This window comes from Triturus cristatus, chromosome 6 (assembly GCF_964204655.1).
Source record: "Triturus cristatus chromosome 6, aTriCri1.1, whole genome shotgun sequence".
NCBI classification, from domain to species: domain Eukaryota; kingdom Metazoa; phylum Chordata; class Amphibia; order Caudata; family Salamandridae; genus Triturus; species Triturus cristatus.
The window spans coordinates 652,322,799-652,466,977 of record NC_140589.1 but is presented as its reverse complement, the minus strand read 5'-3'; the positions used below and the strand labels follow the sequence as shown (position 1 = coordinate 652,466,977).

The 144,179-nt window shown below is 42.7% G+C and overlaps 1 long non-coding RNA gene across 2 annotated transcripts; it reads right to left on the bottom strand.

The window, feature by feature from the left end:
- Positions 1-28,203: 28,203 nt before the first annotated feature.
- On the bottom strand, positions 28,204-102,882 carry LOC146817692 (uncharacterized). Of its 2 annotated transcripts, XR_014962564.1 has the most exons (4): positions 102,835-102,876; positions 52,225-52,293; positions 51,674-51,831; positions 28,204-28,585 (listed from the first exon to the last, which is right to left on the bottom strand). It is a non-coding gene; the product is annotated as an uncharacterized LOC146817692 (long non-coding RNA). The 2 variants fall into 2 exon arrangements; XR_014962565.1 differs by lacking the exon at positions 51,674-51,831 and having other exon boundaries at positions 102,835-102,882.
- Positions 102,883-144,179: the final 41,297 nt, after the last annotated feature.

Here is a 144,179-nt window from a genome sequence, read left to right as displayed (position 1 = left end):
CCATAGGTGCCTTAGTCCCAATAAGGATGCATCTGAGTCAATTAAAGGCACTTACCTTTGCCTCCCTAGTATGGTTGAGTCCCTAGTTGACATTGCTGGTGTCATGAGGCAGAGACAAGAACATCAGGCCTCAACATCTGACACCTGTGAGGTTGCCACCAAGCTGGGGAACCTTACTAACATCGTGTCATCTATGGAGTGCAGATGGAATCCTACAGAGGAACAATGGGTGCCCTCCATAGTGATGTTGCCACATTGCTGAAAAGCCATCAGACCCTTCTCAGTGCTGTGCTTACTTCCTTGCTGGCACAGACAATCCTGGGAGGAACAGGGGAGACAACTTTTCTGCCCCTGGTTTGTGTGTGCCTTAGAAGGCTCCCACACAAACACCCCCAACTGCAGAGCAGGCACAACACCCATCAGAGGAGGAAGATGACAATTTCCCCAGTTTCTGTTGGAGAACTTCCAGTTAACATTTGTCTGTGACCACTGGCCAGTTTCCCAATGGTCATCTGTCTATCATCATGCCACCTACTTTGCCACCCAGTACTGTACCTTTTTGTTTATGCACCTGTTAATCTTATCCACTTGTGGACTATTGAAGAGTCCTACCTTCCCTAATGGCAATTTGTACCTCCCCCACTGAAATTCTCCTCACCTCTGCTTGTCACTTGGCATGTCTCCCGAATTGACTCTGTCTGGACATCCTTTGCTCACCATCAATGTTGGTGTAGTTGCCCTAAACACTGCTAAAATGCTTATGCTGAGCCACCCCATCTGTAAATCAATTCACTACTATACCCCAGAGTGTTGTATGTCTATTGCAGAAAAAACGAACTATACTATGTTGGATGGGTGTTTTCAGAACCCACTTCTAACCATCTCGGTGAATGAGCTATAGTCACTAGCACCTGCTCTCTTTGGATATGCACCAGTAACAAGTATATACACTGCAATCGAATAATGAGAAATGTGTTGTCTCCCAGTGGACCATAAGGGTGTGACAATAAGCTGCTGCTACATGCCTAACACCCAGTGACAAAACCCTAAGAATCACACTAATGCCTATCTACTACAAAGGGGGGCTGTGATTCCTGTAAACCAATAACATGGTTAGCCTCATTTACATATATCTAGTGCAGCGAACATGACAATGTGATCAAATGTTGCAGGGAACAGAACTATGTTTGGGACCATAGAACATCGGCATGTAGGGATTGAGCCACCATACTACCTCAGAATCTATGAGCCTAAGTCCAACTAGCTATAGTGCCTCCCTTACCCTTCTAACCTTTCAGAGAGACAAGTAAATTGGCACCCCAGGACACAACGCTCTCTACCCTCTCAGGGATCGCATTAACAGGACCCATACTTTCGCTCTCTTACTTGTCCACAATAAGATATGCAAGAGACATGAAGGAAGTTTACAATATCTATTTAAACTATTGTGCAATACTATGCCGTATTTGCGCCACAATTAGAAAACAAATGCATACCAAAAATACTGTTAGCATGGTTATGCAACCATATACCATTAAAAATCCTGTCATGTTATAAGACAAAGCAGCTTACCCCCCCCTCTAGTGAAGCTAAATGATTATACATCAAAGATCTCTGGGATGAGTGGCGGACCCCGTTGCTTAGCATTCACAGATGAATGTCCTATATCTTAGCTCTAGCTTAATCTTGCCTCAGGACCTTTGCTCAGTGTGTGTTTTTTAGAACTCTGATCCATAGTTATATGACAAGACATGTGTGCTCACAAACAGCAGCTGCATTCTCTTGTTATGTCTAGGTGCTAGTGTCTATGCAGAGAGAATAACAAGGGGCATTGTTGTCTGACCTTGCCTATGGTGTTCATAATAAATCCCAGGAAAAGAACAGAAAAAGAAAACATATGCACGTTCTGTGTGAAAATACAATGTGGCACAAAAACAAGCATGTTAGTATGGTAACGTGTGCAAAAGAAAAAGAGGACTATAACGTTTACAACTAGGCTAACATAGAGAAAACGACAATGGGCCATGTAGGAAACACACAACACCATCACTTTGGTCAGGATACTAGCACAACAGATAATCATCAATAGGTAGAAATGCGACTGAAAGGTAGACAAACTCAAAGTACAGTTCATAATTAGGAAATATTGAATGTTGAAGTATAGGAATTTCTCAATTTAGAAAAATAATCAAATGATGGTGTTTCCTAGGAACCCATTGTGCCTCTCGCCAATTCAAAGGCCATATACTGCATAAGGGTGCCTGACTCCGCACATGATGATTGGTCATGAGCTCCAAAAAACAAACATGATCCTTGTCCTCAGCCAATGCTGAGAGAATTGACGGGCAACCTGCATCTATCTTAGTAGAGGTTGTATTCCGTAATTCATGTGCCGATGCACATCATCTCGAAGATGAGTGATTCAAACATCGCATTGTGGTGAAGTTGCGAACCTAGAGGACACTCTTGAAAATGGGTCACTAAGGGACTCATCAGCAGACCAATGTCCAAGGCAACAGGTGTCTGCAAAGCCAGACAAATATCTAGCGCCCATTCAAAGGGGGACCAGAGACAGTGAAACATGTGTTGCACGCAGGTAAACATGGCAGGCCGGAATGTTCAGGAACAATCACAATACAGCTCCTGTAGTAGAAATATTCCAAAGACCTGAAGCATACACTCATTGTCGTGTAGGAACAATTTCAGTTCCAGAAAGTCTGCAAAAGGAACACCAACTGTGAAAAAAGAAGTAACAGGATAGGAATACCGCAAATGAAGAATAACAACAACGGGAATCTTCTGAATGCACTGGAAAAAATGGAATTAATAAAAGTCAGTATTTTTCCAAAGATAGTTTGGAACGAACTAACGTGGCCGGAGAGGACTATCTTAAAAAAGTGGGCTATGCCCAGCTGTACTACAGGTATTAAAAATTTGGTGCACTAATTCTCTGAAATGCAGGGGAAGGTTAGTTTTTATCAATGACTGTATTTCACTAGTTCTAGCCAACTGCAACTCAAAGGTCTCACAAGCAGATGTGAGAGCCACTTCTTGTTGGAGCAATTATGCTTGGAGTCTGCTTAGCTTGTTGAATTCTGCCTTCCAAGTTGGAATGGAAGGCCACAACGAGCAAGCTACAATCCCATGCAGAGGGGGAAACAAGATGTTGTTGAAACACGTGACTAACTGGGAACCGGAAAAAATATACGGAGCTCCAGCTCGCAATCTGCAACAACAGTAGAGTCACATACTTCCCCTGTAATAAAACTTCCCTATTGGCACAACCACACTGATATGTATAGGGGAGTGTACCTAATTCATGAATGAAGCGGCTTCCAAGGGAGTTCATACCTACCTTCAGGGAAATGCTTCATGCAAGCTGTGAAAACAAATGTTGAGATAGGCAGAGAAATAGTGCAGTGTATTAACCACACGACCGAAGGAGTTTCAGCTATAGTGAATGGTAGTTGTTCTAATTTCCCTAAATGCAGCATTGTATAGTTGGCATCTTTCATGGCCATCAGTTGTTGTCTTTTCGTTAAATTAAAAGGCAGGAACAAATTGCTGCAGTTCAAGAAGTGCCATGGCGCTCGCCATTTTTAAGTGTTTGAAGTGTCCAGCTAAACTGCAAAATTTATGTAAATTGACTTCCCATGATACAAGGTTAGCATGTCACTTTGTACGATATCAACAACATATGAAACAATGTTATTTAAATTATAAATCCGAGAATACAAAGTATTAATTCTACTATTAAAAACAGCAAGCACTTTATCCAAATTATCATGGTCAAGTTGTCTTAAACGTGCAGAAGCTTCTATCTAAGATAATTTCCAAATCTCATTAAAAGTAGCATAAATAAATCTTTTAAAATGTTGGGATTTGGGACCTAAAATAAAATCAGATAAATTGTGTCTTCGGACAGGCGAGAAAGATGTTGTTTCACTGCAGACAGTGTGGAGTGTTCCAACCAGAGTTGACACAATTCTCCCACCGAATACGTGGTAACAATACCAGAATAGGAACCCAGATTTGAAATTGAGAAAACAAGCATGTCAACTATTTGTGTCTACTGGCCACAACAATCACCCACCAGGACCTGAAAAAGAGGAATTAAATGTATCATTCCGCACCATGCTATTTAATTGTTCTTCAGTGTAATTTGTCAAACTTTGCCAATTATCAAAGCGGGCGATAGAGGGAATTGTTGGGGCATTCATTTCGTTTTTTGTTGCCAATCACAGGCATGTAGTCGGTTGGATTGTTCCATTCAAGAAAATTATTTGTGTGGGAATTAAACAAGCATGAAACATAGTTCCTGTTCCCTAAATCTGCCAAGATTTCGTTCATTAAATTGATTCAATAATCTTAGCCTTTAAAAGCTAATTGGTTAACAAATTAAACTGTCTAATATAGCTTGGTCTGTGTCAGCATATTTTTTGGGGTGGGGTAGGTCACAATTTAAAATATTATGACGTGGGGTCTGAAGTGTCCTATCCTATAAAATACGTGAATTTCTCTTTATGCTTTTTAGGGTTCCCTGTTGGGGGATTTGAACGTGTGTATAATTAAAGTGCATACAGTGACTATTGGTTCTGTGCAGGAAATGATGTAAATAATGATGATAACAAAACATATCGGCATATTTATCTGAATTAAGATACAAGTCCTCAGATTTAAAAACAGTATAATACTGGAGTTCTGAAAGCATAGAATTTACAGTATCTACATCCTAATCATCCAAATGTAACCGAGGCACTATTATATCCCCCATTGAAATTTTTAACACACATGGTTTCTGCAGGTTCTCCCTGGGGCCAAATATGTCGAAATGAACTTTATCCCAAACAATCACATCAGTCACCTGAATGGCTCAAATGTTGACAAGGTACAAGTCTCTTTTCAGTTGATACGAAGAATGAGGGTCAACACCCCGTCGACTAGTTCCATGGCAGAACGGTTCTGGAGGTAATTGCCATTAATCAGCAGGAAAAAATAAAACACAAACCCAATCCACACGAGCAAAAGAAACCAAGCAGAGTATGATCCAGACATATATCCAAGGTGGGACTAAATAAGTGTGTTTCAACCATGAAATAAATACACAAATCCATGCTGGAGGCGGATGCTTAACAGAACAATTGTCTAAAGGAAAACCATCTTGATCAAATATAGAACCCGGAGGCACTCTACTGGAAAATTGGAGGCTGTCACTTAGCAGTAGGACTTGGAAAATCTGGTTCAGAAGGATTTACCAATGGTGGATCCATATAAATGACATCTGCTGTAGAAGATGCAATAGTAGAAACAGTTATCATATCTGTGAGGTTGTCAGTGGAGGATTCATCCTCCATCCCCCCAGCGGGGGAGTATCAGCAATGGTGGTGCTCATGGGCTGAAAAGGAAAGTCTTGTGGAAGGGTATGACCACTACGTTGCATACTATGCAGAATTGGCCATATGGTGTAGTTTGACATTTTCGATGGAGACAGAGGCCCTTATTTATGAGGCCTTGCGTCAGTTTTGCGCTGCTGTTGCGTCACTTTCTGTGACGCAACGGCGGTGTAAAACATGCCCCCTGTTGCATCCTATTTACAAAGTGACGCATCTAAGCAGATGCGTCACTTTGTAAATCCCTGCGCTACATTAGACCTGCGTCAGGTATAAAGTATGCAGGGGGCATTCCCACGAAAGTAAGCCTTGTAGAAGTGACGCAGTGAAATCTTTGAGATTTCATTGCGTCACTTCTAGGACGCCATTGCGTCAATATCTTACACCTGCCTCACAGCAGGCATAAGACTGGCGCAGGCCCTTTCACATGGGGCTTGCCCCATGTGAAAGGACACATTGCTAGGGGTTACGACACTTTTGTGACACACTAGAGCAATGCATCATTTTTGTGCCTACAGATACGTCAGAAATACTGACGTATCTGTAACTCCTTGCGACATGATGCGTCATACTGTAAATATGACGCAGCCAGCATGTCGCAAGGAGGGCGCAATGAAAAGTGGCGCATCACTGTTTTCACACAGTGATGCGTCTCTTTTCATAAATGAGGCCCATGGCGTTTGTCTCTAGGGCCTGAAAGCGGTGGCAAGATGGCAGGTTGTGTGCCTTGTATGCCTAGGTTTGGAACAGGAGCACAGTACATTGCGTTGAATTCCTTTTTAATCAATACCTTCTCACGACCCAGATCTCCAACCTTTGGAAGACAGACGGAAACTGTAGTTGAAACATGAAGAAGGAGACTGAGGGCAGTGTTCGCAAGACTAAGCATCACAAAATGTTTCTAGGTCCTGGTTATCTACATCCATGCCACAATGCCTGGACTGTCAAGATCTGGAACATACATTTTATTGGAAAAAGCACTTTGTACGGGGTCCACTCACCCAAAGATCTTTTGGGGAGGTTTTTAAGTGCTCCTTGAACCCCATTGAGATGGTTCAAACAACCTCGTCATGTATCTAATACTCTAGCAGTTAAGGACTGCTTTAAGTCACAGTTCATTCTCTTCACAACAGAATTGCCCTCAGGCCTATACGGAGAACAATATTGCACATGTACACCCATATCCATCATTGAATCACGGAATGCTTTAGAGGCGAAATCCAGACTGTGGTCTTAATGCAATGCACCGCATGCATAAGTCCTGATGAAGACTTGCAAGTCTTTAATACCAGTTCTAGCATCAGCCAAGCAATATGGCCAAACCCAGAGGAACCTAGAGCAAGAATCACCTGCAAACAAAATAAATTTGAACTCAGTATCCGAAATCAGTGGACCACAATGATCAAGATAAACACAGCCAAATGGCTTTTTAGAAATTAAGCGATGTGTCTGCGGTGGATGAGACACAGTTGAGCTTTTAATGTGCTGACAAATGTGGCAACAACGGACAAATGTTGTAGTCTGCTGGTATAAGCCCTGCCACCAATAGTGTTGCTGTAAGAGAGAAATAGTGGCCGCTACCCCCGCATGAGCGGAAGCTATGCCTTCATTTGCTGCGGCAATCAAAGCATGTCTGTGTTCTTCATTGGGAATCAAATGGTTGCCAACTCCAGGAATAGTTACAAAAGGAAAATTCTAGCCATTTAAGTGATAAGAATATTTAGATGGAAATCCCTCTGGTAAAGGAGAACCACTTTTAAATGCTTTCACAGCAGACAAGATATCATTATTGATACGAGTTTTAGAGCAAGATACTGCTGCTATTTTAGCTGTTACTATTGCAGATTGGGATGCTTCATCAACCAGAGAATTCCCTACAGTATGTGTCCCCACATTTTTTTTTGAAGACATATTTTATTAACAGCTTTTTACAGTTTACATCCATGTGAGAACAGATATTTGTACTAGGTGCACCAGATTTCGCAGTGCAGTCAAAGTAAGGAAATCCATATTGGGTTACAAGTTGTACCATTGTGCGTATTTTAGAACATTATAGAATCACATTTGTCTTTTCTTGGTAATGGTATTGTACATAATAAGTATCACATGGTCCAAATATTACGACATATTAGAAAAATTTAAAACCTAATGACGGAATAATCAAATTGAAACAATTAAACTAACCCTTCCCTCCCACCCTTCCCCGAACTCGTCTGACCCTACCCCTAGCTTACCAACTTAAAGGAAAATTCCACCATTTGCTCCCATCATGTCATTACTCATTTGAATATGTAATCTTGGTATTATGCTATCACAGGGCTGGGTTTAGGGTTACGCTGCGTAGGTAGAAGGGCCTACCTTATTGGTAACTCCTACTGTTCTTGTACTACGGGGACCGGTGCTGGCGCTAGTGCCTTGAAAGCTTCCAAAACTATATCCCAGTCCATAGAAATCACCTTTTTGCGTAGCCCGTGAGCTTCCTCTCGCCAAATTGCTGCGCTTTTTGCACTTCCCCATCGCACCACCTCCCCATGCCACCCATGGGGTGTTGGGGATTTAACTGACTTCCGCCGCATTGTGATAGGACGTTTGGCCATGAGTAGGGCTAGGTCTGTGATGTGAAGTGGTACTTTCTGCGCCTTGGAGAGCCAGGTCAGTCCTAACAGGCAGATGTACCTGGAATCCCAGTTGCAGAAGCGATCATTGTAATCACGTCTGACATGTAGTTTACAATCACTGGGTACAGCCATAGCATATGAAGCAGGGCTGCCTCCTCTAGTTTGCACCTGGGACAGTGGTGTTGGGTGGTTGGAAATATGCGCATCAGTCAGTGTGGGGTGAGATATGCTCTGTGCGGTACCATGTATTGGATAAACTTAAATTTGGCGTTCCGAGGGATTTTTTTTGGGTAGTCTAAAGACATGCACCATTCCTTGTCTGACAGCTCTTTGTCAAGGTCCACGGACCATCTAGTACGTAAGTACGTCAGAGGGATTCCAGTGTGTGTTTTAATGCCTCTGTACAGCCATTTGGTGAGGTGGCATCCTTCCCCCATTAGATAGGTCATGTGGACCAATTTGTGTTGCGCAGGTGCTTTTCTGTGAGGGGCCCAGTGTTTTTTAACCAATTGGATAATCGCAGCATGCACGAGGTATAGCCTTTCAGTGACCCCGTTATGTCTGGTAAAGTTCCCATGGTCCATGAGGGTGCCCTCATCGAACAGGGCACCAACTGTAGTAACTCCACTCTCAGACCAGGCAAGAAGTCTCCGTTTGGTGAGTAGGCCAGTAGGTGTAGGGATGCCCAGGAGCGGCATGTTATCATAGTATGGAGGACAGCGACGCGTGTAGTGGAGCGATTTTTTCCAATACATGAGCGCACTATGAAGGAGTATCAGAGCGCTGGGGGGTATAGTAGCCTGCGGTAACAATGTGTGTAGCTCCCCTCGGTCAATTGCAGATATCGTGTAATCTATTTCATGTAGAATACGCCCTGCCAGCTAGTATGACAGTAATTGTAGTTGGCTCGCGTAGCAGTAGGCAGAGAAATCTGGGGCACCCAGACCACTCTTGTCCGTGTTCAATTGTAGCTTAGACAGCCCCATCCTGCGGCGGCCTTTACCCCATATCAAGTCAGTCAATATCACGTCCAGCGATCTGAGTGTGGGAGTCGGGATTACTACTGGTAAGTTGGTGTATGTGTCCCCACATATTGATGACTCAATGTATGTATTACATGAGCTTGTGGCAACCTATCCTTAAGATCTGTCACTTTAACCCAAAGCAGTTTGTGCTTGATTATGCTACCCCTTGAGTCTTTGAAATCCTTTTGTCTCCAAAAATGTAAATTATCATTAAAGGACTACATAGTAATACAAATCACACACAATAAGTTTGGGAATTTAGGACTCGTATGCTCAAGTGCAAGAAGCAAAGCCTTCAGTTCAGCTAAATGTGTAGTACAGTCTCCTAAAGACTGTGTCGGAGTTGACTGAGAGTGTAAAATGCCATACAACATAACACCAATAACGATGGTGCATGCAGGAGAATATGGCCACTTAGAAACTAGAGCAGGTTGTACTGAACAGTCAGTGTAAATCATTTATTTATACTGATCAAGAGGCAGGACATCAGGTGGCAAAGGATAAACATGCTCATACCGCTAAAATTCCTGTGTCTGTAAAGAAGGGTCAAAGACAAAGTCGACATCAACAACTGTTAAGGCCGTAGCCCATTTTATCCATGTAGGATGGAGGGACTTAGAGTTAGGAACACTGGTGTTAGTGACAGCAATAATGTGTTTCCCTCGAGCAAGTGGACGTTCTTTAAGGAAGGCTATCTGAACGTCAGTCAGTATTTTTCAGTAGAGGCAAAATGCATTTCCACACTTAGGGCCTCATGTAGGTAGCCAAATACCGGTCGGTAACGGCCGATATTCGGTAAATATGCCGTTACCGACCGGTATTCAGACAAGTGAGATGTAGGAGTCGAAAAACCAATTTTCGGTAAATTTGAGGCGGTAAATACCGATTCATATTTACCGAATTCCAAAATACCGAATCAGAGTTACCGAATACATAATCAACGAATCGGTAAATATGAAGTGGTAAATATGAAGTGGTAAAAATGAAAATGACATGTAGGAGCACTCGGTAATTAAGAAATCCAAGAAAATCGGTAAACAAGAGTCGGTAAGTAACACGGATTGAAAGCAGGTGGTAACCATCAACAGTGCAGATAAGCAATCCCAAAATGCAACAGCGTGGACAACATGCCCGCTATGTACGTCATTGCAAGGCGCCTACATCTACAGGCAGCAGGACTGAGGGTTTGGCGACGGGAGGAACGCATCTACAGACAGCGCATCACACTATTCCAGCTGACTGATGCAGAGATACATGAGAGGTACAGGCTACACCCCGAAAACATCATGGCCTTAATCAGGGACCTGCACCCACTCCTGGACCAGCCAATAAGAAGGGCGCACGCCATACCCCCACATGTGCAGGTGCTCTGCAGCCCACATCTGTTGGCATCCGGCAGTTATCAGGTGGTGACAGCTGCGGTGGGTGGTGTATCCCAGAGTTGCCTGTCCCGTTCCTTCAGGAATTTCCTGGATGCCATGATGCAGAGAATGCACCACTACATCAGCTTCCACAACACACAGGCTGCACTGCAGTAAACAAAAACAGACATTTCTCACATGGCACAGTTCCCCCATTTCATTGGCTGCATTGATGGTACACACATCCCAATCTGTCCACCAGCTGACACAGAGCACATCTACAGGATCAGGAAGTCCACCCACTCCATCAATGTGCATACCGAATTGAATGATTGTGTGAATGGTCCTGTGGGTGGCACAACCAAAAGGTGGGCGTATGATATTTACAACGAAGTCTGCAAGTTGTCGCACAGTGAGGCGGCTTCCAGATTGAGAGCTATTGACCAAGCAAACATGGAGAAGGCTTTAGCCGTTATAGATAATAGCTTCAGCACTCTCTCTTCTAGGATTCATACATGAGACAATAGGCACATGCAAGTACACGGCGCATGCAATGTACAAGCCCCGAATTTGGCGTGCGTCCTACGTGGTATCCCAGTGCCTGTGATCACACCTCCTTTCACTCTGCTTGCAAACGGTATTTATTTAATGTTGAATAATGAAGCTTGCTGCGGGATGTGAGTGGGAATCCCGTACATAACTGTCTCGCATAAAGTTGTCTGCTGCAATACTGTTCTTCTTCCACCCCCGCATGTGCGGCTGGATGTTTCCATCTGGCCTTCGATTCCAACCTTGAAAGCAGAGTTCAACAAGTTGAGCAGAATAGAGCGCTATTGTCCCACAAAGAGGTGCCTTTGACTTCCTCTCGTGAAACATTTGTCCTTCACGTTGCTAATACGCGCACTGAGGTACAGGCGCCTCTGAATACTGACCTCCCCCTGCATTTCGGCTCTTTGATCCAAACTATTTTCAATGCCTCGTCCACGACCGGCCTGGCTCATTTTTTCACACATGTGGGCTCGGGTCTCGTGACCTCTTTCCAACCTATTTTTGGTGTAATTCCGGCATTTGTTCATTCACTGTTCTCGAGCATCTTTGGAGGTGTCCCGCTGCTCCTGGCGCTAGTGGCAGGTGTGCTGCTTTTCCTTTTCATACTCCGGAATGGCTGCTCCTTCTGTGCCACACGAGCACCTGTCCCGTCTGCATCTTCTTCGTGATAGGATGCTTGACTTTTATGGTACTCTGCCATTGGCGACTTTGAGCCTGGCTTATGGATTATCCTTCAGGTATTCCTACTTCACCTGCGTACAACCTGTATTACACTGCCTGGATTGTCCCTTTGAATGGCCTCTGGATTTGTGCTTGACCAACATGGTGTCTCCGGTGCCGGATTTCGATCGACTGATGAGGCCCTTAGTGTCTCACGAGTTGTCCTGTTCTGGTGTCCGGATCATGGCGTGTGGTGCGGCGCATGGTATCCTGGGTAATTGGGACATCTCAGCGGCAGCCTACGACTTCTTGTCCATGAGCTATTTGGAGGAACATTCCGGGTGCCCTCTGATTGTGCTAGAGGCTCCGTTGGTTGGAGAACACGTATGTTCCTTTTCTTTACTTAATTGGATGGCTGAGACTTTTAGTGGCCCTGCAAACGATTTTTTGTTGGAAGCCGTGGCCACATATGCTGCCTATACATTCATGGATTAACTGGATTGTCGTCCATTGCGCCTGTGCTACTGGACAGCACCCTGGCGCAACATTTATTTCTTTTATTTCTCTTTTTTCTCTTCCTGATGGTCGGCTTGAGTTTTTTACTATACTTGCATTGTGTTTTTTGGAATTTTATGCTGCAATTAATTGGACTTTAGGACTTTGGCGCTGCATTGGTTACGCCTTGTTCTGCTCTGACGAAACTGAACTCTGCGTTCTCTCTGTTCTTGCCTATTAAATATTGCTTCGCTCAAGGGGGCGTGTAGTGAGTTCTCCCTGAATACGTACATACATTGTTCAGTTAGCATAACCACGTTGAATGTTATGTAGCCATCTTTTTGTCTTTGCACACGACACTGCGTTTACATGTTCTTTCTTGAATAAACTGCTGACTCGAGACTTCCTTCAGACGAGTGCATTCTGTTGTTCCCATCCCAAGCTCTGCGCAGCGACCTTGGTCTGTACATGCTGTGACACACAGTCTGGAATTTTACACAATGCATGTTTTCCACTCTAGGTTGTTCGACCCACTATTTAGCCATGACACACGCGCAGCTGCAAATACCTGACAGTTGGTGCTTTTCATATCACAGACATCATGTTTATTATTCAGACCGAAGACGAGCCTTCCTGCGAGACGGCTCCTGATGCTCCTGTGATGTGATTTCACTGAGCTGATTTTTGAGGTATGGGGTCCCCTATTCAAGCCTAAGAGACCTTCTATTATGACATAATTATGATATTAGCTACTTAGTTAAGGGAAGGTGGTAGTATCCTCGGTATTTTCCGAATCGCTAAATACCACCTCGGTATTTTCCGATTCGGTAAATACCACCTCGGTATTTACCGATTCGGTGAATTCCGATTCGTGATTACCGAATGTTACCGAATCGGTAACTGTTACCGAATTTTTACCTACATATAACTTAACGATTCTAATTTAACGATTCGGTACGGCTCGGTATTTAAGAAACGGTAAAATTTATTTACCTACATGAGGCCCTTAGTATAAATGCTATTTATATGCTAAAGGTACTGTATCACCTTATTTAAAGGTGATATATGTAAATCTAATTGAACCTGATAGAATTCGGATGACCAGGTTTGTGGTATTGACACATGTATGTGAGTGGCTTGTTTCAAGCAAGTCAGATTGTAAAGATTTGAGTGTTTCTGTGTGTTCTGATGTCCAACTGGTAATGGAAAAGTCAGGGCGTATTAAAGCATAAAGAGGTTTTTCAGGTATGTAAGTTCTACCAAATTCAAAAATCCTAGCACAGATTGCAAGTGTGTTTGGAGGATTCAATTTCTCCAGAAAATTAGGGGCAATATTCTTTCCCTTGTTGGTAAATTCATATCCTAAGAAAAGGACACTGAGAAAAGCTATGTTAGATTTCTTAAAGTTGAAATTGAAACCAAGTTCAGCAAATCGCAATTGTATGCGATCTAATCTAGCCAAATGAGGGTTTAATTCCTCATCCGTCAAGTAGATGTCCTCCACACAGGATAGAGAATCAGGGCCAATCTCATGAAGAATTGACAGAACTTGTTCCACAAAAACTGCCAGACTGTTTTTATAGCCCATACACAGTCATGCATAGCTTATTTGAAATCCTAAGGCGCTAAATGCAAACCAGTCTCAGCTCTAAGGAGCCAGTTTCTGACTGAAAAAAGTTGTAAATATCCAAAGTGGTTTTGTATTATTTAAGGACTACATTATTAATGAGTGCTGTACAATTCGTGTTTTGCACCACAAAGGTACTTGTATGACTGTTCAAATGTCTATAATCCAAGACAATGCAATAGGAATGATCTGGTTTCAGAACAGGAAAAAGAGGATTATTTATTGGAGAGACACAGGGTACAATTACTCCTGGTACTCTGGTTGAGAAATAATTTCTCATTTTGGTTGCATGTAATCTTCTTGTCTGCATCCAGATCGCCCTCTGTTGTACTGCCGGTCAGACAAATCCTGAAAAGAACAAGAACGTGTATCAGGAACCTGATACCTGTCTGGAGTTTTTATTTTAATGTGATCATGAAAATGATATCAGAGGACTCCGGGGGTGAAGAACCTCCCCTGATCTTCCATTCTGTCACAGTGTGGTCTGGCATCCTTGTCTACACTAGGCTTGCCAAGAAGTAGTATAGAAGGTCTGGTTCTCAAACTATTATGCCCTAAAGATGTATATACATTATCAATAATGACAGGTAACTCATGTTTGTGGTCTGTCATTGCCACTGCGGGAAGTCACTGGCGTATGGACAACGACGCGGCTTCATCCTTAACATTGCAAAGAAACATTCCGGAGACAACTGGAAAATTACCCTTAAGTTTCATCCAAAAATCGAGGGCAGGACCTGCCCCATGCTCATTCTCTATTTGATTGAGGACCTTCCGTAGAACGGCAATCGAGTGAGTGCCATGGCAAAGAGAATGGACTGTAGCAAAAATAGTCACCCAGGTGTTGCAGTCATCTAGAATGGGAACCAGTCCAGTGGATAGGCACATAGCTAAAATGTATGGGGAAACACAGCTTTGAGTTGATACATTTTTTGGACAATCCAAAATGGTATTTCCTCACGATTAGTGGGTCTTTTATCCATAACTGAATTAAAAATGACAGGGCTCCTTCAATATTGAGAGGACCCATTCGAACTGGCCCAGGCACATGGAGAAGGGCACCATTAAACAAAGTCAGGAATTTCAATAAGTGCATAAGGTCTATATGCTGCAGGGGCTTGTGGTACAGTGTATTCATGAAAAGTGTTAGAGTAGGTGTCCACAGCTGGAAAGGTGACTCAAGAATAAAAGAAACTTCAAAGCGGAATGCAGGGTCCGCTTCTCCTACAAAAATTACAGGCGCTCCCGCATTAGGGACGCCATGCTATTTGAAATGCGCATAGACCACTGGTAAGCAGTTAGTCGCAATAGCAACTGGTTCCGCCATTAGTAATTTATAATGGATTCAAAACGTAGCACAACTAGGGTATAAAAACATTTTTAATATTTAAGCTTGAATAACCAACAGAAATTAGTGCTACCTAAAAACCATGGAGGAAAGATCCCCAACACCATGGACGTATCAGATATAAAGGTGCGAGGGTATTGTAGACAAGCGCTACTCAGGGTTCCCACAAGTAATTACCTGACGGAAAAGTTGGTGGCGCCATATTGCAGGGATTCTGCTCAGTAATATAACTATGCTTGGGACCATAGAACATCAGCATGGAGGGACTTAGTCACCATACTACCTCAGTATCTATGACCCCAAGTCTGACTAGCCATAGTACCTCACTTGCCCTCCTAATCTGCAGGAGAGGCAAGTGAATTAGCACCCCAGAACTCAATTCTCTCTACTCTCTCAGGAATCCTGGTAACAGGACACACCTTTTGTTTCTCTCACTCGTACTTGTCGACAATAAGATAAACAAGAGACATGATGGAAGTTTACAATGTTTATCTAAACTATCATGCTCTAATATGCAGCATTTGTGCCACATTTGTAAAACAAATGCATACCAAAAAAAACGGTAGCATGGTTATGCAAACATATTCCATAAATAGCCCTGTTGTGGTCTAAGACAAATCAGCCTACCCCCCACCCTCTCCAGTGAAGCTAAATGATGATATATCAAAGATCTTTGGGATGAGTGGCAGACCCTGTATCTTACCATTCACAGATGAATGTTGTACATTCTAGCTGACGCAGTCATCTTGCCTCATGACCTTCGCTCAGTGTGTGTTTTTCAGAACTCCTGTCCTTAGTTATATGACAAGACATCTGTGCTCACAAACAGCAGCTGCATTCTCTTTTTATGTCTAGGTGCTAGTGTCTGATCAGAGAAAATAACAAGGGGAATTGTTGTTTGACATAGTCTATGGTGTTCAGACTAAATCCCAGGAAAAGAGCAGAAAACAAAAACATATGCATGTTCTATGTGAAAGTACTATGTGGCACAAAAGCAAGTGTGTTTGTATGGTAACATGTGCAAAGGAAAATGAGGCCTATAATGTGCACAACTAGGCAGATTCTCATAATTAGAATCAAACCTGTGCCACACAAGAGTGTACTAGGGAAGTCCAATATCTTGGATGTCAGTATGCAAGAAATGCAAGAGATCGTTGTTGAAGTTCTGTGTCGATTAAAAATGGTGTAGAAAGCTACACTGGGATATATAGGGTAATTGTGTTCCACAGTCCCTGAGAGGCCTCTCATGTTTTGAGAGTGAGTGTAACCACAAATGACCTTGACTGTACAAAGTACACACATATTACTGCATATGAGCTGGACCACAGAACCAGGAACAAAGCAACACCTCCCATGTTGAAGAGAACATGGGAGACATATGTGCTTGAAACATAACAAGTAGTCAAATGAAGTGACATGCATGAAGTGCCATACATAGCCAGTAGTCAATGTCAATGATGACAAAGATTCGTCAGTCTGGTGTGGAGACATCCATGACTTGTAGCCAGCCAACAATAAGGGCCCACTTGCACAATGGTGCAATGGTGGGTGCAGTAGTAGCAGGCACCAGTGTGTGTCCCAGCACAGCCAGGATTATTAAATCTTTAGTGACAAAACCATGCCAACTATACATGCTGTATCTCTTACCAACACAGTGCTACTGTAGATGACTATCCGTGTTGGGCTGTGTATCAAATCACACAGAGAGTACCACTTACAGTGCCTAAAGTATGGTGAAGTATCCTTAAGTGACTCAACTGTGAGGTTGAATAACTCTTTTTCATAGGCCTCTCACAAAGTGCAATATACTTTCAAAGACTGCAGGACAATAGCTAAATGATGTACTCAAATCAAACCGACTCAATGATAAGAACCCTTAATTATGTAATGATTATGATTTTGTGAACATAGAAAACATTTTAATGCTAAGTAATATATACTAACTACATCTACCTTTTCAACAGTAACTACCCTTAACACTACCATACACTAACAAAACTAATCCTAAACTACATACACCTACCTATCCTACACTAACTAACCGTAACACTATCTTACACTAATTTAACTCATCTTATACTATCCTAAGCATTGAACACAAATAACATCATAAACATCAAACCCGCCCAACTTCCTTAACACATAGATTGGAACAATACAAACAGCAACTACACCTAAACATTTACAAACTACACATGTAAAGCTAAACCAATATTTTTTGGGGGTATTTTTCTTATTTTTTTAGTTAATAATAAATGTTTATACAAATGCTACACATTAATCCCCACCTATTAACACCATAAAAGCCTAAAAATAAAATTAAAACCATATACCTTTTTAAATATCTAAAAGCTAAAACGTAACTATGACAGACCTATTCTAATCTCTAACTTACTCTCTATCTAACTACTATAAACGTAACAACAAATTTAAAAAAGGAAAGGGTAACATCTAAAAGCAGAGTTCCCTGTAATTGGGCAATCTGTCCCAGGGCCTCCTCCATGTTGAGGACACATTCCCGCAGGCTGATATGCTTCTACCAGAAGCCATCCATCTTCTTAGTAATTTTCTTCCACTGCCTCATGATGTAGTAATGGAAGACAGAGTCCCTGTGTCTTTTAGTCTTCCTGGCCCATGTGGTCGGGGCTGTGTGGCTACAGGTGTAACGGGGGTAGCTGCTGGGGCCTATGGTTGAGGTGGCAGCTGCTGGCTCAAATCAGCTATTTCGAACTACTCATCATGGATAAGCGCTGTGATAGATACACTTGCCCCTGAATTTTTTTCCCCTAATTAGAGAAAAACACCATCTGAACCCTGGTTCACTGATAGGCTTAGAGGTCAGAAACTGCTGTGCTGGAGACAGAGCAGAAGTGGAAATCTAACTACGATCCTCTGGAGAGAAATCTTTAGTCAAAATCTATTGTGGACTATAAAAGAGTTATCCTAGAGGATAAATCGTACTATTTCACCAACAAGATTCAGCAGTCTAAGAACTCAGCCAAAGAGGTATTCAATACTGTAAAGAATTTAGCCAGCCTGCCCGAGACTAATAATAAGATCTCCAGTCAAGCCTTCTACAACACGCTTGTGGGCTTTTTCCAGCCCAAGGTGGAAGATGTTCATAACACTTTTGTGTCTAATAAACATCTTACTCTAGTATCCATATGACATTGAATCTTCAACTAGCCCTGATATCCTAGACACCTTTTCTGAGCTTAGCATGGATCAAGTTCTTAGTTTAGCTAAGCCAACCGAATCAGGCTCCCCTCTGGACCCGTGCCCACCCAAGATTGTTCACCTTGCACCGGAAATCTTCAGTACCCATTTGGTCGCAATCTATAACGGGATAATTAAGACAGAATACTTTCCGGCAAAATGAATAAAAGCTTCTGTTCCTCCTCTTCTTAAGGAAACCCACAAGAGCCTAGTTGTTATAGGCCTCAACTCTTGATTACCGTTTCCATCAAAAATCCTAAAAAAAGCACTGAACTCTGACCTTGCTTTTTCACTGAAAGCAACAGGCTTCTAGATCATACACAATTTGTATTTAGAAGTGCTCATCACACTGAGTTGACTTTGATTGTCGCTGCAGAAGAGCTAATGTCTATTCTGGACAGGGGTATTAAAGCGGCTCCGATTTGTTTTTTAATCTCCCTGTGGCATTTGATATGGTCATTCACAATCTTTTGATTGACTGACTTTTTTTTATTCTGGGCATCACAGGAATGGCTCTTACCCTTTTCAAATCATTTCTTTCGGAGAGGGAACAATTTGTTTCTATGGAAGAATTTAAGTCAGATGTGTTATGCTTGTCATGTGGAGTGCTTTAAGGCTCCTCCCTTATCCCCACCCTTTTTTAATCTTCATGTCCCTCCACCGGCTTATCTAATCAAATCTTTCAGATTCTCTGCTGTCTCATATGTTGACAACACTCAAATAGCGGTATGGGTATCTAGTGACCATGGGGAAACAGCAACCGATTCAGAAACAGTATGAGACAGGTAGACAACTGGATGAAGATTAACTGTCTACAATTAAACTCAGGGAAAATGGTGGTCCTTCTCCTGGGCAATGCCACCTCCTTATGAGCACCAAGTTGGTGGCCACAAGAATTTGGCTAATTTCCCAACCCTGTCAGAAAAGTCAGAAACTTAGAGATGGTTTTTGATAACAGAGTACCATTGAGAGATCAGGTCAGTGCTCTAGCTTTCTCTGCTTTCTTTATCCTGAAAATCATCACGAAGGTTTATCCTTTCATTCTCACTGATCTGCAGAAAACTGCAGTTTCAACACCTGCCTTATCCAAATTGAACTAAGGCAATGCTCTCTTTCTCAACAAAAATTTCTTTATAAATTATAAATTCTACAGAACATTTCAGTACACCTTCTTACACAAATTCCCAAACATCAGGTCACTTTTCTGGCTCTGATTAGTTTTTACTGGCTTCCCATAAAACAAAAGAATTTAATTCAAGGATCTATGCATTGCTTTTAAGGCAATACATAATTATGGGACAGAATACTTGGGGAACAAATTCTGGTGGTACGTTCCACCCAGAAAGCTGAGATCCTCCACAGCCAAACTGTTAGTGGTCCCCAAGTTCAAACATGCTTCATGGGCCCATATCATGCGGTAACAATGTCACACTCATGATATACAATTTTCAAATAGTACACATGGTCCGGAAATTTGTACCTTGGGTTTTGGGATTGCATCATCCAAGTGGGCTGAGACTTGCTCATCAACATAGATATGTGAAAGTGGTTAAAGTGATAAAGTCCAGATAGTATGCCTCTGCGTTGCATGCCCCATCTGGAGTCACACAAAGGCCCACACATTGCTGACTTCACCTACTCAGTGTCAGATAGCTCATACATGGATAGTGGGTTGTAATTGATCTACTGTAATACATGACTGGGTACATTTCAACAATTTGCCCTCAGGCAAATGCCCTGCAATGTAACATGTTGCTTCTGCTTCACATCTGTAGCGAACACACATGTCGAGTCTTAATAAAACATTCCTATGCACACATAATCCCAGAGCTGCTGTCGTCTGCACACATTACACAATGCATCTTAGTAGTATGTCTATGCATACGGGAGTACTCTTCTTAACAAGAACTTTGTGGCAGATAATGCAGGGACCTGTGCACCATGATGCAGGTTGACAAACATTGGTGAGACACAGTCTCACTTAGCCCGCCAGTATGTGCATTCCTGCTTGTCAACATCTACACAGTGCGGCTACATTACTGATTACCTTGCATTGTATGAATGGCTGCCAGAAAAGGGGACATAAGGGATTTAAGGGACTTGTGTTTGGCATTTGAAGGCCAATCCATGTGCAGACTAGAGTGTTTGTCCAGCTGGCCACTGCATGTCAATTATACTGAATCTACGCAAAGAGGCCTACTGGCACTCCACAGTCTTCAAAGTAATTGCAATTGCACAATGAGCCTTGGGAAATTCATAATGCATAGAGATCCGAAGGATGACATCCAGTTACGTCCTGGAATGCAACATGACCCAAACATTGCCACTTGTACATCCATATCCACATTGTGCATCATTCAGTGAGTCAGACAATGATACAGACAACCCCATTAGAGTTGCAGGCCTACATTCCTACAGTCTCCAGGGCATTAGTGTAAATGTTTCTATGCCACAGCATTTCAAAAAGTAATAACTTGGCCTACTCTGAGAGAGGCTCAAGTTCCCCTGATGCTGGATTACGATAGCCATACCTCGGGGTAAGGTAAGAAATTGAAGATCTAGAAGTACATATGATAATGTACAAACACATGTACAGACACACATCTAGACATGTATTTTGATAATGTAATGGGTCAAATCCATTAATGAAGAATATTCTGGCCCATCACAACAAAATATGCAACATCTATCATATTCTAAATGGTTTGCTTTTGATGGCTAACCTACTGACACTGCCATACATGTTTTTACTATGTTGCCTTTGGTTTGACATAGTGCTACAGGGACTGGTATGTGTCTACAAGCAAATGAATTGTTAAACAGTATGTATATCTGGCCACGCTTATGGTCACTAACACTGAAATGGTGTTGAAAGAGAGCTCAAAACAATGCATCATGCATGAGCCTGGTATGATGCATGTTGATGGAACATATGTGGCATATTAGCAAACAGTGTGTGTGACTCTGATTTCATGAAACCTACCTGTTCATACTTGGTAACAGAGTCTGTGTGTTGATGTTACACATCATCAGCACTATTGTCATACCCTATTATGAACATATGCAACAGAGGACTGCCCTGATAAGCTTACCAACAGACATTTGACAATGCTGCTACACATGTGGAAACATGATTCATTTGATTTGTGCCATTTGTTATAAAATCTTATGTGTTTGTGTTGAACACATGGAGATTAGGCCGCAAATGATGGTTACAGTGCCAAAATCAACTTGACTATAGATGTGTTAACATAAACACATATGTTAAGTTGCTTAGATCCTGTGTGCCTGCTTACTTGCACCTTGCATTCACAACAAAATTCCTCCTTGTTCATCACAAATGAATCTGTGAGAAGGTTCTATTGTGTTGCAAAACTGACTGCAAAATGGTAGTAGGTGATTGATACCTCCCAGAACACATCACCTTGTTGCAATTCACATAGATCACACACTTACGTCAAAATGCTATATACATTTACTTAGGTGAATGGGAGATGTTCTCTTAGATGACAAGAAATTGAACATTGAATTGTAAATGGTGCAGTTACATATGGTTATTTTCATATCTTACAAACCATGTCATCTCAGTATACCAAATATACACCACAGCTTTGACACACATATCTAAATAGAACATTAATTAGTGATGCAGAAATTCAGCTTGCAGGCCTGAGCTGACTGGATGAAGAATGGCAGGGGTATCCATCATCACATGCCTAAACCATGCCACAGGCATGTGATGTATACAGTTATGCTAGCCAGAATGATGTCAGACTCCATTGTACAATCACACATGAGTGACACCATGACCCTTGGCAGAATTAAGTAGTGCTTTGATGGAAAAGACAGGCAGAAACCATATGTGACATCTTAAAAGCCATATAAGTCTTAAATGGCACTAGCTCACAGAGGGCCTCATGTAGGAAGCCAAATACCGGTCGGTAACGGCCGATTTTCGGTAATTATACCGTTACCGACCGGTATTTTGGCTTTTGGTATGTAGGGGGACAATTTCTGTATTCGGAATTTACCGAATCGGTAAAATTACCGATTCGGTAAATTCCGAATACAGAAATGAGATGTAGGGGGAGTGTGAGGGTGATGTTTGGAGTCGGTATTTACCACCAACTAATAGTTGGTGGTAAATAAAGTATGGATGGTGAAACGCATTTCATAGCGCCTACAAGTGTGCAATGTGGCAGACATACATGCCCTTCGGGCATGTATGTGTGCCACATGTGCACACATGGCCGTTTCAGGGGTGCAACAGGGTGTCAATGTGACACCCTGCCACCCTTGCATGTGTTCCCCCCATTACCGAATCGGTATTTACCGATTCGGTAATGAGGCATACCTTCCCATCAATGGGAAGGTATGCCTCATTACCGAATCGGTAAATACCGATTCGGTAATTACCGAATTATTCCGAATCGGTAATATTTACCGACCAATTACCTACATATCATTTACCACTTCATAAATACCGAATCGGTAAAATTCGGTATTTATGAAGTGGTAAATGTGTCCCTACCTACATATGGCCCAGAGTGCTGAGTTGTGGAAAATCTTGGCACCTTCCAATTTTGTGCAAGGATGCATGCTTTTTCAGCAGGTATTATGTTTCAGTGTTGCCCTGTAAAATCCACTGTTCTGCTCGTGTACATTTTGAAAACGACATATTAATCTGTTTACATGTGTAGCACAATGCGGCACACATGGAACATTTTACAGAAAGGGGGTTTGGAAATACATCTCCTGCTCAGCCATCAACAGTGGTGGTCTGGCAATTTGGAACATCCCTTGGTCATTTGCATATGTTACACAAGGGAATGCTCATATTTCAATGCATTTTCATTGAAAATAACCACCTTCAACCAATGGAACAGCCCCTTGTGCTAGGGTATGACGATGCAGCAACTGACACTGCGCTTGCTGTAAGTTTGCTTAATGTAGCCACACTGAGGCACACAAACGTCCCTTAGGTAGCTTGATTTCCTCACAATAAGGCATTTGAACGTACATGTTGCACGTTGCAAAGGGAAGATACAACTAAACAAATGATATACATTCCATGTTGAAGATTTGCATTACTACTATACATACATTTCTACATGCAGATTCATACATACCTACTGCTCCTCCAATCTCCTATCCCTTCCAGACAAAAGTACAACCCAAAATAACACCCTTCATACAATAACAACCCCTACAAACTCCCAACAAAACACAGAAAAATATATCAGCAATATAAAAGGACAAAAAGGTAATACAGATACAAAAGGCAAGGACAGATCAGGACACTGGCAGGACCAAATATTCAGCACAGGCACAGTCACTCTCAAATACACCTCCAAAACTCAGCACAAACTAACAGAGAGTAAGAGAAAGTGAAAGTAGCTTCACACTTCCTAGTATGTAGCCTCCCACACCCACTGCATCATGTCCTGGGTGTCCAGCCCATGTTCAACGAATGCGTCATTTTTTTAAAACACATTGTTGCTCAAATGGCCATTGGGGGATGAACACATGCAGTCACTTCCATGCATTGGCGTCGATGCGCAACTTATGACCGGAACAACTGGTGTAATGCGCCTAACAACAGGGCTGATGCGTGGATTCTGACCATGCACATGGGACAATTTGTAGGGTGTAGTGTAGCGGAATGTGTAATGCTGGATTGAACAACTTGGGCACACTTCCATTGCTCCAGGACTGGGGTGGCAGCACTTGTCAGGTATGTATGACAGATGGCAGTGTCTAGGTAGGGAATGTGGGTGGTCGTAAGTCCTGCATGTCCCTGCAACTTCTTGACAGGTGAGTCGGCAGACTGCCAGTGGAGTCAGTTTGCGTTCAAGGAATGCATGTGCATTCTTCATCACCCAGCCAGGTTAACAGTGTGCAGCATGGCAGCACAGCAAGACAGGTCTCATGAGCTGTATGATGACACATCAGTTGTAACAGCCATCACCAAGCTACACACCGGGATGTCCCCCATAGTCATCTGTGCATGTGAAGATTGCTTCTTGGGCTTATGGCCCACTCTTTTGTATTCCCCATTCTGCCCAAATTCTTCATACATGCAGTGTGTCAGGACATCTCCCATATGATGTGTCACAAATGCAACACACACTTAGGAAAGAACAGAGACAGGCTGACTAACCACTACTACAGTGTATGTGCCATCTAGCATTCAGGTTTACTGGACAGTTTCAATCCATCTGATATAAATGCAATATTGCATTTGTCTGTCTGACAGCCATGTCTTACGCATAAAGCTAGGCGAGGTCCTCCATGTAATGTGCTGGCAAAGACACTCCTGAACTCAAGGCCATTGGAATGACCCAATATGTGTGTCGCATGCACAATGCAACATAGTACACACGTAATGTAATTCTATTCTGACAATTGATGATCCACACATGGTCACCTTGCATAGCCCTGAGACGTATGATTAGTCTTGGGTGACACAATGCATTGCACATCACTGCATTGCCTTGCTTTGTAGCAGAGAGTTGTTCTATAAGCATTGCACGCGGGTACCCATTCACATCCCATGGTTTAGGTGCATTCCCAAACTCAGCTAAACAGGTAAACCTGGAAATGCACCAGGATGTAAAACCATTCCATGAGTGGCATTACAAGGAGTTGGACCTCTCATACTCCTCGTCACTTCATCTTTCAGTGTGTCCTACATTCTGTAGAACACATTGATGGCGGATTATGGCTCAGAGATATTTTGCTTAGCAGGAAGGTGCACCTTCATAAACAAATATATTCTTGCATGCAACATTGGCACCCTTGCTCCATGGTGCACGGTTGCCTGTGTTGGCCCAAGAAAGCCCAAAGAAGCCCCAGTGGAGGATAATAGCCAGATATGATTTGTATTCTATTAGATACAATACATTCCTTCCAATTTTGCTTTCACACTTAGCCGGGCAATAGGCTGACTATCTGCGCTGCACTCTGCGGTCATGCTCATTACATGCCCCTCTGTTCACAGTAACAGGACTTTAGGAGAAAATACAGTGTTCCACATGTATCAGGCTAGCACCAACATCATGACATGCAGCGCAAACACTCAGTCACTTTTTGTTTGTACACTCCCTTTGGACTGTGTGTGAAGTTGAATACACACTACCAGCACACACACATTCACCATGTGCACACTGTTCCACATTTGAAGCTATGTGGGGTGCATGTCTTGCACAGGTTCATGCCTTTTGCCCATAGTTTTATTGGGCATACATTTTTGGATCAACATGATGTTGGGCAGGGGTGAATGTAACACACAGACCTTTTGAAGAGGTTAGCGTGCCAATAGGCCTCACTGCATTGAACGAAGGCCATATGGTCATGTTCACTAGTACTGTACACGAATCACCATGCTATACACCCCACTTTAGCTATGCATTACTCGCAGCAAAGGCAATAGTGGTACATCTACTTTGTGGGAAGGTCTTTGTGTGGCTCTCCGGGTCCAAAAAGAGTGTCATTCATGACAAAGGCCTATGTGATGCCACTTCCCCTTCAGGATAAAACAAGATTTGTGATCCCCTTAACTATGCATTTGGACACTCAGGGCAGGGGCTAACTACTCTTACTGTTTATATCCCCAAAACTCCATTACACCATGTTCAATGACAAAGTGAATATGCCCATACATGTGTGTGTGACATTTGAAATAGATATTTCACACTTTTGCCATCTCTATATTCTTGAGGTAATGTGATGGTTGCAAGAACATTTCCACTGTCTTCCTTCTCTGAGTAATGTCACACATTGCAAGGTCATCTGTTAATAGTGTCGTGTTACAAGACTGTCAGGTTGCATCATCCTCGTGAACACTGACAGTCAGGTAAGCGAGCGACTAGCAAGAGGAGCATCATCTTTATGAGTCGGGAGCTCCATTTCCCAGCATGACTCTTGTTTCCAATGTTGCACGCAGAGTTGCGTGAGCCGTCGGAAAAACCCAGTAAAAACCGGAGGAAGTCCCCGCAACACCTGCCAATTATTTGTTGTAGTCAGTGGACGTCTGGAATAGCCGAAAGAAGAAGCGGTTAAGACGCGGTCCGGTAAGGGTGCTGGGAGCACACCCTGTGACATCAGTGGAGTTATTCCAGGTTGGAATATCACTCCTTCTCGTACCTTTATTTGTTTGTTTATGTACATTTATTCTCTCCTCGTTGGTGAGACCTGTCATCTTACAGGCTCATGCAAGGGAGAGGATTTTGTTCTATATAGAAGCAGTAACTTTATTTATATGCCAACGCTCTCCTTTTTTAGAGAAAGATTCTCTTTTATGTCTCCTCCATTGGCAAGTAAGCATTCTGCTACTATTGAAGAGGAGACTGCATTTAACACAAACACTATTTGGGTTCTTGTGTTCCTCCTCCATTGGAAAGACCGACTACTCTCGGCTCATGCGGAGTGAAGGCATTACATTTGGATTAAGTGGGAGTGAAGAAAGTCCAGACTCGGTTTTGTGTGTAAACTGGCAGCTGACATTTTTGGTTTCTACTTACGTATATGTGATATAGGAAAACAGTAACTTATGGCGGTAAGGAGGGAAGTAACCACCACTGAATTGAAGCATCCTGGTATCTCGCTGGTTTATTGATATCCTTGTAATTTTTGTGAAGAATTACTTTGTTCACCAAGTAATAAGCATCGGCACATGTTTCTCCAACAGGGGGTCAGTAGAGAGTACATGGATTGTTGGTTTTCCTGTCTCCTGTGAATCTTTTCGACTCGTTCATAAGGGTAGGTGTGTTGAGAGAAGAGGTCCTCCCTACCTCCTGCCTTTATTCTGTTATAATATCTATACAGGAGTTGATCATCCCCTCTCACCTTTCTCCCTTTACAGTATGCGTGTTTTGGAGACCTGAATGCACCATTACACATCACTGGTTATTGGAGTGATTATTTTCCTTTACAGGTATATCAATGTGTGTCAGTTAAAGGTCAGAATCCCTCATTCCGCACATTGTTTGTTCTTGTTTCACATTGAGCTTATTACTAGCTTCTCACTCTTCATTTGCAGATCTCCTTACCTGTATTTCCCTACCTTTCCTCCCCCCGCTTGACCATCTCAGGAGTCGGCGCTCTAATATCATGTCAGACTTGAGGCTGTCGATAGGTGGACCCCTCTGAGCATCGGCACATCCCTGAGGATATACCAAAAATGGGACAGAGCCTTTGAGCCTCATAGCATTGCTGTGCAATGCATGGAAAATGTGTGATTTGTCAACTGTGTCATGATGTGCCAAACATGACAATGGGGCCAGGATTTGAGGTGTGTATTGTTTTGAGGACGCCACACAGGCTTCTTCTTGACAAATTACATATATACATGTTCACATGATACTAGGCCTTTGTCCATGACAACTGTCACTTATGGTCTGTAATGGCATCTGTAACAACATTTGTTCATGCAAAGTGCTGCCATTTTGCATGCTACCGCATTGGTGAGACACACTACAATGAGGTGTTTGTCTCAGATATGGACATCTTGGGTTGTTTGTGTTTCACTGAGTGCCATTTGAAACACACTTTGCTGCTGCAAAAAACAGCAAGACTCCTAGCTGTGCAGCACTGCACTAGTAAAGTGTGTGAGGTCAGGAATGGTCATTTTGGATGTGGGAAATGTGGCACAACTGGCCAATTTCTTTAATGCAATATATGCATCACATTGCATTTCTGCATTGGTGGCTTAATTATTAAGAACCATGGGTCTATGTTGCTCAACGGTTCTGCTGACATGATTGTTACATGTTGAGGCCTACTTCTAGATAAGAAGATGTATGTGACTTGATATTTACAGTGACTGTGACATAAAAGTCAACACAATGAAAGAGTTCAAACATTTATTTTCATGTGGAATATTTTAATGAATTTCAAGTATTTTGTCCATCATGTAACAAACAGATTGAGAAAAAATATGTTGCGCAATGTGGTAACGTCATCGTCAACCAGCCATTGTGTTGTGAAGCTCTTCTCCATCCCCTCTTCCTTCATTGGCTCAGGCTCTTCATGGTCAAAGTCCCACTGGACATTAGTACACATACAGATGTGGATGATGGCACACACCAGGATTATCTTGCACACGGTAGGGGGGGCAAGTATACTAATCTCCCCCTAACATGTCCAGGTATTGGAACCTGGAATTCAGTACTCCAACAGTACGTTCAACTTCAGTTTTGGTGTTGACAAATGCCTGGTTGTACTGTTGTTCCTGGTTAATTTGGGGATGTGCAATGCGGGTCATGACCAATGGCTGCATTCTATATCCTTGGCCAGCTGAAAGTAGAAAAAATACACAACTGTTAATGATAATGCACATTGTTACTGTAATATTCCTGCCCATGTGTGTTTTGTGTATTCTGAGTAACTTGTATGCATTTCTTACAGTATTTGACTATATGTTTTACATATAATGTTGGCCATTGGTTTACACATGTCACTGCCAGTTCTCTGTGCACTTGCAAACGTTGACCATGCCCTGATACTATGGACACTTCTACATGCTGACTTCCATGTTTAGCTTAGCCAGTAGCTTACTGTGATAGGTATTTTGAAAAGTTATTAACCACTATTTGTTAGGTGAAAAAAGTGACAAACTATTGATCTGATTTACTGACATTTGTTCATCCCTAGGTAGGTTGTGACAGTACCAGAATGGTTGACACCCTTACGTACATAAGTCCCTCTGTAACCTCTTGTGATTTTGCTGGCATACATGATATTGACACAGCTTTGAATTGTTCACTTACCCTAGCATGTGAATTTGCTGCGTGCATGTGTTACATTTCAAACAGGTAATATGGATAGCTGTACTATTTGTTGTCAGCCTCCAGTTATTGCTTTTTGTCAGACAAGGTGTCATGGTGCACTTGGATTGACACATAGGTCTTGCGGTGTGGGCCATCATTGTGTACGACACTGATGTTGGTATAAGTAGCTTTCAACTACAGACCTGGACACAGTACTTTAGGTTTTTACATGTATGTGTATGACTCTAATGTGTAGGGGATTCAGCACTTCTATGTCTTGATTCTTTCATCATTGCTGCGGCCAGTGAATGTTGAGATTGGTATCCTGAGTACACTGTTATACCTTGCCCTGGTTGCATGGCATTCTATATTCATAACTGATGTATGATAAACAACAGGAGAGTGAAGAAAAGATTAAATGGGGCTCTGTCCCCTTCCCCTAGTTAAGCAATAAACAACCTGGACATACCCACAAAGGGATGTGGTCATTTAAAGTGACATATACATTTGAATAGGAGCACAGACATCCAGTGGATGTTTAAGAAGACACCTCACCCACCAACCTAGTTAGTGGTATGCTTCATCATTGGGGTCCCAGCTGGGTTGCCAAATGCAACCCAGCTGTGCTTCAACACCTAATTATAGCGAAGCAGGTATTGTGAAGTGAGGTGAGTGCTATATGAGATGTGACTAAATGTTAAAAATGTTTTTAAAAGTGCCCTTGTAAAAAAGTTTAATAAAGTGGTCTTAGGACATGTTTAAAAAAATAAGCGGGATATATTGGAGGTAAAAACTTATACGTCAATATCCCTGAAATTGTTGTTCAACTAGTTTCAGCCTTCTACAATATTCGTGAGGTTTTCTTCAGGACCAATATGAAGTGACTAAAAAGTGGAGTAGCCACTGAGGTGCAAATATCAGCACACGTCCTAAAGTGTGCTGTGAGTGCGGTGGGCACATTGTACTTACGGACCTGTGAAGATAGGTATTTTAACTCAATGGTATGCGGACATACTGATCCTGCCAAGGGGAAACTTCCTATAGTCACACATTCGTCAAGGATAGGTTCCCTCGTTTCAAACCTGCATTGCTCTCGGTCAGGATCTCGCTAGCAACAGAGGTACAGAAAAGGTGAACAGAGGTGCAGAAAGAGGCAAGAGGAGTGCAGAAAGAGGCACAAAGGGTGCAGAAAGAGAAAGACAAGTGCAGAAACAGGCAGGAAAGGCGCAGAATGGGGAAACAGGGGTACAGAAAGTGGCAAGAGAGGTACAGAAAGAAAAAAGAGGGATACAGAAAGAGGCAAGAGGGGTGCAGAAAGAAGCAAGAGCAGTCCAGAATGAACCAACAGAGATCCTGAACGAGGCTCAATTGGTGCAGAAAGAGCAAGAGAAGTACAGAAAGAACCAACAGAGTTACAGAAAGAGGCAAGAGAGGAGCAGAAACAGGCAGGAAAGGTGCAGAAAGTGGGAACTGGGGTGTAGAAAGAAGCAAGAGAGGTACAGAAATAGAAAAGAGGAGTGCAGAAAAAGGCAAGAGGGGTGCAGAAAGAAGCAAGATCAGTCAAGAATAAACCAACAGAGGTGCAAAAAGAGGCAAGAGGAGTGCAGAAAGAGGTAGGAGAGGTGCACAAAGAGACAAGAGAGGTACATCAAGAGGCAGGAGGGATACCGAAAGAAGGAAGAGAAGTTCAGAAAGAAGCAAACAAATTCCTAAAAGAAGCAACAGAGGTGTTGAAAGAAGAAAGTGAGGTGCAGCAAGAGGCAAGAGAGGTGCAGAAAGAAGCAACAGCAGTGCAGAAAGAACCAACAGGGGTGCAATAGAAAAAAGAGCGTGGCATAAAAAGGTAGAAGAGGTGCACACAGAGGCAAGAAATGTACAGAAAGAGGCAGGAGGGGTGCAAATAAAGGAAGAGACGTGCAGAACGAAGCAACAGAGGTGCTAAAAGAGTCAAGAGGAGTACAGAAAGATGGAGGAGAGGTGCACAAAGAGGCAAGAGAAGTACAGAAAGAGGCAGGAGGGGTACAGAAAGAAGGAAGAAAAGTGCAGAAAGAAGCATCGGAGGTACAGAAAGAAGGAAGAGAATTGTTGAACGAATCAACAGAGGTGTAGAAAGAAGAAAGAGAAGTGCATAAAGAGGCATGTGAGGTACAGAAAGAAGCAAGAGCAGAGCAGAAAGAAGCAACAGAGGTGCAAAAAGAGGCAAGAGGGGTGCAGAAAAAGGTAGGAGAGGTGCACAAAGAGGCAAAAGAGGTACAGAACGAGTTAGGAGGGGTACAGAAAGAAGAAAGAGAAGTGCAGAAAGAAGCAACAGAGGTGCTGAAAGAGGAGCGAAGGGTGAAAAAAGAGCAAGGGAAGTGCAGAAAGAACAAACAGAGTTACAGAAAGAGGCAAGAGAGGTGCAAAAACAGGCAGGGAGAGTGCCGAAAAGAGGGAAGAGAAGTGCAGAAAGAGGCAAAAGAATTACTGGAAGAAGCAACAGAGGTGTAAAAAAAAGCAAGAGAAGTGCAGAAAGAGGCAAGTAAGGTATAGTAAGAAGCAAGAGCAGTGCAGAAAGAACCAACAGAGGTGCAAAAAAGGCAAGAGGGGTGAAGAAAAAGGTAGGATAGGTACACAAAGAGGCAAGACAAGTACAGAAAGAGGCAGGATGGATGCAGAAAGAAGGAAGAGAAGTGCAGAAAGAAGCAAAAGGTGCTGAAAGAGGCACGAAGGGTGCAGAAAGAGCAAGAGAAGTGCAGAAGGAAGCAACAGAGGTACAGAAAGATGCAAGAGAGGTACAGAAAAAGGCAGGAAAGGTGCAGAAAGAGGGAACAGGGGTACAGAAAGATACAAGAGAGGTGCAGAAACAGAAAAAAGGCATGCAGAAATAGGCAAGAGGGGTGCAGAAAGAAGCAAGTGAGGTGCAAAAAGAAGCAAGAACAGTGCAGAAAGAACCAACAGAGGTGATAAAAGAGGCAAGAGGGGTGTCGAAAAGGGTAGGAGAGGTGCAAACAGAGGCAAAAAAGGTACCGAAGGAGGCAGGAGGGGGTACAGAAAGAAGAAAGAGAAGTGCAGAAAGAACCAACAGAGGAGTAAAAAGAGGCAATAGAGGTGTAGAAAGAGAAAAGAGGGGTGCAGAAAGAGGCAAGAGGGGTGCAGAGAGAAGCAAGAGTAGTGCAGAATAAACCAAGATAGGTGCAAAAAGAGGCAAGAGGTGTGCAGAAAGAGGTAGGAGAGGTGCACAAAGAGGCAAGAGAGGTACAGAAAGAGGCAGTAGGTGTGCAGAAAGAAGGAAGAGCAGTGCAGAAAGAACCAACAGAGGTGCAAAAAGAGGCAAGAGGGGTGCAGAAAAAGGTAGGAGTGGTGCAGAAAGAGGCAAAAGTGGTACGGAAAGAGTTAGGATGGTATAGAAAGAAGGAAGAGAAGTACAGAAAGAAGCAACAGAGGCACTGAAAGATAAGTGAAGGGTGCAGAAAGAGCAAGAGAAGTGCAGAAAGAACCAACGGACTTACAGAAAGAGGCAAGAGAGGTGCAGAAACAGGCAGGAAAGGTACAGAAAGAGGGAACTGGGGTGCTGAAAGAAGCAAGAGGGGTGCAGAAATAGAAAAGAGAAGTGCGGAAAATGGCAAGAGGGGTGCAAAAAGAAGCAAGAGCAGTCCAGAATTAACCAACAGAGGTGCAAAACAAGGCAAGAGGAGTGCTTAAAGAGATAGGAGAGGTGCACAGAGAGGCAAGAGAGGTACATAAAGAGGCAGGAGGGGTGCAGAAAGTAGGAAGATAAGTGCAGAAAGAGGAAAATGAATTCCTGAAAGAAGCAACAGAGGTGTTGAAAGAAGCAAGAGAAGTGTAGAAAGAGGTAAGTGATGTGCAGAAAGAAGCAAGAGTAGTGAAGAAAGAGCCAGCAGAGGTGCAAAAAGAAGCAAGAGCGGTACATAAAGTAAGGTCACCAGATGTGAATGTGGGAGTAGTCATGTTCATAAGATTGCCAAATAAAGTAGACAAAGGGAAGTCATTTTTAAAACCTTTTAAAATTGTTAAGCTGATCAAGGGAAGTGTCATCACGCAGCATGGCAGCTGTTAGAGCATCAGGAGAGCTGCCAAGCTTACTGTTGGGAAGGATGTCCTTGGGGCCAACTACCACTCTTGTTAACTCCAGTAAGTCCCACACAGTAGGATTGCTAAGATGACTTTGTATGCCACGACCCCTTTCTCCACCACTCTGCAAACACGACTCCTGGCAGACTACGGAATGGGGGATACAGTCCACTTTACTCCTGTGAAGTCCTATGCAACAGAATTCTTGAGCACTGGTCGGAGGCCCAGCACCCTTTCTCTACCACTCTGAAAATGCGACTACTAGTTAAAGAAGCATCTTTCTGCACCTCTGACTTAGAGGTAGTTTTAATCCCCTGCCCTATTTTGTACTAGAATCTTACAGGGTACATCATGCCAATCACAGGGGTACTCCAACCCATAGTGTACCCTAGTTTATGTTTACTGTATTCTAAGTGTCTTTTAGCATAGCACTGGCTCTTGGCCTGGTTAGTCAGACTCAGTTACCACCAGTACCCATCAGCAAAAAGTTGGGTGCACAGGATGACTTTGCAACAAGGCCTCTTTCTGCCCCTCTTTTGGTTCATTCTGCATATCTCTTGCTTCTTTCTGCACCTTTCTTTGTTTTTCTGGACTTCTGTTGTCTCTTTCTGCATTTCACTTACTTCTTTCTGCACCTTTCTTCCTCGTTCTGCATATGTCCTACCTATGTAGGCATAGTTAGAAATTAGCATTTAAACAACCTTTGAAATTCACTGAAAAAACCATAGGTTTCAGGGACGTTATAGTTAGTTGGACATTTCACTCGTACAAAACCAGAGAAATTCAGCTGTTATAGTTAGTTAAGCTAACTATAACTCGCGCCCCCGCAATTCACTGCTGATGACGTCACATATTACATCACTCATGATATGGTAAGGGACATCACTGATGACATAACTGATGACATCTCAAAATATATCACTGATGACATGAAGATGTCCTGCCTTAGGAAATTACTGCAATGTTTGCAGATGCATAGGCCATTTTAAGACAAGACATAGCGAAGGCCGTTGCTTAAAGAGGTCAAGGGTAGCACAAATCTCAACTGATGCCAAACATGGTAGGGATAAATCTTCGAAGCCTGAAACTAAACCCCGAAGTATCGTTTTGGAGGTCAATAATTGGAAAACAGATACAGGGAAGAAGTCCAGAAACCTCCAATGTGTACCCTTCAAGTGTTGAACAAAGAGTGGGAGGTGATGGTGGATTTTGGTTCACCAGATACAATAGTAACTCATGACATTTTTTATATGAGTTTTCCACAAAATGTTATCATACTCTTGAGCCCAGACATCAAAGCAGTGGCCTTTGACAGAAGGAAAATTGATTTCAGTGGTTATTTTCATACTGAGGTCATTTTCAAATGAAGAAGTCTGTTGATCAAAATGTATGTAACCCAAAAAGGGCTGTGCTTGAAGTACCAACGGCTGTTGTAAATTATTTTGACTCCCCATGCACAAGACCCAGTTTTGACAATTCAGGAAGATGACTTGAATACCAAATTCATTCAAGAATTTCCTAATACTTTCAGTGATGGTGTAGGAAGAATAACAGAACTCATGCACCGCATCAAACTTAACAAGGATCCGTACTCCTCTGAAAAAATTGAGGGAGGCACCTTTAAACACAAGAATGGTCCTACAAAATCTTTATCAAGTTTTGCTGTCACTAGGAATAATTGAGGAAACCGAATCCTCCTAGTGGATATTGCCAATAGTGTTGATAAAGAACAGCAATGAAAGTCATCGCTTGTGTGTAGACCTAAGGTCACTTAATTCTAACGTCACAATACACAAGCATCCACTGTCAAAACTGAATAATCTTATCTCCTTGTGTCAACGCCGGCTCTTTCTCAGGGTCTGCACGGAGGTCGAGATCACCCCTTCTAGGCAACATCAACTCTGAATGCTATAACAGCACAGTGTATTGGAGTGGCAAGGTGAGGGAAAGGGTGTTGGGAATAGGAACAGGGGGAGGAAGATCTGAAAGAGAAAACAAGATGTTCAGATAGTGACATTAGATTATAGTTCTTCTATACATCATTAGGTATTTGGTCTTTACCCTATGTGAGGCGTTTTAGTCATTCTAGTCCTTCTACTTGACTATGGTTTATACAGGATCTCTTAATTTACCAGTTGTAAAGAAAGACAAGATCTGGTGAAGCTTCCCAGTCATACAGAGTCTATAGCACAATCATCCCTTCTTAATTCTCTTAGTAGAACGAGCCATACATACCAGAAATTCCTGCAATACAAGGCTTCTCTCTCTGTTTTCAGCTACTGTCCATGAAGTCCAGGTTAAGTCACCTGACTGATCGAGACAATCACCCTTCTAGTACTGTTGACGATATAGAGTCAGATCTTCAGGGCCTCATTTACAATGACATTCCGGTGGCGTAGGTCTCTCAATCATATCTACGAGGACACGCAAAGTCACCCTGTGCAGCTTTTCATGGCCTCATAGATATGGTGTAAGGAAAAGCAGCATGAGTTGCTGTATTGCCTCACGCTGCATCAGGGAGGTGTGCCATGGGCATTGAGGTGGCTGTTACTACATAATGCCCATGGATTTTGACACATTCCCAGATTTACTCTATTTTGTGAATCTGGGAATGAGTCCCAATCGTGCGCCTCCCCAGGGTTGCATAACAAGGAGTAATAACTTTATTTCTCCTTATTTTTTCCTCTTTCTATGTGTGCACACATAGAAAGAGGATAATGCCTTCATGGTGCAAGGGTGCCTGCATTGGTGCAAGGCAGCCGTTTGTGCACCAGTGCATTGACACCGGACATGAATGTGCCGTATATCATAGATATAGAGCATTCCTGCCCTTTTCTTGTGATGCAGAGCAGCGCAGCAAAGTGACTTACTGTGCTGCCCTGCATCAAAATCTTGCAAATGAGGCTCTCAGTCTCTAAATATGGCTCCGTTTTTATGGGTAAGTCTTTTCCATAAAGTTTCTGGGAATGCCTAGTCACACTAAAGTGCCTAATCTAAACGCAGGCTTTATGCACTTTGTGGTGTTGATGATAAATGCTGTCTTTTTTAATATACAAGGAGTGCTAATGGAAAATGCAGTCTTATAAAATAAAATGGAGGGCTGATGATCAATGCAGTATTTTTGCACAATAGAACACTTGTTATACACGCTGTCTTTAATGCAGGCAAAGGTTGCAGTCTTGGACAATATACAACCTGACCAAAAAGGCCCCTACGGAAAAAAACTGGTCAGTCTTTAACTGAAGTGAAGAACCAAGTGTCTTCGAAGTGAGTCTCCTCACCGGTTTGAATCCAAAGAAGCAGCAGAACTCAGGAAGTCCCGCTGTACTGAAATGTCACACTGCTGGAAGGACTAGCTGGAGAGAAATCCATTCTCCTCATTCTTCTCGTGAATAGTGAGCATGTGGTCCAGGGTGGGCCGGTTTTATATGCAAGCCCCATCCTAGATGGCCACCGCACAAGGGTGTCTGGGACTTGTAGTGCAGAAATGCACTGAGTCACCCTAGGAATAGAGCAGTGGCAGAAATGGGCTTCAAAGCCCTTCCTGGAACCTAGGAACAAGGTTTTGCCTTGCCATGCAAGGTCCCTTTAAAGACAGGGGTCTAATACACTATGTACAACTCAGGAGGTGTACTTATCAAATTAAAATAATACACAGCGAGACCACCATTTAGCGGTCTTGGCAAACCTGATTACATTCTTATCTTCTCCAAGAACACACATCAACATTCTGAAATTCTTTTTAAGGTCTGCTCAAGATTAAAAAGCACTGGGCTTATTCTGACTCCTCCACAATGCAACCTGTTCAAGGAAGGAGTTGTTCCCAAAGATCCCCTTGTGAATGTGATCAACCTTGCTTCTCCACTTATTAACAGTTGCTCTAATTTTATAAACTGTGTGAATATTACTCAAGATTCATGAGAGATTTCTCTACCGTCATAGAACCTCTACAACTCCTCCTTTGCAAAGACCAAGGGTATAAATGGGAAAAAGAAGAGGAAGTTGTTTTTATATTATAACCAATACTACCACATTAAGACCATGTACTATTGTCAAAGAATGCACTACCACTGTTGATGCCACTGCCAATGGGCTGAGTGCAGTACTGTCTCAACAGCAAGGATATGATGAGTAAGTTGTAGGTCACAACTCCAGAGCCTTCAACTCAACTGAAAGGCGATATGCTGTAAATGAACGGGAACTGTTAACATATGTTTGGCAGGTGAATCACTTTAGGCATTTCATTTGGGATAGCAATTTAATTCTGTAAGCAGATCATAAACTACTTGTGCATATAATTTTGTTAAAATCTACAGCATATATTGGAAGGTTGTGTTCAAAATTGCAAGAGTACTGATATAAAGTATGTCACGTACTAGGGAGAAGTAATAAGTGTACAGATTTTTTTATCCCTGTCACCTTGTCTAATTTCTGATGATGATGAGGGTGATGAGGCTGATTAGTGTACAGATTTTTTTATCCCTGTCACCTTGTCTAATTTCTGATGCTGATGAGGGTGATGAGGCTGATTTCAATGAGGTTGAGAGCATGAATCAGATCTTTGACTTGCTGAAAATACCATGATGAAACAAATTTGGTTCAGTGAAGATGCCAAAGATGCAATATTGGATAAAGCAAAGAAGCACACATGTTCAGATTGCCCACCAATCAAACATCTTCATGAGGACTTGCATTCTTTTGCCCAAGTTTCTGATAAATTAGGAGTTTCAAATAACATGCTGTTCAGAAACGACAGATGTGTCCATTTGATAGCTGTCAAGAGAGTTACAATGAACGCCAGCCACCAGGTACACATGGGTTTAATGGTTTTCATTGCTAAATCAAATTTGGTGTCAGAAGAGGACATAGAGGCAGATCATTTTGTAAGAAACTATGAAGAATGCCAAAATTGTGATAAAACCCTTAAGTGTGTATTGCCCTTCATGCAGCAGATGTGCTGGCCCCAATCACCATGGTAGCATCTCACATTTGACATGGCAGGCCCTTTCAAGGGACTGCCGATCCACATGCAATATGCCATTATGATGGCCGATTACTTCACCAAATGGCCAGAAGTGACCTTCATAGATAACTTTACTACAAATGAAGTGTTAAACGTCATGAGAGATATATTCAGCAGAGAGGGGTAACCTGAATCCTTTGTTAGTGACAAGTGAATACAGTTCTTAAGTTCTTATCTACTGGAATGATGACATTTCTGAATTCACATGACAACAAACATTTTAAGACAGGCATTTATGACTCACAGAGCAATGACTTGTTGAAAGTTTTAACCTTTATCTCAAGAATAGCGTTCATCTAGCCTTTTAAAACAAGAAGTTAGTTCTTCTAGCACTCAAAGAGAGACTGTGGACCTACAGCTTAAATCCTCATTCTGCTAATGAGATAAGTCCTTTTAGGTTACTCAGTGGAAGATTTCCATCCTTTTATTTGTGTCCATGGTCGCTACTCATAAGCTCTGTTAATAGTAAAATGTTAGATCTTAGTCACATCAAAAAAAGGGTGGAAAGAAAACAATCCACAGCCCAGCAGAGATATGACACTGTACATAAAGTAAGGTCATCAGATTTGAATGTGGGAGTAGTCATGTTCATAAGATTGCCAAATAAAGTAGACAAAGGGAAGTCATTTTTAAAACCTCTTAAAATTGTTAAGCTGATCAAGGGAAGTGTCATCATGCAGCATGGCAGCTGTTAGAGCATCATGAGAGCTGCCAAGCTTACAGTTGGGAATGAGTTGTCACGTGATGAATGGGAGTTGGGTGATGATGGTGTGCATTCCTATTCAGACCCTGAGATTGTATCTCCCACATCCCTAACTGCAAGACAAATTAGAAATGAAAACCATTCTTCCTATTGCATCCTCAGGTGAACACTAAGGCTAACCATGAATTACGCCTTGTACAAACTGATCTTGATGAAGAAACCATAGCTGACAGCCTACAGATATCCTCTAGATTAGGACACCATTATGGAGGATCAATCACGGTTAATTAGTTTATTTTTTAGGGGAAAGATGTGCTACATTTAATGCACGTTTATATTAAATTGTTGTACAGCTCTCATCTTGTTTTATTCACTTTTCCCTTTCCCTCTTTCCTTCCCTATTCCAATGATACTTGGTGCATTACAGGGAACATTATGAGATTACGTCATAGTTAGTGGTTGTTGTTGCAATTGTTTTGGATGTTCTTGCCTTTCAAAGTTTTTTGACTCATGTCCAGCTTTTGATAACTCACTGACTTCCTCATTCATGTGAGAATAAAGTGTGACATTCTGAGTAAAACATGTACTTCCAAAAGAAGCAGCAGCCTGTCAATTGATACCCCCAATGTTCTTTTTCAGCCTCCCATAGTGTTCTCATGAACAACTATAGCTCTGACATTCTGTATGTATGTTAACAGTGTGAAATACTAAAGCCATGTTGACACTGTGAAACGTAAAGCTTTTCCTTAAAAAATTTGAAAAATTAGAGCATTCATTTTGCTATAGATAGACTTTACAGTTAGTGAACAAGAAAGCTAAAATGAGGATATATTTTCTTTGAATTCTCAAGTGTATTTCTCATCGATGTCAGTAAATCATGAATGGAGGACTGGAGAGAGCGAGGCAGGGGCAGCCAGCTGAACATGGAGAGTAGTCTGGCATAGGCAGGGGAAGTACAGTGCTCCATGGATGGCAGGATGGAGGGGGTGGGTGCACACAAAAGGAGAACAGAGGGCGGCAGTAGAAAGCTGACCATGGAGGGCAGGTCAGCATGGGCAGTGGCAACAAGTGGACCACAAAGGGCATGCAGGGGGGTCCACAGGCAGGGATTAGAGAACAAGTGGGATGGGTGCTGGGGCAGGGGTGACAAGATGACGATTTATGTCAGGTTGGCATGGGCAGGGTAGCAAGCTATCAATGGAGGACAGGAGGGAGGTAGCAGAGGTGCACACACTCAGAACGGAGGGAGGGTCAAAGGTAGGGGCCGCAAGCTGACCATGGAGGGCTGCACAATAAACTAAGGAAGGCAGGCAGGAGGGGGCATGGTAGTGTAGACAGGGCATAGAGGACAATCAGAAGGGAAAAAAACTGAGCAAGAAGAGCAGGCTGCTGTGGGTTGGACCTCAGCAATTCACAGAATAAAACAAAAATTAAAGAGACATTATATTTAGGTGTGGTAATATGACCTTCCCTTTCATTAAAAAACAAAACAGAAATTTACTGAAAAAACAAAGGTTAAAGTGTTGTTATGGTTAGGTTTTGAAATGGGTTAAAAAGCAACAATTCTAAACCAAAGAAATCACTGAAATGCACGTTATAGTTCATTGAGCTAACTACATTGCGCCCCCACCATGCACTGCTTATAGCCCCACATATTACATCACTCATGATACATTAAACAACATTATTGATGACATCACTGATGACATCTCAAATGACATCATTGATGAAATCATCCAATGAATGTGACAGTTTGATATATGCTTTTCATATTGGAAGGTATTCAGAAAGGTAAATCTAGAACGAATTATCTATACCCTCTGTAGTTTTAAAGGGTGTAACTATTTGCAACATTCAGAACTTGATGCATATCTGTGAAATCTCCCACATTTAGTAAATATGCTCTTTTTTTTATTCATCATCATCATGAATCTTTATTTCGGCAATATTTCAGCCATAAAAGAACACATAAAATAGTAAAATAGTAGTATATACAATATAAAATGCAGTAATGAAGCAATAGCTAAATTTCATGATCTAATGTAAACCAGAGCTACTAGCCACTATTTGAAATTATGAAACTCCTTTTGATCCAAATAGCATGCAGATACTTCGAGAGTGCAAACACAATATGACCTGCAGTGTCAGTTTTAAGAATCCTTAGTGCATCTGAGCATTTCCTGAATCCTAAATTTCTACAGATTGGTACAATCCAATTCTTCCTTGCTCTACTATAAAGAGGGCAGAAAAATAAAATATGGCATTCATCCTCATTATTCATACCACAGCCTGGACATTGAGAGGCCCTGGACGAAGACCATTTGCTGGTAAGGCACGCTAAAGGAAGGGAGCCAAGCCTCCTTTGTATGTAAAGCTTCCTGGCCATAGCGGGAAATATTACATCCAGATAATCTTCAAATGAGTATACAGATTTAATCTCTAAGAATGATTTTACCATAGTACCATTCTGCGAATCATGCAGCCATACACTAGAGCAGCGAGATCTATAGTACTCCGTAAATAGGTTCCCTGAGATCTCACTGCAGGCTATTGCCGGATTAAGCCACATATCCACAAGGCCCATTTTCAGAAGTTCATCTTTGATATAAGAGAGCCAGGGAATATGCACTGCCTTGCTTAGACTCAATATTTCTTGTAATTCTGTTCTGAACTGCAGGAGTTCGGGGGTCAGCCATAGCCTCCTCCAAAACCTAAGAGGTTTAATGGCTAATTCCTCCTGGATAGGAAATATACCCAAATCAAGGCTTAGCGGTAAAAGAGGTGTACTTTGAGGGAGCGAGAGCAACTGCCGCAGGAAATTGTTCTCTACTTTGGTCATTCCAGGTCTGACGGCGTGCCCCCATAATTCCCCACCGTACAATGCTGCCGCTCTAGCCCTCGATTTATAAATTTCAAGCCCAGGGCTTATAGGTCTGTATGTGGAGGCATTTGACATTTTTTTAGTATTCCCCCAGCTATTTGGGTCAATTTAAGTTGTGATTTGACAAGATGGGGTCCCCAGGAGAGATTTTCACTTAATGTGACACCTAAGTATTGGAATGTATGAACTCTCTCCAATACAACCGAGTCCAGAGTGTGTGGAGGTCTAGTGTGTGAAGAGGGGTTGAAAATCATGTATTTATTCTTGTCTACATTTATCTGTAAACCATGTTCACAGCAAAAGTTGTTAAAACCGTCCAATATGCGTTGTATCCCCATGGGTGACTTAGATAGTAGCAAGGTGTCGTCAGCAAACATTATAGCCGCGACTTTCTTGCCTGCCAACCTGGGTGCATCGTTGTTTGGCACTGCATCCAGGTAAGATATCAACCCATTTACATATAGACAGAACAAGGTGGGAGCCAGGACGCACCCTTGCCTGACTCCCTTGTTCACCGTGAACCTAGCGGACAATACACCTCCTCTCGCGCACCTGACCTGTGTGAAATTCTGGGTATGCAGCCTCACCAGTATCCCCAATAATAAATTGGGAACTCCCAGATCTCGTAGGACAGCCCAAAGTTTACCCCTAGGGACAGTGTCAAACGCTGAACGTAAATCTACAAACACCATGTAGAGGCTGCCACCCTCTATTACCACAGTCTTCCAGTACAGCATTATTAAACGGAAAATCTGGTCCATGGTGGATGTTTTACTTCTAAAGCCAGCCTGATATGGTGAAAGAATTTCATTCTCATTGGTCCACTCCTGCAAACGATCTAAAATGAGGCGTGCAAATATTTTTTGGGGGACATCAATGAGGCTGATGGGCCTATAATTGACGGGGAGCAGGGGAGAACCCTTTTTAAATATTGGTATAATTTCTGCTCCCAACCACAAGCCCGGAACCTCTGTACCGTACAGGATGGAGTTGTAAAGTGCACATAAATACGGCGCCCATATCTTTGGCTGGTCTTTGAACATGTCCCCAGGTAGTTTGTCAATACCTGGTGCTTTGCCCATCGCCAATTTTCCAAGGGCATTGGAAACGTCCTCTAAGGAGAATTCCAAAGCCTCGGTATCCCCAGAAGGAGGTGCATAGAAGGGCAAAAGATCTAAATCGGAATTTGCTGCGTATAGGGATTTGAAGTGAGATTCCCACACCCCCGCATCTAGATTAACTTCGATTGCGTTACGGGGTTCCGCACACCCTGAATTCACAATAGCCCAAAATCTTCGCGCTTCCTTATTGGCAAGTGCAGAGGCTAAATTCTCCCATCTCTCCCAGTCCCAATCTATTTTTGCCTGTTTCAGTACTTCTTTGTATGAGAGCCTGAAGGCACGGATAGTTAACCTATCACTGCCAGCTTTAATGGCATTAATCAGATCGGATTTGGATCTCCTACATGTGGCGTTATACCAAGACGAGGGGGTGATCCTGGGCTTGCTGGATGAGATAATAGGATTAAAAATGCCTGCTAGGGTGTCAACCAAATCCTGGTGAACAGTAAGCAGGTTCACGGAAGTACCCAGGGACATCCCTTGGGCCCAGATGTCACTTGCCATTTTAAGGAGGGGAAGGATGAGTGTATATAGACTTGAAAATGCGTCCCTCCTCTCACGCAGGGTCGCCCACTTTACCCGCCTCCTGTTATTAGTAATAACCAGGCCTGGGTCAGCGGTCGATACCATGTGGGTTTTCAAGAGTTTAGGAAGTTCCATTTTCAGCAACAGTGCGTTATGATCGCTGTCCGTTCTATTCAATACCTCCAAATCCACAATCCTTGACCACAGCCTGGTCTGAACCATTACGTAGTCTAAATGGGATTCCTGATCTTTTTTATTAGACGTACACTTGAAGGGAATGTCTGAGGGCATCCGGCCATTAACTGCCCTGACTGAGTTATGGAGAGTTAGGGTCATGATCTGCATGGCCAATGGGGTCCATGCCTTTGCGTAGGTGGACCTACATGGAGGGATTCCCCAGAACTCATCCTCATCCAACAATGCCCCCTCATTCAGCCCTTGCAGAGGCTCGTAGTGGCAATTAAAATCTCCTGCAATCACATAGTGAATGTCTCGATTTAGAGATTCAAGAAAAGCTGATAATTCCCCAATGGTGTTAGATTCCTTTGCCAGAGCAGTTGGTCGGGAATATACATTCACTAGTGCCAGTTTATATAAAGTGGGCCATGTCATAAGGACGCACAAGATGTCGTCCGAGTTTGTCTGGATCGATTCCACCCTACAACCCAGATGTACACCGACCCACGTTGTCAGACCACCAGAGGGGCGGCCTTTACCTCCCCAACGGGCAGAGATATTAAAAGCCACAAACCCCAATCTATGAACCTCCTCCCTAGCCCAGGTCTCCTGGAATAGGATCACATCAGAGGTATCGACAAAAGAACCCCATGCTGGGCAGGCTAGCTTGTTTTTCAAGCCCGCCACATTTCATGATATTAAGTTCATGAGCTGTGGGTGACACGGGGGGTTTGGTGAGGGATCCGATTGATGAAGGGAACACCTCTGCTGGTGTAATTCGATAGGCCGAGGTGGGGCAACACTAGTACTTTCTAGGATGTCTGGCGGTTGCTGGACAGCGGGAGTCAGTGTAGAAATCTCTAGGGGGAGACTAATACTAATCCCCACAGTATTGGAGGGGCACCCCCGAGTGCAAGATGACAAGATACTTTCCCTTATTGCCTCAATTGGCTCAGAACCTATGATGTTACCCCCCATTGTACCCTGTGCTACTTGATTATACCTAGCCAGTCAGTCAACCTGGTCAAGATAACTGAACCTATTTGAGCAGGGGGTGTGGGACCATTTTGAGTCATAGGGATCTTGCCTTGATTTCCCGCCACCTCCCCTACGCGAATGCGGGATATGGGTCCAACCATTTTCTTCTGACCTCAGTTGTCCATTGGGGTAAAAGAAGGAGAGGGGACGCACCCCTATTTTTGTTTCTGAACGGGAAGTTTCCCAGTTACAGATATAATCTGCTGTCCTAGCATCCCGAAAATTGACTATGACGCAGTCACCAGTTATATTTTTAGGGGTGCACCCCACCCAACCCACCCTTCTAACCATGATGATATCACTTCTAGCATACGGAGGCAGAGGCCTATGAATGCTAAGCCAGTGTATTGTCTTATTTTTCAGGTTGGAGAAGTCTTCGATACTAGGGTCACTAATTTCTGGAACCCCTGTAAGGACAACCAGGTAAGGGCTTGCTTCCGGGGGCAGATCAAATCACGGGGAAAACCTCGGAGCCTCTCCCTGATTTCAATTCCGCTCCATCCTCCCGTTGGCACTATCTTTAACCAGAGAGGCCTTTCCTGTAGTATGGATGTCTATATGATGGTTGTCGGAGGGCCTATCTTCATGTTGTACTTGTGGGAGATTGTGTGTAGTAATTGGGGCTGCCTGTGGTACAACATGTGGGATGGTGGATGGCCGAGTGTCTGAACATACAGCAGAAGCGTCTGTCACTACCCCTCCTGCCCTGGCAGTAAAAGCACATTTACAGGAGCATGGAGGGCGTGCTTTATTATTGACACCATCTGTAAATCCCCTTATTTGTTGTTCAAGCTTTGTGAGGAGGGTCGCCATGCCATCCAACCTTTTTTCCAGTGGACCCAAGAGAGTGTGCAGCAGTGAGTCTATATGCTGTGGTGGTGTTGCATCCCCAGCTGCATGTGGCAGGAAAGGAAAAGGAGCCTGTGCCTGGTCAGAGGGATCCCCAGAGGGCTTTGGATGGATGGAGTCTGGAAGTGGGGTACAACTTCCCTGACCTTCTTTGACCACTATGTCTGCCTCTGGGACTACAATATTTCGTTGTTTTGCTAGTTTAGCTCCCCCTGGTTTAGTTCTGACTTCCCTAGAGTCTTTGGGCTTGGTTTTCGGAATCAACCCTTTACTATTGCCCTTTTTTTTACGCAAAATCGGTCCATGTCTAATCACTGGGGGAGATAAATCTCTCGAGTTTGTCGCGAGATCATTACAACTCGAGGGATCACTGTAGGAAGTATCATCCACAAATTGGGTAAGGGGTAAGATGGTAGTTTTAGCACCTGTGCCATTAGGGGTACGCGCAGTCGCAAGAAGGCCCAAAGAGGATCTCCTAGCTAGGGCAAGGTCCTGCGAAACTCTGCGCTCCATGAGTTCAATGCCCTGATCGATCACAGAGTTAGCTCTTACTATAAAATGGTCTAAGGTGCCTGTAAGATTACCATTGGACACATAATTCCTACCCTCTTTAGATGCCATTTCTCAAGTTAAGTGGAACAAAATGATTAGATCGTAGTAGTTATGCGTCAATATATACTGCAGTAAACCTGTGGATAATTGGTAGCAACAGTCAATACCAATACAGTATAATAACTTAAAAACTACACATACGGTTTAGTCCACAGATTAAAAGGGGGAGGCCCGGTCCGGTCTCTCGCGGTCTCAAACGGGCTACAACGGGCCCGCCCTTGGCACGGGCTTCGCCCGGGACACGCCCCGGACGCGTCCCGCGTACGCGTTGTGGTGTTAATAGTTATAGTGGGGAAGGGGGGAGGGGCCGGGAAGAGTCTCCAGCTGCGGCCAATGTCCAGGAAGCAGAGGGGCCGCTGGGACTCGCAGTCCCGGTTACACCGTCTCACAATCCTCGAAGCTCCCACACCTGCACCTGTGTCCACACACACACCTCCAGTGGCAGAAAGACCTTCGCTCAGCCCGCCAGCCAAAGTCGTCGTCTCCGAGCGGCACTTTTTTTATTAGTATTGAGGGGCATAAGACACGTAGGGCCTGATTCACAAACGTTAACTTACTCTTTTGTGTACATTTAGAATTGCTTGCTATTCACAAAGGTATTTTACTAGGAGTATCCCCACGACAGAGGAGTCTACATACAAAAAAGATAGGACAGTCCTATCTTTTTATGTGTAGCGACTCCGCAGTCGTAAAGATGTTACTTGTAAAAAACCTTTCGGAATAGCAAATAATCCTAAACTTACACAAAAGTGTAAGTTTCCCTTTATGAGTTAGGCTCGTAATGTCTCTGTAGACAATAATGCAATCAACAATTTATGTAAGGGTAAGTGTACACCAGTAAATTACTCACAAGTGTAAGTTATGTTTGTGAATTGCACATATAATATCTTTCTAGCCATTAATGCAATCAGCTGTTCATTAAATATTAAATACAGTTTAAAAGTGTTTGATGATTATATACCTTAATTTGATGTACGTTTTAAATACCAGACATAGGATTTTAAATCAACTGATTCATAGCTATGTGTTAGCCACTGATAAGGCATGCACAACCAGGTCCTATACACAGCCCTCTTTAGTTTGTAAAAATACATTACTGATATGAGACACCATTAGGACAATGCTTAAGTCATACAGCAACTTTAATCATTTGAAAGTGAAAATTAATTTCCGCAACTTATAAATCTTCAGCTTATGTAGATATTGTCTATAGCATTACATGGCACCTCTTTAATGTCAAAACCAACAGTTGATGGACAGAATGCAGAACAATGATCTGGGCCTAACTCCATCGTTTTTTTGCTCACCATGCCATTCCAGTTTGAACCCAGCCATATGCAAATCAGTCTTGACCCTGTGCCTCATGGGAACAGTCCAGCCCGAACTGCCAAGCAAGGTCCTCCCTGGACTGGAAACAAGCATCCTAGGACAGGTTTCGGGGTTTCACCCCTCTTCAGCTAGGATAGCTTGATTCCAGTGGCATGAAGAGCACGGGACTCACGTCTGAGCATACCCCTCCCACTCTGGGTGACAAATGCAAAAACAACAGTTGATGAACAGAATGCAGAACAGTGTCATACATTCACCCCAGTACAGAGATCTGGGCCTAAATCCATCGTTTTTTTGCTCACCATGCCATTCCAGTTTGAACCAAGCCATATGCAAATCAGTCTTGACCCTGTGCCTCATGGGAACAGTCCAGCCCGAACTGCCACTCAAGGCCCGCCCTGGATTGGAAAGAAGCATCCTAGGACTGGTTTTGGGGTTTCACCCATCTTCAGCCAGGATAGCTTGATTCCAGTGGCATGGAGAGCATGGGACTCACGTCTGAGCATACCCGTCCCACTCAGGGTGACAAATGCAAAAGCAACAGTTGATGGACAGAATGCAGAACAATGTCATATATTCACCCCAGTACAGATATCTGGGCCTAAATACATCGTTTTTTTGCTCAAAATGACATTCCAGTTTGAACACAGCCATGTGCAAATCAGTCTTGACCCTGTGCCTCATGGGAACAGTCCAGCCCGAACTGCCAAGCAAGGTCCTCCCTGGACTGGAAGCAAGCATCCTAGGACCGGTTTCGGGGTTTCACCCCTCTTCAGCCAGGATAGCTTGATTCCAGTGGCATGGAAAGCACGGGACTCACGTCTGAGCATACCTTTCCAACTCGGGGTTACAAATGCAAAAACAACAGTTGGTGGACATAATGCAGAACAATGTCATACATTCACCCCAGTAGAGAGATCTGGGCCTAAATCCATCGTTTTTTTGCTCACCATGCCATTCCAGTTTGAACCCAGCCATATGCAAATCAGTCTTGACCCTGTGCCTCATGGGAACAGTCCAGCCCGAACTGCCAAGCAAGGTCCTCCCTGGACTGGAAACAAGCATCCTAGGACCGGTTTCGGGGTTTCACCCCTCTTCAGCCAGGATAGCTTAATTCCAGTGGCATGGAGAGCACGGGACTCATGTCTGAGCATTCCCGTTCCACTCGGGGTGACAAATGCAAAAACAACAGTTGATGGGACAGAATGCAGAACAATGTCATACATTCACCCCAGTACAGATATCTGGGCCTAAATCCATCGTTTTTTTGCTCACCATGCCATTCCAGTTTGAACCCATCCATATGCAAATCATTCTTGACCCTGTGCCCTAAGTTGGCAGGGTATTCCCAGACGTGGGTCCCTTGCGCACTTTGCCACTGGATTCAAGCTAGCCTGGCTGATGATGGCTGATTAGCCAGAAACCGGTCCCAGGATGCTTGTTTCCGGTCCAGGGAAGACACGGCTTGGCAGTTCGGGCTGGTCTGTTCCCATGAGGCACAGGGTCAGACTGATTTGCATATGGCCATGTCTGAACTGGGGTGGCGGAGTGAGCTAAAGACTAATGATGGATTAAACCCAGATAAGTTGACTGGGGGTGAGTGCTTGCATTGTTCAACACTCCGTTCATCATCCCCTTTGGTTTTGCTTTGTTTGCCCTAAGTTGGCAGGGTATGCTCAGACATGGGTCCCTTGCCCACTTTGCCACTGGATTCAAGCTAGCCTGGCTGATGATAGCTGATTAGCCAGAAACCTGTCCCAGGATGCTTGTTTCCGGTCCAGGGAAGACACGACTTGGCAGTTCGGGCTGGACTGTTCCCATGAGGGACAGGGTCAGACTGATTTGCATATGGCCATGTCTAAACTGGGGTGGCGGAGTGAGCTAAAGAATGATGATGGATTAAACCCAGATCAGTTGACTGGGGGTGAGTGCTTGCATTATTCAACACTCTGTTCATCATCCCCTTTGGTTTTGCTTTGTTTTCCCTAAGTTGGCAGGGTATGCCCAGACGTGGGTCTCTTGCTCAATTTGCCACTGGATTCAAGCTAGCCTGGCTGATGACGGCTGATTAGCCAGAAACCGGCCCCAGGATGCTTGATTCCGGTCCAGGGAAGACACAGCTTGGCAGTTCGGGCTGGACTGTTCCCATGAGGCACAGGGTCAGACTGATTTGCATATGGCCATGTCTGAACTTGGGTGGCGGAGTGAGCTAAAGAATGATGATGGATTAAACCCAGATCAGTTGACTGGGGGTGAGTGCTTGCATTGTTCAACACCCCGTCCATCATCCCCTTTGGTTTTGCCTTTCCTCTTTAATGTCAACATTTGCATAGAAAAGGTAATATTAGGATGGGTAATAACTAGGAATTTTCCTTTGAAACATATTTCTTATAATATTGCAGTGTGCTGATATATTTTTGGGGGATTCTGGTTGTCTAACCTAAGAATAGGATGAGGATACTAGGATTTGAATAATCTGAGGTGAGAAGATTCAAGTTAACTTGATTAATCAAGAATCAAATAATTAAATTTCCTACGGTTCCCGACTACTTTTGGAAAAAATGTAGGGGGAGAGGATTCAGTAGGGATTTAGAAATAGTGTAGATAATAAATTCAGATTCAGCAAAACTAATCTGGTATTCATGAATAGGGGAGTTCAGATCTGCCATCAAATAAAGAATTATTGTGAACAGAACAAGGATTTAAATGTTTTGGAAATATATAGAGTTATTTGCACCATATGTTTTTGAGGTTTCTCCTTTGAATTATGTACAGATTGTCAAATAGGCAGGCACCTGAACAGTGGTTCAGAGAGAGTTGGTTTAGTAATTACATGCTATTTTTTTCATATGATATTATGGATAAGATTGTGATTCTGTGTTTTTACCTTATAGCCCTGTTGATGTCCTAAAGGATGACAAAACACGTTGGCTGTAAAAACACTAATGTCTGTGAAGTTGGATGATTTTTTATGATATAAATCCTATTCAAAATAAAGATCAGAACTTGAAGCAAACATCTTAAGGACCTTCTTCAACTTTTTTTGGAACTTCAGTATTTGATTGTTAAATTTTGAACTTATATGGGACGCTCCTTCTTGGATATTATAATCTTTGGTTTGTTGTTGTGGCTTTGACGGTGAGCCATAAGGAGTTGAGCACACACATTTATAATTGTTCTGATAATAAGACTCACCAGTGCACATAGGGTTCGACCTCCATCATCGTCCTTTGGTAATTTGCATAGAAATCTACAGCTGAATATTAATTTGTAAGGGTACGCTTCAGTTTTTCTCACATATTTTGGCAACAGAACTTTGATTTAAGCTGCAACTTACTTGTAATGTACATATGCAACTCACACTAGTTGAACTCTGTTTCTACCTTCTTCAAATGAAGCTATGTTTACAGCTAAAGCTTTACTGGTGGTTAAACTGTGCACCATATAACTTTTACCACAGTGAATCAGACTTGTCTTCAGTACTACACAATTTTATTTTGGACATTCACAAATTCAGATGTCAATGGATGCTGTATATGTTTGTGGGACCTTTATTATCTACTTTGTTTTCTAAAATGATCTAAGGTTGTATAGTGTAATTCGGAGAGCAGTTGTTTGGATAATGTCATCAGTAATGCCGTTAGTGATGTTATTTGAGATATTAACAGTGATGTCATCAATTATCTTATTGAACATGTGATGAGTGATGTAATAGGTGAGGTCATTAGCAGTGCATGGCAGAGGCACAAGTTGTAAATAGTTGACTGAACTGATGGATTTCTGTGTTTTTTTGGTTTATAAACGTTAGTCTTTAACTCATTTCAACATCAAACCAAAACGCAACTTTAATTTGTGTTGCTGTTTTATTGTATAACATTATTGATTTAAAAACAAAAAAAAAATGAACTTACTTTCGAAATTTCATTACAGAAAATGTAAAAAAAATGTAAACGTTTTTCAATTAATAATGACCTTTAACCAAGTTTACTAAATATTAAATAACTATAATAACTTTACTGTGGGTGAGCATTCTTTTTAAAATTATGTTATGTTATTAGAACTTTATAAAGTGCGGCAAGTCACCCCGCAGGGATAACTCGGCCCTGAAGCACAGGTTCCAGAAGAGAAAAGAAAGCGGGAGATATGATCAAAATGAGCCAAAAGTTAAGTAACTAGTAGAACAGACAAAAATGCCATTCCAGAAAAGAGAGGATAGGAGGAGCGTCACAAAGGGCCCTTAAATCTTGACACAGTAGAAGAAGGAGGGGAGGGGACTGATACAATACCTCCTTTCATTTCTCCCTTTCCCTCTTTACAGCCTGCAAGTTCTCTGAACGACGCCAATACCAGCGTGGATCACAGCCCCCTTGATGAGGATGATTCTTCACAAGCCGGACTCGCTAACGTGAAGTTGTCATGGGAACCTCTAGAGAGGAGGCGGGCCCTTTAAAAAGAGAGATTGGAAGAAACCTTGAAGAGGAAGGTGAACCGGTGAGAGTTTACCTTCTACAGCAGCCAGCAGAGGGAGAAGGCGACCAGAGGAGCAAGCAACGTTGAGCGGTACACCCCCACATTCTAGGCGGGATGTGGCTATCTCAAGTGCGTGGCCGGTTGCAAGGGATGTTTAAATAGACTTAATATAGAGAGAGGGAGAGATCTGGGAAGGGTGGAGACCGTGGAACAAAGGACTCACGGTATCACCTTGCTAAAGGAAAAAGAAAATATAGAAGAAGAGAGCACTGGTGACGGTTGGGTGAATAAAGTCAATTTCTCACCCCTCACTCCCAGACCCTAATCATCAATAATGTAAAAAGAAGGAAATAAATAAACAACTTACCAGAGTCATGTTTTCTTTTCCGAGGGGCATCGGCAGGGACTAGAACCACAAAAGAATGTTCTAAAGAGCCTACGAAAGAAAGAAGAGAAAAGAATAATAAAGACAAATTTCTAAAGAAACTGTCGGGTTCAGAGACTTTGCATATCTTCACCACAGCTGCAGTGTCACAAGGAGATTTGACCTGGAAAGCCAGGTTTTAAGTAGCTTTTTGAAACAGACAAAATCAAAGCAGACACAAATATGAAGCGGAAGCCTATTCCAATGAAAAGGGTCCATGAATGAGAAGGACCGATCACCATGTCTGACCGTACGGATATGGCATGGGGAGAGCAAGAATTGATCCTTGTAACTCAAATTTCTGGTAGGCCAATATATTGAAAGCTTGTTTTGCAGGAAGGCCAGCCCTTTACCTGAAAGAGGTCTATGTACCAAGCACAGAAATTTGAAGATTGCACGCTACCCGATAGGAAGCAAGTGCAGTGATCTAAGATTAGGTTCAGAAGAGGTGTGAGGTGGAAGCTTGAGGACAAGACAGGCTGAGGTGTTCTTGACTACTTGTTGTCCAGACAGGACCAAGTCATTAGCCGCTATCATTGGGGCTTTCCATAATCTAGGTGGATAACCATGAGTGCCTCCGTAAAGGTCTTTCTTGTGTGGAAAAGCAGCCATTGAAATGCTCTTCTCAACATGTGCATTATCCCAAAACAGGTACCACAAGTAGTTTTCACCTGTTCTCTCATCCAGAGGCTGTCACCAATTAAAATGTCTAGGTTTTTTATCACATTATTGGGTTTAGGAGGGGTGCCTAATTCAGGTGGCCACCAATCATTCATCCAACAGTCATGGGCCTTGGCAAACAGCACAATTTCAGATTTCTCACCATTGAGCTGTAGGAAATTGTGGGGCATCCAGGAAGCATTTTTTCTCATGAATTCCTTGCACTTCAATTTAGTAGAATCCGGGTTTGGGCCCATAGAGATAATTAGTTGAGTGTCATCTGCATATGAGATGACACCGAAACCACAGGACCTTACTACTTGAGCCAAGGGAGCCATATAGATGTTGAAAAGAACAGGGCTCAGTGAAGGGCCCTGAGGAACTCCTCTGCCCAATGACATAGCCCAAGATTTAAAAGGACATAGATTGATGGTCTGGGTACAATTGCTGAGGAAGCTTCAAAGCCAGCCAAGTGCTTTGCCTCCAACACCAATCTCAAAAAGTTGTTGAATCATGATGGAGTGTGAGATTGTGTAGAACACAGCTGAGAGATCAAGCAGCACCAACATGGCTGGACAGCCCTCGTCAGGGGAAAGTCTGATGGTGTCAAGAACCCCCATCAGTGTTATTTCAGAGCTATGTGAAGCTCTAAATCCAGATTGTGAAGGGTCCAGCAGTGTATTAGCTTATAAATGTTGGGCGAGTTGTTGGCTAACTAGGCTTTCCAGGATCTTACTAAGGTACAGCAGAAGGGAAATGGGCCTGTGATTTGTAGGATTTAGAGGGTCCACCTTAGGTTTCTTCTAGATGGGCATGACCTGGGTTATCTTCCACACTTGCGGTAGAGTGTCAGTATCAAGGGAAAGGTTAAACAGTGCTGTAATAGCGGGGAGCAAAGGATTGGCAAGTGTTACCATTATTTTTGGAGGAGATGGGTCAGAGGGGGATCCTGACTGAACCTTGTTCTTCCTGTTTAAACCTAATCCCGGCGGGATAGAATCAAAATGTTCCAGAATAGTGGAGGGGTTGTAAGTGGAAAGAGTGATGGGTAAAGAGTCAGTAGGAATGGGACAGTTGGTGAGGTTTCTATAGATGTTCTCAATTTTGTCTTCAAAATGATTGGCTAGGGCATCACACAGTTCCCATGAGGCTGGAGTTTGGGAATTGCAGGCTTTTGGCCGCATGAACTCATTAAGAATTTAAAAATGTTCTTTGATGGAATTACCAACATTATCAATTCTGTTGAGGAGTTGGGGCTTACGAGTGACTCTAATATTTTTGTCGTACCTATTTAGGGCTGATTTGTAGGTTTTTTTGTTGAGGGAGCATTGGATATACACCATCCCCTCTCCAGTTTCCTACAAGTTAATTTCTCTTGCTGAAGTTTCTCCATGAAACATAATGCATGCTGTCTAGTGGAGTTGCAGTAAATAAAGGTGCAATTGTATCCAAGGTCTGAGTAAAAGACTCCTTAAAGGATTGTTAAACATTATTATTTATAAACTAATGAATACATTTACATTACTTTATTCATTAATACACATATAACTTGATGTAATGTGTTTTTCTTTATTATTGTGTTCTTTTTATCTCTGCTGGTCCCAGCATAGCAATAATATCGAACTAGTGAGGTGGAAGGTATCGAGTTGCATGTTTACTTAAGTTGGATTTTACTCCAGAGAATATTTCTAATGCTGTGCTACTCTGCAACTACCTAGATATTTACCAGTCAGATGCGCTGTACTGACATGTGCTATGTAGCACAGTACAGATAGCCACCTAGCTACTGTCTATCTTGTGTTGCAGTGTGCAATGCGTTGGGCTGCACCTCAGGGCCCAAAGTTCATGGGACATTAAGCTTACAGGCAAGAATTGTGCATGGTTAGTTAGCAGACACTACATAAAACAAATTTTAGAGAGAGAAAAGGAGGTACAGGTAGTGATAGTGAACTTGATTAGGCTTTGGGGCCTTGGTAGGATTTTGAAGGGAGAATTAGCCAATCTCACAAAGCCTCCAGTTTATAAATTATAGTTTCCTGCTTTGTAAGGTTGTAAACATAACAAACGTTGCTCCCAGTTTTTTACTGTAAGCTATTCATGTTTTCCATCTGGCACAAATAGCATTGGAATAGGTATGTTAATTTGCATAACATTTATATGCTCTCTGAAATAGAAAAATCTCCATCATAAAATATTTAGAGTACTGCAGAAAAGCATAGAATTTAACAATGCTATAATAAATTCATTACAAATTTGTAGAAATCAAACAAAAGTATCAATAACAGCTCAAGTCCACTGAGTGGAGAAATGCACAGCATACATATATTAAGGTGAAACAAAAGAATTAATAGTCACCTTCACATAAAAATAAGTTTTATCAGGCATTCATATTTAGTCTTAAAAAACTAAGAGAGCAACAATGTTACAAAAATATTTTTATACCCATCAGTTATTAAGTTTGGGGTTAAAGCAACATATAGATTACACTTATCACCAGGGTGATAAAAATTAATTTGCTCAGCATGAAAAAGCAGTAGCTAGGAAGTGTAGGGCAATTGGCACAAGAAAAAAGACATAGGTTACTAGAGGGATTAGAACAATAGAAAAGCGGTTTATATTGTAAAAAGGAATAGTATGAATATGAAGGCATAGGCTAAGATTCTTAATTGGGAGAAATAGACATACATCTTGGCAGGCAGAGAAGTAGTACCTGAAGTGTGTTGGCCGGAAGTGTTGAGGGAAAACTTAAAGTTAACAAAGCATCCCACTGCACTAAAATAGAAATCAGGAATTATGAGATTAAGCATTCAAATACAGATGCCTCCCAAGGAATAAGGTTCTTAAAGATAAATTTAAAGTAGGTGGAATGAGAACACTGCTTGCCATAGCAAATAGTTCAGCCATAACTGAAAGGAGCCTGGCTGCCTCAATCTATGCATTCAGTCAGCCACCTATCTGGGTACGTAATCATTCAACATACATTACCCTTGATAATCATCTGTGCACACATGAACCTATTCATCCACCCAATGATATATTCTTGCATTCACTGACTTGCTGATCCGCGATATCGCACACAAACTTGCTAATCAATGTAGAGAAACTTTCAGTTATCACTCGGACATATTGGCCTTTTGGATAGTCTGTAAGGAGTGTGAAATGTATACCTTTATGTGTGGCTGGAGGTCTGTTGGGGGTGTTAGAAGACTGTTGGTGGTATGAAACTGCTACCCTGTGAGGGTTGAGAGAGTGCTTTAAGTAGTGTCTGACTGCCAAGTTTTGAGGGGTGTGAGTAGTGTGGGACTGCTACTTCGATGGGTGTGAGAGCATTGTCAATAGTTTGAGACTTGTGTGTATGATTGCTTCTGATAGAGTGAGGCTGGTGCTCTTTGAGAGGAGTGAGATTGCTTCCATGAGTAAATGTCTGCGGGGTGTGAGGCTGCTTTCAGTACTGAGGGTATTTTGCTTTTCCTCTATAAGAGCTTGAACAGGTTCACTCAGGTTTTAATTAAGGCCATGTCTGCAAAAATGCTGTGGCTTATATAATGATGGATGAGTCTCACTTTTGGATCAACACTGCTAAAAGTGTTCCCAAAGCTGAGGCATTTTTGTTCATTAGTTATTAATGATGGTCTGCTTTGTTGCCTAAGTTGTCCAAATAATACATGGATGATCAATGACACAGGCTGCACATTTATTTACTTTTGGGTATCCTTGTCCAGTGACAGCTAGGAGCCCACCCACCCATCAACTCCCCCATAGATCATTGGCCACACATCGTTTACAAAACAGATAACAGAATCAAAGACCCATCCACCTGATCTTTTAGTGTTTACTGATGCTCGCTCTATGCTCCAAAACTCTGCCTCTTACCTCACATGAACAACTCCAAACAGTTTCTGTCAGCTACTCTACCAGCCTGAGCATAGTCCCAGTACACCAACCCTAAAGCCACTCCAGCTACCGTGTGAGTGTGCACATATAATGTGCCTCTGCAGCAAAGACCCTTTACATGTAAAGTGCATGTGCACTACAGCGCAGATAAGTTCTTCACCAGTCATAGTCAATATACTGTACATGAGGTGAAGACTGAACTTGCACATTCACTAAAGAGCAACATCATAATGGTTACTGTCCACTGAGCTGGAGGGGATTATAGGACCTGATCAGGTCAGGGGGGAACCATCACTGCTGTTCTTTGATTTTGTGTTGTCACAGTATAGGGTGCTGGGGGAGATGCACATGGCTGGCTTCACCTGGGTGAGTGGGCAATACTAATCCACTTCCACTGCAGTGCATGTGGGAATGTGAGAAATGTTTCAGGGAAATACTTCGATTACTATGATCTAATTGGGCTAATTGGAATCTTTGCCTTCATGCATTCTGGGGCCACTTTACTATTTTACCAAAACTGAGCACCTAGTACACCCCTGTGAGAAATTGGGTTTTTGGTTGGGGGGGCGGTTGAGCCCTTCGCAAGCAAAAGCCTCAATCCTAGTCAGTTTCAACTGCCAAAGTCACTAAATTAACCTGTCTTAACCCTCTCATAGCTGGGCTCAAAAGCAATCAGGCTTAACTTATAGGCAATGTGTAAAGCATTTATGCAGCTCTCAAACAGTAATAAAGTGAAAACACAACACAAGAAAAATCCCACACCAATTTAGAAGAATAGAGTAACATGTAATAAATAATCTGATACCAAAATGACATACATTCAATTAGTAGATCCAGAGATATGCAAGATTTTAGGTAGACATACCCTCTAAGCACAAAGTGCACCTTGAGATTATTTGGTAGTGTGAGACTGTGAACGTCTAATGTTCGGGCTGACTGTGATGGAGCACAGGCCAGATACAGGGACCTGGTTAGTGCCACTGGAAAAGTTTCCTTTCAGAGATTAGCAAGAAGAGTTACGTGTGCGGTGGAAGAGGCTGCAAGGCACAGGAAGAGAGTCACAGATGGTTGTTGCTGGTGTGCATAGAGCAGGCCAGGCATCACGAATGTTCATTGCTGTCGCGACAAAGATCCTGTTGGGCACCACAGACAGACATTGCTTTAGCTTTGCACTGGTGGTTACCACAGGCTATCGATGCTGATGCTGTAGAATGAGTGCAGATATTGTGTTGCCGGTCATCTCTGGCAGTCACTGTAGCTAAAAAGAGCCAGCCTCACCAGAGTTTCACACTAACAGTTGGCACCGACAGCAAGATCATGGTGGGAATGGTCCCGTTAACTGCAGCGAAGAGCCCAAAACTTCTGTATTTCATTTTTTCTTTAAGAGGAGCTCACCTGATGGCACACTGAGGGTCCAGGCCCTGGGAGGAACCTCTTGGGGATGAGGAGCTCACTTCAGCCAAGGCCAGCAGGGCTCAGGCAGGTCCAGGCAGGCCCAGTGCAGCAGGTCAGCAGGGCAGTTGGAGAGAGATCTCTATAGCTTGTTGTGTTTCTGTAGCTCAGAACAGGAGGTCAGTTAGCTGATCTTTGGAGTCACTTCAGCCAGGGAGGAAGGGTGCAGGTCCAGTCTTCCTTATCAGACAGCAGGGCAGGCCTCAGGCAGCTGGGCAGTCCTCTGACAGCAGGGAAGTACTTCTTCTGTAGTATCTACAGGTCCAGAAGTGTAATGAGGAGTGGGTTCTGTTTGTATACCTGGTGTACAGTTTGCAATGGAAGAAACTTCTGGAGTTTTGCCCCTACAGAAGTGTCCCAGTCAGTCTGCACGCACAATAGGCTTTGTGTGCGAGATGAACAGTGTCTTTTAAAGTGAAAGTGTAACAGGTGTCAGCTCTGACCCTCTCATCAAGTCAGGATGGTCCATCCGTCAACACCCAGACCCTCTATTGTGTGGCTCTTTGAGAGGCAAACACTAAGGCCAACTGCCAACTACACCTAGTCATGAGACTCAGGGAACTGCCTGCAGGCACTAAAATGCTTAGGGCAAGAAAATACCAACTTTCTAAAAGTGGTATATTAAAGAGGGTTTTATATTACAATTCCTCAGACACTAAACATTATTTTTCTACCTGCTACCAAACAAAAGTTATCACTTACTAAATGTAATAATGTAATCTAATGTCATCCTAAGGAAGGGGTAGGCCTTGCAGTAGAGAAGAGTTTTTCACTACCAGTACATGTAAAACCTAAAAATATATGTCCAATATTTTAAATACAGTGCTCCCTGCCCTATGGGCTTCTTAGGGCCTACCCTAGGGATGACTTTATTGTATTAAAAAGGAAAGTTTAGGCCTGGCAAAAGGTTTCTTTTGCCAGGTCAAAATGGCAGTTTAAAACTGCACATACAGATTGCAATAGTCGAGCTGAGACATGTTTTAAAGAGCTTCTTAAGTGGGTGGGCCAATAAGTGCTGCATGCCCACTAGTGGCATTTAATTAATAGGCCCTGGGTTCATGGAGTGCCACTTTACTGGGTAAAGAAGTAAACTAAATAAGCAATTTTTAGATAAGCCAAGGTTACCATGTTTTTTTTTGTGTCATAATTCTTTATTGAACATTTTAAAAGTAGAGAAATACATAAAAATGCAGCATAACATAATGACTCAACAAGAGTCAATTATCAATACCTATGTTAGCATGCAAAAAGGGGAGAGAACTACATATAAAAGGGAAGGAGGGGAAAGGAGAAATCAGAAAAAAGACAAGGAACAGATAATGGAGGAAAAGGATACTGTATAGAATATGCTTAGAAATCTATAACTCTGAATACTCATTGCCATGGAAATAAATTGGACATAATGGAAAATGAATAGGACGAATAAATTTGGACCCATAGGACAGTAGATATGTAAGATATGATGATGGAAGATCAAAAAAGGTCATAAATAAACATAAATAGATAACTAGATAATAAGTTAAGCAAATTGATATATAAATATACAGATATATAAATAAATAGAAGGATCAATAAGTAGAGGAATGAATAAAGAGATGAATGAGAAGGAAAGCCATCTCCTTACCCAGAGAGAGACAAAATAGGAAAGGGGGGAGAGAAGATAAGATAGGGAGAAGGAAGAAAGGGGTACGATAATAAACAAAAACATTCAGGAATCTCTGAGAAAAGGAGCCTATACTTGTTGGAAAATTTCTTCTTGATCTTGTAGCCTATTTATTACACGTTCTTGGGATGCCGTCTGGAACATTGCTACCAAACAATTCTCTTTTGAGGGAGGACTGTACAATTGCCAAAACCTTAGGATACACATTTTAGCTGTAGAGAGTACAGTATGTACAAGATGACTCTGTGGGCGTGTAATGTCAGGTAAGCTCCCAAAATCATGTAATAAAATAATGGAAGAGGTAAGGGGAAGTCGGAGGGGGATTGTTTCCTTTACAGTAACCCCTATTTGAGTCCAAAAGCATTGAATAGAAGGACATTTGCAGAGTATATGAGGAAGATCACAGTTAACGGCAGAGCATCTCCAGCACTTAGACTGTAGTAATAGTCCTACTTGTTGTAATTTCAAAAGTGTCCAATACCAGTCATGTAGAGTTTTAAAAAGACAAAATTTCAAACGTGCCTCCTGGGTACCCTTGTCTAAGGCTTCTAATATGTCCCGCCAGACTTCTTCATTGTTAGAAATGGGATTTCTGGTTGGCTGAGGCTTGCGCCAAAGCCAGGCAGAAACCACCACTCTAGTCAGGGCAAGGAAGTTACACGCCAAAGATAACCCCTGCTCACCCCCTTGGTAGCTTGGCACGAGCAGACAGGCTTATCCCTGAGGCAATGTGTAAAGCGTTTGCGCGCGCACCCAGCAACAACACCCAAGGCCCACCACAAAGGAAACTCCACACTAGGTATTCTATAAAAATAGCCTTTGTATTATACACAACACATTAGATAAAACCACACACTTTACAATGTGCCAACAGGCACGGGCAGAATTTACAAGGGATTATATGTACAGGGGACAGGGCCACATGGACCACTGTCAGGAATTAGCACTTAGAACATAACACAAATTACCAAGTGTACATGTAGAACATAACCAGTATCTACTGGCGCAATAATGGCCTCAGCGTCATCACACTAGCATCAGGTATAAAACCTATCCTGTATCTATCACAGGGGCATAAATCACATCATGCAATTCTCCTTGGTCTAACTCATTAGACCTAACCACCTAGCCATAACTATACTAGGGGCGCACATCGCACAGGGAAGTACATTCTCCCTACCATCAACCTAAGCAGTTAAAACAACCTTCTAGGCCGAAATAACCACATTTAGAGGTATCAGACACAGGGTGCGCAAAACATGCTATACACAATACATTTCCTAGCACCCAAAAGCACATTAGCATGAATCGCAATAACACCTCAATCCCATTAGAGTCCAGGACGCACCAGAACCTAAACGTAGCAGCTGCCCACTACTTGCTGGGCAGCTGGGGGCAAGCACAGGGCCTAAACGCTGCAGCTGGCACTAAGTGCTGCGCAGCTGGGGAAGGCAAATAGGGGCCGGGGCTCTCAAATGGCCCATGACACAATATCCAGCACGTTGGAGCCACCTAGCTCAGAAAGTCACTTTGGAGCGCACTAGCGCTCTTAACATAAACAATGTGGGGGACGTTGGAGCCCTCTAGGCTCTATAACCAATTTTGCCCGTCTCGTTGGAGTCCCCCTCAGGGGGCTCTGGGACCATGAAGATGGCCCCTTGACCGTGGGAGCGCCACTCGCTCTCTAGAAAAATATCCGGTCCCGGTTGGAGCGACCCGCTGCCAAACGGGGCCGCTCCGAGAGAACTGTGCCTCGAGGGGCACCAACAACAAGGAGCCCCCACTTACCGGGCTCTTTTCTTCATCCGCGGTGGGGCAGGCACCGGCAATGTGCCTCGAGCCCCCTCCGCCTTTAGTCTGCCTTCGGCGCTGCCTGCGGGGCTCTCTCACCACAGGAGAGCTCCGTCCCTGGAGGCGCCGGTCCTCGCCCGGTCCCCCATCTCGGGACCGGGACTTCTCTGGTGGAGCCTGCGAGGCTCCGGGGACAATGGCGGCACTTCCGCTTCCGTCCCGCGGCCCCGCCCACAACCAGGCGGGCCGCGGACTCGGCGGCAGTTGAACTGAAGCTCGGGCCGCGGCGGTGACTTCTCCTTCTATGATCGCGGGGTGGGCACCCGCAATAAAACAACCATAAGCGGGGTGGGCACCCGCAATAGGGATAATACGGCAATGAAGACGCAGGGTGGGCACCTGCATACAATTAGAAATAAAGGAATAAGCGGGGTGGGCACCCGCAACAGGACACAAGGCGGGGGAATCCCTACGCTGGGGATTCCCTCTAAAAAAGATCGCAGCCCAGCGCTGCTGGCAGCAAAGAGAGAGGCGCTCGGGTAAACCAGGGAAGCGCTCTGCCATAGAAATGAAGCGCCTCTCAGCAGAGTGCAGGTACAGCGCCCACCAAGCGCTAGGGCAGCCTAGAGTCCATAAGGCTTAGTAAGGAAGCACAGCAAATAAAGTCCAAAAAGGTCCCAGAAGTCCTCCAGGTATCCAGGGGCTGGGCAGGGCCCAGGGAGGCAAGCCTTCCCCTGGGCCCCAGCAGCAGCATGCCCCTGGTAGATTCGAGTTTGGAACAAGAACATTTTGTAAGGGGACACAGCCCCTTTTTATACACCACATCCCTTTGTTCTGGGTTCAGGGTGAGGGGGAAAACCAGTCGCAGCTGGTTGGGGAGCACCCTTGATGTGCTCAGCCCCTCACTCTATTCATTGGCAGGGCTAGGGTCGTCAGTCGCACCGCAGGGGGCGGGGCCAGCATTGTGTGTGGAAAACCCTGTCCTATTCAGGACCCAGGTGTACTCCTCCCACCCATCTAGCTGTTGATCTCCCCATTCACCACTGGGTGACTCATCCTGACTCTGGGGAATTCCCTAGTCCGTCACCTGACCTCACCAGCCAATCGCCAGACAAGCCACACATTTCAGACTGCACACTGAAGTGCCCACTTCTAGAAGTGGCACTTCCACACCAGGTACATGCACGCCGCACACATCAACGCGCAGCATTCACTCACACGAGTCCGCACATACCAAACACGGGCCTGCACACCCCACGCATCAGGAACTACCGGGACACATACATTCCCCCATGCATTCCTATGGGAGGGCAGGCCAACCTCAACACATGCACTCAGAGCACGCACGCACTTTACCCTGGGACACAGGGAAAGTGCGCAGGAACCAAACAAATCACCACACCAAGTCACCAATAAAAAGCAAAAAGTTCAGGGGTGAACCTGCCAGAAGGGCCAAGTCCAACACAACCCCCTTCCAGCCAAAACGCAGGGCAGCCCAATCACCACCGTGATGGACTTCCCTGCTTGGGGCGATAGAACACGGACGCAGGCCCGCACTGCAGGGACACTCTCCGGTTCTACGCCATTCTCAATCAACATGGTTCCATCCGAAAAAAAACAACCGAAAAGAACTCAGGCCCAACTAGGCTACCCCACTGGTACTACCTAGTTGTCCACGGCCAGGACCAGGCCCTAGGCCACCCAGATACCACTGGTCCTTGCCAAACCCAGAGTGGGGGGTAGTAACCCCTGGCATACAAGCCATTCTCCACTCTCCCTCTCAGTGTAGTTCCCAACTACCACTGATCCTTCAACCTAGGGTCCGCACCCTCAGGCTGACCAGAGGTCACGGGCAAGAATGCCCCACCCTACCTCTACTTCTGGGGTTCCGCACCCTCCCAGGGAAGCACCCACCAGAACACAACTCTCCCACCAGTTCAGGACCTCTCTCCACCAACTGGTCTACCACCTGGGATCCAAGTTCGCCGGCTGCACCGGGGTCAGAGGCGAGGCCGCCCTCCCTCTGCACCCCCTTCCAGAGTTCCGCACCCTCCCAACTGGAGTGGTACCCCTAGAAGGCAAACCGGCCAGGACACTGACTACAGTCGTCCTTACGTCCAGATCCGGAAACACCGGCTACTGGCTCCCCAACCGAGGGACGTACCCTTTGGTCAGATGCCTGGCGGACCAGGACTTCTTAAGGGTGACACATACCTAGCGTGTCGTGTGACAGCCTGCCTGGCGCAGAGCTCACGACCTCCTGTCCCTCTGACAGTGCGTGAAGATGCCCCAGCAACCTGGCGCAGAGCTCACGACCTCCTGTCCCTCCGACAGTGCGTGAAGATGCCCCAGCAACCTGGCGCAGAGCTCACGACCTCCTGTCCCTCCGACAGTGCGTGAAGATGCCCCAGGACAGACGTGGCGTCACCATGGTCACTCATTGGTGGCTCAGCCCATCTGGCCGGCCCCCTGACCCACTGGTTCCCACTGGGGACCTCTCCCCCTCTCACCCCTCACAACTGTACCCCACCTGCTATCAGGGGGGTATCACCTCACAATTGCCCGGAGAACCAGGACTTCCTGGGAGCACATATACGCTCCCGAGGGTGACACATACCTAGCGTGTCGTGTGACAGTCTGCCTGGCGCAGAGCTCACGACCTCCTGTCCCTCTGACAGTGCGTGAAGATGCCCCAGGACAGAAGTGGCGTCACCATGGTCACTCATTGGTGGCCCAGCCCTTCAGGCCGGCCCCTGACCCACTGGCTCCCACTGGGGACTCTTCCCCCTCTCACCCCTCAAAACTGAACCTCTGCACCCTCCACCTAGGAGTGGCACTGTTCGACACCAAAACTGATGGAGGCCTGACTACAGACACTCCCAGCTTACCTCAAACAGGAAGAACCACCTCGAAGAACAGTACAACAGGACAGACTAGGCTCCCTACCTGGTGTTCCCTCATGGAACCAACCAGTCCTGGAGACTGAGGTTGGGGTTGGGAATACAACCCAGGGTCACGCCCTCAACCAGTTCAGGCGTGAGACCACTCAACCTCCTCACAAATAAGGGTACCTAGCTGGGCTACTCTAAACCATCTCCGCCGCAAGGGTTTGTGGAGATACCTGCACCATTCTTCTAGGGTTACTCCCAAAAACAAGCTCAAAATAATTTTACACACACCATTTAACACTCAATCTTCCAGTGCAACACAACATTCATCCACACTCACACCCCCCAGACTAGTAAGACAGTTTCTACCGCCCCTGATTTCTCAACCTGACCACCACGTGACACAGGTACTATCACTCTGGGAACTGGGAATGGGACATTCACATTCATCCAGCGCATTACACATTCATCTCCAAACCCCTCCCAAGACTGGTAAGACAGTTTCTACCGCCCCTGATTTCTCAACCTGACCACCACGTGACACAGGTACCACTACCCCGGGAACTGGGAATGGGAATACATGCACTGGACACACATCTGCTGCCACCACTGGATCCCACCCATCTGGTGAATCCAGAAAACACAATGCACTAAGGGGGATGATCTACCCTCCCGAGCTAGGGACACCTAACTCACAGTGCACAAGAACACATTTCCAAAGAAATGACATTTAAAAGTAAACTTTAAAACAATAATCCCTATACCATGTGATTTATCTAAATGCAGAGTTTTGTAGTGCGGCCAGTTGCTGCTGCGGTACAGCGCAAACGCAAGTCCAAATCCCACCGCTGATCACCAATGTTAGAAATGGGATTTCTGGTTGGCTGAGGCTTGCGCCAAAGCCAGGCAGAAACCACCACTCTAGTCAGGGCAAGGAAGTTACACGCCAAAGATAACCCCTGCTCACCCCCTTGGTAGCTTGGCACGAGCAGACAGGCTTATCCCTGAGGCAATGTGTAAAGCGTTTGCGCGCGCACCCAGCAACAACACCCAAGGCCCACCACAAAGGAAACTCCACACTAGGTATTCTATAAAAATAGCCTTTGTATTATACACAACACATTAGATAAAACCACACACTTTACAATGTGCCAACAGGCACGGGCAGAATTTACAAGGGATTATATGTACAGGGGACAGGGCCACATGGACCACTGTCAGGAATTAGCACTTAGAACATAACACAAATTACCAAGTGTACATGTAGAACATAACCAGTATCTACTGGCGCAATAATGGCCTCAGCGTCATCACACTAGCATCAGGTATAAAACCTATCCTGTATCTATCACAGGGGCATAAATCACATCATGCAATTCTCCTTGGTCTAACTCATTAGACCTAACCACCTAGCCATAACTATACTAGGGGCGCACATCGCACAGGGAAGTACATTCTCCCTACCATCAACCTAAGCAGTTAAAACAACCTTCTAGGCCGAAATAACCACATTTAGAGGTATCAGACACAGGGTGCGCAAAACATGCTATACACAATACATTTCCTAGCACCCAAAAGCACATTAGCATGAATCGCAATAACACCTCAATCCCATTAGAGTCCAGGACGCACCAGAACCTAAACGTAGCAGCTGCCCACTACTTGCTGGGCAGCTGGGGGCAAGCACAGGGCCTAAACGCTGCAGCTGGCACTAAGTGCTGCGCAGCTGGGGAAGGCAAATAGGGGCCGGGGCTCTCAAATGGCCCATGACACAATATCCAGCACGTTGGAGCCACCTAGCTCAGAAAGTCACTTTGGAGCGCACTAGCGCTCTTAACATAAACAATGTGGGGGACGTTGGAGCCCTCTAGGCTCTATAACCAATTTTGCCCGTCTCGTTGGAGTCCCCCTCAGGGGGCTCTGGGACCATGAAGATGGCCCCTTGACCGTGGGAGCGCCACTCGCTCTCTAGAAAAATATCCGGTCCCGGTTGGAGCGACCCGCTGCCAAACGGGGCCGCTCCGAGAGAACTGTGCCTCGAGGGGCACCAACAACAAGGAGCCCCCACTTACCGGGCTCTTTTCTTCATCCGCGGTGGGGCAGGCACCGGCAATGTGCCTCGAGCCCCCTCCGCCTTTAGTCTGCCTTCGGCGCTGCCTGCGGGGCTCTCTCACCACAGGAGAGCTCCGTCCCTGGAGGCGCCGGTCCTCGCCCGGTCCCCCATCTCGGGACCGGGACTTCTCTGGTGGAGCCTGCGAGGCTCCGGGGACAATGGCGGCACTTCCGCTTCCGTCCCGCGGCCCCGCCCACAACCAGGCGGGCCGCGGACTCGGCGGCAGTTGAACTGAAGCTCGGGCCGCGGCGGTGACTTCTCCTTCTATGATCGCGGGGTGGGCACCCGCAATAAAACAACCATAAGCGGGGTGGGCACCCGCAATAGGGATAATACGGCAATGAAGACGCAGGGTGGGCACCTGCATACAATTAGAAATAAAGGAATAAGCGGGGTGGGCACCCGCAACAGGACACAAGGCGGGGGAATCCCTACGCTGGGGATTCCCTCTAAAAAAGATCGCAGCCCAGCGCTGCTGGCAGCAAAGAGAGAGGCGCTCGGGTAAACCAGGGAAGCGCTCTGCCATAGAAATGAAGCGCCTCTCAGCAGAGTGCAGGTACAGCGCCCACCAAGCGCTAGGGCAGCCTAGAGTCCATAAGGCTTAGTAAGGAAGCACAGCAAATAAAGTCCAAAAAGGTCCCAGAAGTCCTCCAGGTATCCAGGGGCTGGGCAGGGCCCAGGGAGGCAAGCCTTCCCCTGGGCCCCAGCAGCAGCATGCCCCTGGTAGATTCGAGTTTGGAACAAGAACATTTTGTAAGGGGACACAGCCCCTTTTTATACACCACATCCCTTTGTTCTGGGTTCAGGGTGAGGGGGAAAACCAGTCGCAGCTGGTTGGGGAGCACCCTTGATGTGCTCAGCCCCTCACTCTATTCATTGGCAGGGCTAGGGTCGTCAGTCGCACCGCAGGGGGCGGGGCCAGCATTGTGTGTGGAAAACCCTGTCCTATTCAGGACCCAGGTGTACTCCTCCCACCCATCTAGCTGTTGATCTCCCCATTCACCACTGGGTGACTCATCCTGACTCTGGGGAATTCCCTAGTCCGTCACCTGACCTCACCAGCCAATCGCCAGACAAGCCACACATTTCAGACTGCACACTGAAGTGCCCACTTCTAGAAGTGGCACTTCCACACCAGGTACATGCACGCCGCACACATCAACGCGCAGCATTCACTCACACGAGTCCGCACATACCAAACACGGGCCTGCACACCCCACGCATCAGGAACTACCGGGACACATACATTCCCCCATGCATTCCTATGGGAGGGCAGGCCAACCTCAACACATGCACTCAGAGCACGCACGCACTTTACCCTGGGACACAGGGAAAGTGCGCAGGAACCAAACAAATCACCACACCAAGTCACCAATAAAAAGCAAAAAGTTCAGGGGTGAACCTGCCAGAAGGGCCAAGTCCAACATTCATGTACAGAAATTTGCAAACACTCCTGCCATTTTTCTCACAAAGAATTAAGAAGTGGTTGTGAGTACAAGTGATTAGTTAAAGTGCAGTATATTTCCGACATCACACCTCTATGTCCTCCTCAAATAGGAAGATAGTCAAGTGTCGGTGAGGATTCTAATATCCAAGGAAGAGGACCCAGACACTGCCTCAAGCAGTGTTGTAATGGCAAGTGTCGCGAAGACTGGTTTTAATGGGAGGTTACATTCCTCATGAAGCAGGTCAAAGGAGTTAAATTTACTGTTTAGTGTGACCTGATCTAATGTCAAGATTCCTCTCGATTTCCAACTGGACCAGTAAAGCGCATGGTCATTTATTCGAATACTTTCATTACCTCAAAGTGGGGCTTTAGAGTGCAAACCCCTAGAAGACAGTGTGCTCAATGCCATGCTTGATATGCAGCTTGAATCACAGGATGTGGAGAAGATGTGTGTGGGTTACGGGGTCCATATACAAATTCAAGACCGTCATCACGATTGAGTAGTGAGTGTTCTGTTATGATCCATTGTGGAGTATCAGTTGTACCTTGGAGCAAATAAGTCAATTGTAAGAGGTGCAGGGCTAAGGAGTAATGCTCCAGTGATGGCAAACCTAGACCTGCGTGGGAGTGACGAGCTATTCATTTGTCAGCAGCTAGGCGAGGATGCATAGATCTCCAAACAAAGGCTCGTATTCGGGCATCAACTGGGCGTAATGTGGAGAGAGGAACAACAATTGGAAGCATTCCGACAATATTAGTAAATCTAGGTATAGTGACCATTCTTACCACCTGTACTCTACCCCACATAGAAAAACCCAAAAGAGACAATTTGGCAATATCAGTTTCCATTTGCGCTATAATGGGTGAGAGATTATTCAAGATCATATCTTCCAATCCATGATTGAGCAGAATCCCAAGATATTTTAATTGTGATGATTTCCAGTAACAGGAGTATCCCTCAATTGATGATTTTGTAGTGCCAGAAGAGAGTGGAAGAGCTTCGCATTTATCCCAAGTCACCTTATAACCAGAGAGAATTTAAAACCTATCAATGATCTCGAGTAGGGTTGGTAAAGAATGAGAGAGATCCTTGAGAGTAAGAAGAATTTCATCAGCATATAGAAATAGTTTAGATACACCTCCCACTATAGGTATTCCCTGAATCTGCGATGAGTGACGAACGAGTGAGGCAAGGGGTTCCATTGCCAACTAGAAAAAGTGGAGAGAAAGGGGACAGCTTTGGCGAGTACCACTTTGTATTGGAAAAGGATCAGAAAGAAAACCGACACAATTGACTTAGGCTACAGGATTGTCAAATAGTAGGCAAACCTTGGAAATAAACTGATTGCCTAGACCAAAGTGTTCTATGGTGGCAAAGAGATAACCCCAGTCAATGTGGTTGAATGCTTTTTTTCTGCATCTAAGGAATGGGCGATAGTATCTACCATCATCTCTTTAGCAGCCCATAAACTATGAGCTAATATTCTAAGGGGATTCCCTTAGGAATGTCTTGGACAAAGCCAACCTGTGAAAGGTGTAGGAGGGATGGGATGCATTTGCAAAGTCGAGCCACAGGATACTTGCAAAAATTGTTACATCTACAAGGGAGATAGGGCGATAACTACCACAAGCAAGTGGATCTCTGCCCGGTTTAAGGATAACCGCAATTAACGACCTATTAGAAATAGGGCCAAGTAAGGTTGTCTGAACAGCTTCATAAAAGGCAGAATATAGAGTATCAATTGTTTCTTCTCCAGACCATTTATAATATACCGCAGGAAATCCATCTTCACCTGGAGATTTGTGATAAGGTAATTTGGCAATGACTGCAGCAACCGCTTGAAGGGCTGTGCTCGATCTCCCGAGGGACGGACAGATCGTTCTAAGTCTCGTCCTCTGCACTGGTATTTACCTGAACTACATCGGGATCCGCCTGTGGATATTGAGGAATTTAATGATAGTAGTTGGGATCCAAGTTCTTGTGGAGACGTAGTATATTCTATGGTCCCGATTCACAGAACTAACTTAAGACAAAATCCTAAACTTACTACCATTTTGGTATTCACATACGGCACTTACTCATTTCGGTATTCACAGAAGTTAGGACTCCTAACTTCACTACTCCTAAACTGAGAAAAATCCTAACTTTAAGAATTTTGGTATTCACAGAAGGCATTTAGGAGTCCTAAAGTTAGGAGTCCTAACTTTACAACTCCTAAACTGAGAAAAATCCTAACTTTAAGACTTTCGGTATTCACAGAAGGCATTTCGGAGTCGTAAAGTTAGGACTCCTAACTTCTGTGAATACCGAAATAAGTAAGTGCCTTCTGTGAATACCAAAATGCGTAAGTGCCTTCTGTGAATACCAAAATGGTAGTAAGTTTAGGATTTTGTCTTAAGTTAGTTCTGTGAATCGGGCCCCATATTCTGAGGCGAAAGGTTGTCTAAGAAATTATGAAGATCCTCTAGATTAAAGAACTCCTTAGAAATCCTATCTTTGGTGATCCGCAGATGCGCAGGCTCAAAAAGGCTGTACTTGATATCAAGTTGTCACAGGCGTGGTCTAAGAGAAAGGAAAGCTTTGCGGCGATCATTAATTTCTTTCGAGACATCTGCTGCCATTCTGATTTCATGACCTTTAAATGTATACGGGCCATGGGTATGAGCTGCAGTGATCAATTGGCGAGCCTGTTCATGGCATAGGAAGCTGGCGATATGCGGACGTGGTCGCATATTTTTCTGTGTTGGGCGAGCCACTGTGGTGGGCTCTCTGCATCTCCAGTGGTGGATCAAAAGTAAGACCTGTAAGTTTTGGAAGAGTATCTCTAAGAAAGGATTTTGTGTCTGAGCCTTCTATTCTCTCCGGAAAGCCAAAAAAGCGGACATTTTCCCTACGGCTTCTATCTTCCAAATTTACTACCTTACTCCTGAGGAATAGTAGCTCTTGGTCTCGGTACCGTAGGATATCAAGGTAGTTCTCAAATGCTACTAGATGCTCGGTTAAGCAATCCATCAGGCTTCGGAATCCATCAATGGCTGTACGTATGGATTTAGTCTCAGTCGTGAGGGTAGATATATAGGTCTCCATACCTTCTAATCATCGGCCAACAGCGGAGATATCCTGAAGTATCTGTTCCATAGTAGGTTCCGTCGAGGTTGTCATCATAGAATTTGTTGATTTCTGAGTCAAGAGGGTTGTGCCTCTGTTATCTGAGGTGAGACGTCCCGGATTTAAGGTCTCCGAGAAAAGAAGTTGTTCGGATGGTTTATTAGATGCTTTATTAGAAGGCATCACCGGCACTTCTGTGTTAATCTTTGACATATAGGTTCTTTCACAAACTTGACGTTTATATTATAGTAGATGATGAGTGTAATTGCCTGTTGTCGAATGTTAATTCACCTCACCAGAATCCGTGGTGTGGTTGTCTGTGAGTCGCACATTGCCTGTTTTGTGATGGGTCACTACTGAGGTGAAGCATAGATCATAAGCACGCAAAATCTTAATATTAAAAAGATGTATTTTTTTCAATACATTTTAACCTCCGCTGAAATCACAAGTTTCTTCTCAACATGTGGCCAGGTAAATGGAGACCAACAGCAAGCAGCAACAAATTCCAGACAAACCAGAGGTGTAGAGAACGTCTCTAGGCAGGCTCCGTATTTGATCACCCTATTGGGTAACGACGTTCAAAAACAGACCCGTACTTAATGAAGCAGGTAGGTGGTGTTGCAATAATGCTGCAGAGAGCCCTGGAACCGATAATCCCACCAGGGCAGTGAAGTAATAACCAAGCCAAAGGACTTGCTGGGGCTAAATAATAAACTGGCTGCTGCAGGACCTCACCACAGGGTACATTTGTTCAGGGACATCACTGGTTGTTAAACACTCAAAAGTCAGCCCCTCGCCGAAGCTGCAAATATAGGCTAAAAGCAGGGGGCACTAGGCAAGTAAGAAGGGTTCAACAGAGTGGCAGACAAACACTTTATGGTAAGCACTGTGGCGTACAATACAGCAGAGAGCCCAGTTGCCACCACAAGTCAATCACAAGTCAGCTTAGGTCAGCAGGTCAGGAAAATATGACCGATCAGGTAAGTGATAGGAAACGTTCCATTCGACTGTATTATTCTCCACTCTCACCACCAGCAAATAGCCTCCAGGGTAAGCCACTTCCTTGTGTCAACAGGCTGGCCGCATCTCAGCCCATGCGCTTAGTATTATGACGTAGCAACAGTCTCAGAAACCACCACAAATCCACACCAGATGACAGACTATGAAGCCACAGATCCACCAAGGAAAGCAACAGGCAGTGCTCCACACATCCACGAAGTTCACCAGCAGCCGGTCTCATCCGCACACCACAGCGAAATCCTGGGTCTCACCCTCAGTCAGGAAGCCAAAATGGCTGGTGCTCCTGAGCCCCGAAAGCAGAACAGTTCACCTCAGTTGTTTCATCTGCAAAGGGGCCACATCATCAGGTTACACTCCCTGGGATCCAGGGACTATCGGAGACAGATGGCAGGTAAGTCAGCTAGCGGCCGGAGAGGCAAAATAGATGAGGAGAGGCCCCTCTTCCCCTCAAAATATATGTTGTAATTTGGAAAGAGCCAGTTTGGTGTACTGCTCCTCAAAATGCGGCCACAGAGGGCGAAATTTGGTTCCAAAGGTTGATGGTGAAGTTAAATGCACAGCAATGCACCTCACAGGTTCGCTTCTCAGCTCTGCGTGAGCGTCATGAGTCACCATTTTCCCCTCGCAAGGCTGCACAGAACTCCTCCCAAAATAATCTCATCCAGGAACATCCGTTGTATCCAAATTCATCAGCAGGTCAAACTCAGCTGCTTCATCTTCTGATGTCAGGGCTTAAACTGGTGTAAAACCACTGGAAACCCCTCACGCCACCATCCAGGGCTCCCCTCAGTGCGGCGCTCTGGAATCAAGTGGCCATCTTCTGACGTGGCCAGACTACGCCCCCCCCCCCCCTAGGGTTACCATGTTTTAAGGAGCGAGCAAAAGCACATTAGCACTGGTTAGCAGTGGTAAAGTGCACAGAATCCTAAAGCCAACAAAAATGTGTTCAGAAAACAGGAGGTGGGGAATAATAGAAGCTTGGGGGCAAAGGTCCAAGAACAGGTGGAACACCCTCAGGGTAGCAAGGCAGAGAAATCCAAGACTTACTCAGGGAGGTGAAGCTTGTTAGAAACTGACATATCTGAAAAGCAAAAAGTAACACTTAATAAAGGAATGACACACCACTGATTTTACTTTTGAATAGATAATATATGTTAATTTACACACATCTAGATATTAAACATAAAATTACAAATGTACTACTTAAAACCAGACCGCTGAAGCCGCTCCAAAACTAAAATACCCTGTAAGATGGCATATCACTATTAAAAAGTGCATACCCTTATGCTATTGTTTTTATCACAGAGTTCACAAAACCACAACCAAATGAGGTTTTCGTGGACTTCACAACATAAAACTCTTTCCTACTGTGTTTGTCAAAGAGGTAATCCATGCAAAGAATGTTTTTACTCTATTTTATGTATGGTCTGCGTCAGCAATGCCGCTATTAATAATGAGTAAAGGGACTAATTCCTAGGCAGGCTAACACAACAGCTGATTAATCAAATGCCCATAATGAAGATCAATAAACCCCCTCATTCTATAAACCTTTTTAAATATATTTTAGTATGAATAGAGGAGCTCATGGACAGGATTGAAGGACACTGAATGTGTGTATTGTATTTGTCTTTAAACACCAATAAAATCTGGTTGGAAAAAAAAAAAAAAAAAAAAGAGTAGAGGATCTCAGACGGCCAACGTGAAATTAACCAGACCTAAAAATAATGAAATGTGTGTCAGTAGAGCGTGTGAGAGGAAAAAAGTGCATGTGATTTGAGGAAGCCTGTGAGTATAAGCAAAATGAGTTCCATAAAGGGATAAGCGAAAAAATAGGCAGCATTAATGTGGTGTTGTGATGATACACACACAACACGTCTATAATTTTCAGATGTGGGAAAGAGGCCCTCGCTGACTTCCTTCTTACCAAAGAGCTGCTCCTCTGATACTGCAGGGTGCTCCCATGGGCGGCTTGGAGCAGCAGCCTTGTCGCATTCAGCCAGTGTCTTGCATATTTCTGTTAGGATAATTACAGCCATTTGCATGTACAAACTGCCAAATGTCACATTCTAATTTGACCTTTCAGCATTGCATTGATTGAGTAAACCACATGGGGGGGGGGGGGGTTGGTGGGAAGGATCTGCAGGCAGCCCAGCCAAGTGCATCTAAACACCTTTATGTTATCCACAGGCATCAACCTTCTCTGCAAATTAAAATAAAAAGTGAGGGTTTTCAATGGGTGGCATCTTGATATACAGTGATGCATTAATAGCCTAGTGGTGATCATTAACATTCTACATATTGCCTGTCCATAACTGTAAATCCACTCACCCATTGCTAGAAATGCTCATCCGTCGCTGCCATCAATTAGCACGCTAATGGGAACTGCATCAGTTATTAACGTTTCAGTGAGAAAAGCTATTTGAAAAAGAACGCTCTTTGCAAATGTTGTACCCGATTGGATTATTACCTGAAAGGGATAAAAAGTGGGCTGTTTCCGCTTCTCCTTCACTGCTTGCAAGGCGAGAGAATTGTTATAAAAATGCAGCTCTCATGGGGGGAGGCAGATAATGTAATGTCTGGGCACCTTTTTTCAATATCACGAGAAGTCCAATGGAATTTTTTCCGTAGTTTCAGCACAGTCCCTCGTGTGCACATCACAGAATTCAGCAGTTTTGAAGCCTCTGTGCTGGAATTCAATTCTTCTTCTCTGCCTGCACTGGCACACAAACTGCTGCCCAGTGCCAAGGCGGGCACCATTGCGCCATGGTGCGAGCGTGCCTGCATTACAGGTAGGATGGTTTTTGTGCAGAAAGGGGCACCTTCCTGCACAACAAAAAATCCTCTGAGGTATTTTCCTATTGTTACGTGTGCTGCAGAATGCAGCGCACATCGAAAAAGGAAAAAAAACGAGGAGATATTCAACATATTTCTCCTCATTATGCCTTCCCCGGATAGGCACAGCATTCTGATGATCACATCTATCACTCATGGTAAATTTGGGAATGCGCCAAAATCCATGGATACATGCATGGGAAGACCCACCATCTACCCAAGGAACGCCTCCCTGGGACAGAGTGGGGCAAGGCAGGGACTTGCGCTGCTATGGGTTACTCCAGATTTACCTAGCCACAGAGAGCCTCGGAAGGTGCCCTCGCAGTGCATGGTAAATGTTATCTAGGTTTTGCATCAGGCTTGCGTTTACCTTGCGTGGTGCAATCGTGATGCAAAAATGTGCTAATCCTAGGAATCATAAAATGGACAAAGTGGTAGTAAATAAAAGTATTTACAGAGGTTTTTCATGCAGTGCTGCAGTTCACCTCATGGTGACTTCAAAAGACTGTATGGTTTCAAATAAAAATTCCAGGGCATATTTATTGAGTAGTTGCATCGCCCTTGCACCACGCAATGGAGCATAAGGGCAACATAACTACTAATGAAGATTTATCAAGTCACGCAAGGCCACCTTGTGTGGCCCTGCATGGATAAATCTAGAGTAACGCAATTTCCTACGTTGCGTTACTTTGTCCTAGGGAGGCATTCCATTTGGCACATTCCCAAATTCACCAATACTGGTAAATCTGGTGATGCATCAAAATGCTACAACCTAAGGTTAGGCGTAACAACGAGAAATAACTTAATTATTCTTGTTTTTTTGACTTTCTGTGTGCTGTATTCTGCAACACACATAGAAAGAGGAAAATAACTCAGAAATTGTATTTGTGAAGGAAGGTGTAAACAATCCTGCTTAGAACTCAGGCACTCTTGCACCATTGGTGCTAGGCAGCACAATGTGCGTCAGCACAATATGCGTCAGCACAAGGAAAAGACAGGAACGCACCATTTATTGTTAAGTGAATTGCATTCTTGACCTTTCCCTATCACGCAGCGCAGTGCAACAAGGTGGCTTGCTGCTCTGTGTGAATTTTTGTTTTTGTAAATGTACCTCCAGTGCCGTAGAGTAGTAGCAGTGTAATAACCCATTGGACATGACCCTTATCTGATGTTTCAATCTTGCTGCCGTCCATTCTGTGACCCAGTGAAAGAATCGTCTGAATAAGGTGGTATAAACATATTTTTTATATGAAACAGGTGCACGTATGATCGAGTCTTACTACTGATTCGAGAAATAGGACTGACAAATACAAAAATTGGATCTGTGCAAGAGATTATGGGTTTGAAGTACTAAGGTCATGTCCTGAACATTTTGAGCTCTGAATGATGTACTAATGAGCTGCAGCGCACAATGGTAATTTACAGGAGGTTGCAAAACCCACTGCCTCTTTAATATGCATGAGGTCGGAGCCCTTTTTTGACCCATTGTGAAAGGCTGCAAATGCATTCATTTTTTTAGGTAGCTTCTGTCCCTTAAGGGAACAAGGCAGCTTTCAAAAATAAAAGTTCTCATTCAGGGTTAGGCAGCATGCAGGGTACCTTGTACCTCTTCCTGCTCCCCGCAATTTTGGTACCCAGTGAGGAAACTTCCACTTTCTGAATCTGTAACAAACCCCTTTTGGTTCCATGTAACTGATAAAGGTTTGCAAGGCCAATTTCAGTCACCATCAATTGATAAACTGCCAATGGGAAGGGGTGACTCATTTCATGCCCACTTTTCCTTTGCAAGCCTTCATAGGTCATAAAGTGTATTTTATGTGTGAGAAAGTTTGTTTGTTCCCACTGACTTTGTGCACGTTGTGCAATTTTGCAGTTACAAACCCTGTGATTTTTCATATCGCAGGCTTGTGACTGCAGAAAGTGGTGAACACATCAGGCCCAATCTCCAGAATGTGCAACTAAGCTGCTTAGAATATCTGCAGTGCAAATTGTAACATCGCTGCAATTAGTTATTGAGGGGCATATTCTCATGAACGTGTGATAACCATCGCAAAAGTTACTTAACGTACAACATTGCAATCTATCGTGGGAAGGGATTACGGACACAGCCCGAGAGGACCAGACACAACATCAACAGGTTGAGTAACGACCAGGGACTGGGGGATGGGGAGAGATGGGCACATGCCCAATGAGGAGTAGCACACTGCACACCCACAATTACCCTAGATCATGTACCTGATCCCCTTGGCACACTGCAGCACACACACATAGCAAGAACAGCACACCCACATTGACGACAACGTGGTACAGTGTGCAAAGCCGACACTGCAGATCAGAGGGCACAACTGGCTCCACACATGCACATGCACAGAAACATGCCTACTACATCTGACATAGCAGGAAACTGTGCAATGGAAAAGTACGCGTACGACCTCACATCCGTCATGTATGCCAAATGTACACTGTCCCGCAGCAGTACTCAGCACCTCCCAAACAGTCACATGTATATTGTCAAACAGTCTGCATGTAAACCAGGACAATGGGCCAACATACATGTCAACGCAATGTCAACATGCATCTCCCCTTCACATTGCAGAGGGGCACACAACACCTCCAGCAGAGCACAGAAGACAACGAATCTGTGATGTCGGAGAGGACCACCACACCTTCGACACCGATGCCCTACAACAGCCCATGGACATCCCACGCAACCCACCACCAGGACCCGGGCAGACAAGCTACTCAGAGGAGAACACAGAGCCTGCAACAGACCACACAGCAGGAAGCACCCACAAGCACAGCTTGCTCATGACACTTCTCCCACCTACCCATGGCACCCCAATGCCATGTGTCAGCACACCAAAAGGAGGTGGCCGAACAGGTGTGGGTGGGGTCCGAACTCATGGAAGGCGAACTAGATCACATACGTTGGTGTCTATTACCCTTCAGGGGCCACCTACACCCCACAAAGGAGACCCACACTGCCATAGACACATGCAGATGCACATTCACAGTACAGAACCATGCCCATGGCCCGCAAATAGCAGTAACACTTCCTCGTTGGGTCTGCGTATGCCGGCCCAGGGCACTCCCCTTATGAATTGAGTGGGTGACAACAAAGTCACATGTCCAAGCTCTAACCCTCTGCCTGCGGTGACATGTCTGCGTCCGCTGTACACAGCACAATGCAATGTCGTAGGGCCCAGAACCCTCATGCATACAAACAAGACCACAGGGACACATGCATATATCATGTTGAACTGCCTATGGGCACGTGCGCACTGCCCCTTTATTGGCAGGGCCACATGTACAGTGACACCTGTGCTGTATGTGTGTGGGGTAAGTGTAAGCCAACACACATGGAATGCTTGGTGCTGGCAACCACTTGAACAGTGGACACCAGTGCACAGAAACTGAAAACACCTGCATAACAGAGTCAACTGCTGAGCAACATGGAGGGAGCCGGAGAAAGTCCAGAGGACATCCAACATGCAAACAGAAGTGTCCGCGTGAGTTGCAGTGCACTGTGGTTGGGACACTAGAGATGAGCCGCTCATGTGAAGAAAAAGTCTCGGATTGTGTCCCTTCAAGATATTCCTGATGCAGATGCAGTGGGGTGTGTTAGACCTGCATCATCTTCCTTATCAACGACCCAGGTCTCCCACACTGCTTGAGATGACGTTGCTGCACCACCTCTCCACAGCACAAAACTCAATCAGTAACGGAAGATGGCTTGCGGTGCACTTAGTTAGTGGCACCTGGAGTGCTGAGCAGGGTATCAGGCCGATGATGGCATCCACGACAGGTATGAGCAACTCCGAAAGTCTGTCAGGACCACCGTTTCGACTCCGGCAGATGACGGTAGGAGGTGGTCCTTGCAGTGGTGGCTTGAGTCTCCTGCGATGATACGACGTCCGGACCGGTCAGGACTCGATTTGATGTCTGGGCCCTGGTGGGCCGCAGTTGAGGCCGGAGGCTGCAGACAGCGTAGGGCCACAGACACATGGTGTTGATGACCCCAAGGCCATCGACTCAGAGGTCATCCAATATCTCAGAAGAATGTGTCCCGGACCTGACCAGCAGTTAGTGGCCTCAGATGCACTGCGGCCGGCACAGGCACCAAGCCACGGTACGGTGACTTGCGGTGCAGTCAGATGGGCCATGCTACCTAAGCGGGTCCTCATCAATGTCCGAGGTGTATGTTGTGGAGGGTTGCGGGGGACAGTCGAAGCTGTCCTCCAGGGCATGATGCTGAGGGTGGAAGCTGTCCAGAAGCAGCAAATGGAGGAGTGGAATGCCACTGCATCGTTTTCACCACAAAGTCAGTATCACCGACATGATGGCGACGACACCCCCAAGTCCATGGGCTCAGTTGCCACCAAAGTCCAACCAGAAAGTGTCAATGGGTCTCGGGTAACAGACTTAGTGGCACCAGGGCTGAAAGGGGATGCAGTCTGCGATGAGGCCTTTACAATTACATCAAGTCAGCCATAAATAAATCAAGGCTGAATTCAAAATTGTGTGTGACCTACTCGACTGCAGTAGTGTAGGCCAGAGGCAGCAGTCAGCAAGGGCCAGAGGTGTTTCAGCAAGCCCCTCCTGGAACTCTAACACACGACGTTGAGATGACATTTGGGGGGGACTTGTGGTTGACGGAGGCAAAAGCACCAGAGCTGAGCGGGTGTTCAGTCATCAATGATGACGTTTCCTGCCTGGTACATACTGGAGTGGATTGGCGTGAGGCCTGCTGGACCATAGTGTAGGCCGACGGTGTAGTCATCAAGGGCCCACAGACACGTGTGGTTGGGAGGTCATGCATATACTTGGTGTCACCACATCGAAGGGAGTACAGTGAAATAAACTCTTCGTTAATGTGCGTACTTGGATAATGTATGATCAAGACTCAGTTACAAATGTGTGACCTACTAGCCCGCAGCGTGGGTCGGAGGCAGCGTTCAGCAAGGGCCTACAGCCACGTGTCGTTGGGACGCTATGCACATAGTTGCTGCCACCTGTTCATAGGGAGTACTGTGAAGTTGAATCTTCATTATTGTGCGTGCACGGACAATGTATGATCAAGACTCAGTTACAAATGTGTGACCTACATGTCCGTAGTGTAGGCCGGACACAGTAGTCAGCAGGGGACAACAGACATGTGTCATGAGCACAGAGTTGGTGGCAGCACATCGAAGGGAGTACACTGATGTAAAATCTGCAATGAACATATGTACTCTGCCTTCGTGTAATCAAAACTCAGTTTCAAATGTGTGACCTACTTGACCGTAGGGTAGGCCGGAGGCAGCAGTAGAGTATGTCAACAAGAAAGGACTGAAGCAGGCCTGTGTCGTGGAGGCCGTGATGGTCTGAGGAGGCTGCCAAGGTCGCGGGCCTTGGGCTTGGAGCTTGCACCGGCACGTGGTAGGCCCTCCTTGACACATGCCGGTGTCGGCTGATGATCAGTGTGGCCTGGCTGCGTAAGGGAGGGCCTGACGGGTTCGGGGTCCAGCGGGCCGGGGTACAGCAGGCACACATGATCACAGGCAAATCCGCTCACGAAGACAGTGTTGGCCTCGTTGCGGGGTGAGATGCGCCGCCCTGGCAGGGATGTTGGGCATTCCGAAAGAGGACCACACCCAGGGCTACGTGCTTTTTATTCACACCCCTACGCTGGCCTGGGGTACGCCGGGCCATCCCACTCCGCTCACGCTTACGGGGAGAACGTAACAAGCAACATTTCCGCAAACTCCCCTGGCTGGCGTGACATGGTTGCGTCCACTGTCCACTACACTCCATACACCAGCGGTGTATGTCACATGGATATAGGCGTGTTCTGCATACTGCGGTCTGTCCAGCACTTCTCCGCCACTCTTGGCATTGTGTGCTTTCCCAACCATGGTTCTCCTGCCTCCTTCACACATGCCTGGTTCCCAACTCTCCCTTCATTCCGCTATTGTGTGGCTGAGGTGCCATGCCATTGATGGCTCATGTTCACGGCTTGCCCATGTTACCATAGTAAGTTGTTCTGTCATGTCTGGTGGGTGGGCATGTTGTTTTGCATGTTGTATGTGATTTTATGATGTGTGCATTGCCATAGTTGTAAGTGGCATGGTTGTGGAGTTGAGGTGTGTGGGGTTTTTATTTGGGTCTTGCCAAGGGGCTGTGCATTTCCCTTTGTGCCATCCTGGGAGCGTGGGTTGAAGTTGGGCTGTCGGAGGATGATGGAATCATGCACAGACTGGGTATTTGGCGATGACATTGGTGGAGATACCATGGTGTTCGTATACTGTCTGCACATTGATGTGGGATGTGTGCTTTCTGTTGCAGTGATTGGGTGCTGTGTCACCAGGGGGCACAGGTATGACATGTGTGGTGTGGATTGCTCCCAATACGTGCGTGCATCCAGCTATGGCGTATGGTCCTTGCTTGGTCTTCAGCGGATCCTGCTGATTGTGTTGGATGTATAGGGACTGGGGTACCAGGCTGATGGTGATGTCCAGGACAGGTGTGAGGGACTTGGATGTGACTAGCTTTGAGACTTCTCTGACTCTGGCGGGTGTTGTTTGGGGGTGCCAGAGACCAACAGTTGCAGCACAGCCAGCAGCTTTGTGTGGGGTGGAATGTTGGTTGTCTGCTGTGTTGGTGCCGTCAGCCTGTTGGGCGATGATGGTCAGGATGCGTAGGATGGTTGTCCTTTTGGGCCTGTAGTGGGCAATGACATTGTCAGGAGTTGGGTCTGTGAGGCTGGTGCGTTTCTTGGGGGTCCACTGTCATTGTCTGCACTGCCTCTGTGGTGGTCTGGGTGGGGCCTTTTGGGGGTTGGGCTCCTGGGGGTGGTGGCGGTGGGTGTCCGGCATGCATGTTCAGTGGCTCCATGGAATCTGTTGTTCTTCAGACGTGGCTCTGGGCTGGGCTCACTTTTATGGTGCAGGCTTTGGTCCGATTTTGCACCAGGTCTGAGCAGGTGTTAGGTTCCTGGTGCTAATGAGCCTTATCGCATGTTTTGTGTTCTTATCGCCGATGTGGCTGGTCATTGTGAATGTTGTGGAGTGGTGTTGTCGCAGCTTTTTGTTCGGGAACGCCTATTCTGCATCTCATTAGCGATAGCGGCAGGGGTCATCAGTGGCGATGTTTTTTGAGGATGCTATCGCAGGAAAACTGGTGTTATCGGCTGTTAGCACCAGCTTGTGAATGGGGTGGTAAGTTTATTGCAAAATTGGCTGTGTTAAGGTGCCGATAACTCAGCGATAGCTCCTTGAGAATATGGCCCTGAGTGTTTTGGTTCCAACAAGACCATAAAAAGGCATGATTTGTTTATTTTGTTCCTGCCCAAAAAGTGGGGCCAGTTTCCAGACGCTGTCAAGACTAGCAAGGAACATTGGGTCACATGTATCAACCATTTTTGCGTTCGCAAACGGGACGATTTGCAGAATTGGCTCGTTTGCGAATGCAAAAAAGGTTTTTCACATGTATCAAACCCAAATTGTGATTCGGTAACATGTTACCAAATCGCAATTTGGGTTCGTGATTCGGTATTAGGAAGGGACGTTTTTAGGGCGTCCTTTCCTAATATCGAATCGCATCGGTATGTATGAATGTTTTGTGACTGAAATGTGGTCTCAAAACATTTGCATTTTACTACCAAGTACGTGGTAACCCATTGGCGAATGCAACGGGGTCCCCAAGGGACCCTTTCCCCTTTGTGAATGTTTGTAAAAGCATTTTTTAAGAGCAGGCAGTGGTCCTGTGGACCACTGCCTGCTCTTAAAAAATGAAAGGAAATCTTTTCATTTAACTTTTTGCAAAGCATCCCGTTATTCTTAAGCAATCAAGGCCACCATCCCTGTGATTTTTGGGATTCCTAGGGGGTCACAAATTGCAACCTACCTCATAAAAATTCATGAAGTAGGTCGTTTGCAACCCCCTAGGAAATGCAGAAAGTGTTCAACACACTTTCATGCATGCCGTTTTGCGATTTTCTAATTGTGAATCACTAGGTTTCGCAATTAGGAAATCGCAAACCGGGGCTTCTTACATCTGGCCTATTGTGTTTCAAACAAAATCCTATTGTGATAGACCTGAACAGGCCCACAGTGGTGCATATAAAAAGAATTGACAATGATATGCGTAGAATGTGTATTCTCATCATTACAAGCTCCACACTTTAGTAAATCATATTGGAAAAAGACTCAGGACCCACAAGATATTCCCTACGCCTTTGTAGTTGTGGATGACTAAGCCTACCTACCCACTCAGCAATTTGTTTCAGGAGTGCATAACTATGTGGGTCGCTAGACACTGAGAGGACAAGACACAAATGTAAATGTACATGAGTTCACCTATATGGGTACATTTACTGTTATACTTTATAGTACATTTACTACTTTTGACTATTCACCATTTACAGCGGTAAAATCATTACAATGTGGAGACTTACATGACATACCTGTCTCCACTTCTTGTAACCGGGGATAGAGACAACTTTATGACTGAAAAGTTACTACTTGTAATTTTTATATATTTAATAACCTTATGCATTTGTCCTTCCAATCTGTGAGAGCCTGTATGAGGGAGAATTCCCGTCTTTGCATAATGAGTGAAATCACAAGTGAGATAGTGATAAATGTAAACTTTCTTTTACGGCATTCTAACTATCGTAGAGGAAGGGTAGTTCCCAAGAAAATTTATATATGGATAAAGTCTGATATCATAATCTATTCTGAAGCTGAAGAACTGAAAACTTCTAGCTATAATGGTTTAAACATAATACAGCAGCCAATAATATATCACCGATTACCATTAGAGGCATTTTGCCATGTAAAACAAAAAGATAAAATATGTGGTTAAAATTCATTAAGGATCTTGGGAGAATATTATAGCATCCACCTGAAGTAAAAACTTCAGGCGCCTAAAACTGGCATCACAAAATGATTCATCGCTAAAGCCTTAAATGTATGTCCAAATTTCTTTCTTAGACATATTGACCTCATATTCTTTGTGCTATTTTTTAATTCTCCATCCCAGTTATTTGGTTTGAGGCTATTCTACTATTTACCCACACCAAAAACAGGAGTCTGGAAGATGCATTTAACTATTTAACTTTCATAGCAATAGGGCCCACTCCTGTCAAAATAGGGAATCTAAAATCCCTTTATCTGTTTGACAGTGACAAGTTACCAAAGGTAATTTTGATTGAAAAAGGTTTGAATTTGTTCCAATAGTTTTCACTGACACTTTTGAGAAAGCCCCAAAATCATCCACTTCCCATTTCTAAAATATATCAATTGCTTAAATAAACAAATTCATTTTTCAGAACTATTAAATGGACTAAAACATTGCTTTTTCTGAAGCACTTGGGATTTTTAGGCAACCTGATATATACAAGTGGGTCAGTGGTTGATTCCTTGAAAATGATTTCAGTGGTGGAATTATCAGGAATGTTAAAATGGATGACAATAATCGAACAGTTCAGAAGATCCTCCAATGCTACTGTAAGACGTGGGACTCCTGGTTGGCTAGGGTATGCACCTAAGTCAAGCAAGACCCACCACTTTAGTCAGGGTAAGTCAGATACACACCAAAGATAACCAGTGCTCATTCTATGGTAGCTTGGCACAGAGCAGACAGGCTAATCTAAAGAGGTGTAAGAAAAACTTTTTAAAAGAAAATTTCGACTTGCACATCATATTGGAATTGCAGCTTAGAATGAGTATAAATATTGCAGAAATGTTTTCACATAGAAAAATAACACATAGGAAAAATGTGACTGCTTTTAGCTTGTAAAGAAACTCTGCTAAAGAATGCATAAGTAAATCTCATGCAGGGAGAATGTGCTTGCTTCTAACATGTAGAACAAATAATGTAAATATTTTTTTTTAGAAGACTATTATTCTTAATGTACTTCTGTAACTAGGCCCAAGCAATATTTTCTTTTGACTCTTGCTCACAGCTAGATAGACATTTATTTAGACTTTTGTCTAGCCTTAACAACTTAAAATGTGCTGACTTCAAGATTATGTTTCTTTGCCTCATCACACCAGATTAGATAATCTTGGAATAACAATGAACTTTGCTGTTAATGAATAATAATTTAAATATATTTTATGTATGCTTAAGTAGGACATTGTGGATAGATTTGTTTCACGGCATTGACTAGCCTTTTGTATGCACAACAGAACATTGAACGCAGCTATTAATTTAGGTAAGAAAGTTCTCATGAGAACTTTCCTTCATGTGTCGATACTCGCAACAATTGTCTAACTATGAGCCTCTGGCATGAAGGTTTACTGGCGGAATTGGGTTGAGAAGCAACGGATGTTGATGACACCATCGAATGTTTCCATTGAAGCAACACATTTTACACCTAATAATCTTTGCTATTTTATTGTGTGATTTTACATTATATTGAGTGTTCCACCTTAGAGGGAAGCAGACCTCCTGATGGCTCTACTACGGGAGCATCATTCTATCCTTGCTGGAAGCTACTGCCAACAGTGACTTTAATTTCCTTTGTCCGGATTTTCCTTTATCAATGCTACTGCATGATCATTTCACTGCCACTGATATTTCAACATTCGCTACTGCAGCTGTGGGGAACTCGGCTGAGTTTCCAGAACTATTTTTCAAGGGAAGTTCTAGTCTTTCACTATGCTCTGAAATCTTGCTCTTTTCTAGAAATAACTCTTCATGGGTTTCTTTACATAGGGTATGTTAGGTCATTAACCTAGATTTGTGACAAATCTCCTTAATGAAACACTTTGTTTGATTTATGCTGTCACTAAGCAATCTTTTATTCGACATTTCTGTAATCTGAACTAATTGGTATAAAGATAACAAAACCATACTAATTCTTTCAGATAAATAAAGGTTTTGCAAACTTCTACAATTTCTAGTCATTGACTGCAAATATTGAACCTGACAGTTAATGATTTTTATGGCATGTTCTTTTGTTTCTTGCTCCATTCGCTACACAGTGGCAAAGGTCCATTCGACCTGCCAAGCACTATCTGATTCGTGGGTCCAAGCTGTAAGTTGGAGTGTTTGGTTTAAAACTCTATTTTTACCAATCCTTTAGGCGCTAACAGTTTCTGGTAGTAGAGGATATGGTTCACACCCCAAATGAAGCAAACAAATTAGTACCCAATCTATATTAAAATAATCCCTGATTCCAGTTTCCAGTGTCCGGATTCTGACAGTGTTGCAAAGCAAAATTCGAATGCAGTTGCGGTATTGGCAGTTGCGGGTTTTAAGGTGTGAGTATTAATAGGATGAAAATGTTGTGGTAGTGAGTGATTATAGTAGTGAGTGTATTTTCTTTAGTATGTCTGATTGAGTAGTAGTGGAGTGGAGAAGTTTGAGAAGAAGAAGTTCAGTTTCAAACTTGTTGAAGTTGAAAGATCCCAGGATAATAACAAAAGTTTTAAACTTGTTTGCAGAGATTTTAGATGTGGAGTGTGAAGTTTCATCACTTCTATTGGCAACAATAAGGACAAGTTGTTGCGTTTGATTAATCTTGGTTGATGTTAGTAGAAGTTTATTGAGCAAACGGGGGAAATTGCATTGATCTGTGTGATTTTTCACTCGCTGAGAAATTCACTTGCGAGTATAGTAACTCTTGAGTGGTTGTGATACTTAATTTCCTTTTGTAAGAGCAAACAAAAAGTTGTTTAAAGAGGTTATCTGAAAGTGGTGTGTTAATGCGAGGAAAATTGTAAAGGGGGCGACTGCTGTGAGGAGTGAGATTGTACGTCATAGTGTTTCACGCTGGGATTGGACAGTTGGTATGCTTTCATACCGCCATTGGCAAGTGGTTTTTGAGTGTTGTCAAATTGAGTGCTGTCTTTGGATTTGGTAAGGAGTTGCATAGAATTAAATGTAGACAATTGACTGGAGAATAAAAATGTGACGTGTATGGAACAGAATCAAACATTTGGTTTAATCTGAAATTGTTTACTATATCATCAACATGAAATGTTTTAAGGATTTTAAGAAATTGGTAAGAGGGGATGTCAATATTCCTATATGCAGAGGCGAGGAGGAACCTCCTGAGGGTATTTCATCATACGTTATGACTACTGAACATGGTTTAAGCTCATGTCTGTTGATTCGACAATGGAGTAGAATTATGGAAAACTAGGGTGCTTTGACTTTTCCTAGTTATGGGACATTTAATACCAGAATCATTTGAAGGGAAAATTGTATGAGAAAAAGCCACCACCTCGACCCATGCAGTATGAGACTTTTGATGCTTGGGAAAAAGATGCAAAAGAAAGGGAAAAGGAGAAATATCAAAGAAGGACTGCAAGAGTAATGGAAAATTATGCAAACGCTCAATGAGATGAAGAACAGCATAGATTGGGGATGGGCATTATTGAAGGAGCCAAATTATTCGGTTCTTACATCAGAAGGTGAAAAAGGAATAAGGCTGCAGCCAGATAACAGGGGATGAGTCAGATACAGATTTGGGAGATTAAATATTAGAACAGATGTTATCTTCCCAACCACCACCACCTACTGGTTTTTCTGACCCATGAGAGATAAGTGCAAGTTGAGTTGGATGATCATGCTATAGAAAATATGAGGGTTAGAGGAATGCATTTGCACCTTATCGAACTGACAAAATGCATACGCAGATGGAAGAATGTGGAAAAGGCTAGAACTTAGGTGGACAAGGAAACATGAAAAGAAAATGTGGGAAGCAGCTATAGAGGGCAAACAGGTTGTACCCAATGAGAAGGAGGCAACAACCTATCCTCTGAGGGAAATAGCTGGAGGAACTTATGTACATGTGCCATGGAATAGAGCATTTACAAACAAATTTCCAAAGTTGACAGACAAGTTGGTGCAGTGATATGCTCAAGTGGAGAGGTTCATAAAGGGTCATAATGATTTCAAAGGTGCTATTGATTGATTTGATTACATCCTGTGACATTCTCCAGCTGATTTATGGGCAGAATGTAAGATTGCAGTGCAATGGCTAAAAGGAGAACCAGCTAGAGAGAAAGGGACAAATGTACCATCACAAATGGTGATGGTGAAATATGAAGCGGTTATCACCTTTTTTAAAGGGAGAATACCTCCAAAGGAACCTGACTATTTAAAGATTCTAAGAACCACACAAGAGTGAAAGAGACAGTTCATGAGTACTATGAGAGTTTTTATTAGGTGTTTCAACAGCATAATAGATGTAAGAATACTGAGGAAAAGAATATAGGGATTTTTGTGTCTCAGTTTGTATTGGGATCGAAGCCCAAAATCAGTGCTCGCATCACACAAAGTTTGATCTGTTGGCAAACCAATGATCTGTTGGCAAACCAAGTCGTTAGACAAAATCCTGTGTTATGCCAAATACTGTAGTGATTAATTGGACATCAAGCACAGGAAAATAAAGGGGAACTTTATGCTGGCTCAGACTAAATTTGCACAGAAAGGATTTCAGAACCCGTCTTTTACAAGAAATCAGGGAACAATGCAGGGAGTTGTTGTGCCAATAGCTGGATTTTCAGGAAATCAAGGAGGAATGAATATGGCCCAGGGCAGAGGTGGAGGTGGTCCCATGGGTATGGGTTCTTGGAGGGACATTGCTTCAATGAAAAAGATTACTGCTTGTAACATCTGTCATAGGGTGGGGCATTGGAAATGAGAATTTCGACTTAATTCTGGGAATGCTGAAGAAATATGCAGAATTCACAAGGTACACATGTTCCAAAAATGCCTATGCAACAGATGCAAATTCGGATGCAAAATCAAGCTCAAATGATGCCCCCTGCTCCTGCACAAATGGGGAATCCCAGGTTTAGTTTAATTCAAATGCCAAACTTTAATGCAAACAAGTTTCAGAATGCTATGCCACTGCTGTGCATACACACCAGATGAAAACAAGGAAATAGAAAGTTATGCAAAGAACATTTTGGTTTTGAATCCGAATTAAGTGAATTTGAAAAACCAATTTTGTATGAGAATTTTGAGATAGGACTGAGCAACATTGGAAATTGGTTTTCACAGCTGGGAAGGGCATACTGAAAGCAATATTAATGGCAATAGTGGTATTAGAACTTTGTCTGATATTTATTTACATTCTATATCTGAGCTGTAAATATTTAATGCTCAAACAACAGGAACATTTTCAGAAGAAAATGTACGATAGGGCCATGGGATTACATGGTATTATGAATGATGACTACAAGAAGTCATTACAATTTTGTAGTGGGGGTCAAAAGAAAAAGACCAGCCACATCTGAGGACAAAAGTGCTTTCTAAGCTAAATTTGCATGTGAAAAAAATTAGTGTGATGATTTAAAAAAAATCAGAAGGGAGGGATTGTAAGAAATACATTTTTAAAGCTAATTTCAACTTGCACATCATATTAGAATTGTAGCTTAGATTGCATTTAAATATTGCAGAAATGTTTCCACATAGAAAAATAACATGTAGGAAAAATGTGCCATCTTTGAACGAGTGAAGTATCATTTTAGAGTGCATTTTAACTCTGCTAAAGATTGCATAAGTAAATTGCGCTTAGGGAGAATGTGCTTGCTTTAAACATATAGGAAAAATAATGTAAAGAAAAAAGGGTATTAGGCTATCATTCTCAATGTACTTCTGTAACTAAGCCCAAGCAATATTTTCTTTTGACTTTTGTCTAACACCAGCATCCTGCCAATGAATGTGCTGTCTTCAAGATTATGTTTCTTTGCTTAGTCACACCATATTAGATCATCTTGGTATAGTCAAGAAGCTTGCTGTGGATTCATCATAAATAAACTGCTAGAATGAATAATAATTTACATATTTTATGTATGCTTAACTAGGACACTGTCAATAGATTTGCTTCATTGCCTTTGACTTGCCTTTTGTATTCACCACAGAACATTAAACCCAGCTATTTAACTTAGGTAAGAAGGTTCTCATGAGAACTTTCCTCCATGTATTGATACTCACAACAATTATTTAACTATGGACCGGCTTGGATGTTTACCATTGGAATCACGGGGAGAAGCAACGGATTTTGGCAACACCATCAGATGAGCGGTTTCCAAGGAAGGATAGCATCTTACACATACTAATTTTCGTTACATTATTGTGTGATTTTATATTATACTGAGTGTTCCTAGTTAGAGGGAAGGAGGCCCCCTTATGACTCACCTACACGAGGGTTGCTCTATCATTGCTGGAAGCTACTGTTAACGGTGACTCCACTTTCCTTGATTTTGATCCTTTTTGATCAATGCTACTGCAACGATCATTTTAATAGCACTGATATTTCAACAGTTGCTACTGCAGCTGTGGGGAATTTGTCTGAGTTTCCAGAACAACTCTTTATGGGAAGTTCTCATCTTTAACTATGTTCTGAAATCTTGCACTTTTCTAGAAAGAACTCTTCATGGGATTGTTTACATAGGGTAGTTTAGGTACTTTGGCTAGTTTAGTGACAAATCTCAATTATGAAACAATGTGTTTTGATTTATGCTGTCACTAATCAATCTTTTATTCGACATTTCAACAATCTGGTCTAACTGGAATAAAGATGACACAACCATACTAATTCATTAAGATAAATAAAGGTTTTGCAAACTTATACAACTTCTAGTCATTGACTGCAAATATTGAACCTGACAGTTAATTATATCTATGGAATGTTCTTGTGTTCCTTGCTCCATTCGCAACACAGTGGCAAAGGTCCATTCAACCTGCCAAGCACTATCTGATTTGAGGGTCCAAGCTGTAAGTTGGAGTGTTTGGTTTAAAACTCTATTTTTACCAATCCTTTACGCGCTAACAGTTTCTGGTAGCAGAGCATATGGTTCATACCCCAAATGGAGCAAACAAATTAGTCAGGGGCCACCTGGGCATAGTTGCAGCCAATCCACAAGTATGTATGTGCCCCGCTGCGAGGAGCACAGCATCAGGACCACCCAGGGCATAACACAATTACCTGTGGGAGGCCACGAGAGGAGTCGCTGGAGGAGTTGCTGTCCACACCATCCTCTGGTATAGTGCTCCCATCATGGAGATGCAGCCTTGAGGAGATGTTTGGCTCAGCTTGGTGCGGCTGGGGTGGCGGTGACATCATCGAGGTCTTCAGCCGTCTTGTTGCCCTGGCATCTGGTCAAGAGTGATCTGGTCAGTAGTTAGCTTGAAGCGCTCGGGTGCCCACACCTTAATTTCTAATTAACATTCTGCCGCCACAGGTGCCTAATGTCTGGTTTTGGGCCAACATAGCATCAAATGGCCTCTACCATAAACCACAATTCCTGACTGGGGAAAGTCACAGCGCGTTGAGTCTGCGGTAGGTGTTGCAGTTTGAAAGAGTCTAATCTTGGTTTGCAAAGTCTTTAATATCCCTGATACCTAGGGAGGAACAGGAGGTAAGCCAGCAAGTCTGTGGAGTCACTCTGAGGTTGTTCTTGATTCTTGCAGCATGCAAAGGTTAGCAGGGAGCAGGGTGGCTCAATCAGGCACAGTAGCAGTTCCTTGGAGCTGTCAAACATAGTAAGAAGGCAATCCTTCTGCACAGCAGCCTTTACTCCAGTGTAGTTTCTTCCAGGTCCAGTAGTATGCCTATTGGATAGGGACAGAAACCTAATATTTATACCCCAAAGTGCATTTGATGTAGGAGGTAACTTCAAAGAGCCTTCTTAAGTGTGCAAGGATCCCTCTCAGCCCAGTTCTGGCTCCAGAGTACCAGTAGAGGGTAAAACATCTTTTTGTGTTAGAGGAGGACACAGCCTATTCAGAACTGAGTGTGAGCCATCTCTTCTTCTCTCAGCCATGTAAGGCTATCAGTATGTGGACGAATGCAGATATATCCCCTGTCACACCCAGCCTTCCTGTGTTGTGGCTGTCTAGGGAGTATGCAAAAAGTGTAGCGGTACCCAGGTCAGACGCTGACTGGAGACAGGCTGCAAGGTGCACAGAGCAAAGTAAAGTACAGAGAAATGCCCACTTTCTAAAATTGACATTTCTAAAATAGTAGTCTTAAATCCAACTTGAGTATTGAAGAGAATTTATCATTACTATTCGAACCATACTACACATAATTAAGCTACTCCTCTCTGATCAGAAATTCCCATTTAAGGATGTATAAGGGAATTCCCTAAGCTGGCCTATGGAAGGAGTAGGACTCACAGCAGTGAAACATGAATTTTGCGGTTTGTTATTGCCAGGACATGTAAAACTTAAAAATACATGTCCTATCTTTTATTCACACAACACCCTACCCTTTGGGTCACTTAGGGCCTATCTTGGCGGTGACTTGTGTTTAATAAAAGGGGAGTTTAGGGCTTGGCAAGTGGTTTTAAAAGCTAAGTCGAAGTGGCAGTAAACTGCTCACACAGACCTTGCATTGGCAGCCTTGAGACAGGTTTAAAATGCATCTTTTGTGAGGGGCACAACCAGTGCTGCAGACCCACTAATAGCATTTACCTTACAGGCCCTGGGTATATGGTATACCACCTTACATGGGACTGACAAGTAATTTAAATATGCCTGTCAGGTATACAACAATTACATATATGTTTAGGGAAGAAGCACATGCACTTTGGCACTGATTAGCAGTGATGAAGTGCTCAGAGTCTTAGAGCCAACAAAAAGAAGGTCAGAAAAAGAGGAGGAAGGCAGAAAGTTTAGGGTAACCCAGCAAAAAGGACCTTAACAACAGAGCTAAATAGGCAGTGCTAATTATGCCTTCTATATACCGGGCATGATCTTGGATAGTTTCACTCAAGGTTTTTTCGCCCCTCCATATACATTTAGAAGTTGATTTATCTAAAGAAATACCAAATATTATTGCAAGGCACAATTGGGATAACGAAAATTATCAAAGGTAGAACTGACGTTTTGACATTTTGATTAATGCTATCGTATGTACAATGGTGGAAGAGACTGCCAAATTTTGAATAACTTTTTTATTTTATTTAATTTTGTAACATTCTTAAATAATTAAATTTATAGATGTTGTTATAGGTAGAAGTAATGTAAATTTTGAGGTACCTGATAGGATAGTGCTGATCGTAATCATCCCCTTGACTTACCGATTGAGGTTTACGGAAGCATTAGTCAAATATTTTCTGTTTTATCTTAAAGCCAGCAATGTCGAAAAATTGCTGTAGTTGATCAAATGTGTGAAATATTATTGTGATTTGCTTTTAAATTCAAAATTAGATCATTTACAAATAGTTTTAATTTGACTATGTGCGAAAAAGGTGGAACAATGGGATTTCTGGTCGAAGTTTAAGTGCTACAGGTTCAATAAATAGGCCAAAAACAAGAATAGAAATGAAAAAATTCTGTGTGGTCCCTCTTGTCACTAAGACAGTGACAGCCTGCTGGCAGCTTATTATAATAAATGCCATGGTTTTGGAATATAGGGCTACATGTATCAAGCTATTTTGCATTCGCAAACGGTGCAAATTGCAAAATTCGCCCGTTTGTGAATACAAAACGGCCGTAAATAAAATCGGAAAAGAATTAGTAGAATTACTTTGAAATTCACAAAAGTTGTGATTCCCCATTTTGAGAATACAAAATAGCGGATCTGTATTAGCGAATTCACCATTTGAAATTCGCAAACATATGTATGATTAATTCGCAATTCGTGTTTGAGCCAGAATTTGCTATTTTGCATCCACTGTCAAATTAGCACCGATTCCTATCAGGTGGTAACCATGTGCAAACTATATAAACAGCCTCAGATGGCCTCAGAATGTTTCACAATGGCGGCACTGTACATCATGGTGAGGAGGCTGAGGATACAAGCAGCAACAGCACAGAGGGGAAGCAGAAGACAAGAGCAAATCTTTAGAGTGCGCATTACATTGTTGGTGCAGACAGAGGAAGAGATCTATGATAAATAAAGGTTGGATTCAGACATGATCGATGATCTAATAGCTGAACTAGATCCACTACTGCAGCGTCAGACTCGCCAGACACATGCCATACCCATACATGTGCAGGTCCTATGTTCACTGCACCTCCTTGCTTCCAGCGAGTAATAGCTGCAGCAGGAGTGGTCTCCCAAAGTGCACTATCGCGCCTTTTCAATTAGTTCCTGGACGTTATGTCGCAGAGGATACACCACCACATAAGATTTCCTACAACACCAGAGGAATTATCAGCTAGCCCATTTTCCACATGCAATTGGGTGCATTGATGGGACGCATGTAACTATATGCCCCCCCTCAGTGAAGGAGTACATTTACATTAACAGGAAATCATATAATTCACTCATTATCCAAGTCATATGCAATGTCAAAAATATAATCACAGACATAGTGGCAAGATTCCTGGGTAGTACGAATGATTTATACATCGTCAGACACAGTAGCAGACATACGAGTCAGCTTGGGGGTGCATTTGGTGAAGGATACCTGTTGGTAAAAGCATTTAACACTGTTTTACTGACTGTCGGGTCATGGTGAAACATCGCAGTGAGTAATATATTGCCTTGTAGCCTGTAGGTGACAGTGCATATGCTGTGCGCTCATTCATACTGACACCATACCTGAATCTGACTACACCTAGTGAACAGCAATATTATGCATTGAACACATAAACCCGCAATCTGAGAGAGAGGACCGTTGGTTTTCTGAAGAGTAGGTTCCGCTGCCTACATAAAAGTGGAGGTGAATTGCAGTACAGGCCAGATACATGTTGCATAGTTGAGGCCACTTGTGCCAAGGTGCACAACATTGCAATTTTCAAAGGCATAACCTTGGACCTTATGGATAGTGAATCTGATGAAGACGATGAGCAAGGTCAACATCAAAAAGCAGCAAATAGTTCAAGGGCAGCAGAAGGAAGACAGAGATGTGCAGAAATAACACAGAATTATTTTTAAGGTGGGTAATGATGAGACAATACACTACATGGTTTCATTGCTATTGTGATTTATTTAAAACAAAACTCAGGTAGTGTAAATGCACACTTAACAAGTAACATACGCGCAGTGTGAAAGTAACAATGCAACTAGATAACATTGCCATGATAGTTGAAAGTCAGCCCTGATAACTGAATGGCACTGGTTACCTCACCTAATGGCATTCCAGGGCCCAATGCCATACTATTTTCTGTGGCCACAGACTCCGGTGGCCCGGTCTGTGTACTCTGTCACATTCATTGTTAAGGCTTCTGAGGCAGAAGTATTTCTGGAACTGCACCTTCTGCATTCGGTTACTGGTGCTATGATGCTACTGAGGCTTGAGGCCTCCTCACTATCCCTTTCACTACCTTTTACTACCACCAACCGTGGCAGTTTGCAAATCCTCATCTGGCCACATCTCCACAAAAATGGGCCATTTCTACCTACATGCCCACAGCACGTCGAGACAGCAGAGCTGTTGTGTTACTCAGGCATTTGATGGCCCTACTGTACCATCTAAGCGGCAAAGTAATTGAAGGTGCCTTTTTCGGTGGGACACATGGTCTTCCTACATTACATTGCATGGTTCCTTGATTGCTTGTTTCCCTCTGTCTCCTTCCACCACTGCTGTAGTAAGTTGTGTGATGCTGTCCTTCATTTCGACCATATTTGTTTTTATGGAAACAAGCTGTAGATGCATTGAATGCATGTGTTTGCATTTCAGGCGCTGCACCTTCAACATTGCATTCTCCAGACCACCACAGACAGGTGATCTCTCGCCTTCATGAGTTTGCCATTGTGCCCTTACCCTGTATCTCCTTAGGTGGATATTTCTTCAATGCATGTGGACTTGGGCTCTTGGCGTGGGTGGATGCTCAGCCTGTGAAGTGGGGAGGTCAGGTTGGCTCTTCTCTTCCATTCGAAACTCAGGTAGTGGTGCCACTGTGGTCCTGCGTCTTGTGGGTCCAGGTGATATGGGTGATAGGGCCACTGTGTTGTCATCTCCTGACTGTGCCTGAGTCTCCAGACGGTCATGGGATTCACTTTCGTCGGACTCCTGCGCAGGTGTATATGTGATGTTAAACATTATTATTTCAGTTTATAATTTTGACATGTATATCACATAGTGCATTATGTTGTCTAATAAAGGTACTTAGCAACACATGGTATGTATACATTTCACTTGCTTGTTAAACTTAAATGCACCTATGCTGTTTTGATTTTCCTCATTGCCTTTCCTATTGGAGTTTCTGACTACTAATCCAATAATGTGTAGCAAGTAAAATGTGGACTGGAGTAGTATTTGCTCCTCTAAGCCTGATCTCACTTGTGTTACATTTAAAATGAATATGCTCATTTGCATGCATCTTACCTAAGTACTGGGCAGTGCAGAGGTGTCTATCTGTGTCACTCCAATGATGGCTTCAGGCTAAAGGGTAGACTCAACCAGGTCCTCTAAGGGTGTGGATGCAGTTTGTGTGGTGGTCCTCCTCCAGTCTTCTTTGCCTCTGCAAGCCTTGCAGCAACCTTTTCCCTGGCCCTGCTCCGCAGATCATACCACCACTTACGTAGATCTGCAATGGAGCGCTGTGTGACCCCCGCTGCGCTTATTTTGGTTTGGATACTTAGCCATAGCTTTCTTTTTTCACACTCTGGAACATGTAGTGACTGTTTTCCAAATAAATTCTCATGGCTCTTCACCACTTCCTCTATTAGGACTTTCAACTCTTTCTGGCTAAACTTTAGCTTTCTTTTGCGCAGACCTGGCTTCTTCTCAGTGTGATTTTCGACACCATACTGGTTTTCTTGCACAGGTTCAGTTGTCCAAACAGTCTTCCTAGTGCAGTTGTCCTCCAGTCTGCCTCCTCCTTTCACTCAGTACACAGATAACAGCATGGCATGCCTCACTTCCTGGTTGTGAGGTCATCATGCTGCATCGAAATGTTAGATTTGCTAATAGCGAATTTCAAATAGTAAATTCGCTATTTTGAGAATCCCATATAGGTAATCTCTAATTGCGAATGCGATTTTTACCGATTTGCACAATTATTGCGACATACATATGCTCTTGCGATTACCAAATAGCGATTCGTTATAAGTCGCTATTCGGCAATCGCAATTATGTATTTTGATACATCTGGCCCATAACCTTTGGAGAATTGCTATGAACTGAGTGTGAACACCAATTGTTTGTAAAATACAAAATAAAGCATCCCTGGTATCTAAATGAAAAGCCCTTTCAGTATCCATCATTATTCGTGTGGCTTTCTAAAAATTACAAGAAAGATAGTCCCAGACATCAGTCCGTTAAATTAGGTTTGCTGAAATTTGCCTACCAGTATTTCAAGTCTTGGGCAACTTCAGCAAGATGATTGGCTACATTTTTCCAAACAGGTTATCGTTTGTATTTAAAAGATTTATAGATCTGTATGATCCTGGTTCCTCTGGATTTTTGACTTTCTTTAGGAAACAGACTAAAATTACTTCACAGCTTTCTACTGTCTTTTGGCTAGGTATACGCTATAAATATGCCATATATACACACACATACATAAAACAGGAATAGAGCCATTTATCATTATGCTGTTAAACACTAAACAGAACTGATCCCTCAATTGTGGCAAAAAGTGCTTGAAAACTGATATGGGAAAATCATCTTTCCTACAGCCTTCCCATAATTAAGGCTTTCTATGGCGAAAAATAATTAGCCTTCGGAAATGTGCCTTACCAATGTTTTGTTTTGATAGGCAGCTTGGAATTGGAAATTGATCCTGATATTTTGTAATTTGATTTGTTGAGTTTTCATCATTGGCTTGATAGATTGTCTTCCAATGTTTACAAAAAAACATTTTTGCTCTCCTATTATCTGGTGAGTGATGAGATCAAGAAAAGCCTTAATATACTTATTATTATCATTATGCTAAGTGGAGCATGCTAACATTTTCCCTATGTGTCTTTGTGTCCGCATTTTTACGTTGTCCTTCTGATTTTCCTTTTTAATGTCAATCGCACACACATTCTCAAGAGGTCCAGGTTAGTAGGCATAATTTAAAACAGCAGAAGACATTCAGTGCGAGCCCTTTTTGTTAGTAAGCGAATTGCTCTGCTAATTGTTTCATTACAACAGTATATTTCTGTGCCCTCCATCCTCTCTTTGAGTCAGAAAATAATGAAAAACCCATTGGTTATTTTATGGTCATTCTGAGTGAACCATCAACATCACTATGCTCTCTCAGAAAACTGGCATCTGCTTCCTGAAATGTGTGACTTTGGTTAAAAGGTTTTATTCATGCCTTCTGCCAAATCAAATGTCTGACTTTCCTGGTACTTCTCATCTAAACAAAATTAATAAAGGCCTTTAAACCCCTCATTCATTACTCATTGAGGTGAATGGGCCACTGACCCAAGGCCAAAATACATTTAATAAATATTTCTTATATCTTTCTTCTTCTTTTATTATTAAAAATACAATACGACAAATGCGATTCCCATTTCACTCCTCGAAAACGTCCTCCTGGAAGAAAGGAAGCACAAGTACTCCTCCTGGCACCCAGGGACGGATGCTAGCCAAGGGTAGGTCGCTGATCTCCTGTTTAGATCCTTTAGGTATGCAAACAAGAGAAGGATTCCTGACTACAAGGAGGGGCCCAGCTGACCACAGAACCTGTAGAAGCCCTGGATAGAGAGAGCCCTGGGGCCATATTTAAGACCCGGTTTGCGTCACTCTTGCCCCAAGCACCGTGGTGCAAGAGAGACGCAAACCTTAAGGCAGATTCATGAAGTCATGCAAAGCCACTTCTTGTAGCTTTTAGTGTCTCCAAAATCTGATGTGGATTAACACAATGCAGTGCAAATCGTTGCATTGCGTTCCTCGCCCTGGGAAGTATTCCATGGTTGTTGCAGGGGTGTTCCCATACAACTTCCCAGGTTTGTAACGCATTCCAAAATTTACAAGGCCTTGTAAACCTGGGAATGCACCAAAAAGATACGCCTCTCCGGGCGTGGTGTAATAAGGAAAAAAATGTATTTCTCCTCGTTACTTCCTCTTTCTATGTGTGATGCATTCTGCAGCACACATAGAAAGAGGAAAAAGCCACCCAGGATTATTTTTATGCCGGAAGGTGCACCTTCCTGCACAAAAACAAACCTGCCTACAACGCAGGTGCCTGCATTGGCCCTAGACTACCACAATGGCACCATCGCAAGGGAAAAGGGCAGGAATGCACCATATTGGATAAATATAGTGCATTGCTGCCCTTGTGATGCAGGGCAGTGCAGAAGGTGTCTTGCTGTGCAGCCCTTTGTCCCAAAAGTCATGAATATGACCCATGATGTATAGAACTCTGCCTGACTCTGACTTGGAGTGACCAAAAAGAACTTTCACCACAGTGGAGTAAAGTGAGATTTGTCAATTTTTACCTTCTCGGGATGACAGGGACAAGGTGATGAGGCTTACCTGGGAGGATGCATTCAAGATGGGCAAAAAAATAATTTTTTTCTGCTTTGAGCTTTTTGCTGTGCTGAAAACTTGTAGAGCCCTGGCCAGCCTTATTTCAGCCTTGCCCCACCGGAGGATTTTGATTAAAAAATAAAAACATTTTCATTCCAATCCTCTGTAGTCCTACAGGGAATAATATATTTTGGCTTAACAAAACCCCTATTTTTTGAGCTCCATATATGAAATAAGGACTACATTTTTCAAGTACATAGTGTGGACATATGGGAGGTCTCAGTAACATTAAAGCCCTCAGCATTCTGCCTCAAGCTATATAAAAATGTGACTTTCCTCATGTTTTACAGACATACACTATATCTCTGAATTGCGGTCCATATGTCATATATAAAGAGAAGACATAACTGCTAACAGTATAAAGCGGGCTTAAATTGCAATGGAGTGGTTCTGATGGCATTAAAAAATCAAAAGGCCAAAGGCCGAGTGGATTATGAATACCACGTGACTCCTCATAAAGAAATATACTTCAATATTAGCAGTGCTTAATTTGCAAAATATTAGGTCCAGGTGCTCAATTATTTTTAGGAGGCCACACCCACTTCCTCTGGCTCCACCGACTTCCCCCCAGCTCCACACACTTCCTCCACTGGCACCACCCACTTACTCTATTGACTCCACCCAAATCCTCAAAGGCGCTTCTGAAAGGCAGATGTAATACCTGATCTGAATTTCAGCAAGGGAGCCTTCCTCAGGTAAGATTTTGATAAGAGGTTCCACCCGTCCCTGAGAAAATTTTGAAAACAATGAATGCAAAAGTGCATGTAAAGTACTATTTTGGAATACATTGGCTAAAACGACTAATGCAACTTCTGCAGCGTCACACAGTGGTTAGGGTTGACTTTACAATGGATGTATGACGTTACAACGCATACATTCACATAGCGGTACATTACATCGCGGTTTTGACAACGCTACAACGACTTGCGCTAGATGGCGCTCTAGGACAAGGAATAGGACTTAGGAGTAGTATAATTTACTATTCCAACTCCAGTCTACGTACAGTAGGGAAGGTGTTGGATAGTAAATTATACTATTCCTTGTCCTAGAGCGCCATCTAGCGCAAGTCGTTGTAACGACTTGCGTTGTAAAAACCGCGATGTAATGGCATCGCGATGTAATCCCCGCGTTGTAAATGATGTTTCCCCTTTAAAATGTATTTCTACCCAAACAAACCCTTTTTCGTAAAATTAGGATAGTCAATGACTGGGGAAAAACATAACTTTCTAACCTGTACCATGCTGGTTGCATGTAGCGCTTTGATGGCAGTTCATAGCTCAATGCGCTAGGTTATAACTTATGAACTGCACAGTAATAAAAGGATCTATGTGACAAAAGCAGCATCCCACAAGCAGTGTTAGTGTATGTTTATAAACTCTACCATGAACCTTATGCTTGTTAGGAGTGTCTTCCAGAATGTGAATGGCTGTTTGGATTTTCTGACGTCAGTCATCACAAACAGTCTCATTAGCAATTTCTCTACAGGTAAGGTTCATTTTCAGGTGTGTTATATAACTTTTGCCTGATGCAAAGAATGTGTACCATGCAGATTATAGAACAATTTCATGTGCAATGCCCTGGAGAGATAGATCAGAATTCAGCACTATTGCGGATTGACTGGTGTTGAGAGGACACACAATCTAGATTCCTGCAAGGAGAGTAATTGTGCTGACACGCCAAATATATCAAGGTGTTGTTAAAATAAAGAATACTTTAAGAGAGAATGTGTGGTTTCCTTGCAAGGAGCAGATGGGGGAGAAGGCCATGTGGAGCGGCTGGCCAGTCAACCAATGTTGCTGAGCAACCGGCCCCAGCTCACCGAAGAACCATGCAACATACACAGCTGCCAAGGTTTCAGATTGCAATGTGTGACATTTTCATAATTTCGGTGCAATTATGAGTGATATTTCAACGACTATGAGTGACATTTTCTTGTGAGCAAAATCAAGCAATGACGACGAGGGAAACATATATCAGAAAGTACACCCATTTGAGCAATGAGATGGTCTTTAGACCCTTGTGTTCAAACACACATAGTTAAGCTAAACTAACCACATTATAACAAATATAAGGCCAGGTCTAACTTGTAGGGGGAAAAGGGATGAGGCGGGCGAGATATCACGAGGACCATGGCACTGTGACCATCTCAATGTAGAAATTCATGTAAGTGGGCAGGATTACTTTACATAGGAAGAAGGACTCCTATGACACAAGATGTAAACAAATAATGCTGAATCGGTAGTAAGCAACATCTTAAACATGACCATAGTTCTTTTACGCTCTAGGTACATGACTGTAACAACCGTTTTATACGAGCAGTACATGGCTTCATGAGACATTGAGCATAGTACTCTCCAGTCACATTATGCACATTTCATGACATCTATTTAAACAGTCAACTAACAGTAACATTATCACCAGAAGCCAGTATGTTTTAAACTCATCTGTACACACTTTAACTGTAATTATAAGAAAGATTTTAAAAATATGGTTGAGCTGCAATAATGATCCTTGACTGATAAAGAAAACAAAGACAGAAAAGACATGCTTAAAATAAATTCAAATGATTCATTCATTTCAATAGATACGATTCAGATGGGAGACTCCCGATTTTTAAAGCGAAAATGGCTTTATTTTGGCTGGTTCCCCCCTGAAATGTGGCAACGGTAATCTCTAATTACAATACACTAGATATTGATGCAGCCCACTGCTACTATAATAGCATACTGACATGTAACCCAAATCATCGGTACATCAAAACAGCTCCTCTTACATGTATATATTTTGCCATGAGGCCAAATGCCAAAAGACATGAACAGCAATTGAGGAACTGCTGCTATACATGCCTGCAAGTGTTAGCTCCAGCATGTGTCCCCCATGCTGGTGTTTAACGGTGTTTGCATGCTGCAGACGGCCCAGAAGACGCTCTCTATGAGCTCTGCAGCACTACTGTAAATCCGTTGACCTGGAACCGGACCTTCGTATCATTTTCAAAGGGCCTGAGGCCCGAGAAGGGAGGTGGTCAATCTGCGTAACTCCTTAGGGTCTGAGAGGAGCTGTGCTGATCTCCAGGCACTTCTGAAACTCACTTCCTCAGTGCAATTATGTGTCCCCTCGCCCCCCACGTGGAGGGCAGGTGAATATTACCACTCAATCTGACCAGGGTGCCTGGAAAGGAAAGGGTGCTGAGGCAGGTGGACGGTGCAGGGCCTGCAGGAGTTTCCAAACATCCGTGCCAGTGAGCGTAACCTCTATGGCCACATACCATGGACCAATTAGGGGCCGACTTCCAAAACGAGCGCCGAAGCGCACTTCCTACCTTGGTTCAGCCGGGAGCCTGTGTGCTACTCAGGAGACGGATATTGCGCTATTCACAAGCACGTGACTCGGGTGTGATCTGTAATTAAACAGCGGCCGTAACTCCTGAAGTCTCACGAGATGTTTCAGGGCATGATCCAAGGGGGTATTGTATTCATTGCTACGTGCTTCAAGCTCTCCAAAACACAATGCGCAAAATACGTTTGCCTGGTAGTGTTTGTGATAAACGTGTAATATATGGTTTGTTACGACTGTTACGTTCTATTTGGGGATGGCCTAACACCGCACGAAGAAAGCTGTAGTACCGGCCCCGGAAAATAAGTGCCAGTGCTGAGCACCAGAAAGCTCCGGCACAAATTAAATTACTCATTATGTATTTTTTGATATCATGTGCCTTATTAATTGATTTTAGCATGCTTTAGAAAGATTTAAAGCATTTGAGCATCACCTGTTCAGTATTCACTTATTGCCTGAGACTACAGAAAATTGTCAATGTTTTTTTGAGCAATGTCTGTTTTTGTTGGTGATAATGTGTTAATAATAAAAATGTGTTTAATGTATAATGTTTAATGAATAATGTATACATCAAAGTTAGGAAATTAAATACATGCAATCTAAAATGTGCTATTCTTTTGTAGTACATTGACATTTAAGAATAGACAAGAATAAGGAATGAAAATAAAGTGCAACATGGGGCAGTTTAATTTTTACTGACGGGATTCTGCATTTACAATTCGTATTTTCAAATACAGAGGAGGATTTTTTGGTAGATAATTGCATAAAAGTTGGGCCTACAAAGTTGAGCTTGTCAGGTATGCTGATAATTGTTCTAAGAGCAGTATTGTCATTGTGAAAGCGTTTTAATTTTACCAGCACTGAAAGACAAAATGATTTGTAAAACTGTATTTGTTTAGGGTATTTGTTAGGGAAGCTACAAATCCTGCAAGTATGTTCAGCCGTTAGACCTCTTTATTGCAAAAAAGAAACTTTGGAACCACAGACAAAAAACTTCAATAAGAAGGCTTAGTGCTAGATTACGAGTTTGGTAGTCCATAAAACCGCCAAACCCACGGTGGTGTGGTGGTCACTGACGCACCGAAGGTCTGACCACTGAATTTCAACTTTAGTGGTTGGACTGACACAGGATCACCGCAACCTCCAGGGATCATCTAAGGTTAATGAGTTCGTCTTTTTTTATGGGTGGTAAGAATAAAATAAATACATTTGGACATCATCCAGGATTCATTGTTGTTGGATGCAAATGTTTCTTTCGTCCTCATTTGAATTGGCTCAGAGGTGCAACAAGGCATATATGGGTGGGGGAGTGAGTTCCACATTTAAAATGTTTTTACAGAAAGAGTGCATCAGGGTGAGTTTTTCTTGAACCTGTCAGTTTCAGTTTCTAATCAAAAAAGTAATTCCATTGTAGGATGTTGAGTTTGTGCAATACACATTCAGGAGTGTCATTGTGCAGTGCTTTAGTGGTGGTACAGGCAGTTGTATATGTACTGTGTGCCTCAAGATGTAGCTCTTTTAAGATAGGCAGTACTGGCACAACATGGTTACACTCTAGGTCACTCATTGCACAGGGATCACTGACCTCTCCTGAAGGGAGAAAATTGTTAACTTCACATAAAAAGTTTTCAAGATAGCAAGCCTGCAAATGAATATAGCCTCACCTAAGCCACCTTTATTTCCTAAGTGAATACGAATGAGTAGACAAGTTAGTGACTCAAGAAGGGAGTATGGTTCAAGTTTAAGCACAACACAATTCAAGCACTACAAGTGCAATAAAGTATGAATGTCCAACTAAGACTATATGTTACACAACACTATTAATAATATCCCACATTAAATAAATCAAATTGATCAATAACAGTGGCAATTGTTGAGGTTACATTTTCAGTTAAGTGCCAATATTCTTCAGCTGATTGAGTTGGCTCATTGGCATTCTGTGCGCTCTTGGCTCTCCTTGGACTGCCTGTAGACTGCCAAACTAAGCATTTTCAGAAACAGGGTAGGTTATCAGAGCTTTGTACGGCCTTCAGGCCTCTATCCTTGAGTAAGCGGGCAGCTCACTAATTCCATATTCTGGAGAGCAGCTTCTGCAGCGGGTCCATACTAGTCTGATTCTCAGATAGCAGCGCCAGTCCTTGAGTGCCAGGAGGAATTGTGGTGATGTGAGTCTGGAATGCTGCGCCGTCATGGAGCTCCAGAACCTTTGGGAGTCCAGGACGGACAATTATCTCTGGGCCCCTTAAGAAGAGACATGTTGTTATGCTGTTGTCATCAATAAACCCTTCAACCCACAGAAGATGTGTGAATGTGTGCTTCAGTATTTTGGCGACGAGGATGGGATTCACTCTGTGGAACAGAACTGGGACACTCACCGCCCATACAACCTCCCCATGACAGGGTAACCGGCAGGGTAAACGTCACCCTAAAAACTGAATTAAGTCACCAAACCAGAGCATGAATGGGTACAACAAGATCATAAACAGAATAGGAAACATCGACCACACCACCCACTAAACCTCCTGGTACACCACCCCCATAACCTCCCCAAAGAAGGGTACACAGTGCAGTAGTAAACTGCATGTTGGTTGCCCTACACCGAATAAGGGTCTTAAGAACAAAACACGACCATAAGCACACACACACAAAAACCACGTCATGCATAATAATGGCAAGCAATATACTGAAGTGAAATTCTCAGGCTCCCGTGAGCGGTCCCTCACCCGAATTTTTCACCTGACATGAATCTCTTGTTAATGGCACATGATCTGCCAGCAAAGTTCAGTGTCCAGGGTCTAAAATAACAAAAACACCAACTCCCCCAAAGTTTTCACCTGATTTGAGGCTCTTGTTAATTGCACCCGATCTGCCAGCAAAGTTCAATGTCAATGGTCTACAACAACGAGAACACGAACTCCCCACCGCACGCTGATACAGTCAACTGCTGCGCGTACATGTAAAGCATTACCACAAAATCCATCAGGAGAGAAAAGCGTGACGTTCACGGTCCACGAAGACTCGAATTAACTTTATTGAGAGTGGATGGCATCGAGACTTCCCTGGATGTTGTGCTACATCAAATGGCTACCGCCTCCAACCCAAAGATGGCGGCGTGCACAGGAGACACATGCCGAGTGACTCCAGGCACGCTCCTGCTGCAAGACGTAGAGAGGCAGCAAAGAAGATTGCCTAACGACGAAAGAAAACATCACAGAAAACTCCCCAGCTGTCCCGCATGAAGAGGTGAGGAGCACATGCTGGTGCTTTCAATGAGCTCGCAGCGCACATTCAAACATTCAAAAGTTGCGCGAAGTATGGTAAACGGCCAACCAACCAATCACCATGCCGTCTCTTACTGAAATGTATATGCGGTGCCGATTTTCCCACAGCACATCGATGCCATTCCTCAGAGGTGCGGAAAAGTAAACAATTCAGTAACCTCTGTATTCAATTCAGTACCCTCACTCCACAGCCTATAACCAACAGCACCTCTGGAAAACTCAGGTTGCCACTTGGAAAACTCAGATTACCACTGTTAGTGAACCACCAGTTGCTGTCTATTTTCTTTAAAGTGTAGCAGCTCACAGGAGTGCCGGTTTTCCCCATAACACGTCTCTGGTGCCAATTCCCAAGCAGCAGTTGCTACAGACAGCAGGGCAGGAGTAACACATCCAAGGCAGTAGGATGGCAGCAACCTCCACAGTAGCTGCACGAAAACCAGTAGTAGAAGGTCAAATGCCCTGGGCTGCAGGCTGTCCAAATGATGAGGGACACTGGTGGGGCTGACCAGGGCGTTTCCGTTACGTTTCCTTTTCCTTTTTGCCATGTCTTTAGTATAGGCCGTAGTTCCAGTAGTTCCTTAGCTGCTTTAAACACAGTGTCTTTCCTCAATGGGTAGGTTCCTCAAGTTCATCGCCAAATGTGGTAAATTGAAAGTTCTTGGGCCAGGTATATAAAGCAGGTTGGATTTATTGAAGCTTAGTTACAAGGTAAGTTCATTAGAAGAAGATAGATAGATGGAAATGTAACCCCACCAGGAGCAGCCTCCCTGACGCTCAGCCTGCATTCACCAACTGACACTCCACACACAAACAGGCACTCAAGCATTCTGTGAGGTCATCAGGCATTCTAGCACTCATCCTGGCGGAGCAGCAGGAAAGACACAGCTAGAGAAAGGAATAGCACAAGTCAATTATAACATATCCCCCTTCCTTAGGGAAACAACGATGCAGAAGTGAAGGAAGGAAATAGAAGCATCAATGTTTACAATGCATTCTAAAAACTAAACATCTACGGAAGTTAATGGAAACATCAATATATACAATGCATTCTCAAAACTAAACATTTACGTTGCATTCTCAAAAACAAAACACATTGGCATTAACCCCAGGTGGAATGTAGAGCTCTGTCTCGGAGTCAAAATACAGAAGCCTAGCCAGCTTCTGTCCTGACCTTGACACAGACCAGTACGGTCAGCTTGGTTTTTCGCAACAGAAGAAAGGGTGCGAGGTTTCTAGAACTTTTGCCTCATGTTGAGTAAAAGGTGATAAAGGCGGGGAGATAGGAGCTCATTTGTTGAGTAGACGTACTGCCACAAAATAATCTGGATATGAGTCCCAATCGAACTCCTTCCTGGGATGTCGAACGGCTCCTCCAGCTTGAGTTGGCAAGGATGTTGCATGATCAATCAGTGAGGTGCTGCTTACTTTGTGTATATAATGTCTAAGTTTCTTTGCTCTTTGCTACATATATATATATCTGCTACATGTTATTCTGGTTTTGTGCTTGATATTTGGGAGTCTCCATTAACCAATATATGTTGCCTTCCCTTCTAAAATATTGAATGAATAAATGTGTTTGTGTCATTTTAAATGCACCTGAATTTGTTTTCTTGCCTCGCCTTGAGAGAGTGCTGGGTCTTGCTTTATCGCCTCATCTTTTGGGAGTGCTGTTTTACATGTGTTATTTAAAGGTGCAATAGGGCATTTGCCTCCTCTCAGGAGTGCAGGGTTAGGTTTGTCCTATTGTGTAAAACTATAAGCATTACAGAGAGTCTTCCATCAACCTCAAAGTAGGTAAGGGATGACGTGATGTGATGTATATTTATTTAGTTTTTAATGATATGGAAAAATGTCTTCTACTTTAGTGTGGATTAGACATACCACCTTGGATATCCCAAACAAGGATACATTTGGAAAAATTCTTCAAGTTGTTTGGGCTCTCTGTTTCAAGATAATATTTGAATAGTTTAGAAACTCTTTCAAAATTTCTTCAAATTTGTTGACTATACATGCTTTCTTCTAAGAGGCTATTTTTTAATGCTCTTGGCACTGATAATTTGGCTTCAGCCAAACAAGCAATTGTTTCAATTTTAATGCACTCTTACATTTTCACAAAATCTTTTTGCCTACCACCCATGCCTCCAGCAACACTTACAGGGAGGGGATGAGCCTTAAAAACCAAGTAATAATAATTAAGCACTCGTTCAGGTGTTGCTCAAATAAGGTATGATATAAGTATATGGACCAAAACTTATTAATTCCCTGTTTTCGTGTTACCTCGGGTTTTGGTTTCTTCCAGACATTTACTGATGAGGTCACTACAGTTCTGCAGTAACAGAAATTGGAGTAAGCTTCTATTGATAAGAAAATGTATATTTAAATATTGGCATATATATATATGAAAATCTTAAGAGAACTGCATTTTGGACAGAGTGACTCCTGTACTCTCATACAAAAACAGAAATACTTGCATTCATTATTCATGTTCTAGAAAAGATTTGTTTAGGTCTCTACAGTAGGTTCTCATTTCTCTGGATATTCTTGGCTACGATAATGCCTGCATTTCAAAGAGAATACAATTATAAACACAGAAGTACTCATGATAACAAAGCACTCTGCAAGCAACTGGAATGAATGGAGTACGCATAACCATTATTTCTCATGGTCTTTTTGTGAAGTATTGGTATGGTAAAGTTCTACTTCCACCAGACATTCTTACAGTAGCATTTGAAGGAAGTAGAGTAGATCTCATTGGTTCTTTTGGGCTGACATCGTAATCTTAGATGAATCAATTAAAGAAAAGAAGTCGCCAGAAAAGGAATCGATGTCCTAGGCTTAATTCACCAAGCTGAATTTGGTATTACAATCAGACCAGGTCTAGATCAACCCATCTCATTTGAGAAAAAGAGATTAGGATCAGTGAACAACAGTAAAAATGCATGGGATGAAAGATTCTCCAAAGTTTTTCAAGATAAATTAGGTAAAATCTCAGATTTTGTATACTGTATTAAATTCAAACATGACGTTCCTCCAGTCAAACATAAATTGCGTAACATTCCATTAAGTGAAAGAGGAGATCTCTCTACTATGCTTAATGATGTGTGCACACAAGGCATTATTGAGAAAGACAGAAGTAACTTTGTGGTTGTCTCCCATAGTTTTAGCAAAGAAAAAGAATGGAGAGCTGCGCATGTGTGTTGATATGAGGAGTGTAAATGAAGCTATATGGGTAGACAATTACCCTCTATCCAGAATAGAAGACCTAATAACCAAAGTTGGTCAATCAAGCTTATTTAACAAATTAGATTTAAGAGCAACTTATCATCAAGTCAAACTGGACGGAAGCTCTCGTCATTTGACAGCGTTTGTAACTCCCGATGGAGTTTTTCAATTTTGTCGAACGCCGTTCGGCATTGCTTCTATCACGGCTGTTTTTCAGAGACTCATGACAGATTGGTAAGGAAAATGTTGTAATCTTTCAAGACGATATTCTAATATTTGCTGTTACTGAACATGAACATGATCTTGCATTGAATGATGTTTTGGAAATTTTAGAAACAAGGGGTGCCACACTACGGAAAGATAAGTGTATATTCAAAACAAGAGAAATTGAATATCTTGGACATATATTCTCTGAACAAGGTGTGAAACCTAAACCTAGCCTAGTAAAAAGTAGATGCTCCTGCCCCACAAAATAGAGAGCAATTGCTGTCATTTTTAGGTTTACGTGAATTTTATGCAAAATTCATGCAAAACTTTGCTACTATCACTGAATGCTTCAAAGTTTTGCTCAAAAAAGGTGAAAAATGTGTTTGATCAGAGCTGTGTCAAAGCACTTTTGAGAGAGTTAAAAAAGACATCACTTCTGCACTGACATTAAAATCCTTTGTAGAGGGGAGAAAGACCATTGTCACAGGGGATGCCTCTGAGAATGGTTTAGGGGCAGTTTTAACTCAGCTTAATATTACACATGAAACGACTGTAGGCTTTGCCTCTAGAACATTACGTTCACCTGAATGCAAATATTCAGTCATAGAAAAAGAACTCTTGACATGTGTAAGGAGCTTAGAGAAATTCAGAGCTTATTTGTGGGGAAGTCCATTCACTTTGAGGACTGATACCGTCCTTTAGTAGATATTTTATCTGGGAGGAAAGTAAAACATACTACTGCTCACATAGCCAGACTTTCTGCCAGACTATTAGAATTCACATTTTCTGTAGAGTACCTACCAGGTGGGAAAAACTCCAGGGCAGATTGCCTTTCCAGGCTTCCGATTGAGGATTCCAACTAATATGATTGGGAGTCAGAAATTGAAGAATGCTTTATTGCCTACATTGGTGATGCCAGCATTTGCAAGGAAGAGGGTGAATGGATACAAGAACTAAACAATGATGTTGTGTTGAAAGACATTTTGTGAATGATTGCTTCAGGTTGGCCAAAAGAAAGAAGTTTATCTGATGTGTTACAAATATTCTGGAAGGTCTCCGATGAATTGTCATTAGAAAGAGGTAAGCTAATGTGTGGTGATAAATTAATTCCACCCACTTGTTTTCACAAACGCATAATTGAATTGGCGCATTCAGGCCATTTAGGTTCCACCCCCACCAAAAGGAAAGTAAGTAAAAATATATGGTGCCCATAAATGGACTATGAAATTTACATTTTTGTACATGATTGTGAAAAATGCAGAGTTAGTGACAAAGTTTTAAAAACTGAAGGGACAGTTGAATCTTTTGCTACTTGTCTAGGCAATGTATGGCAACGTGTAGGAGTTGATTTCTTGGGACCCTATCATATCCTTCCCAATTGTTTGAGATATTTCATTGTTATGCTAGATCACTTGTCTAGATGGTTGGAAGTTAGAGGTGTAATGGAACCTACAACAAAAAATCTAATCAATTTCTTTCAAGATGTGTTTGCAAGGGAAGGTATTCCTGGTGAAATCCTAACTGATAACGGTGTTCAATTGACTTCTCTCGAAATGAAGTTTATTTTAGAAAAGTGTAATATCAAACACATTAGAACATTTTTATATAATCCCCAAAGTAATGGAAAAGTAGAACGCTTCAACAGAACTTTAGTTGAATGTATTCAATCTACATTGAGATGTAATGTGGACATTGAGAAAGCAATAAAATAATTAATTTGGTGCTACAGAACAACCCCTCACTGTGTCACAATTAAAACTCCATTTGAACTTATGCATTGGAGAAAAGCAACCACTGAGTTATTCCCTTTCTGGATGACCACCATTTTCAGCAAAGATTTGAATGTGAGTGAATCATGGGGTGTAGCAAAATCCAACTCTGATCTTTCTAGTGCAAAGAGAGTAAACACTGACAATAAAAATATAAACAGATTGAAAATAGGTGACTAGGCTCGTGTCAAGAATGCCTGTCAAGTGGGGAAAGGTCTTTTCAAATTCAAAGAGCATTTACAAATCTCTGAACTCAGAAAGAATGCTGCCAAACTATCAGATGGCAATTGGTGGAATATTTATCGGCTAGCACTTGATCCTAGTGCTTATAAAGATGTCAAAAACCAAAGCAGTTGTAGTCAATCACCCAAACAAGTTGATGGGGGAGATTTACATGAAACTTTGAGGAGGAGTGTTCGCACTAAATGAACACCGAGCAAGTGGCAAGAGTTTCTTTGTGATTCGTTTTTTTTTTTCATTTGAAGGGCAGAGTATTGTGTTTTGAGCTTGCACTGTTAACATGTTCCTCAATGTAATGTATTTTATTCCTTTCAAGTTGCACTGTTTATATGTTCTTTATTGTTTCCTCATTTAATTGCTTCCTTTTGAAAAAGGGGAGAAGTGTGGTGTTGTGAGTCTGGAATGCTGCGCTGTCATGGAGCTCCAGAACCTTTGGGATTCCAGGATAGACAGTTATCTCAGGGCCCCTTTACAAGAGACATGCCGTTATGCTGTTGTCATCAATAAACCCTTCAACCCACTGAAGACGTGTGAGTGTATGCTTCAATATTCCTGTGCCTTCTTTCTTCCAGGAGGACCTTATTCTTCAAGCGTAGTCTTCCTAAGTGTAGGAATGTTCTGAGGAGATAATGAGACACCATTCATATCCTGTGCACTAGTCAGTAACTGGAAAAAAGTCCCTAATGAATGCTGTCTCCTTTCTCACACTATGCCCACCTTTTTTTGCAGCACTTCCTCTTCGCCTTACTGGAAAAATTCCCAAAAGCCCTAAATCCAAAATGGCCAACCACTTCTTCCAGCAGTAGGGTATGTTGCTATCACTAAGCCACTAGGCTATTTAGAAGAGGCAACTTCCCCTCTGTCAGGGTCAAAACAAATTCTCTCTAATCCTTGGATTGGAGTCAGATAGTTTAGAAGGGCTCAGTCAATGAATGGGAGCAGAATGTGTCAGTCCATTCGGCATCTCCAAATCAAAGGAGATAGTGTCTGTTCCAGTCCCATTTCAGAAGCATAGCTCCTGTTAAGTGGTCAGTATATGACAAAACCCTCCCTTCTTGGATCCAGAGGTCACATTGCTATCCTCTGGAGAGCCAACAATGTGAATTAGGTCTCTGGATGTGAGTGGAGCAGCAAAACTGGCTCAGGGCTCAGACAGCAAAAGGTACATTTACTAGGATACTTTTTCAAAAATCTGAATTCACCATTCACTTATATTTTGGAAAGCGAGCAGAAAATGAACTTTATTTAATTTTACTAGCATGTCCCCGGATTGAAATACATTTTAAGTGTATTTATTTTTTCTAAGCCTATTACTTGTAGACTAAACCTACACTGGGAACACTGATTTTGGAGGTTCACTCACTATGAGACACATTTTCAAATATGTAGTGTGCCATTTCTTTATATATTAAGTACCTTGTCCAGTAGGTGTATGTAGCACACATTAGGAGTAACTTAAGAATATCATTTTTTCACATAGTAAATTTACTTTTATGTACCTTGTGTCACTGTAGTATATTCAGCCTGCAAACCAACAAGAGTAAACTGGTTGCTTGGGAAGACAATATTTTTGTTATATACATAGTTTTCATAAACCCACACTGCAGTCCACATATGCCATATAACTTCTAAACCACTGGTGCTACTGCTTAGCCATCTACCAAGGCCTTACAGGAAAGTAAAATTGTCCAATTGGGTGAACAGAATTTTAACAGTAAACTATTTTTTGGGACAAATGCATGTTTATTGTGGCACTGGAAAACTGTGTCACAGGGCACAGAATCATAATTCCAGGCAAAATATGATTGGAAATAAGGTAAACAATCAAAGCCGGGCATGCAAAAATGTGGATTCTTTATGCAAATGATATTCAGTGAGCTGCATTAGTATATTCTTGATTGAAACCGCCTGGTACCATTGCAAAGAGTGGCTGTAGGTCACCCTGCTGAGACACCGTGACTCAAGCAAGGTTACAATGACAGAATATGTGCATCTGTACCCCTTTTCCTGATCCCTTTCAAATTGACCTTAGAGTGCCTTATATCAATCAATCAATCAATCAATCAAAGGCATTTATAAAGCGCACTACTCACCCGGAGGGTCTCAAGGCGCTGATGGGTGGGTGTAGTCTATAAATGCCCTTATTTATTCAGAAGTCCCCTCATGGGTCAGGAACATCTGAAGAACACACTAAGGTAGTCAACTCATGACTGTGAACTGTGAACTGTGAGGTCTCCTGCTCAAATGATCATAATGCACCTTGAGCAGGAATGGGTCCTCTTCAGTAATTAGGTGAACATTCCCAGAGGTCTACCAGTACTTTTTGTTTGATAATCAATCTGAAATCTGTGCACAAGACAAAAAAAATAAGAAGCTATTGTTTTTGGAGAACACGCATGCCTCCAGAGAAAATCTGAGTTTGGGAAGTTGACTAAAACAGTTATGCCAATCTAAAAACATGTATCAGCTTTAATCCTTATCTATCTTTGACACATGGCAAATAGTAAAGGTCATTGCTGTTTCAATTTAGGGAGGGGTACCATCAGATATTCCCTTTGTTTCCACTAGACCCTGTTTATGAATTATCAGCTCATACATCCCTGTGTGATGGGGTGTCCAAGCAGTCCTATTGAATTGTAAATGTTCTGCAGATTTTTTGCTGATAATAGTTAATGTTTTTAATCCAGCTCTTAAAGAGATATCACTTTATACAATGCAGAGTAGCACTCTGATTCCTACAGTTAATAAATGATGTGAAGTCTGCTTTAGCGTAAGAGCTTTCTTAACAAGCAATGGTAAATGCAATATGTTTCGCCGATGGGATTAATAAAAAATGTATGTGTCAAGCACACACACCAATAAAAAGAGAGGGCTGAATGGAAGCCTCTTTTAAGATTTATATTAAATGCAATAGATTTCACATGCTTAGCGCAAGCCCCGTGCATGTGAAACCTAAAAAGCAATTATGATCTAGCATGCAATGGTGCAGAGATCCAAGAAACGATAATACTAGCTAGTGTAAAAAAGATGTGTGATATAGGAAAAAATACAAATTCTCACACGGATGGATGGCTAAGGCAAATCCCGCCTAGCGCAACAGCAGGTGACCTCGTCGCACATCCCCCCTGCTATGGAGCGGATGCAGGCAGCTGAATCAGGAGACGCTGAGAAGCTGGGAGTATGGCGCACAGAGCCAATCATGCTTTTTCTCATGTAATGCAGGATGATGGTTCTTTTCCTGCTCTCTGGCTTCCTTTGACCTGCGCTGGCCCCAGTGTTCAGAGAGGGGGTCCATGCTCGAATTTGAAGTGCTCTGCAGTGGACATTTTTGCACGGGTCAAAGGCACTTCCCACTTGAGAACTGGCATTTGAGGTAAGCAGGCTTCCAACGACCCAGAGACAATTTTTCTCTGCTGCTGCTGGGATATTTCTAGAATGCCCCGGTCGGTTCTAGTGGGGACGCCAGACAGTACAAACTGGTTGGGAACTGTTTGAAGCAGGAAAAACCGACAGCTGCCATTCAGCTCTGAACAGTGTAAGCCAATTCAGCAGGCGCTAAATGTAACGCTTAATATATGCATGTGAGGCCAGTGGGTTAGCTCTCCCCCTTACAAGAGGTTGGAAAAGACATTATCCCCTGCTATGATGGGAAAGAACCAGTTGAAGACAGCCTCAGCAAGGCAAGAGCCAAATGCTCGCAGAAAGCCTGTCAAGGCTCAGCTACAATATCAAGCCCTCAGAGCTCGGAAGACGATCTGCTGGAGCTCGAGAGGGGGGCTAAAGCTGAACTACCCCCAGATATACCTAAAAAACCCCACTAGAAAAACTGAATGTGGAACTGGGTGCTGAGGGGCTAGTCTTGGCCCAATTTGGCTCAGTCGCTAAATGGGTTATCGCTGGTGAAGATAGCTGGACAGCAGGGAATTTAGAGGAGAGGCCGAACCAAGAGGTCGCAAGGGAAGACTCTTCTAGCATATCTCAAAGTAAAACCAAGGAATACCCATTATTCTTGAAACCTAAAATACCCCTACTGCCTAAACAACCTCCAGTCTCAGAACAAGAATCTGCAGGTAAAATACAAGTTGGCGTGCCGCTATATGTCCAAGCACTCGCTTTGCCTTTTAGGCCCCTGGATCAGCAGGGAGGGTCTTACTGGATGGCTAGCCTCTAGCCATTATGGTGGATAAAATAACAGCGGTAGAACACCTGGATCTGGTTCAGCTAGCACCTGTAAAACTCACAGGAAACCCATCCAATCCAACATCAAAACCATGCTAAATCTCATTTTGGGTAAGATACGTGAGCTGAAAGCAACACAAGCAAATGAGATTGCAACATTAAACCTGCGCTTGTCAAAAATCGAAGAAGCAGTCTTTAGCTATCAGGCAAGAATACAAGAAGCTGAAACCAGGCTATCTCACCTTGAGGATCAGATGGCTTTGATGCAACACCAGGCTACTTTGGATAAAAAAAAAAAATTCTATTGGAAAGTAAACTGGAAAAGCTGGAAAATCAGTCTCAACGCTCTAATCACAATACTTACATAGTGAATTAACTTTCTGAACATGATATGGGATCAAATGACATACAAAGTAAATTAAGCCTGAAATTGTATGTCAATTGAGAAATCACTGAAAAGAATAAACCAAGATTGAAGGTGGCGTCAGAGTGTCTGCATGGGAGTGCTAATAAAGAAATAAATGTATTAACCAAATAACACAAACATTTTTAAAAAGCACAGGTTAGAGAAGATAATATAAAGGAAAGTCAAGTGGAATCTATTAGGAGAAATAGGAAAAACAGATAGGTAACTATGGATAGGCATGGTGAATCCATGTGATAAGAGAACTCACACTGACAGCGCAGTCTGGACAGAAGCAAAATACAAAAACAGAAACAGAAAAGATAAATAATAAAGGAATGCCACCATGAATTTTGAACAACCAAAGTGTGGTTACTAGAAAAGCCTGAAGGTGTAAAGCTATTGGTGCAGATGGAGCATTGTGCTTAGAAATGATCAGCTTTAAAAAGAGCCAAATAAGTGCTTGCATTGTCACTGGAGCTAAACCAAAAGTATGAAGTTGCTAATGCGAAAAGAGCATCATGCTATTAGAAGCTCAGTGCAGATGTAGAGCTAGATCATAAAACTGTCACCACAGTAAAGATATGGAAATTATGTAATAAAAAATATATAAAAGTATACATGAGTGAAGGGCATCGAAACAAAACGCCAAACCGTTAGAGGCAATGCGAACAGAGAAATGAAAAGAGCAGTGCCAATCACACAAAGCACCACGATAAATAAAAAACGAGATGCAAATGTTGAATTTAAATATAAACAAGGATCGCTATATTCGGTTCACTGCATGCATGTGTCTGGTTCTGCCATAGATGTTGGTAGACCCATTTGGAATGGCGATGCAGTCAAAGGCTCCTGTGCATAATGAGAGAGGCGAGGGCAACTGTTCTGAATAGTGCTGTGGATGGTGGGAAGAGGACCGACTAATGGAGTCAGATTGCCCTTAGAGTTGAGGACTTACCGACTAAGTGGCAAAGCAGACAATTTCAATGGCGGGAGCACTTGGTTCCCCCAGCTTTACTGCCAGTGCCACAAACGTTTCCCACGATCGTTGTTTTTGGGAAATATCGGTATTTAGTCTTCAAACTCCATGTGTCTCATTGTTCTGCTTGTGGAGGCTGTGAGAGCACTACAAAGAGAAGAGCCGGCATGAAAATGACATGTCGAATACACGCACATCATAGAGACATGTAAAGATAGACAAGAGCGCATTGTGAAGAGGCACATGTATGTTTGCAGCCTAACATGGGTAAAGGAGACAAGTGTGATTACTATACCGCAGCAGCTGTAGACCATAATTCTGTATGAGAGGTGGGGCCGTGTTAAGAGCTCCCAGCTATGTGTGCAAGCACTGTGCAGACAAAACATTAAAAACAAGTTCTGCTTCAAAAGTCGATGAAAACAGTACTTGGGCCATGGGAGACTGATAAGAAAAACATAGGAGGGTTGACAGTAAATAGATATGGTACAGCCAGTAGACATTGAGACAAAGTAAGTGGCTAGCACAGGAACCAATGAAAGCAAGGGGGGATGTAAGACCCTTTTAAAATGTATATAAACAATAGATTTCACAAGCATACTGCGAGCGAAGTGCAGGTGAAATCTAAATAATAGCTGTTCATTCATGTGACATAGTGCTTTGGTAATTATACATTTTCTGATCTGGTTTAAGGCATTGTTATATACAGCTGAGCTTTGAACTTTACTCCACGTCTTTATTTGCATGTGTAGAAACTAGAGGTCTTTGCCACTTTGGGTCATAAGATCACTAGGGAACCCACACTCCAGGATCAGGTGCCAATTCAGTGTAGGAAATATTTGGAGCCAGCACTGTAAACTAGGGTGCAATTTGTATTTCTGCTCTAGCAATGCAAGGTGCCAGCCTGATTTGAAAAAGGATGCAGGTATCATCTAATCTCAGACCTAAACTCACATAATTTCATATTCCACATGTTACACGAAATTACCAAAATGCTGCCATTATGTATGGTGACATTTGCAGCAAAACCTTAGAACTGATGCACAAAACAACATGAATGACCGCAATGATTTTTTCACTATATATTTTTTGTCACGAAATGCAAAGTCGCAAAAATATAGTGCTAATACAAAAAACATGTTACAGAAATTTCAAACACCCTAGTTTCAACCCACAGACGGATACAGAGTGACACTTCACCCACCTCGAGAGTGATTTCAGAGTGATTCTGAAGGGGTACCAAAACTTCCCAAGCAGAATGTTTCAGCAGGGCACTCTGCTTAATTTGAGTTGGTGTTTGCCGATGCGGGGTCACCGGCATTCATTTTTGGGGATCCCAGCTTATTTTTCTGCATCAGTCAGTTACCAAGAGGAAGAGGGAAAATAACACACAAAATGAAAAGATGGATAAAGAGAAAGACGGTGAATCTGACATAAAGAGAGAAAGCAGGAACCTGCAAGAGTGAGAAAAAGGGGCAGGAAGTGTCTGGTGGTGGATCATAGAGGCAGGACACCAGGATATCCTTGCAAGTGAAAGTGCACTTTACAAATACACATAGCACAAAGTCCTATAAAGACTATGAGGCATATTATCAAGGACGGCGGTAAAAATGATCGCCGATAATGGGCTTGATAATATGCCCTTATGAATTCCCATAGAAGCCCATGTTCTGGTGTGAACATGGGATTCTATGGGAATTCTCCAGGGCATATTATCAAGCCCATTATCGCCGCTTAAGCGGCAGTTTTCTGCCACTAAACCGGCGATAATTTTAACGCCGTCCTTGATAATATGCCCCTAAGCACCTTGGGATTCGGTGCACTTACATTTAATTAGACTGGCTGGGGCTTCTGAGCAGAGCTTTGGCACTGGCATTTATTATACAAATTTGGCACTGACAGAGCACTAACAGCAGCTACTTTCCATGTACTGCACACACAAATAGTGCACCACCTTAAAGCCTGAGCGCCAATGTGCCTGTACCAGTGATAGGATGAAGGTGCAGGGGTAAAGATGATCCCATACAAAGGAGAGAGCACCACATTTAGACTGCAACAACTCCTTCTTCAGGCCCTGGTGTCCTTACTGATAGAAAGTTGTTAGTAAGGTTTATGTTAAGAAACCTATATCAGGAGTTTCATGATGACAACTGCTGTTGAATTTGTAAATGAAAAACATCTACTTGGAATATTTGAATTATTTTTTTTAAATGTGAATTTCCACAAATAGCCCTTAACACATGACAAAATATACTATCCTTCAATGTACTGACACATGGATTGCTTCACCAGACAAGCGGTGGTCACCATGACTTTATTCGTTAACTAGGGCAAGGCAAACAGGAGCGCACTATACTAAATACATGTGCAGAAGACAATGAGCTGATATTCAGATGCTGCTTATCACTGGGTTTTGTTTTGTATATATTGTAAATAAAAATGTCATGAATAAAATATGATCTCAATTAAACCCATTTCATAAAGTAACCCCTTGGAAATTTCTTCCATACCAAGAATTCCTGTGCCCTTCAGGATGACACATTAAAAGCTCAGCTGATGCAAATAGAACAAAAAACCAGCCAAGAAATGAATAGCCCGCATAGTCGAAAATACAGCATATGCACCAATGTGCTGTGTCAGAAAAAGCAGCGTTCTCTGCTCTGTCTACCATGCAAATAAAAACTCAATATTTCATTCAAATGAATCAACATTTATTTGTGTTGTGTATTTAGGAGCACAGCTGCGATTTGCTGATCCTTCAGGGCCGGATTTACCAATGGCTAGTGTTGTCTTTGCGTTACGCAAGGTGACACAAAGGCAACATAAACCCTTAAGTGAGATTTACTATACCATGCAGAGACATCTTGCATGGCTCTGCATGACATGCCTTGCATTACTATGCACCGGGAAGGTGAAGAGAGAGGGTGTTCCCATGCATCCACCCATGTATTTTGGCAAATTCCCAAAATCACTAACAATTGAAAACTTGGGAAAGCGTGAAAATGGTACGCCTTCCCAAGTGAGGCATAACAAGGAGAAATATTTTTATTTTGCATTCTGCAGCACACTTGGAAAGAGAAGAAACCTCAGAGAAATATTTTTGTGCAGGAAGGTTTTCCTTCCTACACAAAAACAATCTTGGCTGTAACACAGGCACTCTTGCACTGTGGCACAAAAGTTCCTGCGCTGGCTCTAGGCTGCAGTCTGTGTGCCTGCGCAGTGCGAGCGCAGGAATGCACCATATCAAAAGAGATATGGCAAATTCCTTTCCTCTCTCTGTCAAGCAAGTTGTCTTGCTGCATTGTGCTGCGTGATTTTTTTATAAATCTGGTCCACAGTCTCAATATTGGTGTGCCCATGTGAACAATACTGTACAGATGAAGTTAATGATTTACATTGAAAACATAAGATTAAGAATCTAGAGCCAGATGTATTAACATTAGGAATTGCAATTTCTAAATTGCGATTATTTCCGAATAGCAATTCGTAATGCGTGACAGTTTTATTTTAAAAACAGAGATTCCTAGTGGGTCGCAAATCGACCTACCTGCTTAATATTAATGAGGTAGATCGCAAAAGATGGTCCATTAGGAGCACAGCCATCACACGGATGGTGGCCAGAGCAGATCTCCATGTCTGGGATTGCTTTTTGAATATGTTTTTTAAATGCTGCCTATTTTCCTTAAACAAAAAGGGATGTGTTTCAAAAAAGAAAATGAAAAGATTAAGTTTCACTTTTTAATCCCATGGCCCACTGCCTGCTCTTAAAAATTATTTTGTTTAACATTCTCAAAGGAGAAGGGGTCCTCATGTGACCCCTTCCCCTTTGAGAATGTTAAACAAAATAATTTAAAAATAAGTTAGTATGAATTTGTAGTAATTCACTCAACAGCATTCAGTTAGAGAGTGATTTATTTATCCAAAAGACTACACAGCTGATCATCTGCCAAGTACATCCATGTCACCAGTCAGTTGACTGCAGAGTTGAATCATAACATTCCAAATGCAACAAGATGCAATGACATCACAAACCCAATGACAGCTGTATCTGAGAATGGTAAATGTTACATGAAACTTAGAGCATAGGATATAATATACCTCCTCTTCTTCAACCAAAAGAAGGAAAACATAACTAAAACAAAAATAGGAATAAAACAGTATTTAGTAAAACATGTATAACAATGCAAAAACTGATCACAAAACCTACGAGGAGTAATAGAGACTCTAGAGCTCTTCCTACATTGACCAAGAGGAGCGGTAAGAGAATCCTCCTGTCTAACCGAGCTTGGAACATTAGGAATTGGACAAGATCTTGTTTTGACCTACTTGGACAAGTTCCACCAGTAACCACCCTCCACCTGAACAGCATTATTACAAATTCTAATAACCTTGACAGGTTCACCAAATTTAAATTTTCCTTTCTTGGTGTACACAGGTTTCTTAATGCAAATCACCGAAAAAAAGGAACAATTGTGACACCTTATGTTATATCCTATGCTCTAAGTTTCATGTAACATTAGTGTGCGAATCACTGTGACCCGCATTTAAAAGTAAAGATGCTTGAAATGTTAATGAGATCAAAGAAAAAAAAACTGTGCTTGAAATCCTGAAGAAAGCAAAGAAAACACAAACACAAGAACATCCACTCTTAAAACTGTTCCAGAGGATGAAAAAATAAGTTGATTTTCTTTATAATCTGTGGATGGCAGAATGCTCTTGAGGTTGTTTGTTACAGCGATGTGGTTGGCAATGTAATTGTGAGATAAATAAATGTTCTTAGAACCGCGGTTGGCAACGTCGTGGTTGGCAAGGAGTGACTTGAGCTGATGATGCGATTGTGACGGACTAGACTGCAACCGTGGTTGGCAGGGTGGTGGTTGGAAAAAGAAAATCATTTGAGCTGACAATGTGATTGTGACGCATTGGACTGCAAACGTGGTTGGCAACGTCGTGGTTGGCAGATAGTGCGTTGAAGATGGAGACGGTTAACGTCACAGATATGTGCACGCGAGCATGCGCAAGGCGACGCACGCATCAAAACGCATGCGCATCGCTATAACAACGAAAACAAGCGAAAACGCACAAATTTGAAAACGGCAATAATCACCCACCGGTGATTATTGAGAGAGGGTGAGGCACTGTGATCGCTCCTCAGACAACAATGACATGAAGGAGAAGCTCACCGGATGAAAGGAAACCAAGCGGGTACCGTCACAGACACCTCAAAGAAACAAAACAACAGCAACAGTCTCGGAACCAACCATGAAAATCACTGGAACAGTTCCTCAAAGGATACAAGCGAAGAAGGCCAGCTGGAATCGATGAGTAGCCATCTCCCAACTGCTCCGACAAAAGCAGCGAAATGAGAGAAGTAGAAACTTACGACAGGTAGGTGAATTCAGCTTGATTTTAAATTGAAGATCGATGTGATGATAAAGATGTACACGATCATGGATTCATCAGAAGGTAGTTCTGAGAACAGTTTGATATTGAAGGCTATGGAAACAGACGATGAGGATGGAGATATTCGAAAATCTTGAGCTGTCGGTTCTGCTGTGCAGTCAAATCGTCTCCAAAAATCTGTAGTAATTCACTCAACAGCATTCAGTTAAAGAGTGATTTATTGATCCAAAAGACTACACAGCTGATCATCTCACAAGTACATCCATGTCACCAGTCAGTTGACTGCAGAGTTGAATCATAACATTCCAAATGCAACAAGATGCAATGACATCACAAACCCAATGACAGCTGTATCTGAGAATGGTAAATGTTACATGAAACTTAGAGCATAGGATATAACAGAATTGGTGTTAAAGTATTACTGTTTTGCGACCGTAAATCGGTTGCAAAACATTGATTATTACCACTACAATTCGGTATTTGAAAGGGAGGCCCTAAACAAGCTCCTTCCAAATACCGAATCAGAATTTGAGTCGATCATGCAAATTGTGATAAGGTAACAAGTTACCAAATTTCAATTTGCCGTTTGTACATTGAAAAAAGGATTTTTGATTGCAAATGGCCCATTCTACGAATGGGGACATTTGCGATCTCAAAAAGCTTTGCACATCTGGCCCCCAGTCCTGCATTTATTTTAGACCTGCAAGAAATCTAAATTACGCAAGCACATTTTAGGAATTTAGCATTACACTTCTTATGCAAAATTCTTGCAATTACAGCATTTACCGCAATTGCTTCAAATTGAAGAAAGGAAGCAAGCAGTTGTTGTTCTAAGTGCATGTATTTGAACGCGTCTTAGCACCAAATACCGAAGTGAGTACTCATTTCGCACTAAAATATAGCAGAAAATGAGAGATCCGCATTTTACTTAATTTTGCAGAAATTTTCTATAATTTTATGTAGTTATGTGAAAGAAAAATAGGTGATTTTCACATACATCCAGTTTATTAAACATTTGGTAAGGAAGATGTGGCCTGTCAGGAGATGTTGCTAGGTAGGCTTCGACATAAAGGAAACCCAATTCTCAAAACCATATGTGGACCTAAATTCAAATCAAATTAAGGGCTGAAGCTTTTACTAGTGCAAAGTCTTAAAAATGTATGTGTTAACTCAAATGTACATTTGTAACTGTATGGAGCAATCTATTTAAATGAGAGGAGGTTGTGTTCCAAGGTTTGAATGAATTGGAAAGTAGGCGAACATCCACAAGCTTGCAAGATTGTTAATATTTGCAAGGCACATTCTGACTCTGGTCTGATATGTATTCCTGTTACTTTGGGACATGCCTCAGGCTTTCACCTACAATAAAAATAGTGCCAGCATTCACTGGCTGTCGTATCTACAGGCAATAGGGGAAACACCACAGTTTATGCCTTTCATGGAATGGGAAATCCAAAACCTTGACCACCCACTCAATGCCACCTTTTCAGTCTCACTTTTCAGTGAAATAATTGTATTGCTTTCCCCTTTTCAGCTTATGCACCAGACATTAAAATATTAAAGAGGTATTTTACAATATGGCAGATAGCCAGTCAGGTTGCCAGGTCAACAGAGACCTTCATCTTCCGGGCAGCAGACCACCCGCCATACTTGGAGATCCTGCGTACATAACAGGGATAGTTTTGTACAAGTTTTTAATCTGGTCTGACAGAAACCATTTCAGAAAAGCTGAAATGCCAACCATCTGCCATGCATGATGGGCTGTCATCATTTTCTTTTGCAGTAGAAAGTCCAAAGTAAGGCTTAATTTCTGCAAAAAAAAAGAAAAATGAATCATAGGCTCTGGCAACCTGGGAGTTTTTTTTCTAGTGCCTGATAGTCACTTCTGTGGCCTGATGTGGGGACAGGCAGAACAAATGTTCACTAAAAGGACAGCCCTAAATAGAGCAGATCTTCTGACATACTTTAACTCTTAATAGAGCTGTGGTACCAAATGTTTGGAAGATCAGACATCCATCGCCTTTTTGGCAGATTTCCCATATGTGCCAAACTCTGAATGACCCTGTCAATGCTAATTAAAGAAATGAAAACAAAATAGGAGAAAATAGTATGTTCAGTAAACAGATTTAACAAGCATTGCCAAATCCAATAGGTCTGACGTTGGCCACCAGCCTTTTGGCAATTATTGTTTTATTTTATTTTATTTTTTTACTTCAAAGGGAATTTACAACAGCATTGGAAGGAGACAGGAACAGATAAAGCTGGAATGTACCTAGTGCTCACTTCAAATGCGTCTCACTATCACATCAGGCAACACTGGCACTGAAGGGTACTCCTGGTGTGTGGATCTGCACCTTGTGAAAAAGCAAAATGCAGTCACTGAAAGTGACGTTAACCAGAGGCTTAAGCAGGCTGACACATTGCACAACACCATATGCTGTAGTGGGCAGAAGCAAAATGTGAATGACACAACAAAAGACCAATGGATGAATAGAGGTGGCTGAAAGACCCTTTAAGAAAGTATATCATACATATTATGTTTATAAATTCAGAAGGTCTTGGCAAATCCACACATGAAACAGAAGGGGAATAATGAGTGCTACTCTGTGTAGAGGAAGAGAAAAGAGGGCAAAAAATGTGCAGGGAGAAGAGAGAAAGAATGAAGTGAAGATTTAAGCCATTAAACACAGCATTGATGTGGACCCTGTGTCAAAATGTACTAAATTGTGCTTCCCCTTCTGACATAACAACAGTGGCAAACAATTTTTTTCCCTACTCTTGTTAAGTCATGGCAATGAGTAATTGGATTTCGATATGCACTATTCAAACATCCATTCAAAGCTATAAAGGACAAGTAAGTTCCTATATTTGGGGGGTGACAGTGGTCTTTGTATAGGAGTGTCTTCAATTGCTTTCTGATTTAGGATCTCCCAAAAACTGTTCCTTCACAGCTTGGACTGTAAAGTTTCCCTGGCCACGGCTATCGTCCCAACTCGTAATGGGGTGGTTGGATCAGCGATGCAGCATTGGCTGGACCACCAATGCCACACCACCACAAGTAGTCCTCCGACCGCCAGATTTGTAATTAGGGCCAAAGTGTTCCATAAGGAGATGTGTCTTCAACTCTTTCCTAAATGTTATCAGCGTTGGAGCAGTCCTTATGATTACAGGTATGCCATTCTTGATCCTGGGTGCATAGAAAGAAAAGGCCTGCTGCCTTATTTGTCCTTGTTTACACTTTTTAGTTTCCAGTTTACTAGTGCCTTGCTGTGGATGTGCTCAGAACCACCAGAGATGGTAAGCTTGTTTACAAGATAAGCAGAGGTGCTAACTGTGAATGCTTTTTAAATGATGCAGCTGGTTTTGAAGATGATGTGGGTTGGCAAGTGAAACCAATGAAGTTCCATCAGGATGGTAGTGATATGGTGATATTTCTTTTGACCCAGGAGGTGTGAAAGGGCCTTAAAAAACTTTTAAATAATAGCAAGACCTTGCAGTCTAGTATCGCCATTAATTCAACTTACCAGGTGTCTCACTTCTGAGACTGTCCCGCATATAGGGGGCAATATTTAATCAGTGTTTTCCACTTTATGTAAACAGTATAAAGTCTGCCCGAACCTTTTGATTCACTACTCTAAATGCACCTCATGTCCCAGAAGACTCAACTCAAAAACAGTTGTTTAAAAGAGATTCTATGTGGGAGTGTGCACAAATGTATATGTAGGTATAAATCCAAGGAGACAGATTAACAGACTGAAAATCTGCAAAGTTCAAGGGCTTACATCTAAACTTAGGGGCTCATTATGATCCACCCGCCATCACAGCGGTGCGGGGACTGCCCGCCTGACGTGCGGTGGTCTCACCAGCCCAATTAAGATGCGCCCGCCACTATGGCGGCTGCATCCTGGCCTTTTAACATTGTGGATGGTGCTGCTGGCTGCAGCAGCATGCTCAATGTTAAAATGACACGATGTGCATTTCCATGCACAACGTGGCAGGCACCATGGGTATCCCCCAGTGCACAACTGGCTCCCCACCACAGAGGGTGCCCATAACGGGCCCCCTGAAGCCAGCCTCCACCAGCCTTTCCATGGCGGTGACGCCAGCATTGTGATCGGGCGGGCGGTGCCTGCTAGGCGCTGCAACCATATCCCCGGTCTGAACCGCTCCGCCAGGCAATCGCAACGATTGCCTGTGGCAGAAGGGTGGCGGGAGCTCTTTGCACCTTCCACGCTTGTGGAGCAATTTCCCTGCCATCCTAATGTGGTGGGGGAAATGGGAGCCAGAGGGCAGTGGGATCGCCACCGCCGGCCCGGCGGTGGCGGTCCCTCTGCCATCGTAATGAGCCCAATAGTACTTAGAACTGGGTCTTAAAGCTGCTGATCAGTAATTATTAAATTCACTACTGCAGACAATATGCTTGTGTGGTGCATTTTCTTCAGTGGAACCCCTAGTTAGATATTGTTGCAGCATTTGCAAAAACTGGTGCTATGTTTGTAGCAGGCAGCAGTATTTTTCAAGATGTATCCAATCCTGAAAACATGCGTAGTTTTTTTTTTTTTAATATCGATTTTTATTATTGCAGTTAGTAGAAACATATATATTACAATTCATCAAGGGTGGAGACATCATTAAAATGAGAGATCAGGTATAAATATACATGTGCATTCTCTTAAACTGATCAAACTTGGAACTTATCCTTCTTAATCTTTACAGTGATCCCTCTCTGAGAAAAGAAAAAGAGGAGAAAGAAACGAAGAAGAAAAAAGCACTCCAGACTCTATAATATTCGTAACTGAGGGGTAATCCTGCCTCTCACCCCAAATTTCAACACATTTGACTGTGGCTCCTACTCTTTGAGAATACAGTGTTTCTTTTGCTTCAATTCAAGTCATCTTCAGTTTCCATTGGGAAAAACTGGAGCCTCAACCTTTTTCCATTTTTGCAGGATTAAAGACTTAGCAACTAGGGATGCAATAAAAACATACTGCTGTTGTTGAATAGATAGATTGAGCGTATCAATGATTCCAAAAAGGACAGTTTTGGGGTCAGAGACTAAGACTATCCGTAGCTTTCCACTAAGCCACTGGAAAATCTGCTTCCAGAATTCAATTGGAACCGAACATGGAAAACAAATATGAAACCAATCCCCATTGTAATATTTGCACCTGAAACATGCCCCTGAGATAGAAGCATACATATTATATAGACGAGATGGAGTATAATAAAGTTGCCACTTACACAAAAACGCCATACGTTTAACATTAGCCCCCTAATGGCTTTATGCACCCAGATGTTATACACTCTCAATGAATGTGTATTTAATCTACAGCCTTTAAAATTCGGAATCTTTTGTAAAGCTTGCAGAACCACTTTTGCATGCAGTTGTTCCTGGAAGATCTGGTACCAATTAATTACCCCTCTGGTCACATAGTAAGTATGATTATTCAAAGTAGCAAGAGTATCTTTGGGGGATTGTAAATTCCATATAAAATTACAAAATTGAAAATATGAAAAAAGTAACAAAGAAGGGAGTACCGGATTACTCAACTTTAATTGGTCCCATGACTTCATCACCCCTTCTAACACAAAGTCTCTAAAGCAGTAAAACCCCTCCTTTTCCCAAGTTTGTATACTTTCCTCACATATATGGAGACCTAGTTTACTGCTATGTGATATCAAGATTTCGGGGTGAGAGGAGGTAAACTGATATTCTTCCTTTAATGGAGAAAATCTGACGAGGATGACATGAGGAGTCCTGTATCTGCCACGATTTAGAAGTTTGGAGATTTTAATAAATGGAGCAAGCTGGGTGTCAATTTCTAGAAGCATTTGTTGCCTCCAAAATCTCATCTAGTAACTGCTTTTCTACACCAGTCCATGAATGCTGCCTGATAATATTTTTTTAAGTGGAGGCATGTAAGACAACCTTCTTGAATAGATAGCTGTAGAGTCTGTGGTATTGTGCGAGGTTTCTTGCCTGACCAGACAAAATTGCTAAGGATTAGATCTATCTCATAAAAAAAGCCGAACCTCGATTAATATGTTTGAGAAGATAAAAAGAAGAAGAGGGAGAATCATCATTTTTATCACTCTCCCTATTATAGGCAGTGACAGGAACTGCCACTGCTTTAAAAGTTTCTCGCCCTTAAAAATTGTTGGTTTATAGTTAAGCTGATTTAATTGCGAAAGATCATGTCACACAAACATGCCCAGATATCTAATGAACCTGTCCTGCAAACTTGGTCCTGCATATCAAAGGGCAGAATTTGATCTGTGCAGCTGAACAGTAATATCTCAGGGATGCTAGAGGTTCTATAAATAGTGTGAAGAGCACTGGTGACATAGGGAACCCTTGTTGAGTACCCCGCCTAATTTGTAATGACCCTGCAGTATGAGAGTTAAATATGATTCTAGCTGCAGCTTTTTCTATATAAATTCTGCAGTACATTTACAGATTTCAAAGTAAAATTACATTTTAATACAATAGCAAGCAGAATTTTCCATTGAACTAAGTCAAAAGCTTTCTCAGCATCAATCATGATAATAGCTGCTTCTATCTCTTTATTGGTGTAGTAATCAATTGCATGGATTAGAAAGCTGGTATTTTTTGCCATAGTACTTCCTGGCAAAAAAACACACTGATCTCTAGGTACCATTTCCTGAGCAGGGGGAGTTATTCTTGCTGCCATAATTATCTTAAACAGTTTATTATCACAGTTAAGTAGACTAATCGGACGATATGATCCTGGCTTATCGGTTGGCCTTTCTTTTTTCTTGAAGCTTAATATGGCTGCCTTAGAAAAGGACTTAGATAACTGGCATCCCTCGAGGAATGCGTTGAATAGTTGTACTAGAATACCCACAAGCTGAGGCATATATACCTTAAAAAACTCTGCTGGAAATCCATAGCAGCCACAGGCTTTCCCATTGGGGAGTCTTTAATGGCCTCTTTAATTTCCTCGATTGTAATAGAGGCTACTATGTGAGCTTTTTGGTCACCACTGAGTCTAGTCATATCTATGGGCTTGAGAAATTCATTGATTGAAGCCGAAGTAGGCAAAGATGGACAAGCATATAGTTTCCTATGATGAGTAAGAAAAAACACATCAATATCTGCCACTTGATCAACAAATTGATTTCTATTTTTATCAAAAATAGATTTGATAGTGGCATTGTAGGTTCCCTTTTTTTATTGACCAAGCCAAAAACTTTCCGACATGCTCGCTTTCTTCATATAATTTTGGGAAGCATGTATTCTGATTGACAATTGTCTGAGAGTCATGATAATTCTTTAAGTCTTGTCTAGCTTTTTCTAGCCTAGGTTTAGTCGCTTGGTATTAATCAGTAATGTACGTTTCGGTTGCTTGATCTAGCTTGCGCTGCAAAGTCATGGCGGTGTTCTTCTTTAATTTTGATATGTTGGCTTTATATGTTTTTATATCTCCCCTAATAAAGGCTTTACATGCTTCCCAGACACAGAAGTATGAAGCTGACCTCATATTACTTTCCAAAAATAATTTATTCTTAACACGCATAGTCTTGACCCATACTTCCTCAGTTAATAGGTTCCTATCTAGGACACTCCTGCCTGGTTAGATTAATCTTAATTTCCGTTATCAGGACTGAGTGTTTAAAGAATGGATTTAAAGGATATAAGCCTTACCTCGCTCCCATTAATGGGAGATTTATAAGAAGTCGATCCTAGAGGTAGAGTTAAATCTCTTAGAGAAGCAAGTATACTTGTGTGACTGAGGATATTGAAGTCACCAGGCATCAATTAATGTCAGATCTTGAATCAATGTAGCCAAACATCTGGCTGCTCTAGGTTTATTTTGTGCTTTATTGTTATGTAAAGACTCTAGATTTAAATCCTCCAATAAATTAAAATCTTCCCCTAAGATTATGCAACCAGGAAGCTTCCAGAGGACTTTCTTAAGTTCCTCAAGGGCGGTTGTATCATCCTCTATTGGGCCATAGAAGCTAGTAATCTGTAATATCTGTTTTCTCACCTTCCAGCTTCCTATAATCGACCTAGCACTGGGGTCCCTCATAATCTGCAAGACTTTTCTCTGGTAGGGCCGCGTGAACAAAATCAGGACCCCACAGACTGCTGCCCCTGCTGATGCAAAAAAGGCTTGTGAGATACAGCTAGGTAATTTAGGAGGAATATAATCTGCTTTCAGTTGTGTTTCCTGGAGTAGAATAATTTGTATTCGAGCCAATACAAGCCACTGGAGTGTGCATTTCAATTTAGTTTGATTATTGGCCCCATTGATATTACAAGAGGCTATCTGAATCATTTGTTTATCTGACATACTTCTCATGATAGAACCTGTACCCTCGCTGACCTTTTTCTTTTCCAGCTTGCCACCCCACGACAAGTAAGAGTGATAACACCAGTCTGAAATTTGTCATAGAAATGTTCTTGAAAAGCACATTTTGTACCTTTTCTATTCTTCACCCTATCACTCTCAAGTACCAGTGACACCCCCGATCCCCCTCCTCCGCTTTTGGGGCCCTACCCGTCATGAGCCCAGTGGCCACCCTCCCCCAACCCTTGCCTCCACTTCCCCTTGGGTGTACCTTGGAATGGTACACTTGAGCTCTTTTCCATGAGGAGCAGCATAATGGCTTGAAATTATTATGGGCTATTTTGACATTTTTAGAAAATGAAAGCTTCTTTCCCCTTTCTCTTCCCCCCCCCCATTGTTTTCCATTCCCCTTATCCCGCGTCCCTTCCTCCTATTGTGAACACCATGGGACTGAGGATTTAATTCAGTAGAGCTGCTCCCCTTGCCCTCCTTCCTCTTTTATTGTACGCAAAAACTCTTTGGCCCATTCCACTCACAAAAATACATGCAATTGTTCTTTAAATAGGACTTTTAGTTTGGATTGGTGCATAATTCTAGATGGAGCCCCTTAATGTTTAAATTCATTAATCAGTCCAAAAAACTCTTGGCGACTTTATGCTGCTAGGATCAACATGTTTAAAAAAAGATTCGCAATGGAAAATTCTCTGCTGTGGAGAAATATTTTTGGGAGATTGCCTGGGAAAGAACCTGTCCCTTGATCCGAACATCAATAAAAATAGTTTGGGGATATTTGACATTCGTAGGCCGGATTGCTGGTACTTTATGTGCACTGACAAGGGTGAGGTCTCCACCTTCAGCTGTCTTTTCCAATACTACGGGTTTATGGATCAAGTCCGAAATCAGTTTTGTTGCAGATGAACCTGCCTCACAATCCTCAGGAATTCCCATGAATCTCAGATTAGAGCACCAAGCTTTCAACATCAATCTTTAACTGAAGGTCTTCCAGCTCGATCTGCATTTTTCAAAATTTCTCTTCTTGGTTACTGCAAAAATCTTCTAAAGTAGAGATTTTCATCTCTACCTGAGTCATGCGGGAGGCAAGCTGTTGGATGTTCTCATAAATTTGTTCGAGCTATTCATTCATTTTCTGATGGTCTTTCTCTTGCAAGATCTTCAATCTGTGGAGCTCACTTAAGTTCTGACTCAGGGTCACCTCTATTGGAGAAGGCAGCGGGGGATCTAAGGTCGAGGTAGTTGCTATCTCTAATCCATGTTGGTTTAAATTGTTGGACTTCAAAGGCTCAATCCTTCGAGCTGCTAGTGGCTCGGTGACCATTTGAGCATTTTCGACCTTGGGCAACTTGCATCAGTCCTATTTTCCTCCTGAATCTCCTTGGTGATTGCCCAGGAGAATAATGAGTATGGCTATTTTCTTTTTACCGCAGTTGGGGGTATAAGCAGGAAGGTGTTGCAGGTTGCTGAAAGGCCAGCTGCCACCGTGGAGGTAGGAGGAGAGGTAGCTTCTGGGCTTAAAATGGATTCCATTCTACTACTTGCTTCTTGAGAGAGATTGGGCTGCTGGTCCGAAATTTGTGGCTGATATTCTCAGATGTTTGTAGAATACCATCCTTATCTCCTTTGAGATTCTGCTTGGTTGTACGAGTTTTCTTTGAGGAGTCCCTTGAAATGCTTTTTTATTGAGATAGCAGGTTAGCAATATATATAAACATCTGCTATGACATCCTTCCTTTGCACTTCTTTTCCTCTGTGATGTAGAGCGGAGCGGACTGGGGACCGGGGCTATTGCTGGACGTATTGCAAGGTGGCAGCAAGCGGCATCCGTGCTACATAAACCACCTCCGCGATCACCCTTTAATCCCTCCCCCTGGGATAAGACCTAACGTCCTACCACAGGTTGCATGATCCCCCTTTTCTTCTTTCCCTTCCCTTAAACCAAAACTGGTTTCTGATTTCCTCTCCTCCTTTCTTGTCTTTAATCACTGCTTCTGAGAAGGTACTTTCTGTTGACTTATAGCGTGCCTCTCCTTCTCTTTAGTAAAGCATGTACAGAGCGGAGTGTGAGAGAGAGCACAGGAGGTTGCAAGTTAATGCTGCAAATGCCAGCAGTAAGTGACTGGAAAAGGGAACACAATCCACCAATGTTTCATGGAGATGCAGGGAAAGTGACCTTTACAAAGGGAAATTAGAAAATTATTTTGTACAAATGTACAAAACTACCATGCTTACTATTTAAATTGTCCCCTCTGCAGAAAATCCATAGGAGTAGATTTTCTGAAAGAGGACAGCACAAAGAACCTTATAATTTGTATTATGCATACACTGAAGGATCTATGTCAATCTTCCACACTGTGGGTCATAGATGTATAACTTCTTAACAATCTTTTCGGACTCAGGCCCACTGCGACTAACCTTAACTTCAGCTTATTTAAATCAAAGTGGATTCAAATTAGTTTTATGATTTGAACTTTATCACTCCCATCAATAATTACATTTAGCGACTATTGCTATAGTGACTGAATTTTCTTAGTAGCTAGCTTAGAATGCATACAATTATCTCGTACTAAATATATTTAGAAGCAACGCAAACTCAGTTCACAGTTCAGGGCCCGCAAGAAGCTCATTTATTGCTGGGAAAAATCACAACCAGTGTTCAGAACCAAATGACACAAGGAGATTATGTGGGAGCCAGTGAGTCTATCGGATGCCAAAATAATCCTGGCCGAAGGCTACTATTGATCCCTGAGTTCAAGTTGAGAGGTCCGCAGGATATCTTAAACCGCTTCAGTATCTTACGGCTGATAAAGATCTAGATTACATCAAGTCAGAGGACATTCTTGCAATCAAGTTTTTGCCTATGAGAGGGCAAAAGCACACAGATCCCACCCTGGTTACTTTTTCTTCTCCGGTTCTCCTGACAAAAGGTCCTTGAGATGAGGAAGCATTTAAAAGCCTGGGGGATCGAAGTAAAATCATATCAGGGAGATAGATACCTCCATTTACTAACAGCAGGGTCACCCTCAGATGAGTACATAGCGCCCACCACAACAGTGCTGCAAGGAGCAAATAGAGGGTATTCTACTGTGGGCCTTAACAATGGTGCCCCTGAGTATATAAAAGTTATAGTTAAGTTAACAAAAGAAGATTAAATAGGTATCCAGGGAACTATAACAAATGATGAGCACCGAAATAACTGGAGTTGGTTACATACAGCCCTCTCAAGAGCCAGGAATAGCAATGCCTGAATGGTGGGGAGGCCACCGGGAAGAGAACAGGGTGGCCTGACAATCAGTTTTTGGAAAGTCAGCAGCCTGCAGACAAAAATTGTTGACCAAGAAGTGGTGCAATTTATTGGAACATTTGACATACTAATGTTTCAGGAAACCTGGGCGCAAGTTAATATTCCCTTAATTGGCTATAAATAATATACAAAATTAGCCGAAAAAAGTAGTATATATGGAAAGCAAAAGGCGGCCTGGCAATATATATTAATACTAATTTATAAGCCAAGGCCATAGAGCTACAGGTGGATGACTTGGTTATGTTGGTATTGAAAAAGGATGGTTGGGCTAATAATTTTGAAGAATCCCTTATCGGGGTGAATTTATACATTAACCGAAAGAAAAAAGCAGCAACAGCTAGAAGAATGTCGGGACTTCTATGCCAATTAAAAGATACATATTATAAGTCATACTGGTTTGTTACAGGTGATTTCAATCTTTAACCTGTTTCACTAGCCGACTGAGGAACACACGGACCCTGTTGGATTCCTTCCTGTTCAAATAATGCCACCTAATAACCAGAAGGATAAAATAGGTGAGGAATTAATAAATGCTTGTGAACTTACTGGTCTTCTGGTCCTGAACGGCAGGAAGCCAGGTGTTACCCCCCCAGCCTGGTCAAGAATTTGGGCAAATTTGTCCGTTCTAGACTATACCCTCATGTCACTGCTTCTATACAATATTGTATGCGACTTTAGCATAGGGCACTGGGTGGAGAGTCATCACAGTCCTCAGGTGATTATGTAAATACACATATATGTAAACATGAAGTGGCCTCTATACTACAAGGGGAGATAGGTTCAGGAAACTTGAAGCGCCTTAAGTGGTCCTCAAGTACAGTTAAGAGTATAGCAGAGGAAGCTCTGGCAGGTCTCGAGGACCTGGCCCCAGCAGACCCCAACCTGTTAACGGTATGAGAGATATTCATCAACAATCTGACCAAAACTCATAAAGATGGTGGTCGGAATAAGGGAGCTCAGCTGGGTCATCATAAACATATAGCATTCCCACTATATATTCGAAGAATAAAAACCAAAGTAGGCAAGGTTTATCGGCAGTTACGCCACAATTTAGGAGATATGCAATTATTAAAGCATTTCCTCAATGAGAGACGTCGATTAAAAAAAGCCAAACAGGAAATATCATTGGCTCAGTTGATGCTTGCTACAAAAACAAATGATTCAAAAAGATTTTGAAAACTCATTAGCAATATCTAGAAAGGTACTAGAGCATCAAATAATGCAAATATTAGTGAGTCTGAATGGGTTCAGCATTTAAAATCACATTTTAAAGAAAGTTCCTGAGATATAATGAGTACGCATCAGCCTTACAAAGATACCATCGCCCCCTGTATATATAATCCAGGGGAGGGAGAAAATGTTATAAAAAAATTCAAGAGTAGATTGTGCCCCTGGCCCAAATAGACTACCACAGGCTAATTTAAGCATTCTTCACCTAGGTGGGCAGCCTTTTTGTCGTCACTGTATAACATCGTTCTGGCAAATGAGGTTTACCCCGAAAGCTGGAAGGGCTCAATAATCCATCCCATTTTTAAAGGTGGAAGAGCATCTTCTCCCACCAACTACCATCTAATTGCACTTTTGGATGTGGACCTTAAATTCTTCTCTACTCTACTGTTACATGATATGGAATCTTGGGCACATGAAAACAATAGACTTCCGCCAAATGAAACTGGCTTTTTAAGGGGTCAAGATACTATTACCAAAATCACGGCTATGGGTCTGATATTGAATAGAGCAAAGGCAACTGGTACACTGCTTTATATGTGCTTCGTTGATTTCAAGGCAGCCTTTGACTGTGTTCCCCGTAATAGTCTATGGGCAAAACTCCAGCGCTGGGGAATTTCATCCAACCTCCTGCGAGCAGTTAGAGTAATATACACTGACACATGGGTTAAAATCAAGATTAGAAGTGGTACCCATATATCAGAGAAAGTTCAAACATCGATGGGCTTAAAGCAAGGCTGTGTGTTAGCACCCCTTTTGTTTAACCTATATATTGCAGATCTCTCAATGGAGTTGGATGAGCTGACAGAGCACGCCCGAGCCTAGGTGGGCAACATTTGTCAGATATTTTTTATGCAGATGACTTATTACTACTTAGCAGTACACAAATAGGCCTTCAAAGGCTTCTTAACTGTCTCAGCATTAATGCAGATAAGAATAGCCTGGATGTAAACCACAAAAAAACTAATGTGATCGCTTTTAACCGGCGCACAAAAAACAAAAACTGCAATTGGTACCTTGGCGACAATATTATAAATGAGACATCTACCTACGTATATTTAGGTTTCCCTATCTTGTCAAACCCCATAAACATTTGCTTAGCGCATAGCCACTCTTGGCACGCCCCCCCAATTTGCATACTGTTTTTTTAAATGGTATTTATGGTATTATATTTTGCACATTGGCACTTTATATGTAAATCGACAACCTGCTATATTATTTGTATGACTATTTAATTATTCTATGCTCTCGATTCCAATTTGTACATTGACATTTTAACTGTGTCTCACTGTATGTATAGGCATTTTACATGCGTGCTCCTTAAGTAAGATATGAAAAAGTTGGTCTATGATCGACAAATTTTTTTAGATTGTAGGCAGGTATGGTGGACTACTTGATTTGTGATTAAGATTATGAGGGGATGAAAATATTCACTTGTTTATTAATTAAGATATGAAACAGTTTGCTGCTGATGGCTGAAATGTTTTTAACCGATTTAGGTAAATATTTTACATTGTGAGGGTTTTGTAATGTTTATGCAGAAAACCCACTATGCACTTGCGATTACGCTATCAAACTTTTTTATGCGTGGGGGCTGCCCAGAATGGGCATACCAATGCCCCCCCCCCCCAAAAAAAATAGCCACAGTCTTTCTGCCCCCCTTGGGGGCAAATCGAGGCAAACCCCGCCCCTGATTCCCCCCCAGGGCATCAGAAAGCCCACTAGGCACAGACTTGTTTTAAGCAACGCACCTACCTTTGGATTTTAGGCCCTAGCGCAGCCAGCACATAGGGAGACCTAGCAAACCTGTACATTTTCTAAAACTAGACACCAAGGGGAGTCCAGTATGGGGTGACTTGTGTGCCTCTCACCAGGTTCTGTTACCCAGGATCCCTTGCAAACCTCAAACTTAGTTAAAAAACACAAATTTTCCTCACATTTCTGTGATGGAAAGTTCTGGGATCTGCATGGATCCACAAAATTCTCCCAACCCCGCATTCCCCAAAGTCTTCTGAGAAAAATGGTACATCACTGGTGTGGATAGTCCTAGTGCCCGTGACAGGAAACGGCCCAAAACGCTACGTGGACATGCCACATATCCACAGTGAAAACTGACCCTTTTTTTGCACAGTGCCTAACTGTAGATTTTGAACCCTAGCTCTACCGGCACCAAGGGAAAACTAGAAAACCTATACATTTTTGAAAACTAGACACCCAGGGGAATGCAGGATGGGGTGACTTGTCTGGCTCTCACCAGGTTCTGTTACCCAGAATCCCTTGCAAACCTCAAACTTTGTAAATCAAAAAAACACATTTACCTCACATTTCTGTGGTGGAATGTTCTGGAATCTGCGTGGATCCACAAATTTCCTACCACCCAGCATTTCCCAAGGTCACCTGATAAAAATGGTACCTCACTTGCGTGGGTGGGTCAAGTACCCGCGACAGGCAAGGGCCCAAAACTTATTCAGGCGACATCAAAATTACCTTTCACAAAACAACCTGGTTTTGCAAGGGGGAGTCCATTGGCTTTTTGGCCCGGGCTCGGGGACCATCCAGGGAAACTACCAAACCCACACATTTCTGAAAACTAGACAGCTGGAGGAGTCCAGGAAGGTATGGCTTGTGTGGATCCCCCAACGTTTCCCTACCCAGAATCCCTTGCAAACCTCAGATTTTGCTGAAAAAATATAATTTTTCACACATTTCTGTGTGGGAAAGTTGTAGGATAACCAGGCAGACACAAATTTTTGATTTTTTTCAGCTAAATGTAAGATTTGCAGGGGATTGTGGGTAGGGAAACCTTGGGGGATCCATGCAAGCCATACCTCACTGGACTCCCCTGGGTCTCTAATTTTCAGAAATGTGTGGGTTTGGTACATTTCCCTAGATGGCTGCCAACCTCGGGACCACCAAAAATGCAGATGCCCCCTATGTACCGGAAAATGACCTGGTTTTGCAAGGGGGGTCACATGAGTGTTTGGTACCGGGCTTGGCGGCCATATAGGGAAACCTACCAAACCCACACATTTCTGAAAACTAGTAACCCGGGGGGGTCCAGGAAGGTATGGCTTGCATGGATGCCCCAACGTTTCTCTACCCAGAATCCCCTGAAAACCACAAACACTTTGATGATACCATTTGCTGGGGAAAAAACAGACACTTTCATTTGCAGCAAGTTTTTCCCATTTTTCCAAAAAAGAACAAAATTGAGCTGTACTTTGGCTAATTTCTGGGTCCCCTACAGGGGAATCAAACCCTGGGTACCTTTAGAATCCCCATGATGTCGGAAGAAAAGGATGCAAGTTTGACGTGGATACCTTATGTGGTCAAAAGGTTACAGGGGCCTATGCGTGAATGTTAAACCTGGTACCATTGGTGTGAGTCTCCCTTCCATTTTTTCCTCCTCTGTTTTTGATATGTTTTGCTGGTGTAGATACTTTGGACACTGTGCCACTGCTATTCAATGCCAAAGTGCAAGTGCTCCCTATGTTAAATTGATGTATTGATTAGTGACTCCATGATTGGGTTATTTGGTTTGCTTGTCAGACCTTAGTACAGTGCACCATGGGTGCCCATGGCTTGTAAATCAAATGCTGCTGTTGGGCTTGCAGCACTGATTGTGCCACCCACAGAAGCAGCTTGTAAAGTGTGTCTCAGGCCTGCCATTGCAGAGCCTGTGTGCAGTCTAGTACTACCATGCTGACTGGGTAAGTGCTCCCACTTACCAGTCCCTAAACCTTCCCTTTTCTTCATATCAGACACCCCTAAGGTAGGCCCACGGGCAGGGTGCATTGTAAGTATAAGGTAGGACATGCCCTGGTGTGTGTGGCAAGTCCTAATAGTGAATTACAGCCATTTTGTCTGTTTCACTATTGCAAGGCTGCCAGTCCCCATAGGCCAGAATGGGTAGTTTGATTATAACATCTTATAATCCTAACTGACCCAGAGGTCGCCGTCGCATCACCGGAGAAGCGTGTCGCAGGGCATGTCGCGGCTCCAAAGTTACAGAGTTCGCCGCACGGCTGCCGTGCACGCATCGTCTTCACGTCGTCGCATCAAGGGTGCCATTTTATCGCATCACACCGGATTGTCGCATCGCATCGAGGTGCCATCTTGTTGCATCGTAACCAGAACGCAGTACGAGAATCAACGCATCACCTCCCCTCCGGTAAGGACCAAGATGCATCCCCTACTCTGCGCAAGCATTGAGGCATGACACATCATCTCCCCCAAAGTAAGGAACTGACGCATCTCCATCCCTGCAAACTTTTTGTTTGTTTTGCATTATGCATCCAGGTACTTTTGTGAGAACTTTGTCGCATTTATCATCAACTTGAACTAAGTGACTTCTACCATCTTTATGTCTATTTTGAGTACAGTATTGTGAATTTTTGTCGTTTGTGGTCTTATGTTAAGTCTATATAAAGAATACCTATTGTTATACAACCTGTTTGGTGTCCATCTTCAGTGTTTTCGCTGTATTACTGTATGTGTTCACAAATACTTAACACAATGCCTCTGAGATAAGCCTGTCTGCTCGTGCCAAGCTACCAAGGGGGTGAGCAGGGGTTATCCAGTAGTGTAATCCCCTTTCCCTGACTTAGAAGCAAGGGTCCTTATTTGGTCAAAGGTACCTATCTCTGCCAACTAGAGACCCCCAGTTCTAATGGCGAACTACCCAAAATAGCCAAAAAAAAGCTTAGCACATGGGGTGAAAAGGCCTAGCAGCGAAGGGGTTAATGGATACATCAGAAATATTTCTATAAATTTGTGTTCTTCTCACAAATCTATACAGAACTTCATTAGTGTCCAGAAGATTAAAATGCTTACTGGGAAAGTGAAATACTCCTCCTTAGCACAAGCACTTCTTCAGATATTCAGTTTCTGTATGAGAGGTTAATTACTTTTTCTACTTTATTTTTCCTGCTTGAAACTTTGTACATATTTGTATACCCATTTGAACATTTCCTCCTTCTTTTTGTTCTTTTTCTCCCTACCTTATTGCCCCTTTTCTGCTTCCAGGATCTTCTGCTTTTTCTCTGATCAAGTTGTTGTCTTTACATTTAATCAACTCTGATGTTGTTAAGCTCCTTTATAAAAGCGGAGGAACTAGATTTGTCTTGTTTGCTTTATAAAATAACTTCATCCACAACTTTCAATGTGTATCCAAGATAATTATTTTTTATTCAAAAGAAAACAGCCTCCAGCAGACAACATCATGAAATTGGATGAGAATTAGCAAGCGGCATTCATTAGTGATAGGTGTACATCATAATGCACATGGTATTGACTGGGGCTATTTGGGATTTAGTGTGGAAGGGAGGCAAGGATACATCACTGAATTTATGGGTTTGAATCCCCATAACTTTGCGAGATCTTTTGAAGACTGGATTTCTATGAATGACTAATATAATTTGGTTATGTGTAGATTGGCAATCAGTATACATTTTTGCCCTTTAACCATTGTCCACCCTTCTTTGTTGGAAGCACCTACATTTGAACGTAATCCCTGAGTAAGTGTCACAAACAAGATAACTTTTTTGTCCCCTCTTTTGAAAGTGCTGACATCACATCACAAAATGAGCAAAAACATAGGTTGCAAACATGGTAGCACGTGTTTTTCGCTCATATTGCATAACTATGAGAACTGATTTTTGAGCTAGTGAGTGGTGAGTCTAGTTTATCCAGAATAAGTACTTTCAGTGGTTTTAAAGGTTAAAATGTGGTGACAGATGTTAGAAAATGTCCTTTGTCTCTATTTACTTGCACGTCATTAAGCATAGGATGGCATTACTGATAAACCTTTAAATGGGTCCATAAATGGTTCTATTTACCACTCCAAATGTTACTTAAACATCAGTTTAAGTCAGGAAGGTCAGTAGTTTTTTTTAATAACAGTTCAGTTTTAGAATGAATAATGGAAATGTTCACCTTGACTTTACCAGAGATCCAACAACTTGTGGGTGGTCTTATGTATAGAGAAACAAAGTAATTGAAGGCATTCAGTCAACTGAACTCTAATACCTTAAAGGTATAGTGTAGTCACCACTGTGTATAGTTTACAAGGCATTCGCTATATAAGTGCTTGTCTTTACAATTTTAAGTATTATATTTAATTAATATATTTGGGGAAAATGTGTCTTTCATATAGTGCTTTAAAAACAAACCAGAGGAGTGCTAAAAAGACTGTGACTCTATGGAGGACTGTTCTTTGAAGGACTGCTATATTTAGGGACATTTTGTATATAAATACATTTAATAAAACAGTGCATATATTAGCAGTGAAGGGTAATGTGCCGTGGCTATGTATATGTCCTATTGGAGAATGTTGAAAAAAGTGTGAGAATGCATATTTATATTATATATTAGGCATGACCAGTATATTTCTGTACCTGAGATACTACTTGTTTGTGCAATCCAGGAATGTTAAAGTTATGGTCAAATAGAATGGATGAACTTTTGATTAATTTACTATTTAAATGCTTTAAACGAAACTAGACAGGTTGATAATGTACAGTACATCTTCATTTAAATGTTACACAGAATACAAAGATGGATTTCTGGATTTTGATATATCTATTTTCAAAAACTCCTTTTATTTCCTATTCTACGTTCCATGTTTGTATTGCCAGTAATGGCTTGGTTTCCTATTGTGGTGATTTCCAATTTGCATAGATATTTGCTGCTAATCTCCCACCCAGACCTGAAGACTGTTCAAAGATAAACGGTTTGTAAAACATGGAGATGTCACTTTTGAGACAATGTTGTTGATATTAGCTTATAGTCAATCTGAGAGTGATAGATAATAAAGAACTTGAAAATGTATTTGAAATGTAATATACTTTTGCTGCTATGAATGTTTAAATATACATTTTATAGACCAATAGAATATATGTGTGTGTGTTTGCGTGTGTGTGTGTGGTTGTGTGTGCGCATGTGTGTGTGAGTGTGTGTTTGTGTTTGTGTATGATTTTTAACATTGTATATATTTTTCTTTGAGATTGAGTCTCCCCGCTACATAGATACCTTTGGTCCGAGTGATTACTCTAGCAGATGCTGTTTAACTTGACTCTCACAGGTAATCACTCCTATGCTGTGTTTGGTTATTTGCATAATGATGAAGCAATACTTTATTTTCTAACACTAATTTTTCACCAACAACCACAATTTGCAAGCTGCTGAAAATCACGTATGTGCCTATGGTTCAGGAAATTCAAGAACTGTTAATGGAGCTGTGCGTTTGTGCATATCCTTTCCTTGTTCTCGAATGCAACTGAATAATGCCTTAAGTCATTTAAAAACAAAATGAAAAGGATCAAAATCATCAAAAGATGCTAAGAAAGAAATAATGTGAATATAGTTTTTCACTATATTGAAATCATTTGTATGCACAACTTTATCATGCCTCTACCTCTTTTTTCTACATTTCATAATATACAATGCAAATACTTTTATCTTGAAAGATACATCGCTGAGAGATTATTGCAGCAAATCCAGAAAAAGACAGTTATCTTTATACATAAAAATAAATAATCAGTCATTTATAGAATAAGCATTGGTAAATCTGGGGTATCATTCAAGATGTATATACCCATTTAAAATAACACTTCTCAATTTTTCATCACCTTTGTCCCACAGATTTTAAATCATAGTCTTCAAATGTGTTAATCATCTGTCATATACCGCAAGAATTATGCCAAGTAGATAATCCATCAATAAACTAAATGCTATTTACTAAGCATAGCATTCATTGTAGTTCCACTACTGAATCCAATGCTTCTCAGTTCTGCAACACTTGGATTTAGATACAAAATACTGACCTCCTAATGATCTAATGAAGCCATTCTTTCCATCCTTTTTCACACACTCAACTCTTTATTTCTCATGTCATTACTTTTGCAGTGAAGACTTACATTACACCAGCCACTTTTTTACTAGATAAAATGCTATTGATGGATTTGGGCAGCACCAGCCACTCCATTAATCCACTGAGTTGCCTTTGGCACATTGTCCTGAATCAAAATGTTATATCATGAGCCACTGCTAGCAGAGAGGAAAAGGGAAGAGATACTGCAGCAAGGAGTCAGAGGTTTTTTCCACAAGGAGCTCTTTTGGGCCCTCATAACTGGTGAGTGCTTGTGATCTTGTGTTAAATTAATTTTCGATATTGTTAATTGACCATCCTCCAATCTCCTGGTACTCTTCAAAACAGCAAGGGTAATAGTCCTGTCACCTTATCTAGGTTGAACAAGCAAAATTAGGTTGGATACTTTCCTCCAGACCACTACAGACACTCTTTCCAGATATGGCTTTTTGTGTGATTGCTTAATAGATGCTACATGTTGTAGTTTTGTTTTACCAAACACTGTGGTAATTAGATTAAATAAATGATTTGTAGGAGTAAATCCAGGAATGGTGACACTGTCTGTAATGAACTGGAGTATGGTGGTCACCCTAAACAAAGTGTTACTCCTTCTGACCAACCAATTTGATGTTAAAGAGCCAGCCCTTGAGAGATTTTCAAACTCTAAATAAGTTCTTTTCACTTATGAATCTCAAATATAGGAAGCCCCAAAAGGTTACTCTATTCATTCTTTTCAAATCCTATTGCAACCGAAAGGTAGAACATTAACCACATACATATGTCAAGTGAGAGTAAAATGGGGAAGATAAATATAGAATTTGTTCATCAAAAGAAAGGTGCCTGGTTGAAATATATTTATTGGATTATGGAAGATGTGTTATTAAGACATAGTACATCTTTTGAAGTGGCAAACAGAGCTGTTT